The sequence below is a fragment of the Pleurodeles waltl genome, chromosome 6 (assembly GCF_031143425.1).
Source record: "Pleurodeles waltl isolate 20211129_DDA chromosome 6, aPleWal1.hap1.20221129, whole genome shotgun sequence".
In the NCBI taxonomy this organism is placed as follows: domain Eukaryota; kingdom Metazoa; phylum Chordata; class Amphibia; order Caudata; family Salamandridae; genus Pleurodeles; species Pleurodeles waltl.
In genome coordinates this window covers 187,537,053-187,681,231 of record NC_090445.1, presented here as the reverse complement: position 1 = coordinate 187,681,231, position 144,179 = coordinate 187,537,053, and positions in this window count along the sequence as shown.

Sequence of the window (144,179 nt, the reverse complement as noted above, 5' to 3'; positions counted from 1 at the left end):
TGGTATGGGAAGATGTCCCAATGGCCAGAGCTTAGCACGCTGGCAATAACGTTTCTGGCTTGTCCTGTAGCCAGTGTGTCTGCTCAACGTGTGTTCAGTGCAGCTGGTGCAGTTGTTACAGTGAGAAGGACCAGTCTCTCACCTCAAAACGTGGAGAGATTGACCATGATCAAAATGAACCAGCATTTTATACCACCTGATTACACCATTCCCAAAACACCACAGGAGGAGGAAGAGGACGATTGGTCCAAATCAAGCTGTTAGCTGGCCAACTTCTGGGAGAACCACAGGAGTTTGAGAAGGGACTCTACTTCCCGTATTGAGTATGAACAGTGCCATCATAGAACTTTTTAATTATTTCTCGTTCAACTTCTTTTTCTCTTTCCTTCTTTGCAAAAAAAAAGAAAAATATGCTAGTGCAACAATATGTTTGTGTCGGATTTATGCTGCCGCACCATTGATTTTATAGTCACATTAAGCCTTGATTGGAGCTGGACCTGTATGCAGTGAAGAAGCCAACACATACCCTTCAGGATATTGGAGCTGATGCCTGCCTCCCTCACATACCATTGCCTCTCCTCTTTTTTACATCACCTAGCAGATCTTCCCTAGAAAATAATTGATTAAAAGACTGCCACTGCTAATTCCAAAGTGTGGATACCATCAAAGAGGAGGTATTTTTTCCAACCACAATGCTTGTATTGGAAGAGGTAACTAAGGGCCAGATGTAGCAAAGTTTTGCGAGTCGCAAATGGCCCGATTCGCAATTTGCGACTTCGCAAAATCCGAAATGGGATGCAAAAATCCCATTTCCGAAGTGCAAATTGCGATGCGAGCCATTACTGACTCGCAAAAATTTCGACCTCATTGTGCGACCCGCAATCAGGAAGTCGCAATTTGCGAGTCGCAAACCATATGAAAAAGCCACTCGCAAATTGCCACTAGTCGCAAAAAGCCCATTTTGCACACCCAAATTACCATTAAGTCAGAGCAGGTGGTAACCAGAACCAAAGTATAAAAGGAGACCCAGAAGGCATCTGGGCTACTCAAAATGTCTGAACTGTATGTGATAGCAAGGAGGAGGAGAGTCCACGCCACCCAGCAGAGGAGGAGGAGGAGCCAGAGACAGGAGAGAATATACAGAACCAGGCAGACACTTTTCCAACAAACTGAGGAGGAGATTTCTGACAAATATAGACTCAGCAGTGCAGCAATATTAGAATTAATTGAACTACTCAATCCGCAGCTTCAACGACAGACAATACGCGGCAGCGCCATCCCCACACATGTGCAAGTTTTATGCTCACTGCACCTCTTGGCCCCAGGTAGCTATCAGGGGGTTATTGCTGTGGCAGGTGGGGTATCCCAAAGTGCACTCTCACGATTCTTCAGATGTTTGCTAGATGCCATACTCACACACATGTCCAGATACATATACCTACCCAGGAATGAGGCAGAAATTAACAGCACCAAGTTGGAATTCTACAGAATTGCCAACTTCCCTCATGTAATAGGGTGTGTGGATGGGACACATATACAAATCTGCCCTCCTGCAAATCTGGAATATGTGTTCCACAATAGGAAATGTACCCACTCACTGAACATCCAGGTGGTATGTGACGCCCATAATGTTATCACTGACATTGTAGCCAAATTTCCAGGGAGTACACATGACTCATACATATTCAGGCCCAGTGGGATACACCAACGCCTAGAACGTGGGGAGTTTGGAGACAGATATCTATTAGGTATTGCTGACTACACCCTGAAGCCATACATACAGGTCACTGTAGAAACCATCCATGCCTTGCTAACATTGCTTATTTTTGCCAAGCAGGTGACAGTGCATATGCTCTAAGACCATGGATACTTACCCCGTACCTCACACCTGGCAGTGAGAATGAGAGGCGATATAACAGTGCACATCGGCGTACCAGAACTGTCATTGAGAGGACCTTTGGACTGTTAAAGGCAAGATTCCGATGCCTCCACAGAAGTGGAGGTGAGCTCCAGTATGCCCCAGTAACAGCATTCAAGATCGTTGGTGCATGCGTAGTCCTACACAACATTGCCACCAGACGTGGGCTACATCTCACCCCTGAAGACACAGATTCGGAGGATGAGGAGCAAGAGCTACCACATCGCCAGCCTGGGCATAGAAGCATTGCAAATCAAGGCAGACAGAGACGGTACCACATTGCAACCCAATACTTTGGCAGGTACGTGGCAACCGTCACCACACTCACTGATGTCACACAAACAGAGCCTAGTTGTGTAGTGGAACAAACAAAACCTTTTTATTTGTGAACTAAATGTTGAAAGAAAACTGCTGTCTGTAAGGGGCTGTACATGTCCAAACGTTATGAGGACACATTGACATCATGTGCTTCATGAGTCATGCTGTCTTATGGCCTACACCCTCCTCCTTGTTCGCCCAGCATGGCTCATCCCAGGTGGGTCTGCTGACCCCTGCGTGCACTTGCACTCCTCAGCACACGTGAGTCACTTGCAGATACACTGCTTATTGTGGACCCCTCCTCACTGTCCTGAGGGGTCTCACCTGTGCCCCTTGCCACCTGCCTGGCTTCCAACAAGTCCACTGCATGGCTGATGCAGCCTAGTCCCTGTGCCACATCCCCAGCAAAGTGGCCAAGTTCGACCTGTAGACTCACGGTCCATCTTGACAGGCCAGTAGTGTTCGTAGCAAGACACCCAGTGGACGCTGCCATGCGGTCAAAGCGTGCGACTAGGTGGCGCTCCCTGTGCCTTGTGCTGCGTCTATCAGCCACCAGTTCCGTCACTAGCTGGCGGATGGCCTGGGTGAGATCGCCCACATTATCATTGAGTCTAGTGAACTGCGAGTTCACATCAGCCAGGCCATGGGTCATGTTGTTCTCCAGTCTGTGCAAAGCACTTGATATTGAGCGCAATTGTCTTGTTTGCAGGCGCTGACCATTAAGGAGGGATGCCTCTACTCCAGACTGCTGCCTCCCCTATCTCCTCCTGGGGCACCACCAGAACTCGGCGTCTGTGTCTGCGCCGTGGTCATGCTCCTGGCTCTGGACGACTTACTGTTGGGCTGGGGCCAGGGGTCGTGTGAGCTTCCACCATTTCCTGCTCTTGTTCCAGAGGGGACTGTGGTGGTGTCGTGCTGGGCCCAGGGATATCTGCTGCAGCCTCCTGCACTGCCTCTGGCCTGTTGTCTCCTCCCTGGATGTTGTCGCTGCTGGGGGTGTCGTGTGGGAGACCTGTGGGACATAGGGAATACACTTTCAGTCTCTCACATCTGTTGTATGCCTCATAATAAACATTTGCCTATATGCTGACTACGGTACTACATTGCCCATAATGCACCATTCTAGTGGTTGCTAGACTGGAATGGAGCTAGTCTGGTTGTGCCTGCTGCTGTGTACTGGGAGAGTGTGGATACTGCATTTGTAGGTGTGAATGCATATTTCATGGTACTCACTTTTGGATGTCCCTGGTGCAGAACTGTCCAATTCTCCCATTCCAGAAAAGGCCTCAGGCTCCAGGGTCTGCTCCACCATTTCTTCCATGGCTGTGGGTGGTGGGATGGTGGATGGGCCTCCTCCTGTGCCCCTCATTTCCCTGAGCCGCTCTGCCACCCTCTCCTTTGTCCTAGAGTGCAGGTCATACCACCTTTTTTTTATTTCATCCAGGGTGCGGTGGCTCACCCCTATGGCATTGATCCAGTCCTGTATTTGCAGCCAGATCTTCTTTTTCTCAGTGTCTGGGACACTCAGGGCTGCCTTGCCAAACAGTTTGTCATGGTGCTGGCAGCATTCCTCAGTTAGCACCTCAAGTTCTTTCTCAGAAAACTCAAGTTTTTCTTTTTCTCCCTGCACTGCCTGTGTCCTCCATAGTAGTAGCAGCTCCTCTCTCCTGGGTGTTGCACTGCCGTTTGGAAAGGGTGTGGTCCTCCCTCCTCCCAGGTGTATTTGATGACTTCCTGGTTCTGATGTCATCAGCAAGAGCCAGGAAGTGTATTTTCCAACTGTTATGCTGCACCTGCAGGCAATTTGCGGGCCAGTCGCAAATTGCAACAGCCGACTTGCAAATTGCGAGCTCGCTTTTAGCGAGGTCGCTTTAAGCAAACTGCAGTGCGACATCATTTGCGAGTCGCAAATTGGTGTCGCTTTTTTTTCTTGGATCCCATTTTGCGAGTCGGAAATTGCGATTCGCATTGAATCGCAATTTCCGATTCGCTATATTTTTCCTACCTACATCTGGCCCTAACTAACTATTCCACCAGTGAGTTTTGATATATTGATTGTGTATGTGAATTTGTGAGTGATCGCTGATATATGTGGTAGCAGACAGTGAGAGAGGGAGTTCAACAAATTTGTAAACTTGTTTCCGATGATGTGCAATGTTTGGGGGCTGATGGGTGATAATTTTTTCCTGAAAGTGATTGGCCTTTCAAAAGTAGTGAAATTTACCTGCAGGGTCTACTCCTTGTTTCTGGTTCCTCATAACAAACCAGCCACTTTAATTACCAAACACAAATCTATGTAAAAAATGACTCCAGTTCTGTTTCTCTATTTGTTCTTCACAGGTTTACCTTGCTCAGTTTGGGACTGGGACGGAGTTACTCTGAATCTGTAGGAGGAAGATAGAAGGACTCAAGGCGGAGCTATCTCAACAGCTAGAAAGGAGAAAGTTTTCAACTTCAAAGCGAACTCATAATGATGGTGAAGAATCTGAGGCCTAGTACTCTGTGATCTGGGAAGAGATGCATTGATTTGGAAATTATGCTGAATATGTGTTTGCTGCATTGCTAGCTCAAGCGTGAAACTCCTCTTATGTTCTTGCTCTGCCTCTGAGTCTTCTTGCTACAATCCTGACTCTTCATGAAGCTTACTTTGCTTTATTGTGTCCCTTTTCCTTTACTCCATAATACAGTTACTGTTTTTTATAATACACAGGCCTTCTCCTAGTCCTCTCTTGCACAAACAAAACATAGAAACCTCAAGACTCCAGCTTACCTGAGTGGCACCAGTGTGACGGACATTCCTTGAAGAATGGAGATAACATCACCCAATTTGGCAATACAGTATTATTTTCCTTTTAAAAATCATTATTTTTAGAATTGGGTGGGTTACATTCAATCTTCCATATTTCATAACTAGAAGACCTTACACTTAGGACATACTATCAGGGATCTCTCTCTGGAATAGAAGGACTATTTCCAATTAATTTTTTGAACTGTGTCATACTTACTTATCCCTTTTCACCTTCCGCAACAGATTGATGGTTGTGTGCTGTTCAGTGCCCCAACAAATATTGTTGTGGTTTCTTTTGTGTAGTGTTTGTCTTTGTCACATCTTTCCCCAAATCCCCTTTTCCATCCATTCATCGAGCCCCTAATTCTATTCCCCTGGGCTGTGTGATTTATTGAGGTGTGACCTGATTTTATACCATAAATGAATCACACACTTGCTGGGGCAGATGTGGTGAAAGCAACACCAACTCTGCATGACCTTCTACCTTCTATCACCTGAGCAATATTTCACACCAGCCCCATCAACATCTTCATTCATGCCTTGTGTGTGTGTTCCATAAACGCTTAACCTGGTCCAAACACTATTGAGTCTGAGCCCACTTCTCCTGATTCCATGATTTAATTCCCTAAGTTTTGTTTTATACTATAGCTCCTCACCATCTCCCAGAAGAAATTGATATTGCTAGATTTTATTATCATATCAGGTCTTCTTTGCTGTGCGTCAAATACTGTCATTGTGGTAGTCTGGTCTTCCAAAAGGTATGCTACCATGGTGATGACCCACTAACTCTCTGTTTTCTTTCAATCGAGTTGACAGTGATGGATAACCCTCTGATTAGCCCTGTAGTTGGAGTTCATATAGGTGGGAGTGACACCTAACTGTGAAGTTTTGTCTTCTCTATTAGCATTCTAGCCTGCTACTACTACTACCTACCTACCACCTCCTTAAAATGCCATCTTGATAAAATCCCTGCAGTAAGAAGTCTCCCTCGCTTCATCTATTCAGGTAAGAAAAGAACTATGGATTGAAGTAAACTTAAGATGTTATCTGTGTGTACTGGGTTTTTGTAGGCAAAATAGGCAAGGGCAATCACCCCCTAGTGGTCAATAATAGTTGCAAAGGGAAATAGAGCAACGGTCTAAGTAAATCACAAACACTTTTTTAGCAGATTAAAAATGACAGGCTACACTGAAAGACAGCAGTGCAAGTCTAAAACACCAAATGCAGATTTGAGATGGAGATGAAGCAAAAAAAATAAAATCCCCGGTATTATTTACAAATAGAAAATCCTCAGTCTCCGCTCACAACAGTCCCACCCCTGACCCCAAACAAATAACCCTGTCCCCAAAAAATCCAATGAAAAGTTCAAAGTCCAGCCCAACTCCCTCCCCACCCTCTCCACCCACAACATGTTCCTCCCACCAAAACAAACATTTTTTTAAAAGAGCTTAAAAAAGGGCACTTTTAATACGGGTCCTGAGCTGGTCAGAGCTCTGCTCAGTGCTGGTGAGCTGGCTCTCCATCTGGTCCATCCACAGTAGGATGCATGAGAGCAATGCCCTGGTAGAGCGGGAGGATGCAGCAGCAGGTGCAGTCAGGGACCCTGACTGCTGGCGGTGGCACTGGCAATGTACTGGCTGGGAGGCTGGGGGCTGGCATGCTGCTCTGCTGGGTCCTGGGTCCTTGGTAGCTGTTTCAACCTCTTCCTTTTCCAGGATCACCAGACACTGATATTCTGTCTGAATGTTCCCCAGCATACGGGCTGCGATTTCCTGCCTGGTCGGTTGTGGTCATCGAGCAGGAGTAGGTATATTGAGAAGAAGAAGAAGAATAACAAAAGACAAATTCTAAACAATGCTCTGAACATACACTTCTTCAAATGATAGATAGTGGGTGGCACAGTAGCACTACATTACTGATCCCCTAGCGACGTTAGATTTTGATGTGATTATTTATGATTAGGAGAGTTACAGGGCCAATATTTTATTTGTTTACCTATGCATGGCTCACATAAGAAGCACTAACTCTCTGGTTGAAAAGAATTAAGGCAGAATAAGACCAGATGAAAAAACAGTGATTTCATTTTTATCTTTTAAAGGCTTTCTAGGAACTAAACAGACACATTTAGTGGAAAAATAAAAATAAACGACCTCTCATTATGATGAGTAAGGCATTATTCACTATGGAGTACAAGTTGTTGTGCCAAATAATTAAGGCATGCTAGCCAGCACTTCAAGTACGTTGCTACTGTCTGTAGCTCAGGCATGAGGGGGATTGGCATGTTTATGCAGAGGTACAGAAACGTAGGCAATACAACTATTTTCACGACAGCTATCCTACCTGTTTAGGTAGTGGCAGATGAGTCCACATAAGGATCCTCTCTTCCAGCCACACAATAGCACGGCCATAGTTGGCCTTTCAGAGGTAGCGGACTGGATCAGAGGCCCATTGTATTGGGTACTCAGAGTCGAACACTCTGTGAGAGGGAACAGTGTGGACTGGGCCCATTTGACATGAATATCCAAGTGTCCATCAAAACGTATGACCTCATGAATAACTGGGACTAGGTTCTCTTGGGGTTTATGGATGTATAGCGTCATGTCATCATTGTACATGGATCCCACCAGGCTCCTGGCCATGAAGTGAAGGCCCCTGCAGGCAATGTGCTGCTGCAGATGGGCTACAAATGGTTCCATCACCAAGGCGAATAGGATTGGATACAGCAGGCACCCCTTGTGAGTCCCGTGGGCAATCTGGCATGGCTCCGAAAGCATGCCGTAGATGCGAAGGTGTGCCATCAGGAATGTATACAGAAGACAAATCTGATGGATAAAATGCAGGCCGAACCCGAATCGCAAATGTAACTAAAATAGATACGGCCACTGCAAGGAATCAAATGTTTTTGTAGTGTCCAGTAGTACGGTGACGGTGGCAAGCTGAGGGTCAATGGACTACATAAGAGCAAACGTTGTGCGGAAGTTTATGAAGTGAACCATCCCAAACTGGTCAGGATGTACAATGTCAGGCAGTAGACAGAGGAAGGGGTTTGCAAGGAGTTTTGTGAAAATTTTGTTGTTGACATTTATCATGGAAAGCGACAGATACGAATCGCAGTGGTCCGCCAACTTGTCAGGTTTCAGAATAGTGACTATAACTGCTTTGCAGTGCCCCGGATGTTTAAGAATCTTCATACATCGTCAATAAGTGAGGAGCCAGCAGGGCTGCATATTCTTTGTAGAAGGAGGTAGTGAGTCCATCCTGTCCCTGCACCTTTTAGCTAAGAAGACCCTGTATGACCTGTATGACTTCCTCAGCCATGAAGGGAGACTCCACGTATAGGCAGTGAGCTTGGTCTAGCCACAGCAGCTGAATCGTGTCCAGGTATGCTATTACCTCCTCCGCACTGGGCACCGTTGTTATGCTGTAAAGTTTAGAGTAGAAGGAGCTCATGGTTTGAAGGAGACCAGCAGGGATGGACTGCCACTACTGAATCTCGCCCAGGAGAACTACAGCATAAGTGGAGGCCCCAGGTTAATGTAGCATGCCAACAAGCATCCTGCCACCTTCCACATATCGGAGTGCGGTTGCCTCTTGGCTTAGGTATTCAGCCCCCTGCAGGGCCTCTTCTCTGTATTCAGAGAGTTTTGCATGGATAGCTGCCATGTTAGTGGCATTCTTTGAAGTGTAAAACTCCTTCTCCAGAGATCAGAGGTCCCGTTCCAGCATAGCTAGTTGACCTCATGTTGCTTTGAGGATGCCAGATTGTTTCCCAATATAGGTGCCATGAATGACTACCATAAAGGCCTCATCAGGCATCAACAGGGTTACCACAGAGCCTTCATTATTGGTGAAGTAGTTTATGATCGTAGCGTAGATCTCATCCCATAACACCTCGTCCCGGAGTGCCCAAGGTCGTAATCGCCGTGTGGAAACCTGCAGGACTGACAGTGGCATCTAGAGTTCCAGCAGTCCAGCAGGACAGGGCATGATCAGGCAGGGTGCAGGGCATGTGTGTCACAGGGGTGACCCAAGTAGGGGCATCTTGGGAGAGTAGCCAGTAGTCTATGTGTAACCACACATTGTGTGAAATAGTGATACAAGTGCTCTCCACACTAGTCACCCGAGTTAGCCACTAGACATTGTTCAACTAATTGTTGTGCATGTGTATGGAGCTGAGCTGCTGCATTGGGCCTGGGGTGCCTGAAAACGCCCGAATGGTCCTCCCCACCACCAAGGACCACATTGAAGTCCCCCCCATATGACGGCTTATGCTAGTAATCAGTCCCAAGACCACGAAGAAAAGATCTGGGCCATCGGTGTTGGGGCCATATATTGAAGCTTGTATGATGGGGTGTCTGTGTAGTGTACCGACAAAGAGGACATATCCTCTATTGGCATCACATAGGGAGTCACAGCTGCCAAGAAAGGCCTTTGTGCAGGAGTATGGCCACTACCCTAACGTAGTTAGAGTATAGTGCTGTGTATCCATTTTAGTTATAGCTTCATGCACATTATTGTAGCACACTAGGCCTGCCGCTGTGCACATTAACCTAGATATATTTTATTCAGCTTCATTTTATTATTCTTACAATAGCCATTTCTGCGGTCTTGTTTTATTTCTCTCTATCTAGCTGTTTTTGACTAGGCCAGCACTACGTTCTCAAACAAGACATTCTTGCTCACTCTGTGCTTCTTTCAAGGCTACAGTAAGATAGGTTGCCAGTGAACGTGGTACAAGTTTTGTCTCTGACAATCATAGAAAAACACACATCCTTATGTAGGGACATTTTCTCAGAACATCAGCTGTTTTTTATAAAAACACTTCTCTGTCCCTTACACGTTAGATGGAGATTCCAGCCAGAGAACCACGACTGATTGGTGAACGCTTTGCTACAGCTGCTTATGCAGACTACAGGCCTTTGCTCAGGTATGGGGGATGATGTCTTCCCAGGGGAACCTGAAGGGCAGAATTAGAGCTGAACATGCTGTGCTCTATTATAGCCTAGGTAGGAATTAGTCTATTGACTCTTATGACAATATGGTAGCGTTATTTCTATGCTTTACTCATTTTGTCACTATTCTAATCTTGTCATGCTGTATCGTCCTGGTTATTGCAGCACATGCTTTCCTATCTAAGATGCCGTCGCATCATTCAAATCTTATTGAAACATATACTGCCTCTGTTTGTCATTGTGTATGTGAGCGTAACGTAACTGAGAGAAATGGATGAGACCTTAGTGACCACGGTTTCCCTGAGAAATCAATTATGTCATGCGCTCGGCTACCCAATCATCCCTGCCCTTGGGTAGAGATGAGGCACCGCTATGTAGCCGGAGCAAAAAACGGATAGGGGTGACAGGTGTCACCTGTAGTGGTATAGACTCAGTCTCCCACACCGCAGGCGATTCTGCTGCTCAAAATCCAGTAGTCTCATTAGAATAATGAGAGCCTATGCGATAACAGGGATGTATGAGTTTCAGTGCATCATCCCACATGCAGGTGGGGTGCAGTGGACAGGGTTATGTGGAATTCTTGGAGAAAGCAGATATCTATATGATGCCTGTTGATGTAGGTGTGCCAGTTTGGCCTTCCTATGATCATTTAGCCAATGAAGGCTCTAGTTCAGGCATCTGGTGGTGGTCACCGCACTGTAGAGACAGGGTAGCAGGGCAGGAGTAGGCAGGGTAAGGTGCAGTTTGCATCTGGAGAAGGTGGGGACATAGTGTAAGGCCATGCAGAGGACGGTGAGTCAGCCAATGAGAACCCTTAAACAAAACCCAACCTCCAAACATTGTTGACAGTTTCAGTCTCTCCCCACCCCGATGACCATCCCATTAGCAATCAAACAGCTTGGGAATCATCCCGAAGGTGGCAGAGAGCCAGGCGAACAATCCAGTCAAGGTTGAACTGGGTGGCTGATGAAGTAAGGTGGCACCAGACATGGAGTCAGCGGGCCCTGAGTGCGAGCTGTCAGCATTAGAGTATATGGCATCCATATGCATGTGGTGGGCACCCGTTCCTGCAGGTGGGCCACTTGGGAGAACAAGTACAGTACTATTATGTTGAGGAAGATGATGTGCTATTGTTGAGGTCAGATCACAGTCGCAGCTGTGTGGGGAATTCAGTTGTTGTCATTAAGGTGGTTTGCATTGTAATGCTGTTGGGACACCCGAGACGGCACCTCCTGGGTGGTGGTGTGTTTTGTAAATTTTAGGGCAGCCTTAGTGCCTGTACAGTAGTGAGGTTCTCCTCATGGTGGATGTACAGCTTGGCAGCATAGTGAAGTGCGTACAGAATGTCTGCTTTCCGGAGTAGTCACTTGGCCAGTAGGAATTCTCAACGGGCATATAAAATCAAGGTAAAATAAAACTGCCTTAACCTGGTATTGGACAGAGCAGCACTCATGAGCAAGCCAGAGGACTGCATCTCAGTCCCTCTAGTTGAGGAGTCTAGGAACTATGGTTTGAGCCAGGGATCCTGGGGGGGCACGGTCTGAGTGATCATGGGACACACTCTACAATGAAGACCTCATAACGATGTGTGGAGCACTATCTCTACATAGCCTTCCATTTTATCGATGGCCGTGATCTCCGGGTTTCCTGTTATGTGAAGATTGTTGGGCCAGGACAGCGCTTTCAGGTCTACGTTTTTTAGTTTAATAAGTTTGAGAATGTTATCTATGCATAGGAGGTGTTCGCCGTTGGCAGCCTGGACATCCTCCTCATCTGGCACATGCGTTTCAAGATGATCCAGCCAGTCTTCATGCTTGTCAACTCTTTATTGTATGCAGTTGATGCAGCTGATTAGGAGGTAATTGTTTGTGTCTATGGTGTGTGGGCTGTTTTAACATCCACTATTGTCCTGTAAGTAGGTCTGATGAGGGCCAGTCCGGAGGTTCCTCGGCAGTCTTATCCTGTTCAGAATTGTGACTTTGTCACTTGCCCTCAAAAGTCAGTTTAGATTGTCATGTGCCCTGTTTCCCCATGGCTTCTCAAGTTGTAAGGTGGGCAGGGGGCCAACAATGGAGGTGGACGGCTGCTACATAGATCCACAAGGTAAAATAATGAGGTGGATATGGGATAGAGCCTCCACCAGTAGTAGCATAAGGTTCTTCAGGGATGCATCTGGGATCTCAGCTTTGGACCAGACGCAAGAGATCAATCTGTTTGGGGTGGTAACAAGAAGTGTAAGGAAGCCCTCTGAGACTCCGCCTCTCCCAAACAGTGACAGTGTCTAGTGGGAGGCAGGAGCAGGCCCAGGATGTGAAGGGGATCCATGTGGAGCAAGCAGTCTGCTGGCATGAAGGACCCGGCAACATAGTCAGGAGGCTCGAAGTGTCAGCCAGTATGGAGGTAGCAGGCCCGGTTAGGCAGGAGGATGCATCATGCTATTGGGTAGTGCAAGGATTCAGTGCTGGACACAAGCGGAGCATGCTCCAACTGGGGAGATGTGAAGAGTGGCCCTCAGCAGTGCGACATAAAAAACAATGTCACTGGGTCCAGAAGTAAGGTCATGTGCAGAAGGAGGCCCCATCTGTGAGCTGTGATGTCTCGGGGGCATCACAAGTGGCGCTGTTCACTCACCACTACTTATTATGGCCGCAATGTCCTCAGTGTCACTGCCGGTCTTGGAGTCTGCCGTGTTTCCCCCGGGCGCCATCAGGCCTCCGCATTTTGCCTCAGTGCCTCATGCTAGTGGCCCCCATGGTGAGCGAGCAGCTGATGTTCAGCATGGAACGGTGATCACTTGGGGACTCCTGTTTCGCCACCTCCCGCATTTTGCCTCAGTGCCTCATGCTAGTGGCCCCCATGGTGAGCGAGCAGCTGATGTTCAGCATGGGACGGTGATCACTTGGGGACTCCTGTTTCGCCGCCTCCCCCGATTGCCTGATGTCACACAGCCCGGGGGAAGAAAGGGCCCTCTTGGTGCTCTTGGTGAATGTCAGCTCCCACACAGGCAGGAAGGCACGGCACGGCCACACAGGACCACACATGGTCGGGCCATGCAGGGGGCACTTCGATCTTCCTGGATCTTGGCATGTCACTCAGGGGCAGTAGGGCTGAGTCAACCCACATTGGCCCACCTCACAAGTTACCAAGAGGATCTAGGTTAGTGTGGCCCATGTAGGAGAGCTGCTGAGGCTGTTCCAGAGCGTGGGCAGTGACAAAGGCCCGGCGTGGGCCAAAATGGGGGCTGGTGCTGAAAGGGTGCCACTGGTGTCCTGGTGGCTCACTGACTGCAGGGGCACCATCTCCTAGTTTTTTGCGGGCTGACATCGTAGTTTGGGGTGTGTACAAGCCCACTGGTCTCAGATTTTTCTCCAGATTCTGGAATCAGCTGGCAGGGCCCTTTCAAGAGCTGCCATCTTGTGCTGGGCTTTATAGCGGCCCCACAGCTAATGAAGGCATGAGTTATAGTTACCTTAGGGCACGAGTTATAGTTACTTGAATAACTCTAACAGTTTAATTTCTATAGTTTTGTGCTTGGAAATTCTGATCCTAACTATAACCTTTGTTTTTCTAGTGAATTTCAAAGGTTTTTTTAAATGCCAATTCCTAAAAACAAGGAGAAACCAGTGAAAAATAGGGAAAAACAGGAAGCATACATGCAAAAAACAGGAGAAATATCAAGTAAAAAGCAGTGAAAACTACGAGAGGGCACAAAAATATGGGGGAAAAAGCAAGGAGAAAACAGTAAAAATGAGGGAAAAACAAGGAACGGGAATACAAAAAATTGGGGGGAAAGGCAAAGAGAAACCAGTGAAAACGAGGGAAAAGCAAGGAGAGGACACACACAAAATGGTGTAAAAAGCAAGGAGAAAGCAGTGAGAACGAGGGAAAAGCAAGGAGAAAGAAGTAAAAAAAAAAGAGGGAAGAGGGAAGAGCAAGGAGCGAGAACACAAAAAATAGGTGAAAAGGAAGGAGAGGACACACAAAAAAACAGGTGAAAAGACTAGGTAAAAGCTCTGAGAATTAGGGAAAAGTAAAAAGAAGGCACTCAAAAAATGGGTGAAAAAGCAAGGAGAAAGTAGTCAGAATGAGGAAAAAGCAAGGAGAAGGCACACAAAAAATGGAAAAAAGCAAAGTGAAAGCAGTGAGAATGAGGGAAAACCAAGGATAAGGCACACAAAATATGAGGGAAAAAGCAAGGAGAAAGCAGTGAAAATGAGGGGAAAGCAAGGAGAGGACACACAAAAACAGGTGAAAGAGCAAGGTGAAAGCAGTGAGGATGAGGAAAAAGCAAGGAGAAGGCACTCAAAAAACAGGTGAAAAAGCAAGGAGAAAGCAAGAAAGAGGGAAAAGCAAGGAATAGGCACACAAAAAAGAGGGAAAAGGCAAGGAGAAAGCAGTGACAATGAGGGAAAAACAAGGAGAAGACACACAAAAAACAGGTGAAAGAGCAAGGTGAAAGCAATGAGAACAAGGGAAAAGGCACTCAAAAAGGAGGTGAAAAAGCAAGGAGAAAGCAGTAAGAATGAGGGGAACTCAAGAGGTAGGGACAAAAAAAGAGGGAAAAGGCAAGGTGAGAGCAGTAAAAATGAGGGTAAAGCAAGGAGAAGGCACACAAAAAACGGGGAAAAGCAGGGAGAAAGCCATGAAAATGAGAGAAAAGCAAGGAGAGGACACACAAAAAAGGTGTATAATCAAGGTGAAAGCAGTGAAAATGAGGGAAAAGCAAAAAGCAGGCACACAAAATATGGGGGAAAAGCAAGGAGAAAGCAGTGACTGCGAGGGAAAAGCAAGGAGCAGGCACACACAATACGGGGGAAAGCAAGGAGAAAGCAGTGAAAATGAGAGAAAAGCATGGAGATGGAAGATAAAAAAACAGATGAAAAAGCAAGTGAGAACAAGGGAAAAGCAAGGAAAAGGCACTCAAAAAAGGGGGGAAAGCAAGGAGAAGACCGGGGAAGAGAGATGCAGCAGCATAGGGAAATCCAGGCCTTTTTTGCATATTTGTGCCACAGATTCGATGATCCACTGAGATTTTGCTGCACATTTTTTTGAAAAAATGTTTTTGGGTCACTGTCGGACCCCACCACCGGCCTAGGGGGTAAGGTATTCCTACCCTGCCCCCTTCTTTTTGTTTTTTCCTTTTTTGGGGGACTCGGCTGAGTTTGAGACCCAAGATGGCTGCCTGGTGGAAGTGTTGGCAGCCAGTCAGATCTCGGCAGCAGATCTGTCAGATTTGCTGAGGTTCTGCATCCCTAGACATCTATAGTTCTTTTTCCTTTATTATCTCTAAAACTACTGAACACATTTACACCAAATCACAGAAAGAGATCTTTCTGAACCAAGATCTAGCTTTTTGCCAAATTTATATGCATATATTACCCAGTAGTGGTCGCCACTGGGTACTTATGGTTAGGTCAGCATTTCCATAGCAAACACATTTTTTGGGACCAATTGGCAAAGCTCCATGAAACTTTCCAAAAAAGCTGCTACTTTTTGACTAATTTGTGCATGCAATGTTTCGGGGTGATCCGCCAAGTGGGGGTTCAGAAGAAGGGGGGCCGAAAACGCAAAATCCCCATGCAATTTCCATAGACTTCTTTAAGAAGGACTGCTGCAAAACTGCTGACTGGAATTACACCAGATTTGTCAGGAAGCTAGATCTGAGACCACAGATTTTACTTTTTTGTGATTTGGTGGAAATCCGTCTGCAGTTTTTGAGGAATTGAGGTGCAAAAATATTTGTAAATCTAGACAGTTGGGTTGTAGGGAGCAGTCGAGGCTCGCTGCCATCACGCGGGGCGAGTGCGGCACGCGGGGGTGGGAGTGGGGTTGAGAGGGGGTTAAATTTATTATTTTTTTTTTTTTTTTTAAAGAAACTAACCTGTGCTCTGCACCATGCAGCTCCTATGTCTCCTCACAGTCTCCCAGCCTGCCCTGTGGCCAATTCTGACACTGCTCAGAGCAGCAACAGGATTGGTTGGGAGCGCCCAGGCAGACCAGGAGCCTGTGCCTGCTCTCTCCAGCCCGGCAACTGTGTTGCTGGGTGGAGAGAGCCTACTGCACATGTGTGTTTGGCCAGCTCGAGACGGCCGGCCAAACATACATGCACACTTAGGAGAGTGCACAGTGCACTCCCCTCACATCCTCGTCATCTCCAATGCCCCGCCCCTTTAACAAACCAAATGATGATAAACAGGGTATATTATCATTTCATTTGTTAAAGGATTTGCAGCGGCTGGTGGTGGTGAGGAGCCGCCACTGGTAGGGGGTCTTGCGAGAGTCCCTGGAATCCTATTTAAAAAATAAAGCATTCTGATTGGCCTAGGGAGCTTTTTTTGTCCTTGGGCCATCTCACTCCTGTGGGAGTCAGACTCCTGCGAATGCAAGCACTCTGATTGGCTACCAGCACATGAGAAACATTTTGCTGGCAGCCATTACAGTACTTAGTCCTCTGTCCTGAACTTGCAAAAAAATGATATAAAAGGGCAGGGTAGGAATAGCGTGCCCCCCAGGGCACCCAGAAGCCAAAATTGAAAAAAACTGCAATTTGATGCTGCAATCCTAAGAGGACTCTTGCAGGATCGAGAAACCTGCCAAAATAGTGGCCCTGGAATTCTGTAATTGAGGGGATGGGGCAGGGGCTGCTCCTCTGTTAGGGCAGAGGATTGTTGCTCCCCACCCCCGCCAGCAGCAGCTGCTGCAAAAAGTCTACAATACAACGATAATAAACTATGTTTATTATCGTTGTATTGTAGAAGGGGGGACCATGGGCTCTGAGAAACACAGAAGGGGAGTGCTAAGCACTTCCCCTCAGTGTACATGTATGTTTGGCCGGACGTCTCAGGCTGGCCAAACATGCATGCTCACTAAGCTCTGTCCAACCCGGTAATGCGTTGCCGGGTTGGAGAGAGCAGGCAGACTCTCCCATTCTGTCTGGGAGTGTCCTGGCTGGATGCTCCGACCAATCCGAACGCTGCTGTCATGATGCCAGCAGCATGACAGCAGTGTTCAGATTGGCTACAGGGCAGCCTGTGGTGAAGAAAAAGAGGAGCGGCGTGGTGGTGGCGGCGGATCAAGGTAAGTTTTTTTTTTTATTATTAATTTTTCACCGACCCCGACCCCCTGCCGCCATGCGAGCCGCTCCTGGAATGGGGGTGCATGCCCCTCCACTCTGAGCTGTTTTTGGCCCCGGGGATCCCATCCCCTGCGGCCCAGTTTACTTGTGTAGGGAAGGGGGGGCACGTGCCCCCCTCCCCGAGCTGTTTTCAGCCTCAGGAACTTCATCCCTTGTGGCCCAATTCAAGTATAATGGGGAGGGAGGTGGCCCTACTCCCGGAGTCATATTTGGCCCCAGGGACCATCCCCTGGGTTTCAAAGTATTTGTTAAGGGGAAGGGCCCACATGACCCCCTTCTGAGCCTTTAAAGGGCCCTGGGGATCCTATTCCCTCAGTTGTAACTTTATAAAGAAAGGGAGGGGTGCTTTGCACCCCCCCCAGAGAATGTTACAGCTCAGGAACACCATCCCGGGCCAGGCTCACATACTGTGTCCCTGGAAGCCCACCCTTGGGATATAGTAGTTTCCCTGCCGCAACAGTGGGGCAGGGAAATTTGTGCATGCTTACGTCTGGCTAGAGCATTTTTAAATATGCTGCCAAATGGTAGCAAACACAAAGTCTGCTCCCAGCAGGCGTTAGTTTAAAAATGCTTCCGCCAGCTGGAAACAGACTTGAGATCTGTTTTTCTGCCCGCACTGATGCCGGCAGGGAAATAGATCAACAGATTGCTCCTGCCTGGAAGGAGCAGCCTAAATAGTTCCATCCTCCAGGGCTGAGAATTGTTGGGTCCTGCAGCAGCATGGAGCTGACTGGAGCTGTGGGTGCCTCGGAACTGCCCTGGTGGCCCCCAACATCTGCATGGTGTGTGCCTTGGGTGGGAACCAGGACCCACCTATTTAAAATAGATGCCCTGGGGGATGGGGCTCCTGAGGCAAAAATAGGCTTGAGGAGGGGGGCACGCGGCCCAGCTCCCTTAAAACGTAACAGTGCCACAACAGGCCATTGCAGCGGCCAATATACACCCTAATACGATTTCAGATCATGCTCCCATGGAGGTGTTATTGGAATGGGACGGTCCGAAACCATCTTTTAGATGGTGGTTTTTCCCTACAGCCCTCACTCACAATCATCTATTTAGAGATGAAATACCTAAATCCATCAGAGAATACTTCCAACTGAATAAACACAGGACTACGTGGGATGTGTTTAAAGCAGTAATAAGAGGGAAATGTATCTCTCTGATATCTATGCTTAACCAACAAAAGTATCAGGAATGCCTGGGGCTGACCTCCTCCTCGACGAGCATGCCCATAAAGTCTCTGCAAGTTTAACTCTCCAAAGGAAACTTACAGCACTCAGGGGGAAACTTAAAGCCATTTATGCTAATAGGGTGGAACTTCAGCTACTACACCTCTGGAAAATTACGTATGAGCAGGGGAACAAAGTAGGCGCTGCACTTGCAAGACAATTGCGGGTCAAACAAGAAAAGGAATACATCTTGCAAATGAAAGGGGTCAAGGGGGAGATCCAGAAAAAGGAGGAGGGAAAGGCAATGGTATTTTGAGAATTCTATGAACTTCTCTACTCCTCAGATCCAACCCTTGACAGTGAGCAACTAGCTTATTTCGATGAGGCCTTGCTTCCATGAGTCCTCTTATTGGTTTCTTGAAATCACCCATATTGACAGATGAGATACAAGCTGCCATATACTTTCTTAAGCTCCATAAATAACCAGGTCCTGATGGACTCACTGCACAATTTTACAAGACCTTTAGTGCAAACTTGATGCCTCATCTGACTACTCTCTTTAATCACATCAGGGAAACCCTAGCAGTGACCCCATCTATGGGTGAAGATCTGAGTACTGTACTACCAAAACCGGGGAAAAACCCCTTGCTATGTGCCTCCTATCAGCCAATACCATTGCTTAACTTAGATGGCAAACTATACACTAAGATCCTGGCCAATAGGCTGGAGGACATTATGTCGGACTCGGGCTTCAGTAACGGTGGACAGACCCACAATAACTTAGGACTAGTCAAACACCTGGTTGAAAAGTCAACTCAAAGAACATTTTGCGGTCTTGTTGGTATTGGATGCCAAGGCCTTTGACTGAGCGGATTGGCCTTTCCTATTTCACACCCTCCATAGATGTGGCTTTGGGGATCGATTTATATCAATGATACAAGCGAGCTACCATTGCCCTGTCTCTAGGGTGATAGGTAATAGAACGGTGTCAGACTATTTTTCCCTGGCGTGTGGTACACAACAGGGATGTCCCTTTTACCCATTGCTATTTTCCTTGGGCATTGAGCCTTTGACCACCAAGGTACGGGTGACACCAACTATTCAAGGCCTACTCTTCAGCTCAGAGGAACATAAGCTTTCTTTTTTTGCAGATGACATCCTGTTCTCTCTGATCTCCCCACAGACATCGCTACTGGCCCTTCAACTGGAACTTAAGTGCTTTGAGACAGTTCCGGGGCTCTGGATCAACCTACACAAATTAATCATTCTTAACCTGACTGTTTCCTCCCCCGTCATAGCACCGGCCTCCCCTTTTCAATGGGTGAAGAAAGAAATCATGTACTTGGGGATCAAAATTACTCCTAGAGTGGCAGACCTTTACAAAGCTAACTTCCCCCCTTTATTTAGGTAAATGCAGGCGGATTTCAAGAAATGGGCTTGCTGTATCTTTCCTGGTTGGCCCATATAAATGCTGTGAAAATCCTCTAACGCAATTTATATCTCTTTCGGGGACTGCCAATAGCCGTAGTTAGGAAGTTAGGGAGTTTATAGAGTTTTTCTCTTTGGCCACTTCTGCCAATACAAAATTTGTCAGGCAGAACAGAAGGGCACACCTATCACACAAACTATTAACATTACCTAGAGGGGCTGGTGGGCTCGCCCTTCCTAACCTTGTCCTTTACTATCAAGCCACATAACTACGGGTGCTTCCAGACTGGTCTCTTAGAGAGATGGATAAACATTGGATCCACATGGATAGAGTGGTAGTTGGCAGCACTCTATGGGATGTCCTGTATTAACCGAAACACGACCAGCCCCGTAACGCTTACTTAATCACTTCGACCTGCACCACCTTAAAATTCTGGGATGCAGTTAAAAAATCACACAATTTGGTGACATACCCCTCTCCTTATACTCCCATAGACCACAGCACAACTTTTCCTCCAGCCCTTGTACCAGGTCCCTTTGACCGATGGTGAAAAGGGGGTTGCCTTATGATATCAGAATTATTCCACGGGAGGGACATACTTACTTTTGAGCCCCGCTGGCGCGCCTTTCACCCTCGCTTGGAAATATTTCATTATAACCAACTCAAACATTAGGTATTACAACCAAATATGAAATCAGCTGCCACTAGGGACTTGCTTCCTGTTGAGACTTTTGTGCGGAGACCTGGGACTACCCGGGGTTGTATCTCAGTTTTATACTCCCCCTTGACCTCCACTACTGAAATACACACCTTACCCTAAATGTCAATGGGAACAGCTAGTGGATCTCCCATCACTAGCAAACAATTGCATACATTATGGTTCGATATACCCAGATACAATAGATTTACCGGTTTACGGGAGGCCCATTACAAAATACTTTATGACTGGTATCTACATCCATCAAAGCTCGGAACAATCTTTCCAACCACTTCTGATCATTGCTGGTGAGGATGTGGGTTATTAGGTGACTTTAAACATATTTGGTGGGATTGCCAACCGATACAGCCTTATTGGGCCGAGATTTTAGCACAAATAAAGTACATCTTGGGATATCCCATTCCTGCCACCCATGAATTTGTCATCTTGGGCCTCCGAGATGAATCCCTCAAATACCAGACCTATGGGGACAGATCTCATGGAAGAAGCCCACGGCTCCCTCACTGTCCCAGTGGTGCGTACATCTTTGGCAAGCCCTCACTATGGAAAGCATGTCTGATATACTTAATAACACTAGGAAGAACTTTGATTATATGCAGGTACCTGTGGTCCAGTTCCTTTCACAGAGATTACTGCTTTTCTCCTGCCCTACCTGTGTTAAAGCTTTTCACCTCTTCCTGACTTAACCTTTACACCCCTCAGGGGGACATTGAACTGCATGCCATCACTAAACACACCCTCCCTCAGGGCTAGACAACATGGCTCTCTGACATCTTTACATCTGGGTACACCATTCATGTCCCTGTTTGAGTATTTATCCTTGTAGTAAATGTGTTTACTACATGTTTGCAAACAATGTATCAATATGAAAGTATAATGGCACATTCAGTGCTGTTCTTTAGCCTCTTCACAACACTGTATAGACACCATATTTATATGACACTGATTGTGTTACTGTCTTATGTGACTGATCGATTGGCCTCTACAAATGGTACACTGTCAGCATGGTTTGTTACAATTTTCTTTTGTTAGAAAACTTTAATAAAGAAAATTTGAGAAAACATAACAGTGGCCCTGAGGGATGGGGTTCCCAGGGCCTTTTTATGGCTTGGGGAAGGGAGATCTCCTCCTCTTAGTTAACACATTGGGCCCGTGGATTTGAGATGGCATCAGTGATGTCATAAATGATGTCATGGAACATGCTATGAGTGACGTAATATATGAGGTCATAAGCAGAGAATGGTGGGGGCACAAGGTATAGTGAGCTCTGCTAATTATACCTGGTGAATTTCTGTGTTTTTTTTTATCAGAACATAAATGTTGTCACTTACAAATTCACCTAACTATATATACACACAACTGTAAGTTTTTTTTGTACTCAAAAACAGATCTTGTTATCATACTTAACTATAATGTTACTTTATCGTTTGGTTTTTATAGTCTCAGGCTTAAGCTGAGTTTTAAGGACAAGGTAGAAAAAAGGCAAAACATTGCATAGCTTACAAGAAGCAAATGGGATCCTTAAAGTAGGCCAGTTTAACATGTGGGTATTTAAAAGTTAAACTGGAGAAGCCTATAGTAAAATGGTTCTTAATAATTAACTATATATGCAGGTATTGAAAGATAAGAGGTAAGGCATTCCTCAGCAACAGTTCATTAGCACTAATATTTCAGGCTCCAGAGCTGATCAAATAGCAATTGTGGTTAATGCTCCTATTTGCAGAGATCTGAGTGGTGCTTCAATGATTGGGCCTTAGCATAGACACATGCCAGTTAGGACACTTAGGAATTAGGAAATGACCATCAGTCACATACAGAGAGAGCAAGTGAAAGGTGCACACATTCAAGAACCAGAATAAAACAAGACACTTGCTAATACGTAACTAAGGAAAACTGTCAGAAAGTCACTCAAGAACTGGTGGCTTTGGAAAACAGGCCAAAGTTATGTGGAGAAAAGAGTAGCACATTACAGCAACTAGTAGATCGAGTCATCTGACTCTTTAAGTAACTTTGGTCACAAAGTAGTTTCAGATCATGCTAGGCAATATAAATAGCCTGGAAACTTTCACCATGGTGCCTGGCAACATGGTGTTTAGGTTGTTGTGGCTCACGCTGCCTTACACTAGTTTTTGCACCAGCCTTTTCGTCCCTGCATTTATCTTGTTTTTCCCTCAAAATTCAATTTCCCATATCCCTTCCTGTTTATATGTACCTATTTGTTGGTGGTTGTGTTTGTCCTGTATTTGTGGTGCTACCCAGCTGGGTTTGGATTCCAGATGGTGTCCTCGTTCATAATGGGGTTTCATCACAGCCTAATCCTTAGAACATGCTAGCAAGTGCACTTGTCTCCTTAATGTAAACAGTACTTTATTGACATTTTGTGTAATATACTGTAGTCTGTTTATGCATCAAATACCAAAAGAAAGAGTGAAGGCTCTCCTGGAACTGAGAAACTACAGCATTCTGTACCAGCCATTGATGAATTGTGTATTTCCTCTCTTTCCTTGTTTTGTTCCCTTTTTACCCCGGGGATCTACACTGGTGAGCCTTCAGGTGGTCCAGGGGTAGCCTTTACTTGGCAGGTGTGGTTTCCACCACACCTGGCTGCCAGTTCACTCACATATTTTTATAGTTCTTGACAACATAATATTTTAATTCTTTTTGTATAATAGCAACATCTGTTGTCTTCAGAAGGTTGTGTTAACAAAAGACAACATAAAACCTCTTATTTGAGGAAGCAATCCTGATGACCCTCTGGTGAACGTGTCACCCAGTAGAATGCAAAGATTACAAATAATGAAAGGAAATCAGGCCATACGAGTGTAAAGACTTTGTTCGGAGTACAATCACAAAATCAACCAACTACTTCCTGATGCATTAAATGGAATAGTAGTAGATACTAAAACATGCGTATTTGATATTTAAACAATTAGATCTTTTTGAAATAAAAAGAATTAGAAAGGTTGTGGAAGTCTATTAGACTTGGCGCTTTCCGCAGGGTCATCCCCAAACATTTTGCTTTCACCCTCCTGTATTCTGAACACATTCTTGTTGGCTTTTAAGACTCTGTGCACTTTACCACTGACAACCAGTGCTAAAGTGCTTGTGCTCTCTCCTATAAACATGGTAACAGTGGTCTGTATCCAATTGACATATTTAATTTACTTGAAAGTCCCTAGTAAAGTGGTACTACCTGTGCCCAGACCTGTAAATTCAATGCTACACTGGGCCTGTAGTACTGATTGTGCCACCCACCTAATTAGCCCTTTAAACATGTCTGAGGTCTGCCATTGCAGCCTGTGTGTGTGCAGTTTTAAACTGTATGTTGACCTGGCAAAATAACCATTTTCGTAGGCCCAAACTATTCTTTTCAACATTTAGGTGTCACCTCTAGGGTAGGCCCTGGAGAGCTCAGAGGGCAGGGTACAATGTATTTAAAAGGTTGGACATATGTTTTTTAAATGTTTGATATTGCCTGGTTGTGAAAACAACTCTTACTTTCTTTTTTTTACTACTGCAAGGCCTACCTCTCCTATTGGATAACATTAGAGTTACCTTATTACATTTAATACACTGTAACTTAAAAAATAGGAACAGGTAACCAGTTCATGTTTAGAGTCTGTGCCTGGGTCACATGACTAGGTGTAGCTGGCAGTTGGCCTTTGTGTATTTCACCAGATAGTGAGGCAAAGGGAAGCTAGGTGTTGGCAGGATGAGCCACTCTTAGTTAACGAGGAAGGAGGAGCTGTCACCTACCGTACTTGCACATCACAAAGGTTCTGCATGAGCACTCTCACAAAGGGTTTGTCACTAGTCTCTTGTAACCCCAGACATGCTGGGGCCAGGACGGGGAGGAAGGTGATGCCTGGCACCTCAGGAGGGGTGGAAACCTCTAGAAGCTTCTCCCACTTCTAAGGCAGGCCCAGGAATAAATATTGGACCCCAGACAGCAACTCTTCAGTACACATCTGGACCTGTGGATATGCAGGAAGGACTGTTATGCTGCTGTAAGGACTGTCACTCTGCTGGACAACAGCTCTGAAGGACTGCTTCCCTACTCTGTTCTGACCTGCTCCTCTCTTGCCTGGATGAGAAGGACTGGACCTGCATCTGTTGAACCCAGGACCCCAGAGTGTCTCCAAAAGCTAGGTGACTGGCCTCCTTACCAAAGCCTCAGGGACCGAGGTTGAGCCCAGCACCTGGACTCTGCCATCTGTGAGTCCTGTTTCCAAGTGGTGCCACCGCAGTCCTGGACCCTTGGAAGTGGGTCAGAAGATGCTCTGCCAGCCCATTTGTGGTTTCAACAGCATCACCTCTGCTATGTGGTGCAATCCCAAGCAGAACTGATGCATCACCTCTGCTGCTGGGTTTCTCTCAGCACAATGACTCTGCATCAACCTTGCGACCCGCAATGGAACCGCCACTGTGCAAAGCTTACCCAACACAGGCCCTCGCATTCCAAATCTCTCACTGCTGGCATAATTGACAACAATGCAGGTTCTCGCATCGCAGCCTTGGAGCTAATCAGAACTGGTGCATCCCCTGGACTGTGTGATGCATTGTCAACGCCGTACTTCGCATTATGAGCCCTCATCATCTGGATCCTCAGCAATGATGCAGGACCTTCCATCGCAGCTTCACAGCTTCTCAGAACTGATGCATCCCTTCAGCTGCATGACGTATCCTCAGCGCGTGACCTTGCAATGCTCAGCAACCAGGAATTAAGGTACTCTTGTTTAGTGGATTTAACTTGGTCCACATTTCATTGCGGTTGGCCTAAACTTGTACGTTTGTCCTGGCCTGGTGTGACCAGTGGTAAACCAGTTACTTATAGTTAGTTATAGCCTTGTCCTCCTACCCTATGTTACTGTATTGACCATTGAGGGATATGCTGCCATTGCCTATATTGCCTACAACAACCTAGATAAAAATTACTTATCTGCAGTAGAAGTTAGTTACTTCTTCACTGCACACTGGTCCAACTCCATTCTGGCCATACCTGTGCCTAAATGGTGGGGCAGCATAAATCAGACACAAACAAAATATATAGTGTTCCTCTACTTATATCCACTAAAGCACTAAGCAGTTCAACAATAAATAGTTAACAAGTTCTATGGTGACCTACTCAGTCAGGGAAGTAGAGTTCATCCTCATACTCAGGGGATTTGCCCAGAAGATGGCCAGCTAATGCACTTGAGTCAGATTCCCATCTTTCTCCTCCTCCTGTGGAGTTTCAGGAACAATGTAATTGTGTGGTATGAAGTCTGATTAATTTTGATCGTAGTCAATCTCCCCACGTTTTGAGGTAAGAGAGTGGTCCTTCTGCCAGTGACAATTGCCCCAGTTGCACTGAACACACTCTCAGCTGACACACTGGCTATTGGACAAGCCAGATACTTTATTGCCAGCCTCCTATGACCCGTCCATTGGGGCATCTTCCCATACCAGTAGACCAATGGGTTTTGATGCATATAGACCTCGTTTGGATCATCTAGATAGTAATGGAACATCCTCTGAATGGTCATTGGTGCTGCCATTTGCTCACCCTCTTTTGCCTTCAGCTCTGCACTTGACTTAAGTCCTGCCACTTGCAACCAAGCCATTACAGAGGTTGAGTCAATTTATCTGTTGCTGTTGTTGCCTATGTTGTTGTTGCTGGTGTTGGCGGCTCTGAGACAACAGCACTGCCCTCTCTGTAGGTTAAAGGCTGCATGCTAGATCTTCTGCCCTGGCCTCTAACTTCCTGTGGTTCCCCTTCCGAGTCTCTCGCTTGTTCAACAATCCACGTCTTGCATAGTGAAACATCACCTTCTGAAAAAGATATGAAAGTGGACAGTATTGTTTTGTACCGTGGATCAAGGATTGTGGTACAGATATACTCTCTGGAGGACACAATGGCTTTTTGCAATGATGGATTATCAGCCAAGCAACGGATTAAGCTTTTCACCAACTCATGCGCCTCTCTGTTGCCGTTCACACTGGAGAATCTTTTGTGACACTTTTTTTAACTGGTTCTGTAGAAGATGCAACACCGAGATTGCTTGGCTCAGTGTACTGTCCTCCTTGCTGACTTCCCATGTGAAAACCTCAAAAGGAATCAGCAGCTGTGTCAGCCATTCGACTAGGCCCCATTTGTCAGCATATATGATCATGCTTTTCCCTATTGCATCCCCTCCTCTTTGAATGACATAGTCATTGATTGGTCTGTACTTCCCAAATAGACATTACAACATGTAATAGGTTGAGTTCCAATGTGCTGGCACCTCCTGTATGAAGGCATTAACTGGTACTCTATCAGCACACTTAATGATCCTCAACTGCTTCTGAGCTTCAAAAGAATGGCTGAAATGAGTGTGCAGAGTCTTCTGCAGATCGTCAGTATATTGCTCACTATGTCTTCTTTTTTTAGAAAGCCCTGCACAACCAGGTTGATGCAATGCGCCAAATACAGGACCCTGAAATAGCATCATATACCATGGCCTTGACTACATAACTGCTTTTGACTGTGGCACAAATCCAATTGTAAGGCCCCTGGGTCGCAGCCATTCAAACATCCTGCTGATAAAGTCCTCCAAGATGTTTGCAGCTGTGTGGGATTTGTCCATGGTGAATATCGCTGCTACTGTTGCATGCCGCTAAATGCGCTTAGAACTTTCTTCAGCGTAGACACCCGTAGATAGCTGCTGCCTAACCACCGCAAAAGAGATCCAGTGTGCAGTAATACACATGTAATCAGTTGCTTGACAAATGGTCCAAATGTCTGTTATCAGGTGTATAATGTGAACAGTACTCTGCTGCAATGCTTGTCCAACCAATTGCAGCACATCATGATGGAGAGCTGTAACAGCAACTCTTGCAAAATAGATCCAACTGAGTACCTTCCATTTCAGGCAGATGGCTGCCAGAAATTCTAAAAATCTCACTCCTTTCACAAATGAAAAAGGGAGGAGGTCCAGCTTCCAATTGTACAAACATGCCATTGGGTGGTTGCATTCGTAGGGCCCATCCTACCTAAACATGCCTGTAATAGTAGCCTGGATTTCTTTTTATTTTCTGGTGCCACTGATGCAGATGACTTCCGGAGAGAACAAGGAGGTGGTAGACTCAATGTGCATCTTGGGGTAGTCACTATATACTGTGGTGTCTCCGTCTGTCTTTTGTGCCATTTTGAGGTTGTTGAGATGGGAGATACTGGCCCACTGCTAGGGACAGGGCTGCTTTGCATAGTGCTGTCACCATTATCTCTCACCGCAATCAGAGCGGAGTCTCCTCTTTCATCACCACCACCACCACCACCACCAATTTTTTAAGGTGCTCCTCCCACCCTATTGCGTGTAATTTTTCATCTTGGTCGTTTGGCCTTCAGTACCATACTGTCAACCAGACTTACCTTGACAAGCACTCTTGTGGCAGATGGAGCATACTACAATGTTATCCTCCTGCTTGGTATTCCTAAAGAAGTCCCAAACTGTGGAGGAACACTTTTTGAGTGGGCCACTGGTGCCACTGCCAATGCCTGAAGAACTGGGGGAAGGTGGGTGTGTTGACGATTGTGTCTCTGCAGAGCATACTTTGACTTAAGGTAGTGCTATATACAGGTCTCAGCAGGGCCCTTACAAATATGGAGGCTGGCGGTGATGGCGGTACCAGTGCCACATCCCTCAGGGCAAGTTGAATAGGGAGGGTAATGTCTATATCCTCTGAGCCAACTTCCATGATTTGAAGGTTTTCAGGAATTTTATACCTTCTCCTTGTCTCTCGGGGTGGGTCTTGCCATGCCCAGATCATCAGAAGGGGGGCTTGGAGAAGATGGTGGAGTATCCTCCCATGTTCTTGCTGGAGATCAGGAAGCCAATGGTTTGAGAACAGATACATCTTGCTCAGCAGGAAGGCCAACCTCCTGTTCTGCTCTTACATCAGGAAGATCTACTATTGCTGCCTGCAGCTTCTGTTGTCCATTTTTCTCAGTTCCCTGCAATAACCGGGTACTAGTTTGCGGCTGAGACAACTCCGTACAGACTCACTTCTCGTCACCATTATTGCAGTGGCTTCCTCATTGAGACACATGGCTTTGGGCTTAGGTTGAGGTAGTGCCATTGATGTAGGAGAGCTGCTCCCAGCTTGCTGTCTGGAGGACGGTGCGGCAGGCACAAGTTTCCTGAAAAAGATTTGGGGAGGCACACCAATAGTGGAAATCTGCTTTCCTCCACACTGGACACTTTCTTGGCAGCACCTTTTGCTGGGGCCATCTTCAAGTTCTGTCAGTTGGCAATGGCACTTAACTGCACAAGCAGAAGAGACTGGAGGGCTCACATGTTGTGGTCATGTCACTTTGTGCCAAGTTTCTGTCCAGCAGTATTCTGTGGGTGATGTCTCTTGTGCATCTAAAATCAAGCAAGTAAAACATTTAGTGAAACATGGCATTTTAGCAGCTCTATTTATTCATAGTACAGGCAATATAGGTTAGTGCAGTTGGCGTATCCATCCCAAAGTCCAACCACATCACCAAAACACAGTATATTTCAATCAGGATAACATACAGGTGTAACCTTTTGCATTAGGTGCATCTAAAGCGAGACACCTGTGGAAGGCAGGGAGACCCAGGGGAAAATTGAATAATCTTTTTTAAAAAATGAATGCTGGTGTGTGTGCGATTGTGCATGTATGGGAGATTGGGGGTCAAGGGGAAAATGAGTAATGACAGTCTTTAAATAGTCAGTGGTGGTGTGCAGCTGGCACCTATGGCAGGCAGAAGGTAGATGGAGGGAACATGTAAAAAAATAATGAAAATAAAATTAAAAATGAAAAGATTAAAAAAGATAAAACAAATAAAAAAAATAATTGTTGGTGTACTAGGGGATATGTATGATTCCATTGGTATTTGGGAGGCAAGGAGGTGCAGGTGAAAAATCGAAAAAAATGCATAGAATATTAAACACATATACTAAAACAATGAGCCTCAAGCATTTTTAACTGATATCAGAGAAAAGTTAAAAAAAAAATGAACACAATCAAACAAGGAACAGCCCTCTCCTATCAAGCTCCCTAGAAAATGGCTTTAAAAACTGGAAAAATAGGATTTAAACACTGGCCAGCTGATCAAAATGGCCACTAACCACATGGTCACACAACAAGCAGTGAGGCATGGACAACAGAGAACACATACAGGCCTATGGAAAAACCATACTTGCTGGCTACACAAAATGTCCACTGTCCACATGGTCAAACAACAAACAAGAAGGCATTGACAACAAAAGAACACATGCAGGCCTATGGAAAAAATGGACGCCGGCCACATGGCATGTGGAACAAACAAAAATAATTGGTGGCCTATGGCAAACATGCACACACACTGGCCAGACAAAGGAGGCACTGTAACAATGAAGAAAACACTATCATTAATTCAGCAATGCCAAAAAAGAAAATTAAGTGGGCTATACAAATTTACATCAACACACGCCCTCACAAGACATCAGATACTACCCCACTAACATGCTCTTTTTGCAAAAAGAAAAATAGGAAATACAAATATAAACCCCACATTTATAATTCAATTCAGTGCCATCCATGGCCAAAATGATGTTTTAAAACAACACATACCTAAGAAACAGTTGCCCAATGCTTATTGATCAAACAATAAGCAAGGAGGCATCGACAACAAAGAACAGATGCAGGCCCATTACAAAAGCACACTTACTGCCTACGCAAAATGGCCACAGTTCACATGGCCAAGCAACTAGCAACGAGGCACAGACAACAAAGAACACATGCAGGCATATGGAAAAAGCATATTGGCTGGCTGCACAAAATGGCCGCTGGACAACATGGTCAAACAACAATAGAAAGCAAGGAGTCTTTGGAAAACAAAGAACACATGCATACCTATGACAAAAGAACACTGACTGCCTACACAAAATGATCACCATCCAAATGGTCAAACAACAAGAATGGAGGCATGGACAACAAAAGAACACATGCAGGCCTATGGAAAAAGCACACTGGCTGCCTACACAAAATGGCCACCAACCACATGGTCGAACAACAGCAAGCAAAGTGCATGGACAACGAACACGTGCAGGCCTATGGCAAAAATACACTGACTGCCTACGCAAAATGACCACCAGCCACATGGTCAAACAACAAGTCAGGAGACGTGGACAACAAAAGAACACATGCAGGGCTATGCAAAAACCACTCCTACTGCCAACACAAAATGACCACTGACCACATGGTCAACCAACAAACAGGGGGCATGGACAACAAAGAAGACATGCTGGCCTACTTTAAAAGGGCACTGACTGCCTCCACAAAATGGCTACTGACCGCATGGTTAAACAACAAGCAAAGAGGCATGGACAACAAAAAAACACATGCAGGCCTATGGAAAAAGCACACTGTCTACACAAAATGGCCACTGACCATATGCTCTAACAACAGGCAAGGAGGCATGGACAATAAAGAACATATGCAGGCCTCTGGAAAAGCACACTGGATGGCCGCACAAAAGGGCCTGTATGTATGCATGTAGAACAAACAAAGACAAATGGTAGCCTTTGGCAAGCACACACACATTGGCCAGACAAAAGAGGCATGGTAACAATGAAGAAAACACTACCATGAATTCACCAGTGCCAAAAGCAAAGATTATGTGAGCTATAGAGATTTTAAAATGCACATCCTTCCAAGGCATCAGATATTACGCCACTAACAAACACTTTTTGCAAAAAGAAAAACGTGAAATACAAAAGAAAACCCCACATTTTTAATTCAATCTGATGCCATCTGTGGCCTAAATTATGATTTACAACAACATGCACATAAGAGACAGTTGTTTCTTGTATCAATGACTAGTACTGGCCGGATGGCCCTTGCGCAGGCTAGTACACATAGTGAAATAAATGAATAGTGCAGATTTAACATACATGTAGAAAATGCACTGAACTGTGCAACTCTTTTCCCTTACAAAAGATAAAAAGTAAATGCTAAATAATAACTAGGCCCTGCTGAAAATCTAGGCCACCCACCACGACCACAATCAAATTTAAAAATCAAACAAAATTAAAAATAAATATGGTACATGCCCTCTATCAAACAAACAACACCTTTATACAAAAGACTTTTCAATTTACTTGTGATATCACAAAAAACAGTCATTAAAATCCAAGGGTATGTATGCAGCAGAAATTGCAGACAGCGAGAGTGACCCTTTCTCCTCAAAATCCAAGTGAAAAGTGACCAAGAGATGGACAAAGCACTGGGAAGAGCCTGTTGGACAGGAAGAGCAAGTTGGTGTCTCTGGGGCACTTTCTTCCTGTTGAAAAACAATTTAAATAAAAAAAAAGTTTTTTGCCGTGAAAAATAACCTGAATGGTCTGTTGGAGTAGAATATTCACTCAAAAACAATTTTTTTTGTAGATTTAGCTACTTCTCGAGTAGAGAATCTTAAGATGGAAGCTTAAGGACAGCCATAAGCTGCCCCAGCAGTCCTGGGTGGATTGTGTGGATTCCTTTTGCAAGTTACTGGATGGTTAAGTGAAGGGCAGTGAAGTAAAGGATTACCTGGAGTTGTACAATCTGATTGGAAGAAAGCATATATTCAGTCTTTGTTTTGCAGATCTGCACCAACACCTCATTTATAGAAAGCTCACTGGTCAGAGGGTTTGCTAAGGAGACACACCACTGGCTTAGCACCAGGGTCCCTAAGAAGGTAGCTGGGATTGACCCTAAGAAGGGTGATTCAGGTTCCCCAGCAGATTGAGGGGGTGGTTAAAAGTTACTCTGATAAGTCCCAGCATAAAGGGGAAGGAAAGGATTCCCATTTCCCTTCTGAGAAACAGGAAGGAGGTTCTGTAGGGGGTGGCCACGGGCACCCCATTTTCAACCTGACTGTGATTATTGTTCTCAGCTAGGACACAAGCAGGGGGCCTCTGTCTGTCCTAAGAAATTACCTATTGGTGGGTCCTCTACAGGTGTGATCAATATCGCCTTAGGGGTAAGTAGCCCCCAGTGGCAGGAAGTAGATCATGATCTAATCTCCTTTAGTTGTGAGTTGACCGCAAAAAGTAGACCAATAGTCTCTGAAGATGAAAGTCATCACTTCTACCAGGTCAAGGTGAATGTGGTCTCTGTCACAGCTCTAAAGGACACCGGGGTCAGCCAGACCAATTCAGTGGAAAGGCTGTTTTCACCTGAGCAGAGCATCAACCAGGTGTGCAGGATAACCCAGTCCCAGAGGCATGTCCTTGTCTGTCCCATGCCCCAGCTGTCCCTGGAATGGGTTGGGGAGATGTCCCAGAGTCAGATGATTTTGGAGGGGCAGCTGCCTGGAGTGCCCTGACAGTTCAGGTTTCTGGGGGTACCACTCCCAAGCAAAGTATACAGGAGCCCAGATTGGGAGACAGGGTGAGGGAGGACTCACCTATGAGCCCTGTTCAGCCCAGGGTACAGAACTTGACCTGAGCAGCCATTATCAGGATACCACCCCTATACTGGTGGGAGGGAGAGTGGAAGGTAGGTGCCTAACACACAGGGCTGTTTTCCCCACTCCAAGAAACCACAGAGGTCAGAGAACCCTGGATGGTCTGGGGCTTGGCTCCTGACACTGGCTGCTGTCAGTGGCCTCTGTTGCTTGCTCTCCTTATGGACAGAGCTTTCCTTGGCTTGGTGACAGAAATCTTATCCAATGGGTAAAATGGGCACATCACTTTGTTGCCATGTTTGCACTGTCTTTCTACTGGGACGCATCTGTGAGCAAGTTACGTTTAGGTGCTTCACAGATGTGGCCACAAGTGAGGAAAAGGATTGCCCATGAGTCAATTCAGTGGCTCATGAGAGTGTAGGCAGATGGATCCAACTGCGTCTAGAGAGACATAGAACTGAAAAGTGCCCCCCATTAACAGAGGCTTTGTCCATGTTCTACCACCTAAGCAGGGAAGACCATCAAGGTACTGATTAGTCTACCCTGGCTTTTACCTGTAGGAGGGTCATGTTGGGCTTAGGCCTTTCGGTAGGGTCATCCTGAAATGTTTTGCCTTTACCCTCCTGCTTTCAGTACTCATTTTTGTCATTTTTTACAGCTCTGATCACTTTACCACTGCTAACCAGTGCTAAAATACTTATGCTCTCTCCTTCAAACATGATTCAATTTCCCCATACTCAATTGGCATATTTAATTTACTTGTAAGTCTCTAGTTTGGTGGCACTACCTGTGCCCAGGACCTGTAAGTTAAATGCTTTTAGTAGGCCTGCAGCACTGATTGTGTCACTCACTTAAGTAGCCCTTTAAAAAATGTCTCAGGCCTGCCATTGCTGAATATTTGTGCAGTTTCAAACTGCCATGTCAACCTGGCAAACTAAACCCTTTTCCAGACCCAAGCCTTCCTTTTTGAGACATATAAATGATATCAGGCTAGGCCCTGGACAGACCAGAGGGCAGGATGCAGTGTATTTAAAAAGTTGGACATTAACTTTTAAGTTGTACATGTCCTCGTAGTAAAAAACTCCTAAATTCATTTTTCACTACTGCAAGGCCTACCTCTCCAATAGGATAAAATTGGAGTTACGTTATTACATGTAATAAGGTGCAGCTTCCAAATGGGAACAGGTGACCCATTCATGTTTGGTGTCATCAGAATTATAATGAAAAATCCTCTCTTATGGTAAAGTAGGATTTAGAATTACTGTTCTGAAAATACCAATTTTAGAAAGTTGGCATTTTTATGTCTTAACGATTCAGTGCCTGCAGCCTGTTTCTGGGTCACACAACTAGGTGTAGCAGGCCGTTGGGTTCTGTGTATTGCTCTCAGACAGTGAGACAAAGGAAATTTAGGTGTTGGTGGATATGTCACTCTGAGTTAAAGAGAGGAAGAAGCTGTCACCTACTACACTTCCACATCACAATGGCTCTGCCTAAGTGCTCTCACAAAGGGCTTGTCACTGCTTTATTGTGACCCGAGACAAGCTGGGGCCAGGACAAGGAGGAAGGGGATGCCTAACCCCTCAGGGGTGTGGAAACCTGTAGAAGCTTCTCCTATTTCAAAGGAAGCCCCAAGTCTACATTTTGGACACTAACTGTTCACTACACCTCTGGACCTGTGAATACCCTGCCAGGGAGAAAGACTGCTGTGCTGCTGAAAGGACTGCCATTATGACCTGCTGCCCTTTTGCCTGGGTGAGAAGGACTAGACCTGCATCTTTTGAACCCAGGACTCCAGAGTGATTCCAAGGGCTAGTTTGCCGGCCTGATTAGAGTCTTGGGGACAGAAGGCTCCACCAACCTTGAAGCAAGCACCTGGTTCTGCCATCTGTGAGTACTGCTCTGACAAGTGTTGTCACCCTAGTCCTGCACTGTTGGAAGTGGGCTTCAAGTTGCTCTGCCAGACAATCTGTGGACTGAGCAGAACCGACGCATCACCTCTGTTGCGCAACGCAATCCCAAGCAGATCTGGCACATCACCTCTGTTGCAAGGTTTCTCTTAGCGCAAGGACTCCGCATCGACCTCACAGTCTGCATTGAAACTTCCACTGTGTGAAGCTTCCCCAATTCAGGCTCTTACATCAGAAATTTCTTGTTGACGGCAGCCCCGACAACAACTCTGGTTTTCACATTGCAGCCTCGCAGCTCCTCGTAACTGACACATCGCCTCAACTGCGCAATGCATCATCAATGCTAAACATTACATCGCAAGCCCTCATCTGTGGTTTCCTCTGCAAGGACCCAGGACCTTGCTTCACAGCTCTTCGGGACAAATGCATCACCTCGGCTATGCAACGCATCGTCGGCGTGGAACCTTGCAATGCTCTGCAACCAGAACTTAAGGTACGCTTCTTCAGCTGCTGAACTGGGTCCCTATAGCTGGCCCTTGCTTCATCGTAGTTGGCCTGAACTTTGTGGCTTTGTCCCTCCCCGGTGTGACCAGATATCCACAGTTGGCACTTTGTGCTTTTTGGTGCCATTTTCACTGAAATCTTTAAAATGGCATATCTCCGGTTCTACTGATTCAATTTTTGTTGTTTTAGTCTTGATTTATGTAGTAAAAATTACTATTGTTTTCTAAAGTGGAAATTTTCTTGTGTTTTGTTTTAAATTTATTAATGTTTGAAGTGCTGTATAAATAAGTTACACCATGCCTCTAAGGTAATCCTGACTGCTCTGTGCCAAGCTACCAGAGGGTTGAGCACAGGTTGGTTTGGCGTTTGCTTGTGCCTAACCCTGACAAGGATTAGGGTTACTGCTTGAGTATGTCTTCAACCCCCTGAACCAGTAACCACATTTTTCACAAAGTCCGTTTCCATTTCTATCATGAATAGAACAACACAAAGGAACAGGAGACTTTAACAAAAGTTGGCCCTATACAGAATGTTATTGGAATAATAATTTGCCTTCACCCAGCCCTGAACATGTCTGCATTAAGAAAGGAGTTGCAACAAGCATCCGTCAGGCAACCTTGTAATTGCACAATTTTTTTTTTTTTTAAATCAAGCTATTGATAGGTCCTGGTTTTGACAGAACAACAGTCAACTAGACCTTTTGCTGAGAATATATATACGGAGTGGGCTTTGGGTCTGCCCCTTTCAAGCACTGGCTTTCTTTGATCAGCCTATTTCAGCCACTGGCTTGAGACTGTTAATCATGCCTTGGCTCAGTCCAATGGATTAGACACCCCTAACCTAATGCAATTTGCTGCCTGTGTGTATATTTTATGCTCCTCACAAGTGCTTGCTTTGAACTGCATGACAGACTATTTTACAACTGTCCCCTCCTTGGACTCCCTTCTGTGTGTCTCATTCTAATGCAACAACTGTATTGAATCCTTTTTGGCTTCTTTGCCACATGGCATTTATTTTTAAGTGCTTTCCACCATCCAAGTAACAATGGCCAATAAGTGGCCAAGGCAGGAAAACTGCACTGGCTGTAATTTGACCAAGATCATTAAGTGTGGTTCAAATGCCAGGTCTTGCGGCCAATCCACCCCAGGCAGCCAACCCCATTATATGCACAGCCTTTGGCCATGCACAGCAGGGGGTTGGCAATCTCCCCCCCCCCCCCGGAGACAGCCAACCCCAACCATCGCACAGGAATTGGTCATGCGTGGCATGAGGTTGGCCGCAGGGCTTGACTTGCAGCCAGGACCTGAGTCTAAATCCCAATCCCATCCAGGGCAGAGCCTTTGGTGTACACAGTGTAGGGTTGCCCTTCCCCAGGGACCCCATTCCCGGGTCCAAAACATATGTTAGAAATGGGATCTTACTCTAGTCAGGGTAAGGGAGCCACACAGCTAAGATAGCTCCTCCTCACCCCACTTGGTAACTTGGCACGAGCAGTCAGGCTCATCTCAGAGGCAATGTGTAAAGTATTTGTACACATGCACACACAGTAACACAATTTAAAAAATAGCCACTATTTGGTAAAACAAGACCAAAACGACAAACATACACAAGCAAAGAAATACATTTTTAAAGATTATGACCCTCATTATGTATTCGGCAGTCTACAACGTAGACCGCTGAAGTCCCGCCAGCCGCAAGACCGCCAGTGATGGTGGTCATTAGACCGCCATATTATGACTGCTGGCGGTTCTCCGCCATAAATTGGGCGGAGACCCGCCAGCAGCCATACTGGAGGTTGGCGGTGCAGTGGAGGTTGCTCTGCTGGCACCGCCACGTCAACACAACACAGGTACGCCTGTTACAACTTAGTAATAGGCATGGCGGTGTTGTGTTGGCGGGGCGCTGGTGGCAGAGCAAGCGCCATGGACTCCGTTACCTCCCGGACGACCACTGCAACCACCCGGTAAGGTGATCCAACGACAGGGGACGGGGGTGTTGAGTGTTGTGTGTGTGAAGGGGGGTGTGTGTTTGTGTAAATAGAGGGGTGTGGGGGTTTTGTGTGTGTTTTTGTGCATGTGTATACAAGTGTTTGTGTGTATGTGTGATTGGTGTTTTCAGGGTGGGAGGGTTGTAGCCGTTTGTGCATGTGTGTGAATGAGTGTGCGTGTATGTGTGCATGTATGTATGTATGTGTGATGTGTGCCTGCGTGGATGTACAGGGGATTGGGGGGTGGGGGGATGGTCCTACATGGAGGGAGGGTGGGGTTGGGGATTCCTGCAGTGGCGACAGGAATGAGCATTCCTGTCGCCAGTATCGTTACCGCCAGTATTGTTACCACCAGGGTCCCGGCGGTAAGGATGCTCAAAATACTGCAGGCAGTGTTAGGTGGACTGCAGGGTCGAAGGTGATCAAACTTCTGCCAAGGGGTCCTACCCCCATGGCGGTACAGGTGGTGAACTTCCTGCAATACAGCCAGTTCACTTCCATTGTCATAATTTGTAGGTGCTGCATCGCCACACTGTGGCGAAGCAGGACCGCCAGGTTTATAATGACCCCCTAAATGTAGTTTAGTGCTTAGAAACACAATAACTCCAACTGGGGCTATCCCGAAATCTTGACGGAGTTGTTTCCAACAGTCTGATGCCACTCACGAGGGAGTGCGAGCTTGTCACGGACTTTCATGGACCGCAGGTACATTATCTTGGGAAACAATGAGCAAAAAACAAAGACGTTACACAGAGTCGAGGAAGTGAGGCATTGGTTTCTTACTGCTAGGCAGGGGAGGTGTGACATTAGATCCTTACAGTTGCAGGGGAGGTGATGCAGCGTTGGTGCCGAGAAGTCCATTCCTTACGACAATGCAGGATCGATTAATCCAGCAGGTCAAGTCGTGAAATGTTAACTTTACAGTGTTGCGATCACATCTTGGGGCCACAAGTGCTGCACGGAGTCGGAGCTGGGTGCCATGGATATCAGTGACATAGTGCTCAGGACTCATGCTTTGGTGGGACTTCAGAGGTGCTATGGTGACATCTGGCTTGCAGCGTCATTCGCAGTTTTTGCACTCAGTGGGGACCACAGCTAAGGGGCAGGCAGTGGCGTGCAGTTGGAGAGTGGCACCAGTTCAGAAGTTTCTCCGGAGGCTATATGCTTCTTTCTTCCTTGGTACACCAGAACTCACACCCAAGGGCCAAGAAACTGGATTTGGCACCCCTGGTAACTCAGGACTCTCGGCAACAGAGCCCAGGCGCTGGCAGGTGAAGTCTTTGATGTCCCTGAGGTTTTTTGACAGGAGGCAAGCTCAGGCCAAGCCCTTGGAGAACCTTTGGAAGCAGTATGTAGAAAGCAAAGTCCAATCCTTTCACTCCCAGGAAAGAAACAGCAAGCAGCAGGCCAGCACAGCAAAGCAACAGGCAAAGTGGCAGTCACTCCTACAGCATCCAGCTCTTCTTCCTGACAGAATGTCCTCAGTCTAAAATGATTCTAAGTATGTAGGGTCAGAGGTCCAGTACTTATACCCATTTCTGTCTTCGGAGTAGGCAAACTTAAAAGAGATGTCTTTGTAGTGCACAAGACCCAGCCTTTCCCTACCCTCGCCCCAGACACATTCCAAGGGGTTGGAGACTGCTTTGTGTGAGGACAGACACAGCCCTAATCGAGTGCAAGTGTTAGCTCCCCCCAGCCTAGTGATGGGTCATCAGGATATGCAGGGCACACCTCAGCTCCCTTTGTGTGACTGTCTAGAGTGAATGCCTAAACAGCCCTACTGTAATCCTGACCTAGACTCATATTCAGCAGATAGGCAGAGCCACAGAATGGTTAAGCAAGAAAATGCTCACTTTCTAAAAGTGGCATTTTCGAACTTGCAATTCAAAAACCAACTTCACAAAAAGATGTATTTTTAAATTGTGAGTCCAGAGACCCCAAGCTCCATATCTCTATCTGCTCCCAAGGGAAAGTTACACTTAAAAGATATTTCAAGGCAATCCCCAGACTACTCTATGGGAGAGATAGGTCTTGCAATAGTGAACAATGAAATTAGCAATATTTCATTATCAGGATATGCAAAACACACCAGTACATGTCCAACCTTTTAACTACACGGCACCCTGCCCAGGGGGTTACCTTGTGCCTATGTTAGGGGTGTCCTTCAGGTAATAAAAGGGAAGGTTTAATCCTGGCAAGTGGGGGCACTTGCCAGGTCGACATGGCAATGTAAAACTGCACACACAGGCACTGCAATGACCGGCCTGAGACGTGTTTGCAGGGCCACGCATGTGGGTTGCACAATCAGTGTTGTAGACCTAGTAGCATTTGTTTTACATGCCATGGGCACACCTACTGCACTATACTAGGGACTTACTAGTAAATCAAATATGCCAATCATGGATAAGCCAATCACCAATACATTTTAGACAGAGATCATATGCACTTTACCACTGGTTAGCAGCGTTAAAGTGCCCAGAGTCATACAGCCAACCAAAACAAGTCAGGAAAATTGGGCGGAGGAAGGTAAAATGTTTAGGGATAACCCTGAAAAAAGGCCCAGGTGCAACAGTATATATTAAGGGGAGAGGTGTGTGCAGCCCCCTCTCCCTGGCTCATAATTGACCCTGGAGAACCCATCCTCAGGGCCACATGCCCCCCCTCCAAAAGCTTTTAAATACACCAGAGACCTCTGGGGCCAAATACAATTAACAGGGGAGTGGCATGCAGCCCCCTTCTCGAAGCATTCTTGGGCCACATCCCCAGGGCCATAATCTAACGGAAGGGGGTATGCAGCTGTAGGAAGTTGGCTCTGTATGTGCTATTTCAAAGTAAGGAATAGCATGCACAGAGTCCAAGGGTTCCCCTTAGAGGTAAAATAGTGGTAAAAATAGATAATACTAATGCTCTATTTTGTGGTAGTGTGGTCGAGCAGTAGGCTTATCCAAGGAGTAGTGTTAAGCATTTGTTGTACATACACATAGACAATAAATGAGGTACACACACTCAGAGACAAATCCAGCCAATAGGTTTTTGTATAGAAAAATATCTTTTCTTAGTTTATTTTAAGAACCACAGGTTCAAATTCTACATGTAATATCTCATTCGAAAGGTATTGCAGGTAAGTACTTTAGGAACTTCAAATCATAAAAATTGCATGTATACTTTTCAAGTTATTCACAAATAGCTGTTTTAAAAGTGGACACAGTGCAATTTTCACAGTTCCTAGGGGAGGTAAGTATTTGTTAGGTTAACCAGGTAAGTAAGACACTTACAGGGCTCAGTTCTTGGTCCAAGGTAGCCCACCGTTGGGGGTTCAGAGCAACCCCAAAGTCACCACACCAGCAGCTCAGGGCCGGTCAGGTGCAGAGTTCAAAGTGGTGCCCAAAACACATAGGCTAGAATGGAGAGAAGGGGGTGCCCCGGTTCCGGTCTGCTTGCAGGTAAGTACCCGCGTCTTCGGAGGGCAGACCAGGGGGGTTTTGTAGGGCACCGGGGGGGACACAAGTCCACACAGAAATTTCACCCTCAGCGGCGCGGGGGCGGCCGGGTGCAGTGTAGAAACAAGCGTCGGGTTCGCAATGTTAGTCTATGAGAGATCTCGGGATCTCTCCAGCGCTGCAGGCAGGCAAGGGGGGGGGTTCCTCGGGGAAACCTCCACTTGGGCAAGGGAGAGGGACTCCTGGGGGTCACTTCTCCAGTGAAAGTCCGGTCTTTCAGGTCCTGGGGGCTGCGGGTGCAGGGTCTCTCCCAGGTGTCGGGACTTTGGATTCAAAGAGTCGCGGTCAGGGGAAGCCTCGGGATTCCCTCTGCAGGCGGCGCTGTGGGGGCTCAGGGGGGACAGGTCTTGGTACTCACAGTCTTAGAGTAGTCCTGGGGTCCCTCCTGAGGTGTTGGATCGCCCCCAGCCGAGTCGGGGTCGCCGGGTGCAGTGTTGCAAGTCTCACGCTTCTTGCGGGGAGCTTGCAGGGTTCTTTAAAGCTGCTGGAAACAAAGTTGCAGCTTTTCTTGGAGCAGGTCCGCTGTCCTCGGGAGTTTCTTGTCTTTTCGAAGCAGGGGCAGTCCTCAGAGGATGTCGAGGTCGCTGGTCCCTTTGGAAGGCGTCGCTGGAGCAGGATCTTTGGAAGGCAGGAGACAGGCCGGTGAGTTTCTGGAGCCAAGGCAGTTGTCGTCTTCTGGTCTTCCTCTGCAGGGGTTTTTCAGCTAGGCAGTCCTTCTTCTTGTAGTTGCAGGAATCTAATTTTCTAGGGTTCAGGGTAGCCCTTAAATACTAAATTTAAGGGCGTGTTTAGGTCTGGGGGGTTAGTAGCCAATGGCTACTAGCCCTGAGGGTGGGTACACCCTCTTTGTGCCTCCTCCCAAGGGGAGGGGGTCACAATCCTAACCCTATTGGGGGAATCCTCCATCTGCAAGATGGAGGATTTCTAAAAGTTAGAGTCACTTCAGCTCAGGACACCTTAGGGGCTGTCCTGACTGGCCAGTGACTCCTCCTTGTTTTTCTCATTATTTTCTCCGGCCTTGCCGCCAAAAGTGGGGCCTGGCCGGAGGGGGCGGGCAACTCCACTAGCTGGAGTGTCCTGCTGGGTTGGCACAAAGGAGGTGAGCCTTTGAGGCTCACCGCCAGGTGTGACAATTCCTGCCTGGGGGAGGTGTTAGCATCTCCACCCAGTGCAGGCTTTGTTACTGGCCTCAGAGTGACAAAGGCACTCTCCCCATGGGGCCAGCAACATGTCTCGGTTTGTGGCAGGCTGCTAAAACTAGTCAGCCTACACAGATAGTCGGTTAAGTTTCAGGGGGCACCTCTAAGGTGCCCTCTGTGGTGTATTTTACAATAAAATGTACACTGGCATCAGTGTGCATTTATTGTGCTGAGAAGTTTGATACCAAACTTCCCAGTTTTCAGTGTAGCCATTATGGTGCTGTGGAGTCCGTGTTTGACAGACTCCCAGACCATATACTCTTATGGCTACCCTGCACTTACAATGTCTAAGGTTTTGTTTAGACACTGTAGGGGTACCATGCTCATGCACTGGTACCCTCACCTATGGTATAGTGCACCCTGCCTTAGGGCTGTAAGGCCTGCTCGAGGGGTGTCTTACCTATACTGCATAGGCAGTGAGAGGCTGGCATGGCACCCTGAGGGGAGTGCCATGTCGACTTACTCGTTTTGTCCTCACTAGCACACACAAGCTGGTAAGCAGTGTGTCTGTGCTGAGTGAGAGGTCTCCAGGGTGGCATAAGACATGCTGCAGCCCTTAGAGACCTTCCTTGGCATCAGGGCCCTTGGTACTAGAAGTACCAGTTACAAGGGACTTATCTGGATGCCAGGGTCTGCCAATTGTGGATACAAAAGTACAGGTTAGGGAAAGAACACTGGTGCTGGGGCCTGGTTAGCAGGCCTCAGCACACTTTCAATTGTAAACATAGCATCAGCAAAGGCAAAAGGTCAGGGGGCAACCATGCCAAGGAGGCATTTCCTTACACAACCCCCCCCCAAACGAAAGAGGATGAGACTAACCTTTCCCAAGAGAGTCTTCATTTTCTAAGTGGAAGAACCTGGAAAGGCCATCTGCATTGGCATGGGCAGTCCCAGGTCTGTGTTCCACTATAAAGTCCATTCCCTGTAGGGAGATGGACCACCTCAACAGTTTAGGATTTTCACCTTTCATTTGCATCAGCCATTTGAGAGGTCTGTGGTCAGTTTGAACTAGGAAGTGAGTCCCAAAGAGGTATGGTCTCAGCTTCTTCAGGGACCAAACCACAGCAAAGGCCTCCCTCTCGATGGCACTCCAACGCTGCTCCCTGGGGAGTAACCTCCTGCTAATGAAAGCAACAGGCTGGTCAAGGCCATCATCATTTGTTTGGGACAAAACTGCCCCTATCCCATGTTCAGAGGCATCAGTCTGCACAATGAACTGCTTAGAATAATCTGGAGCTTTGAGAACTGGTGCTGAGCACATTGCCTGCTTCAGGGTGTCAAAGGCCTGTTGGCATTCCACAGTCCAGTTTACTTTCTTGGGCATTTTCTTGGAGGTGAGTTCAGTGAGGGCTGTCACAATGGATCCATATCCCTTCACAAACCTCCTGTAGTACCCAGTCAAGCCAAGGAATGCCCTGACTTGAGTCTGGGTTTTTGGAGCTACCCAGTCCAGAATAGTCTGGATCTTGGGTTGGAGTGGCTGAACTTGGCCTCCACCTACAAGGTGTCCCAAGTAAACCACAGTTCCCTGCCCTATCTGGCATTTGGATGCCTTGATAGAGAGGCCTGCAGATTGCAGAGCCTTCAAAACCTTCCTCAGGTGGACCAGGTGATCCTGCCAGGTGGAGCTAAAGACAGCAATATCATCAAGATAAGCTGTGCTAAAGGACTCCAAGCCAGCAAGGACTTGATTCACCAACCTTTGGAAGGTGGCAGGGGCATTCTTTAAACCAAAGGGCATAACAGTAAACTGATAATGCCCATCAGGTGTGGAGAATGCTGTCTTTTCTTTTGCTCCAGGTGCCATTTTTATTTGCCAGTACCCTGCTGTCAGGTCAAAGGTACTTAGAAATTTGGCAGCACCTAATTTATCAATGAGTTCATCAGCTCTTGGAATTGGATGGGCATCTGTCTTGGTTACAGAATTGAGCCCTCTGTAGTCCACACAAAACCTCATCTCTTTCTTTCCATCTTTGGTGTGAGGTTTGGGGACTAAGACCACTGGGCTAGCCCAGGGGCTGTCAGAGCGCTCAATTACTCCCAATTCCAGCATCTTGTGGACTTCCACCTTGATGCTTTCTTTGACATGGTCAGATTGTCTAAAGATTTTGTTCTTGACAGGCATGCTGTCTCCTGTGTCCACATCATGGGTACACAGGTGTGTCTGACCAGGGGTCAAGGAGAAGAGTTCAGGAAACTGTTGTAGGACTCTCCTACAATCAGCTTGCTGTTGGCCAGAGAGGGTGTCTGAGTAGATCACTCCATCTACTGTGCCATCTTTTGGGTCTGATGACAGAAGATCAGGGAGAGGTTCACTCTCTGCCTCTTGATCCTCATCTGTTACCATCAACAGATTCACATCAGCCCTGTCATGGAAGAGCTTAAGGCGGTTCACATGGATCACCCTCTTGGGGCTCCTGCTTGTGCCCAGGTCCACCAGGTAGGTGACCTGACTCTTCCTTTCTAGTACTGGGTAAGGGCCACTCCATTTGTCCTGGAGTGCCCTGGGAGCCACAGGCTCCAGAACCCAGACTTTCTGCCCTGGTTGGAACTCAACCAGTGCAGCCTTTTGGTCATACCAAAACTTCTGGAGCTGTTGGCTGGCCTCAAGGTTTTTGGTTGCCTTTTCCATGTACTCTGCCATTCTAGAGCGAAGGCCAAGTACATAGTCCACTATGTCCTGTTTAGGCTCATGGAGAGGTCTCTCCCAGCCTTCTTTAACAAGGGCAAGTGGTCCCCTTACAGGATGACCAAACAGAAGTTCAAAGGGGGAGAATCCTACTCCCTTCTGTGGCACCTCTCTGTAAGCGAAAAGCAGACATGGCAGGAGGACATCCCATCTCCTTTTGAGTTTTTCTGGGAGCCCCATGATCATGCCTTTTAATGTCTTGTTGAATCTCTCAACCAAGCCATTAGTTTGTGGATGGTATGGTGTAGTGAATTTATAAGTCACTCCACACTCATTCCACATGTGCTTTAGGTATGCTGACATGAAGTTGGTACCTCTGTCAGACACCACCTCCTTAGGGAAACCCACTCTGGTAAAGATACCAATGAGGGCCTTGGCTACTGCAGGGGCAGTAGTCGACCTAAGGGGAATAGCTTCAGGATACCTGGTAGCATGATCCACCACTACCAGGATATACATATTTCCTGAGGCTGTGGGAGGTTCTAGTGGACCAACTATGTCCACACCCACTCTTTCAAAGGGAACCCCCACCACTGGAAGTGGAATGAGGGGGGCCTTTGGATGCCCACCTGTCTTACCACTGGCTTGACAGGTGGGGCAGGAGAGGCAAAACTCCTTAACCATGTTGGACATATTGGGCCAGTAGAAGTGGTTGACTAACCTCTCCCACGTCTTGGTTTGTCCCAAATGTCCAGCAAGGGGAATGTCATGGGCCAATGATAGGATGAACTCTCTGAACAGCTGAGGCACTACCACTCTCCTAGTGGCACCAGGTTTGGGGTCTCTGGCCTCAGTGTACAGGAGTCCATCTTCCCAATAGACCCTATGCGTTCAATTTTTCTTGCCTTTGGACTCTTCAGCAGCTTGCTGCCTAAGGCCTTCAAGAGAGGGACAGGTTTCTTGTCCCTTACACAGCTCCTCCCTTGAGGGTCCCCCTGGGCCTAAGAGCTCAACCTGGTAAGGTTCAAGCTCCAAAGGCTCAGTTCCCTCAGAGGGCAGAACTTCTTCCTGAGAAGAGAGGTTCCCTTTCTTTTGCTGTGTTGCAGTTGGTTTCCCAACTGACTTTCCTGTTCTCTTGGTAGGCTGGGCCATTCTTCCAGACTCCAGCTCTACTTGTTCACCCTGTGCCTTGCATTGTGCTCTGGTTTTCACACACACCAGTTCAGGGATACCCAGCATTGCTGCATGGGTTTTTAGTTCTACCTCAGCCCATGCTGAGGACTCCAGGTCATTTCCAAGCAGACAGTCCACTGGGATATTTGAGGAGACCACCACCTGTTTCAGGCCATTGACCCCTCCCCATTCTAAAGTAACCATTGCCATGGGATGTACTTTTCTCTGATTGTCAGCGTTGGTGACTGTGTAAGTTTTTCCAGTCAGGTATTGGCCAGGGGAAACCAGTTTCTCTGTCACCATGGTGACACTGGCACCTGTATCCCTCAGGCCCTCTATTCTAGTCCCATTAATTAAGAGTTGCTGCCTGTATTTTTGCATGTTAGGCGGCCAGACAGCTAGTGTGGCTAAATCCACCCCACCCTCAGAAACTAGAGTAGCTTCAGTGTGGACCCTGATTTGCTCTGGGCACACTGTTGATCCCACTTGGAGACTAGCCATACCAGTGTTACCTGGATGGGAGTTTGGAGTGGAACCTTTCTTGGGACAGGCCTTGTCTCCAGTTTGGTGTCCATGCTGTTTACAGCTATGACACCAGGCCTTTTTGGGATCAAAGTTTTTACCCTTGTACCCATTGTTTTGTGAAGAGGCTCTGGGCCCACCCTCCTGTGCAGGTTTTTGGGGGCCTGTAGAAGACTCTTTACTATTTTTAGTTTTGGTTGTCTCATCACCCTTCCCCTGGGGAGTCTTTGTGACCCCTTTCTTTTGGTCACCCCCTGTGGAAGTCTTGGACACCCTTGTCTTGACCCAATGGTCCGCCTTCTTTCCCAATTCTTGGGGAGAAATTGGTCCTAGGTCTACCAGATGCTGATGCAGTTTATCATTGAAACAATTACTTAATAGGTGTTCTTTCACAAATAAATTGTACAGCCCATCATAATTACTTACACCACTGCCTTGAATCCAACCATCTAGTGTTTTCACTGAGTAGTCTACAAAGTCAACCCAGGTCTGGCTCGAGGATTTTTGAGCCCCCCTGAATCTAATCCTATACTCCTCAGTGGAGAATCCAAAGCCCTCAATCAGGGTACCCTTCATGAGGTCATAAGATTCTGCATCTTGTCCAGAGAGTGTGAGGAGTCTATCCCTACACTTTCCTGTGAACATTTCCCAAAGGAGAGCACCCCAGTGAGATCTGTTCACTTTTCTGGTTACACAAGCCCTCTCAAAAGCTGTGAACCATTTGGTGATGTCATCACCATCTTCATATTTAGTTACAATCCCTTTAGGGATTTTCAACATGTCAGGAGAATCTCTGACCCTATTTATGTTGCTGCCACCATTGATGGGTCCTAGGCCCATCTCTTGTCTTTCCCTCTCTATGGCTAGGATCTGTCTTTCCAAAGCCAATCTTTTGGCCATCCTGGCTAACTGGATGTCCTCTTCACTGGGGTTATCCTCAGTGATTTCAGAGGTGTTGGTCTCTCCTGTGAGGGAACCAGCATCTCTGACTATTATTTTTGGAGTCAGGGTTTGAGGGACCCTGTTCTCCCTAGATAGGACTGGTAGGGGGGAATTTTCCTCCAAGTCACTATCCTCTTCCTCTGAGTTGCCACCCTCAGAGGGGTTGGCCTTTTCAAACTCTGCCAAAAGCTCCTGGAGCTGTATTTTGGTAGGTTTGGGGCCCATTGTTATTTTCTTTATTTTACAGAGTGACCTTAGCTCCCTCATCTTAAGATGGAGGTAAGGTGTGGTGTCGAGTTCCACCACAGTCACATCTGTGCTAGACATTTTGCTTCTAAAAGTTGGAATACTTTTTAAGAATCTACAACTGGTTCTAGAATCTAATTCAAACTTTTACAAACTTTTAAACTCTAAAAGAAATGCTAAACAGGATCTAACACAAGGCCCTAGCAGGTCTTTTAAGAATTTAGAAAACTTTTCAAATTGCAAAAATCAATTTCTAATGACAATTTTGGAATTTGTCGTGTGATCAGGTATTGGCTGAGTAGTCCAGCAAATGCAAAGTCTTGTACCCCACCGCTGATCCACCAATGTAGGAAGTTGGCTCTGTATGTGCTATTTCAAAGTAAGGAATAGCATGCACAGAGTCCAAGGGTTCCCCTTAGAGGTAAAATAGTGGTAAAAATAGATAATACTAATGCTCTATTTTGTGGTAGTGTGGTCGAGCAGTAGGCTTATCCAAGGAGTAGTGTTAAGCATTTGTTGTACATACACATAGACAATAAATGAGGTACACACACTCAGAGACAAATCCAGCCAATAGGTTTTTGTATAGAAAAATATATTTTCTTAGTTTATTTTAAGAACCACAGGTTCAAATTCTACATGTAATATCTCATTCGAAAGGTATTGCAGGTAAGTACTTTAGGAACTTCAAATCATAAAAATTGCATGTATACTTTTCAAGTTATTCACAAATAGCTGTTTTAAAAGTGGACACAGTGCAATTTTCACAGTTCCTAGGGGAGGTAAGTATTTGTTAGGTTAACCAGGTAAGTAAGACACTTACAGGGCTCAGTTCTTGGTCCAAGGTAGCCCACCGTTGGGGGTTCAGAGCAACCCCAAAGTCACCACACCAGCAGCTCAGGGCCGGTCAGGTGCAGAGTTCAAAGTGGTGCCCAAAACACATAGGCTAGAATGGAGAGAAGGGGGTGCCCCGGTTCCGGTCTGCTTGCAGGTAAGTACCCGCGTCTTCGGAGGGCAGACCAGGGGGGTTTTGTAGGGCACCGGGGGGGACACAAGTCCACACAGAAATTTCACCCTCAGCGGCGCGGGGGCGGCCGGGTGCAGTGTAGAAACAAGCGTCGGGTTCGCAATGTTAGTCTATGAGAGATCTCGGGATCTCTCCAGCGCTGCAGGCAGGCAAGGGGGGGGTTCCTCGGGGAAACCTCCACTTGGGCAAGGGAGAGGGACTCCTGGGGGTCACTTCTCCAGTGAAAGTCCGGTCCTTCAGGTCCTGGGGGCTGCGGGTGCAGGGTCTCTCCCAGGTGTCGGGACTTTGGATTCAAAGAGTCGCGGTCAGGGGAAGCCTCGGGATTCCCTCTGCAGGCGGCGCTGTGGGGGCTCAGGGGGGACAGGTCTTGGTACTCACAGTCTTAGAGTAGTCCTGGGGTCCCTCCTGAGGTGTTGGATCGCCCCCAGCCGAGTCGGGGTCGCCGGGTGCAGTGTTGCAAGTCTCACGCTTCTTGCGGGGAGCTTGCAGGGTTCTTTAAAGCTGCTGGAAACAAAGTTGCAGCTTTTCTTGGAGCAGGTCCGCTGTCCTCGGGAGTTTCTTGTCTTTTCGAAGCAGGGGCAGTCCTCAGAGGATGTCGAGGTCGCTGGTCCCTTTGGAAGGCGTCGCTGGAGCAGGATCTTTGGAAGGCAGGAGACAGGCCGGTGAGTTTCTGGAGCCAAGGCAGTTGTCGTCTTCTGGTCTTCCTCTGCAGGGTTTTTTCAGCTAGGCAGTCCTTCTTCTTGTAGTTGCAGGAATCTAATTTTCTAGGGTTCAGGGTAGCCCTTAAATACTAAATTTAAGGGCGTGTTTAGGTCTGGGGGGTTAGTAGCCAATGGCTACTAGCCCTGAGGGTGGGTACACCCTCTTTGTGCCTCCTCCCAAGGGGAGGGGGTCACAATCCTAACCCTATTGGGGGAATCCTCCATCTGCAAGATGGAGGATTTCTAAAAGTTAGAGTCACTTCAGCTCAGGACACCTTAGGGGCTGTCCTGACTGGCCAGTGACTCCTCCTTGTTTTTCTCATTATTTTCTCCGGCCTTGCCGCCAAAAGTGGGGCCTGGCCGGAGGGGGCGGGCAACTCCACTAGCTGGAGTGTCCTGCTGGGTTGGCACAAAGGAGGTGAGCCTTTGAGGCTCACCGCCAGGTGTGACAATTCCTGCCTGGGGGAGGTGTTAGCATCTCCACCCAGTGCAGGCTTTGTTACTGGCCTCAGAGTGACAAAGGCACTCTCCCCATGGGGCCAGCAACATGTCTCGGTTTGTGGCAGGCTGCTAAAACTAGTCAGCCTACACAGATAGTCGGTTAAGTTTCAGGGGGCACCTCTAAGGTGCCCTCTGTGGTGTATTTTACAATAAAATGTACACTGGCATCAGTGTGCATTTATTGTGCTGAGAAGTTTGATACCAAACTTCCCAGTTTTCAGTGTAGCCATTATGGTGCTGTGGAGTCCGTGTTTGACAGACTCCCAGACCATATACTCTTATGGCTACCCTGCACTTACAATGTCTAAGGTTTTGTTTAGACACTGTAGGGGTACCATGCTCATGCACTGGTACCCTCACCTATGGTATAGTGCACCCTGCCTTAGGGCTGTAAGGCCTGCTCGAGGGGTGTCTTACCTATACTGCATAGGCAGTGAGAGGCTGGCATGGCACCCTGAGGGGAGTGCCATGTCGACTTACTCGTTTTGTCCTCACTAGCACACACAAGCTGGTAAGCAGTGTGTCTGTGCTGAGTGAGAGGTCTCCAGGGTGGCATAAGACATGCTGCAGCCCTTAGAGACCTTCCTTGGCATCAGGGCCCTTGGTACTAGAAGTACCAGTTACAAGGGACTTATCTGGATGCCAGGGTCTGCCAATTGTGGATACAAAAGTACAGGTTAGGGAAAGAACACTGGTGCTGGGGCCTGGTTAGCAGGCCTCAGCACACTTTCAATTGTAAACATAGCATCAGCAAAGGCAAAAAGTCAGGGGGCAACCATGCCAAGGAGGCATTTCCTTACAGCAGCTCTGATCCCCGAGCCTTAATAGGCCTCAGGCACCTTATCCCCCAGCGCCAAATGCATTTAACAAGTGTAGGGGAGCTGTGCAGCACCCCCCAAGCCATCTCAGGCCCCAGGGACCTAATTGCCTGTTCCCAGTGCAATTAAAAAGGGGAGGGGGTTGCTCAACCCCCTTCTGTCAGCCTCATTAGGCCCTGGGGACCCCCCTTCCATCTGCCTCATTAGGCCCTGGAGACTAGATCCTCCGGGATGTATTTAATTTTAAAGGGGAGGGCCTTCTCAGGCCACAGTCCCCCAGGGCCAGAGGTGGGTGCCCTGGTTCCCCCTTGGGACACCCATATATGATATATTAGGGGCTACGTGGTTAGTCCCAGCCCCCCCCCCCCAACCTTACCAGGCTCCCTGCACAGTGTGAAAGCCAGCATTGCTCATGCAATGAGGTAGCAACTACTTATGCTTGCTCCCTTCAGGCAGGAGCAATATGTCTCGGTGTGGGCTCCCCCAGGACAGAGTCACTGAGCTGTTCCCAGGGGGTGGGGTCCCCGGTTTCATTAAAGGCTCAGTGAGTGGGGCTTCATGGCCCACCTTCCTTTTCATGACAGCCTTGGGGAATTGGGTACCCAGGGCCTTCATAAGGCCCCCTTCCCTTTTATTTTGATTTAGGCTCTGGAGAATGGGGTCCCCTGGGCCTCCTTAGGCTCAGGGATGGTGGCCATGTGCCATCTTCCCCTTATTTAATACACGGGGTCCCGGGGAATGAGCTCCCCAGTGCCAAAAAAGGCTCAGGGAGGGGGAGCCACCTTCCTCCATCCCATTGAAAATATACCCGGTTCCAGGGGGTGGAATCTCAGGGCCCTAAAATGGGCTTGGCGACAGAGGCCCATTCATGGCTCACTCCCCATGAATTTGAAAAAATGGCGGCTGGTATTTTATTTTTTTATTTTTGCCGCAATTGGTCCTGTGGGATCTTAGCAAAGACCACCAATCTATTTTTTTAGTCCCAGGGTGGGTCCCTCTGGGTCCTCCACCCTGGACCTAGAGGGATAGAGTATCCCTACCCTGCCCCCTTATATTATTATATTTTTTACATTCAGGACAGGGAACACTTTTCCCATGTTGCTGGCATCCAATCAGACTGCTCGAGTCTGACTCCACAGGAACAAATTTGTTCAAGGGAAACAAAGCTCTCTGTGCCAACCAGAAGGGTCTACTTTTTAAAATTGGGTTTGAGGAACTCTCCTGACAGTCCCTCCAATCCAACCGTCCAGATATACAAATATTTTTTAACATTAATTTCACAAAAACTACTGAACGGATTTGCATCAAGTCAAAAAGGACAATCGAACTAAGATCTAGTTTCCTGCCAAATTTGGTGTAATTCCGCTCAGCAAATTTTGCGGTAGCATTGCCTAAAGAAGTGTATGAAAATGCATGGGGAATTTGCTTTATTGACTCCCTTTTTTTTCTCAGCCACTTGATGGACCACCCTGAAACTTTTCAGGAAGGAGCTGCGGTGAAATCGATTTTTTTGTGGAACATTTTGTGAAGATTCGTGATACAGAGCCAAAGTTATTAGCAATCCAAAAAACGCCATGTTTATGGAAAAACAAACCTAACTATAGCTACTTAGTGGCAATCGCCACTGGGTTTGATATATATTAATATAATTAAGAACTTCTGGCCTATCTCCCTGCTCCCCTTCCCAGCAAAAGTCATCGAGAAGGCCATCAACAGACAGCTAACCCGCTTCCTAGAGGAGAACCGCATCCTGGACCCTTCCCAATCCGGATTCCGCAGCAACCACATCACCGAAACTGCCCTCATTGCCACCACCGACATCACCAGAACCATACTGGACAGTGGGGAAACCGTGACCCTTAGCCTCCTGGACCTCTTGGCCGTGTTCGACATTGTCTCCCACCACACCCTACGCTAATGCCTAAGCAATGCTGGAATCCGCGACAGAGCCCTGGACTGGGTCACTTCCTTTCTCACCGGCAGAACCCAGAGAGTCCGCCTCCCCCCTATTTCGCTCCGAGACCACGGACCACGGAAATCATCTGCGGCGTACCCCAGGGTTCATCCCTCAGCCCGACCCTTTTCAATGTCTACATGGCCCCACTCACTAACATCGCCCGATCCCACAACCTCAACATCATCTCACACGCCTACAACACCCAGCTGATCTGCTCCCTCACCAAGGACTCCACCAAGACCTACCTCCACAAAGGAATGAAGGCCATCGCCGAATGGATGAAGAACAGCTGCCTCAAACTCAATTCGGACAAGACGGAAGTCCTTATCTTCGGCTCCAGCCCCTCCACATGGGATGACTCCCGGTGGCCTGCCACTCTCAGAACCGCTCCGACTCCCATCGACCACACAAGCAACCTAGGATTCATCTTGGACCCCTCACTATCCATGACCCAGCAAGTCAACGCATCTCCTCCTCCTGCTTCAACACCCTCCGCATTTTACGAAAGATCTACAAATGGATACCCACCGAAACCAGAAGAACAGTCACCCAAGCCCTCATAAGCAGCAAACTGGACTACGGCAATGCCCTCTACGCAGGGACCACGGCCAAACTCCAGAAGAGGCTGCAACGCATCCAGAACGCCTCCACACGCCTCATCCTGGACATCCCCAGCCACTGCCACTGCCACATCTCAGACCACCTGAAAAACCTGCACTGGCTCCCAGCCAACAAGAGAATCATCTTCAAACTCCTCACCCATGCTCACAAAGCACTGCACAACACCGGACCAGAATATCTCAACAGACGATTATCTTTCTACACCCCGATCCAGTATCTCCGCTCCGCTGACCTCGCTCTCGCAACAGTCCCATGGGTCCGCAGAACTACAACCTGTGGTAGATCATTTTCACACCTCGCCGCCAAAGCGTGGAATACTCTTCCCACCCACCTGCACCAGACCAAAGACCTCCTTAACTTCACGAAACATCTCAAGACCTGGCTGTTCGAGCAGTAGCAGCACCCCCCCCACCCACCTTCTCCCCCTCCCTTCCTCAGCGCCTTGAGACCCTCACGGGTGAGTAGTGCGCTTTACAAATCCCTGATTGATTGATTGATTGATATATATATATATATATATATATATATATATATATATATATATATATATATATATATATATTACACAGTGGTGGTCCACCCGGGTAGTAATAGTTAGGGTTGTGTTTCTATAGGAAATAATATTTTGTGTCAATAATAACTTTGGCACTGTTTGATGAATCTCCACAAAATTTACCAAAAAAGAGCTGTGTTTGACTAGTTTGCGTATGGAAAGTTTTGGGGTGATCTGTCATACGGGGAGCAAGAAAAAGGGTGATTCCTAAAGCACATTTTCCCACACGGCTATAGACCAAACTGCTGAATGGATCTACACCAAATATGTCAGAAAGCTAGATTTTGTTTCTATGAAAGAGTGCTTTTTGTTATTTCATGTAAATCCATTCTGTAGTTTTTGAGCAATTAATGATCAAATACATTTTATATCTATGGCCTTCTGCGGATCCAGTAGATCTCCTGAGATCTAATTAGCTGTCTGCATATCAACCAGGAAATGTTGGCAGCCGTCTTAGGACTGTAGACTGAGTCCAGCTGACATTGCTGGATTTTCAAAAAGCATCACGAGTGAAGATTCCAATTGAAATGTGGAATCAATGCAGTCCTGAGAACTCTTATGCAGAAATCAAGTGTTATTGTCAGTAATGTTCAATCCATCTGGATGCAGTGATTTTAAATGGTACATGCAGAAGTTTTCTCTGATGTCCAGTAGTTCTTCCTTTAAGACATGGTCCACAGGGAAAATCTTTGAAACCTGATAATAAATGGTCCACAAGGTTAAAATGATTGGCTACAGGCTGGTCAAGTTTCTTGTTAATTATTGCTGATTTGTGGTTCCTGAATCGTGTATAGAGGTCATTCACTGTTTGGCCTACATATTGTTTTTTACGGCTTTGGCGTTGGCACTGAATCACATAAATAATGCATGTTGAGAAACATGTAAGATGCTGTCTTATTTCATAGGTCCTTTGTGTAAAAGACCTAGTTACTGATGAAGCTTGTAAAAGGTATTGACATGTGATGCACGTTTTAGAATCACAGCAATGAACTCCTGCACATGTTACAGCTTGCTTTAGTTCAGCTCTCACAATAAGCGATTGTAAATTGGGAGCTCAGTGGTAAGTAATTCCCTGACTTTGCGATCCTTCATCTTCTAGTATTTATATATATATATATATATATATATATATATATATTACGTAGTGGCGGTCACCATTGACGAATCTTCAGGAAATTTTCCCAAAAAAGTGTTGCAATGATTCTTGATGTGGTTAGAAAGTTTTGGGGTGATCTGTCAAGTGGGTGAAAAAAAAAAGTTGCATTTCCCCTATTAATTCCCATAGGATTCTTTAGACACGACCACAGGCCGAACCACTGGACGGAATAACACCAAATTTGGCAGAACGCTAGCTGTTGGTACGCAGATTATGCTTTTGCTTATTTGGTGTGAATCTGTTCAGTAGTTGTTGAGATATTAAAGGGAAAACACATTTGTATTTCTCTGTCCACGAATATTTAGCGAATAATTCGTGAAATTAATGATTTTTTTGCAAATACGTGTGCGAAAATAAGCGCTGCAATTGACTGACCCAAACCTGACTACAAAGTTGCAGCTGCCATTTCATTTCATGGGACACAGTCCCCAGGGGTGAAAATCGAAATTGAAAGTGGCATAAGGGGTCAGGCTTAAGGTACCATGAACCCAGGGGTGTGATATAGGTGTGTTTTAGATGCAAATTATGGGTTTAAAATAATTTTGCATCAACATGCGTGATATTCATAAAAAATCGCAACTTTTCGAATGAAAAACCACATTCATTCATGCACCAATTCATTTACTCATACATGCACTCAGAGACTCATGTGTCCACTCACACACCCGCTCAGACACTTATGCACCCCCTCACACTCACTCAGACTCACACTCCCACTCCCACTTTCAGACCCACTCAAACGATCACGCATTCACTCAGAGATCCACTGACAGAGACAGGCCCTGTGGCCACCCTGCACTGCCCACAGCCAAAGCACATATCTGGCATGGGGTTGGGTGGTTAAAAGGCTTGGCTGCAAGGCCTGGATGCAGACCAGGCCTTGCGATCAACCCCCGCTGCCCACGCCCAAAGGCTGTGTGGTGGCAGGGGTTGGAATAACGTATAGTAATTAAAATTGCTTTACGTTAAAAAAACATTAAAAATCACTGAAAAAAAACAAAGGTTACAGGGACGCTATAGTCAGGTTCTAAATTTACTTGTAAAAAAACATAGAAATTCAGCAGTTATAGTTAGAGTTCTTTTAAGTGACTATAAGTCGTGCCTTAAGGTAACTATAAGTGGCGCCTTCGCCATGCACAGCTAACTACTCCACATATTATATCAATGATGAGATCTTGTGTGGCATCTTTGATATTATCACTGCAACATTTGCACTAAAATTATTGATAAGAAAACTGTGCGTGGTAAGGACGCAGATTATAATTACTTTAGGGCTCGAGTTATTCAGAACCTAACTATAACGTCCCTGTAACCTTTAGTTTTTTCTGTGAATCTATATGTCTGAAATAGGGAGCCCTTGATAATTCCAAATTATAAGTGACAAGCAACTTCTTTAAATGGAGCTCTAAAACACAACCGACGCATTATGGCCCAGATTTACGAAATACTTACACAGAGCAATGCACTGTCAAAAAATGCTATGCTGTACTGCGTGACATTGAGGGAGCAGGAGAGCACCATATCTATAGAGATTTGGCTCTCTTATCCCCTCTTCCTAGTGCAGGCGCTACACACACACACCTTTACGCCATAGTGCAAGGGTACGTGCTTCAGTCTAGCATAGGTTTTGTACTGGAAGGGTAAATACTATGCTTAGACGCACTTTAAAACTTTTCCTACATTGTATGTGTGCTGTACAGTGCAGGGCCAGCTTTAGAGCGGTGCGAGCAATGCAGCTGCACCGGGTGCTTGCCTGGATTGGGCGGCGCTGACCTCAGAGGGGCACTGTGTTTAGCAATAGCTTACAAAACTTGTGATTTAAAAGCACCTGCTGAAAAGTGCTTGGTGCATCCAACCTTCAAGAAGCAATTCAGATGTCAAGATAACTCTTGTGATTCATGTTCCTGCTAGAGAGAGAGATTGGAGTTTTTTCTACCAGCAGTTTTGACTTGCGATAAAGTAGCACAGAGGGTTAAAGTGCCTTCTGCAAAGAACAGAACTATGGGCCAGATGTATCATGAATTTTTGCTGTTGCAAACTGCAAAAATGCATTTTGGTGTGTATGAAACTTGTTACCGAATCGCAATTTGGAATTGCACATACATACTGATTTGGTATTTGGAACGGGGGCGTCAAGGGCATCCCTTCCTAATACCGAATCACAGTGGTATGTAGGAATGTTTTGTGACCGAAATGCGGTAAAAAAACATTTGAATTTTACCACCTACTTCAAGTAAGTGGTAACCCATTCGTAAACGGGAAGGGGTCCCCAAGCGACCTCTTCTCCTTTGTGAATGCAAAAACATTTTTTAAGAACAGGCAGTGGTCCCACGGACCACTGCCTACTCCTAAACAAAATCAAAAGAAAACTTTTCATTTTTCTTTCTTACATGCATTCCTTTGAGGAAAACGGGCTGCATTAACAAAAAAAAAACATTGCTTTATTTAAAAGCAATCACAGACATGGTGGTCTGCTGAGCCCAGCAGGCCACCATCCCTGTGATTGTAGCCATTCACAAAGGGTTGCAAATTGCAACCTACCCCAAGATCATTAATAAGGTAGGTCGATTTGTGAGGCATTGGGAATCGCTAAATGATACTCCTGGAGTTTCATATATTCAAATAGTGATTATCTAATTGTGATGTACAAAAAGTCACAATTAGATAATCGCTAACCAGATAAATGATACATCTGGCCCTATATGTTATGTGGATAGCTGAGTGGATTAGTAAAGCCTATCTTTACAAGCGCTTTAAAACAAGTGAATGTATGTCAAAGAGGGAAAGATGAAGGGCACACATTTGCTGGATGGTAGTGAGGGAATTGGAGGAGGTGGTCATGGGTGGAGAGTGCCAAAAAAGGCTGTCGCACAGGGCGCCACCAGCGCTAAAGCTAGCCCTGGTACAGTGAAGCACACATGCAAAGTCATAAAAGAAAAGAGAAATGAAAACATTTCTCCATTTAACACCTGCTTTCAAAAGCTGTTAACTTTTTACACACAACCCTGTCTACTATTGTTTGTAGATAGGGTTTTGCATCAAAAGTTATGGGTGGTTGCATGGGAATGCCCATGTACCACCCATGTGACTCCCTTTTAGCACTAAGTAACACAAAGCAGCGCTTCGTGCTGCTTTTCATTACTTTTAGTTCCACCGTACAACGAGTTTTGCACTAGAAAGTAAATTGTTAAAAAAACACATTTTGTGCTGGTTAGCGTCGCATTTGTGATGCTAACCCAGCGCAAAATGTTTGTAAATCTGACACCAAATCTGTTCACCTCAAATGTCCCTTTTCCTAGCACAATATTTAAGCCTAGGAGATGCGTGAGAACTTTTGTAGAACAGAGTTAAGCAGGAAGATTGTGGAATTGGGGAATCATTTAATTGAATTCAGTTGTTGACATAATTTTGATTTTAAGGTCTGAATTTAAGAATTCACAATTAAAACAATCATACTTCAGAACGCACTTACATTTTTTCATCATAACTGCTTTGCAAGGAACACAGGCAAATTAAATATTGCCTGATGTTGAATATTGTGGGTCCATTGAGCCGTCTTGATCAAACGTCAGATTAATATATAGAGCATGAGCTGCGCTTAATGATCTTGGTCAAAGTACAACCAGTGCAGTTTTCCTGCCTTGGCCACTTATTGGCCATTGTTATTCGGACGGTGCAGAGCACTTAAAAAATAAATGGAATGCGATGGTGGCAAAGACACCAAAAAGGATTCAATACTAAATAAAATAAAATAAGAGCCGTAAAACCCATAAAACATGTCCGTTACTATAAAGCCAGCCGATAAATCCTATATTTCTCAATAAGTTCACCACCATAAAGCAGCTTTTTCCATTATTTCTATCATCAGTTTGAGAGAAAATGCGAAGAAATTAAAAAAGGTGACTTACTAATTGCCAGTAAAAATAAAAAGCAGCGGATACTTTTATTGCGGTTGAAGGAAGTCAGTCATATTAAGGTAAGATGTCAATTAGCAATTGATTTTTTTCTGACATAAAGGTGTGATTTATATCTTCCCATTAGTTACTGCACGGCAGTCCTTTTTGGAAGTTCTGAAAAGTATAAGGTTAGAGAGAAGATAAAACTGGATGAAATCATAGGTTTGTTTCCACTTCATACATACTAATCAAAGTTGTTGGCACATGCTAAGGCGGCGTTAGCACTTCCCAGCTCAGGCTCTGAAAGCCCAACAGAAAATGTGATTAAATTATGGAAGTAATTCACACACCCAGGTGTAAAGTTCGGCATTTTCCAGTACTTGTCCAACGTCGCCATTAGGGATGTTTGTAAGCGATTTGTTGCAAAGCACCCCTGATGAAGTGATGGAGAGCAGTCCCACGAAATGCATTGAGGCCATTTTTCTAAATATATCGAGTTAATCGAATGCATCAACTGATATTTAAAGCAATAAAGAATTCATAATGGTGAAAATACTCAGAACAAGTACATGTTTACTAACTTAGATAAGTGCTTTGAATGCATGGGTACCTGGCGAAATCCCTCTGATACCATAAAAGACACATCCTCCAGTGATAGTGCCCACAAAAACTTCATTATTGAGTTTCAAGGCTGAAGGGAATTAAACGTGTCTGCACACAAGCGTGGAATACATTATGATAAAGCAATATTTAAACTGTGAAGTGTTCATATCAAAAACCTCTATTAAAGAACTTTGACTTCTCAAATTAGCTACATTTATACGATTCACAAAACCTTCTGCATCACGCATGCACATCTAAAGCATGGTTTATTTGCCAGGCGTAATATAGACGCATAGACCACTGTTAAAGGTCTTGGACCTTGGTTGTAGACCTGAGCTGCAGGTGAGGGCCTATAACAAGAGAGATGGCCTTGAAAGCCCAAGACAGATGGGCTGAAAGGCAAATAGAACATTTCACCCAGATGGGCCCAAGCCCAAGACAGATGGGCTGAAAGGCAAATAGAACATTTCACCCAGATGGGCTGAAAGGCAAATAGAACATTTCACCCACTGAGGGTCGAATTTTCTAAATTAAAAATAGATAAACAGAAAAACAAACATTGGAATGTTGGAGCTCTGGGCTTATACAAACCATTATAAGACTGGAGCCACTCAAATGACTTCAGTGGAGCTCTCAACAAGCCAATGATACTCAAATGTCTTGTTATTTTGAAGGGCATTTTCATGGCACCGCATATGGAGAAACCATGCTACAGACTGCCTAAATCCCTGTTCCTGCTGCATTAGGTACAGAGCAAATAAAATTATTGGTACATTGGGCCAGATGTACAAAAATGCAATTTTGTATTTCTGAAATAGCGACTTCATAGAAATTGCTTTACAAGAAATGCAAAATGCTATGTACTGAGATATCGATTTCCTAATAGCGATTCCTAAAAAGTAGGAATCGCTATAAGGAGATCAATATAAAGAAGTTCCATTGCATTTTAGTCTCTAGGCTGGTTTTGGATTTCCTAAATAATTATTATTAAGAAATCGCTATTTAGGAAATGCAAAACAAGGGATGGCAAAGGGCAAAAGGTCCCCCTTGGTGCACCCCAAAAATAAGGGTGCACCAGTGGAGCTCACATATGCCTAAGTGGCATGTGTGTGCTCTATTTCAATTACAAACAAGTATTTGAACTGCAATGGATCTTGCATTCACTCGAGTAAGAGCTATTAGCGTTTTCTTGCCACACAAACTGAAAATAAAAAGTAAAACAGTTGACATAAGCGGCCGGTTCAAAGCACCGCCGCGAGCTCGCAGAGACAGAAAAAAGGAACAAGCATTTGCAATGCAAGAACAGAAAATGCACGAGGGAGAGTAAGGAATGGAATAAACAAAGTCACACATGACTGCAGATGAAAATAAGTAATAGACTAGAGGCCTGTTAACAGAAACAGACTGGAGCCACTGAAACATCCAGCACTCTGGTCAAATGCTATTAGCCTAAGAAAAAAGTAATCCCTAAGCACATGCTAAGCAGGCACAAGTGGAAGGATACAAGTACTAGGGCCATGCTCCAGGGGAGTGTACAACTGTGAAAAAGATGGGACAAAGAGCAATGATTGACCACTAGCAAGCAAGAATTTTTTAAGGACACTGAAACAAACCAGTGAAAAAGGAGAGACCCCACAAAGAAGTATATACTAAAGTATATACAAGAGGTCTTGAATGCTCGACCTAAAAAGCACCTTGGGATGTTTTTTTGTAAATTGCACCTGGTTATCACCGACTTCAAGTCGATGGTAATGTCATCTCCTAAATGCCCAAGTTGGATTCAGGAAATGCTTTGTACATCAGAAAAGGAACCACAAATAAAAAATCCCTATTTGCGATTTCTTATTTTGGGAATTGCAAATTGCAGTTTCTTTAGGGAAGAAATCACAATATGCGATTTCTTAAAGGCCTTTGTACATAAGTAAAGGTTTTTTTTCGATTTCTTAATGGCCCCAAATACCTATTCAGACCATTGAGAAATGCAAAAGGGCTTTTTACATCTGGTCCAAAGTGTTGACAGGTAACATGCACAATTATAATTCATCTCATTTTTTTCCTTATAATTGTGTTTTGTCTGGCAAAAAAACAATCTTACTTTATAACAAATGTTCCCTCTTAGACTTTATTACTTTTCTGGTGTGATCCATGTGAGGAAAAGGAAAGGAAGAGGACTAGTGTTACCACCTTCTTTTTTGAGGCAGTCTGGTTTTCTGGAGTTAGAGGGTACTTAAAGGAGATGTGTGAGGTCAAGCCTTGGCCAAAACCATGGCAAGTATGTATTATCTCCCAAAGTCTCTAGCTTCAGCCTCCTATGTGCAAATCATCTTTTATCCTCGTATGTATGTGCAGGATGCAAACTCAGCGCTGACGTGGTGTAAGAGCGCTGTACGAGGTGTCATGGAAAATAGGTTATTGGCATATGTGACGCATGGGTAAGGCGTAGGTTGAACACTCCTCTTCAAAACCGGCCTCAACTCCAAGAAGGGAGTGTTGGTGTGAAAATAATGTATATATAATTGCAGTTAGCAAGAAAGAAAGTCTTGGTAAAGCATATGAATCTGCAACGTCAAAAAGAGTTCATTTGCAGACAAGGTAAATCCTGAGAACTGTGTTTGTGCTACAGGTAGGGAAAATGGCAGCTAAAATTATCACGGTGGCCTCTTCCTGCCACATGTTTGTATCCATGTATGCACGCTAAAAACACTGGCAGACAGGCTTCTCTCCGTTTTAATATGGTCTCAGTGCCTGGCCTCTCCTCTCGGCTCCCCTGTTATAATGGCAACAGCACCGGGCCTCTTTCCACATTTCTCTCTTACATTGACTGTACAGCTTGGCCTCTATAGATTTATCCTTTCTCACTGATGCTGTGCCTACCTATTTTGGCCTTCTCCCCAATACACAGCATTTTAATTGTTTTTGAGAAGAGTTCTCTAAATGTCCATATGGGTAACAGAAAGTGTCTTATGGAGCTGGAGTGTTGCGGTGCTGTTGATGTCATAGAACAGAGGAGCATATGAGAGTATGACATCCTTGACATGCTATTGCTCGAGGGGGAGCCTACGTACCTGTCAGGTTGCCCCATTTGAACTATATTCTGGGAGCTGGAGTATAATTTTTAATCTTTTAAGGATGCCCTAAAAACGACAGTACGCTAGGTGTTCTTGGCAAGTACTTCAAAAGTAGCTGAACGTGTCATGTCATGTGACCACTTGGCAGTTACTAATAATGTTTTAGGACACCAGAGATTGTGGACAAGAGAGGTTTTTAAAGAAAGCCATGTGGTATCCAAGTTGGACAGAGACTAGCTCAGTCAATGTATTTCCTGCTCAGGCTTCTGGAAGCAGAGAATAGTTACCAAGCAACCTTGACATGGGCTGAATGTCACTTACAGTTCATCTGTGAGAGTGCCTGCATATTTAAAAGTATTTGAGGCTGCGGCTAAGACACAGTCTTCAGAACCCCAGGCTAAGAAAATCTATTCTGTACGTTTGCAAAGTGCTTCATTGGTGAGCTGCAAAATAAATAGATTTTTAAAAGTCTCCCACTCAATATGAGATTTGAGGGGGACAGGATAAATCTGGAGAGGAATGGTCATTTGGTGGGTCAATTCTAGAACCACTTTTAATGGAAATATCTTCTACAGGAAACGTTTTTCTTTGAAAATTGTCCCACTGCAAGGTTGTTTGAGGCCTACAAAATGGCAACTTTGTGATAGTTTGAACTTTGAAAAGATACAGCATGTATATGTAAATCTTTTGCAGCCCTATTTACATATATTGTGGATGGTCTGGCAGACCTCCTGAATATTAAAATTCAGTTGATTTTTAGAACGCCTAGATAATATGCAAGTAATTTCTAGAAACATTATTTGCATGTAAATTCATACCATGAATATTCATTATTCACATCCTGTAAACCTGACTATGGGCCTGATTAGGAGTTTGGTGGACGGGAAGACCCGTCCGCCAAATGTCTGATGGGAAGGTTGCCCCCATGCAGGCTACCTCCCCGCCTGACCCATTATGACTTTCCCTCTGGGTTGACGGGCATAAACCAAGGTTTCCGTCCGTCAGCCCAGCTGGAAAGTGGCAGCAGCATTGTCGCCGCCTCGCCGGCAGCCACAGGGGGCACCAGCAACCTTGTAATGAGCATTGCGAGGGTGCTGGGGAGGGGGATCCCTGCTGTGAAGGAGCGCCCCTGTGGCAGCTGCACCTGTTCTCCTATGATACCGCCATGAAAAGGCTGGCAGAGAACCAGGTCGTAATCAGCAGGGTGGTGATGCATGCAGCGCCGCCCTGGCGGATTGCGACCTCCGCCACCGCGAGCCCATCGGGATCATGTATCCCGGCTGAGACGGTGGTACCCTGGTGTTCTGACTGCCAGGGTCATAAAGTGGTGGTCAGACCGCCTCGGCAGCGGGAGTCCTGATCTCCACCGCGAGGCTGGCAGTCGTAATGAGGCCTTATATATATGCTATTTGGAGGGCTAATAATCCAAGCGATAGCTTGTAGGCCTTGAATGTGTGTTTAGTTGCCTATTTCTCTAGCTCAAAATTGAACATGTAAAGGAGAGATTTTTTATTTTTTATTTTTTTTTATATGAGTTGAATCTATGCCTGGAGCTTCATTGCTTTTCGGAAGGGGTGTATAAGAGCATCGGATCTTTTAGAGCACAGCAGGGTGTAGGTTCCTTTTGTGAGCCGGTTGTTTGAGTTAAATTCTCTCGGCAGAGTATATTTCACCAGGCATTGCTCACATTCCTCCATGATAGCTGACAGTACCCATTCCAGGAAAGGTTTGCTGTTCGCTTTGCCGGGATGTTCCAAGGCATTGTGATCATTTATTTCTATCACAGTGAGCGTCTCCTCGATGACATTTCGCTCGAACTTTCTCGTTCCATTCTCCTTACATCTATTTTTTGCCTGCTTCACAGGTTGAAACAAAACCCATAGGTTTTAAAGGTTTCCTCATTTTTCTCCTTTTTGTATTAATCAGATCATTCCTAGATGTCATTCACCCCTGCACATTTTTGTAACCACGTCTTATCTTTCTGAAGTCACGTGTGCCGCCCACCCGGGGTTTCCATTCCTACCACATTTGGAATTATGTGTTTCATATGGCAGCTGAAGCATGTAACGGGACGGAACAGATGAATAATATGGATGTCTACTTTACGCCTGATCACCTAAAAGCGCAGGAATTAATATATGACCTTGAAAGGTCAGGTAGCCAAGGGACACCGGTGGCATATCCTCTACAACAGTAAACGTGCCCATCAACAGTTTTGATTATATGTATTTGGAAATGTGCAGAAATTCCGCTAACTTACAACAAAGCTTTCTTCTTCGCTTTCAAATAAGTATAAATAATAGTGTTGGCTCCATGGCAGTGGACCTAGAAAAAGCCTGAAGATGGGTGCGATGCCTCAATATGTGCACTGGAAAATGGAAGGATAAAAGGAACTGCTTTACCCAGTGGAGTCAACAAAGTAAAATCAAAGGTGTTGTGCAAGTGACATCACACACACTTTGCCCCCCCCCCTCCGCTGGGCATAAAACCTGAAGCCAAATCACATTTTGTATCCCCACACTAACCTCCCTGAGTAATCTTGTGACTGCCCACCATCGCTCTAACACTGAAAATCAAGTGCTGAAGGTGTTGTATTTTTGTATTTTGCAGATCCGGAGTAGGACGGATCCCGAGATATGAGAGGCAAACTGTCCAAGCCACCATGATTTGGGTTCAGTAGCCCGTGTTTGCCCAATGACACCTCCCCCTCAACGGGATCTGACACAGTGTGCTTTAAACATCACCATCTAGACAGCGTTTGAAAAGCTACTAGAGCCAAATTGCCCCACCTATACACCAAAAACATTTCTTTGTCATTCCTGGAAGCCGTACCCTCAAAACATATACTCCTGGCCTCGGTCCCAATTAATGCTGATTCTGATGATTAGGTTTTGCATGTCTTTTGCAGAGTTCCTTAATGGGGACTTTAGAAACCAGTTACAGATAAAAGACACACACATTCAACTCCTAACGTTAACATGAGATAAAGTAAATCCTTAACAAAATCCTGGCCAATAGCTTGTACCCTAACCTGCACGCCCCAATTAATATGAATCAAAATGGGTTTATACCCTCCCGTAATACATCCATTTACCTTAGACAGCTCTACAGGGTTCTGAAAGACACCAACATCAGAGTGTACCCAGGAGTGATGGTGGTCTCTTTCGATCTTGAAAATGTGTTTTCTATACACTATAGTGGTGCTGCTTACATGCAGTTATGATTGGGATTGGACCAGGGAGGGGTTGTATTCTATTCACAAGGCCTGTAAAGTGCACGGGTACCAGAAATGGGCTTCGCAGGACTGGCAGTCCTTGATATAGAGAAGAATAAACAGAGTTTAGGGATAATGGATAGATTGTCGTTTAATCTCAGACTAGGTGGCAATGAGTTCCAGAGTTTGGGGGCAAGATAAGTGAAAGAACGACTTCCTCTGGCTTTTTGCCCTTGGAGATAATCAGGAGACCTGAAGTATTTGATCTGAGATCTCTGTTTGGCTAATACGGGGTGCCCGGCTGATAGAGGATACTAGGGCCCTTCTTAAATTTAGCTCGGTGTGTCATGCACTGTGCCTTGAACTGTATTCTGGAGCTGATTAGTAAGCAATGCAAGGTCTTAAGTGCCACAAAAGCGGGCTGTGTTCCTGGAATACCCATCATGTATGGGCTGTGGCATTTTGGATAATTTAAAGTTTATTAATGACAGCTTTTGGGCTGCCCAGATAAAGCAAATTGCTTTAATCCAGACAGGATGGGGGAGCCCTTGAATCACATACCTACGGGCCTCCAATGTAAGCCTTCTTAATACCTTTCTTAGAGCCCTAAGGAAGCCAAAACAGCATGCCACTACCTTCTTTGCCAGCGATAGCATAGAAAGCTGCAGGTCCAATATAAAATCTAGGCTTTTCACTTTTAGGGTTGGATGGGGGATGCTCCCCAAGGGACGGAGGCCAGTTAATTTGCTCCCAGGGGGTTACCAACTACCAAAACCTCAATTTTATCCCTGTTTACTTTTAGGCAGCTAGCTGCCATCCAAAAGACCAAGGCATCTACTCAGTCTTAGAGAAGTAGAATTTGCATCTGGGGATAGCGAAATGATGATCTGTGTATCATCTGCATAAGAAACCATAGAAAAAACGAATGAGCAGATGATATGTGAAAGAGGATGAACATTAAAGTTGAAAAGTGTGGGAGTCACAGAAGAGCACTGCGGAACTCCACATTCCGGCAGGTGTCATGCAGAGGAAAGTGGACCCTCACTGACCTGAAAGCTCGAGTTCTCCAGGAACGACCAAAGCCAATTTAGGGCGCTATCCATTATACCTGCTTTCTCCGAATGGTGGAGAAGAATGGGATAAGATACTGTGTCAAAAGCAGCACTTAAATTGAGCAGAATCAGTGCTACTGATGCACCCTGGTCCAAAACATTTTAAAGATTTTCAGAAACTAACACAAGCTCGGCTTCACTACTGCATCCGCATGAAAACCTGTTTGTGTAGGGTGCAGGATGTTGTTAGCAGTATTCTGCCGGGTGCCTGCTTATAATCTTCTCTGAGATTTTACTCACCCCAGGAAGCAGCAATATAGGTCTATATTTCCTGCTACCTCGGGGTGCAGGTTATATTTATTCAGCAGAGGGCACACAATGGCATGCTTCCATGTTTCTGGAACACTGCTGTTGCTGAAGGATGTGTTATAGAGCTGAGTCAGGGCGGGAAGCATCACTTCCACCCCTTTCATTAGAAAGTCTGAGGTTTGGCTCAATCGATTAAATAACCATATTCTAATCCAAGGGCTAGAGTGAAGACAGGTAGTTATATATCATAGTATTATGGCTTATTTAAGGGAATAAGACAGGGTTGCCATCTCTCCCGCTCCTTTTCATTTTTACAATAGATCTATTTTCTGTGGCTGCTAGGATAGAGGCTAACAGAGCTATATCCTACTTTGGAATGGTATACATACATATATATGATTTGTTGCTGTATGTTCGAAAGGAGATGGTGGATCTCTCACCAACTATGGAGCTCCTGTTGCTGTTTGGAGGCTTTTCAGGCTTCTCACCAATAGGTACAAGACCTATGTTTTCCAAACTGTGCTGGGCAATGGGACACCTCATCTGGGGGACTGACTTAGGGATAACATGGGTACCCCACGCTTTTAAATATCTGGCTGTGAATTTATACCAAGCACTGCATCTGTGGGATGACAACTTGATCTCAGCTCTGACATCATTCACAAGGAAAGTGGCATTATGGTGCTCCCTCTGGTTGACCATTATTGCCAGATTGGCTATTTTGCGCAGGTTATTTAATTTCTATACTAATTTACCTGTATGCGTCCAGATGAAGTGGTTTAAACAAATTGACTCATTCATTAGGGAGTTAATGTGGGACAGTTCCCGCCAGAGTGTTTTGCTGGAGTCACTCAAAAGACCCATTTTGGAGGGTGGCTTAAGTGCATCTAAGTGTGAATTGTATTACCTGGCAGCATCATAGCAATGAATCGGGAGATGGCTGGACGGGGAGAATGGAGTGGAGATGGGACAGCGGGGAAGAAAATCGAATCAGAGAGCCCTAATATACTTATTAATGAACATTAGGCCACAGAAATACACACTACATCTGTCTATCACTTGACAGTTCATGAAAAGGACTTCTGTATGGTCCTTGTATGCCCCTGCATTGCCTTTGGTTGGGCTTCCATATAGAGACCACTCTGCTTTTTTCACTGCACACCACGGCCCAGATTTATGAAAAAGTGGTGCATCAGCTCTGATGAGGCACTTTTCTTGAGCACCCCCCCGGCATTCTTAAATCTGGCCTCAGTTATCATACAGGACTTAAGCTAGAATACTCACAGTTGGGGACTGTTATTAAGAAAGGCAGACTATTTGCTGGAGACTCATAGAAGACTGTTGATTGGCTCTCAGGCAATTCCTGAACTAGGGATCCCTGATGCGATCCTTTGAATATGTATGGAGTGCGAGTCCAGTTGAACCCCCGCAGCATGATGGTGGGAGCAGGCTGTAAACTGGTGACTTGGTTCTATAGGGCATTCAACAATAGGGTGCAAAACAACCCGGGTGCAGTTAGGGTCAGATGGGAATGGTATATTGCAGCTTATATAGACAATAATGAATGGGAGTGAGAATCAGCCTGTCATTAGTAGCAGACTTCTGGTCTGTAGCTCTCCCCGAATTTGGGTGCATTGGGAGCAGATCACTCACTGTTTGAGTGAAACTGTAGGCAGGGAGATTGTATGTACACATGAAGTATATATGCTGGGGGTTGGTAACCTAACACTAGAAAGGTGGGCAAAAGTTAATTGATGTGGGATTGGTGCAAGCCAAATGACTGATAACAGTCACATTGTAAGCTGGAAGTGGACCAAATGCACCACTGGGCCTCGTTTTAACAGAAAATGGATATGAGGCCTGACCACATACTCTGCTGTAGAAGTGTTCTTTCATGTTTACTAAAATCACTGGTACCAAGATTTTTCAGAAGCCCTGTGCTTTTAGTGAACAAATGCCACAGACTAACGCCCCACTCTGAAAAGTGTTGTAGTTCCTGCACAGTTAACCATCTGCCAACTTTTATGGTCAGAGCAATAACTTGGTCACAGTCAAATAAAGACATATTGAAGGATGTGGTGAAGATCATGACACTTACAAATGATATGGGACTTATTATGACTTCTGTGGATGGAAAAGCCCTTCTGCCAAAGTCCATATGGGTAGGTTGCCGCCAGTATGGCAGCCTCCCCGCTGGGCCCATTACAAGTTTCCCGCTGGGAAACACAGTTTCCGCCCACTCACCCAGCAGGAAATGGCCTACAGCATTGTCTCCGGCTCATAATAGAGCCGGCCGCAAAGCTGTAGTGTGTTGGGTGCATCTGCACCCGTCTCAAAGTTCACTGTCTGCAGAAAGTGAACATTTCTCTGGGGCTGGCCTGGGGACCCCTGCACTGCCCATGGGCAGTGCAGGCCCCCCCCTGGGGCATCCTGCACCCCGTCTATGCCAGCCTTTTCATGGCGAGGTTACAACCATGATATTGCTGAAGGAGAAGGGGGTTGTAATCTACAGGGCAGTGCTGCTCTGGTGAATTAGAACCGGCAACACCGCCAGACCGTCGTGTAGATGAAATGTGGCTGTGCTGGCGGTCTGACCACAGCGCTACCACCGCGGTTATAATATGGCGCTCTGACCACTGCATTGGCAGCGGTCTTACCGCAACTGTGACCCTGGCAGTCATTAGACTGCCAGGGTTGTAATGAGGACCTTAGTGTTAGAGAGGATTAAAAACATTGTAAACAGCATGTTAATTTGGTAATTCATAGCATTTTGAAAGCATGTCTATTAGTACATAAAAATCCATTCCCCCCTCCTGTTGTTAAAGCTAGGTGGGTTGTAAAAGTTTGTTGTCCTAAGAATTGGGTCGTGGTTCTAAAAAGTTTGTAAAGCTCTGTGGAATAGTATTACATTTGTGACCTAAACCTAGTAGTTGCCTGTTGTTCTTGTAAGGATGTGAAATGCTGCTCTCCTCCCCCTCCAGAGTGCCCTAGACAAGACCCAATTTAAAGATTCTACTGTACACCACCCAGGGGATTCACAATTTGGGATCATTGTTACTACTGATGATACACAGAAGGACTGCTTTAATGTATATTGTTAAAAGCTGGTACGAACCTAACCTCTCACTGGTACAGAAGTATTAATGTACTTTTGTTTAATGAAAGATGCTATGCTTATTATATCTGAATTTCACTTCTGTACAATGTTTGAAATATGATAGAAACAATAAAAAGAGAGTTTAAAAAACAATAAGCTAAAGTATCACATACATTCAAAAGATCAGGTTCCAAGTTCTTTATAACGCATGCGTTGTAAAGCTGTTCGAAGAGACTACATGAAGCAAAGTGGTGGCAGGAAATAGTACTGCTAAATATCGATAAGTGATTTGTGTGGTTGTACTGCACTTGTAGTGCAAACACTATCCTATCATTTCCTGGCTCTGGATTGAGGTATATCTGTATAAGCAGTTCATAAAACATAATCGAATAAGCAATTAGCACTGTAAAAACATTACTTTGTGCAACATCCAATGTTATAAATCTCTTCAAATCAATACCTTTGTAAGTATGTGCATTTGAAGAAATCCTAAATGTGGAGCAATAGAGCACTCTACATTATTGGTGTGCAATAAGTGAGGATTTAAAACAATTAGTTAGAATAAACTTCAGAAATATATTGCCATATTTAGGTCCCGGATAGATTAAGCAATTTGTCCTGAAACACACAACTTTCAGTCAAGTGCCAAATCCATGCTGAGAACCGTAGTCATCAGGTTCGAAAATCAGCTGTTAACAGGTTTCCTCTTGAGAGCAATCTGTTTATTTAGAACCAGAGAAAAGCTGCTATTAGATATTACATGGGAGAGCCTTCTTATTGAAATTTTGCCAGTGGTTTCAAAGCCCGTATTTCACAGAAAATAGGTATTACTGTGAGTTATTTCCCTTAATCTGTAATTCACAATGCTGAATTAATGTGCAGGATATTTATCTTCCCATAACAAATAAAAACATTAAATACAACATTATGAGCCTGATTTAGATGTTGGCAATAACGGTCCTGTAGTCGACTTTTTGACTGAAAATCGGTCCACCGCCGTGACGGTCCCACCGCCATATTTAGAAGTTGGTGGTCCCATAGACGAAAGCCTGCATTCGAACTGCCTTCTCCACCAAGAAACCCGTCTGCATTGACGGCGGGAGAGTGGAAAGTGGATGACATCAGGACCCCAGCCACTCTTACTGATGTATAGATTTGGATGTGCCTTACCACCAAGAAAAAAGTGGCGGTCTGACCGCCCCTTCTTAGTTGGTGGGTTGGGGAGGAAAAGGGGCAAAAACTCAACTTTTTTCCCCATTTCACCTCCATCTTTGACTGGACATGACTGCACAACGCTTGCCGTCACTGCTGCACCGACTCACAGTGAAAAATACAACCCCCTCATTGCTGGACTCAAAGGTAGGGACACCGTGTCGCCAGGGTACATTGGGTGGGTTCTGCAGGAGGGGTCGTGACCACTGCAGGCATATACATATCACAGTATTTTTTTTAAATGACTTTACCATGCATATGTCGGGGAGACAATCGTGTCACACATGGCTGGGGACACAATGGCACAGCACGCATATCACACACATACACAACTGTCATTTTGGTGTCATCATTCATTGCTAAATAAATGCTGGCAACACAATGACAGTGTACTCACAGTGGACAACAGTATCTATGTGTGCGCATTGCAAGGGGACCTGTGCGGGTAGTGTTGTGCTATCTGTTCTGTATGTGAGTCAGTACATTTATGGGTGTGTGTGGATTGGCTGTTTGACGTGGAGGGAGCTGGAGTGGGTGGTGTGGTTGTGTCTGCATGTGTGTCACTTGCATGTGGGATCAGTGTTGTTGTTTATACTGTGTTGCCATGTGACACATTCAGGTGAGTATTGTTGTGTGGCGGACATTGCTGTGATGTGTGTAGTTGCATCTCATGTGAGTACGTTTGTGTAGACGAGTATGTAGTTGTGTTTGTTGTTGTGGTTGTGTTGTGTGTTAGTGCAGTGTCAATGGTGTATGTTGTGCAATGGATGCATATCAATGTGTGTTTCAGGCATATATGAGTTGTGTTGTATTAGAATGGCAATGGGTTATTGTGTGAATGTGGTGTGTTGTGTAGTGTGTAGTATAGGGGGACACATATGGCTAAGGGACAGTGTGTGTGTGTGTGTGTCACTTACCTCTATTCCATAGGCCCTGCCTGTAGGAAAGTACCATCTTGCCTGGCATGTTACCCCCATTTTTCACTGTATATATGTTGTTTTAGTTGTATGTGTCACTGGGACCCTGGTAACCCAGGGCCCCAGGGCTCATAAGTGTGCCTGAATGTGTTACCTGTGTAGTGACTAACTGTCTCACTGAGGCTCTGCTAATCAGAACCTCAGTGGTTATGCTCTCTCATTTCTTTCCAAATTGTCACTAACAGGCTAGTGACCAATTTTACCAATTTACATTGGCTTACTGGAACACCCTTATAATTCCCTAGTATATGGTACTGAGGTACCCAGGGTATTGGGGTTCCAGGAGATCCCTATGGGCTGCAGCATTTCTTTTGCCACCCATAGGGAGCTCTGACAATTCTTACACAGGCCTGCCACTGCAGCCTGAGTGAAATAACGTCCACGTTATTTCACAGCCATTTTACACTGCACTTAAGTAACTTATAAGTCACCTATATGTCTAACCTTTACCTGGTAAAGGTTAGGTGCAAAGTTACTTAGTGTGAGGGCACCCTGGCACTAGCCAAGGTGCCCCCACATTGTTCAGGGCCAATTCCCCGAACTTTGTGAGTGCGGGGACACCATTACACACGTGCACTACATATAGGTCACTACCTATATGTGGCTTCACAATGGTAACTCCGAATATGGCCATGTAACATGTCTATGATCATGTAATTGCCCCCTCTATACCATCCTGGCATAGTTGGCACAATCCCATGATCCCAGTGGTCTGTAGCACAGACCCTGGTACTGCCAAACTGCCCTTCCTGGGGTTTCACTGCAGCTGCTGCTGCTGCCAACCCCTCAGACAGGCAGCTGCCCTCCTGGGGTCCAGCCAGGCCTGGCCCAGGATGGCAGAACAAAGGACTTCCTCTGAGAGAGGGTGTTACACCCTCTCCCTTTGGAAAATGGTGTGAAGGCAGGGGAGGAGTAGCCTCCCCCAGCCTCTGGAAATGCTTTCTTGGGCACAGATGTGCCCAATTCTGCATAAGCCAGTCTACACTGGTTCAGGGGACCCCTTAGCCCTGCTCTGGTGCGAAACTGGACAAAGGAAAGGGGAGTGACCACTCCCCTGACCTGCACCTCCCCTGGGAGGTGTCCAGAGCTCCTCCAGTGTGCTCCAGACCTCTGCCATCTTGGAAACAGAGGTGCTGCTGGCACACTGGACTGCTCTGAGTGGCCAGTGCCACCAGGTGACGTCAGAGACTCCTTCTGATAGGCTCCTTCAGGTGTTGCTAGCCTATCCTCTCTCCTAGGTAGCCAAACCCTCTTTTCTGGCTATTTAGGGTCTCTGTCTCTGGGGAAACTTTAGATAACGAATGCAAGAGCTCATCCGAGTTCCTCTGCATCTCTCTCTTCACCTTCTGCCAAGGAATCGACTGCTGACCGCGCTGGAAGCCTGCAAAACTGCAACATAGTAGCTAAGACGACTACTGCAACTCTGTAACGCTGATCCTGCCGCCTTCTCGACTGTTTTCCTGGTGGTGCATGCTGTGGGGGTAGTCTGCCTCCTCTCTGCACTAGAAGCTCCGAAGAAATCTCCCGTGGGTCGACGGAATCTTCCCCCTGCAACCGCAGGCACCAAAAAGCTGCATTACCGGTCCCTTGGGTCTCCTCTCAGCACGACGAGCGAGGTCCCTCGAATCCAGCAACTCTGTCCAAGTGACCCCCACAGTCCAGTGACTCTTCAGTCCAAGTTTGGTGGAGGTAAGTCCTTGCCTCACCTCGCTAGACTGCATTGCTGGGAACAGCGACTTTTGCAGCTACTCCGGCCCCTGTGCACTTCCGGTAGAAATCCTTTGTGCACAGCCAAGCCTGGGTCCACGGCACTCTAACCTGCATTGCACGATTTTCTAAGTTGGTCTCCGGCGACGTGGGACTCCTTTGTGTAACTTCGGGTGAGCACCATTTCACGCATCCTCGTAGTGCCTGTTTCTGGCACTTCTCTGGGTGCTACCTGCTGCTAAGAGGGCTCCTTGTCTTGCTCGACGTCCCTCCTACCTTCTGGTCCAATTTGCGACCTCCTGGTCCTTCCTGGGCCACAGCAGCGTCCAAAAACGCTAACCACATGATTTGCAGCTAGCAAGGCTTGTTGGCATTCTTTCGGCGGGAAAACACTTTTGCACAACTCTCCACGGCGAGAGGAATCCGTCCACCAAAGGGGAAGTCTCTAGCCCTTTTCGTTCCTGCAGAAACCTCAGCTTCTTCTGTCCAGTAGAAGCTTCTTTGCATCCACAGCTGGCATTTCCTGGGCATATGCCCATCTCCGACTTGCTTGTGACTTTTGGACTTGGTCCCCTTGTTCCACAGGTACCCTAGATTGGAAATCCATCGTTGTTGCATTGTTGGTTTGTGCCTTTCCTGCATTATTCCTCTAACACGACTTCTTTGTCCTTAGGGGAACTTTAGTGCACTTTGCACTCACTTTTCAGGGTCTTGGGGAGGGTTATTTTTCTAACTCTCACTATTTTCTAATAGTCCCAGCGACCCTCTACAAGGTCACATAGGTTTGGGGTCCATTCGTGGTTCGCATTCCACTTTTGGAGTATATGGTTTGTGTTGCCCCTATCCCTATGTGTCCCCATTGCATCCTATTGTAACTATACATTGTTTGCACTGTTTTCTAAGACTATACTGCATATTTTTGGTATTGTGTATATATATCTTGTGTATATTTCCTATCCTCTCACTGAGGGTACACTCTAAGATACTTTGGCATATTGTCATAAAAATAAAGTACCTTTATTTTTAGTATAACTGTGTATTGTGTTTTCTTATGATATTGTGCATATGACACTAAGTGGTACTGTAGTAGCTTTACACGTCTCCTAGTTCAGCCTAAGCTGCTCTGCTAAGCTACCATTATCTATCAGCCTATGCTGCTAGACACCCTATACACTAATAAGGGATAACTGGGCCTGGTGCAAGGTGCAAGTACCCCTTGGTACTCACTACAAGCCAGTCCAGCCTCCTACATTGGTTGTGCAGCGGTGGGATAAGTGCTTTGAGACTACTTACCACTCTTGTCATGGTACTTTTCATAAGAGAAAAATATACAAAACAAGTTCAGTGTATATACACATAGCCAAAAAGTTTTGCATTTCCTCTTTTCACTCTTTTCTAAGTGCTGAAAAGTACTTCTAACTTTCTAAAAAGTTCTAAAAAGTTTTAAAAGTTCTTTTTTCTCTGTCTTTCTAAAAGCTCTGACAAACTTTTTTCTCTTTTTCTATCACTTTAACTCTCTCTAAAAATGTCTGGCACAGGCCAAAATGTTGATCTGTCCAAACTTGCATATGATCACCTTAGCTGGAAAGGAGCAAGGAGTCTCTGCATAGAGAGAGGTTTGAGTGTAGGGAAGAATCCTTCCTTGGAATTGTTACTTAACATGCTTAGAGAACAAGATAAGGCAAGAAGTGCCCCATCTGTTGAAAACGTAGCTAATGGTTCCCAATCTGATCCAGGGACACCCCCAGGAAAAGATTCAGGAAAGAAACTTCCTAGCCTGCCCATTACTAGACAGTCTAGCATAGTTGGTAATGATGAAGAGCCACACAATACAAATAGTGTTGTCTCACATCATAGCAAAAGCATTTATTCACACCACAGTGGTACTGATGTTTCTGTTAGCCAAGCTGTTAGGGTGCCCTCTGTAAGGGACAGGTCTCCTTCTGTCCATTCTCACCATACTTCTGTTTCAAGGCATGTCCCTCCCACCCACCCTGATGACAGATTGTTAGAAAGGGAGCTCAATAGATTGAGAGTGGAACAAACCAGACTGAAGCTCAAGAAGCAACAGCTGGATTTGGATAGACAGACTTTAGAAGTAGAGAAGGAGAGGCAGAAACTGGGTTTAGAAACCCATGGTGGCAGCAGCAGTATTCCCCATAGTCATCCTGCAAAAGAGCATGATTCCAGGAATATGCACAAGATAGTTCCCCCTTATAAGGAGGGGGATGACATTAACAAGTGGTTTGCTGCACTTGAGAGGGCCTGTGTTGTACAGGATGTCCCTCAAAGGCAGTGGGCTGCTATCCTATGGCTATCATTTAGTGGAAAAGGTAGGGATAGGCTCCTTACTGTGAAAGAAAGTGATGCCAATGATTTTACAGTTCTTAAGAATGCACTCCTGGATGGTTATGGCTTAACCACTGAACAGTACAGGATAAAGTTCAGAGAGACCAAAAAGGAGTCTTCACAAGACTGGGTTGATTTCATTGACCATTCAGTGAAGGCCTTGGAGGGGTGGTTACATGGCAGTAAAGTTACTGATTATGACAGCCTGTATAACTTGATCCTGAGAGAGCATATTCTTAATAATTGTGTGTCTGATTTGTTGCACCAGTACTTGGTGGACTCTGATCTGACCTCTCCCCAAGAATTGGGAAAGAAGGCAGACAAATGGGTCAGAACAAGGGTGAACAGAAAAGTTCATACAGGGGGTGACAAAGATGGCAACAAAAAGAAGGATGGTAAGTCTTCTGACAAGGGTGGGGACAAATCTAAAAATGAGTCTTCATCAGGCCCACAAAAACACTCTGCTGGGGGTGGTGGGTCCAAATCCTCCTTTAATCAAAACAAAGAAAATAAACCATGGTGCTATTTATGTAAAGTAAAAGGCCATTGGACAACAGATCCCAGTTGTCCAAAGAATAGCACCAAGCCTCCTACCACTACAACCCCTACTGCTACCCCTAGTGTCCCTACTAATAGCAGTGGTGGTGGGAGCAAACCTACTAATAGCCAATCCAAGGGAGTAGCTGGGCTCACTATTGGTAACTTAGTTGGGGTTGGCCTTGTTAGGGAGGCCACAGAGGCTGTGTTAGTCTCTGAGGGGGCTATTGATTTAGCCACCTTAGTTGCTTGTCCCCTTAATATGGATAAGTACAAGCAGCTACCCCTAATAAATGGTGTTGAGGTTCAGGCCTACAGGGACACTGGAGCCAGTGTGACTATGGTCATAGAGAAACTGGTCCACCCTGAACAACACCTACTTGGTCACCAGTACCAAGTAACCGATGCTCACAACAACACACTTAGCCACCCCATGGCTGTTGTTAATCTCAACTGGGGGGGGGGTTACTGGTCCAAAGAAAGTGGTGGTAGCCACAGATTTACCTGTAGACTGTCTACTAGCAAATGATTTGGAGACATCAGCTTGGTCAGATGTGGAGTTGGAAGCCCATGCAGCAATGCTGGGCATCCCAGGGCATATTTTTGCTTTGACAAGGGCTCAGGCCAAAAAGCAAAAAGGACAGGGAAGCTTGGATCCTGGAACAATGGACCAAGTGCTCCCTAAAGCTAGGGCTAGTAGAAGCAAACCACTTCCTACTATCCCTCCCTCTACAGTGGATTCAACTTCTGAGGAAGAAGAATTCCCTCCCTGTGCAGAACCTACACCAGAGGAGCTTGAAGCAGACACTGCTGAGCTTTTGGGTGAAGGGGGGCCTGCCAGGGAGGAGCTGAGTGTGGCACAGCAAACCTGTCCCACATTAGAGGGTCTAAGACAGCAAGCTGTCAAACAGGCTAATGGGGATGTCAGTGACTCTCACAGAGTTTACTGGGAGGACAACCTCTTGTACACTGAGCATAGGGATCCTAAACCTGGAGCTGCCAGGAGATTAGTGATTCCTCAGGAGTACAGAAAGTTCCTTCTAACTCTAGCCCACGACATTCATCTAGCTGGGCATCTGGGACAAATGAAAACTTGGGACAGACTTGTTCACTTGTTTCATTGGCCTAGGATGTCTGAGGACACAAAATATTTTTGTAAGTCCTGTGAAACCTGTCAAGCCAGTGGCAAGACAGGTGGCACCCCAAAGGCACCCCTTATTCCACTGCCTGTGGTTGGGGTTCCCTTTGAAAGGGTAGGGGTTGACATAGTTGGCCCCCTTGACCCTCCTACTGCTTCAGGCAATAGGTTTATCTTGGTGGTAGTGGACCATGCCACAAGATACCCTGAAGCAATTCCTTTAAGGACCACTACAGCACCTGCAGTGGCAAAGGCCCTCCTGGGAATATTTTCTAGGGTGGGCTTGCCAAAGGAAGTAGTATCAGACAGGGGAAGCAATTTCATGTCTGCATACTTAAAGGCCATGTGGAAGGAGTGTGGTGTAACTTACAAGTTCACAACACCCTATCATCCACAAACAAATGGACTGGTGGAGAGATTTAATAAAACTCTCAAAGGCATGATTATGGGTCTCCCTGAAAAACTCCGCAGGAGATGGGATATCCTTCTACCATGCCTCCTTTTTGCCTACAGGGAGGTACCCCAGAAAGGAGTGGGCTTCAGCCCCTTTGAACTTCTTTTTGGACACCCTGTTAGGGGTCCACTCACACTTGTAAAGGAGGGTTGGGAACAACCTTTAAAAGCTCCTAAGCAGGATATTGTGGATTATGTACTTGGCCTCAGATCAAGGATGGCTGAGTACATGAAAAAGGCCAGCAAAAACCTTCAGGCCAGCCAAGAGCTCCAGAAGCAATGGCATGATCAGAAGGCTGTTTTGGTTCAGTACCAACCAGGGCAGAAAGTGTGGGTCTTGGAGCCTGTGGCCCCAAGAGCACTCCAAGATAAATGGAGTGGACCCCACAAAATTGTTGAAAAGAAGGGAGAAGTCACCTATTTAGTTGACTTAGGCACTGCCAGGAGTCCCCTTAGGGTGCTCCATGTCAACCGCCTGAAACCCTACTATGACAGGGCTGATCTCACCCTGCTCATGGCAACTGATGAGGGACAGGAAGAAGACAGTGATCCTCTACCTGATCTCTTCTCTTCCACAGAACAAGATGCTCTTGTGGAAGGTGTAGTTTTGGCTGATTGTCTTACTGCTGAGCAGAAAGACCATTGCATAAATCTCCTAGATCAATTCTCTGAACTCTTCTCTACTGTGCCAGGTACCACTTCTTGGTGTGAGCACACTATAGATACTGGAGACAGTTTACCTGTCAAAAGTAAGATCTATAGGCAGCCTGACCATGTCAGGGACTGCATAAAGCAAGAGGTGCAGAAAATGTTAGAACTAGGAGTGGTTGAGCACTCTGAAAGTCCATGGGCTTCTCCTGTGGTACTTGTACCAAAACCCCATTCCAAAGATGGAAAGAAGGAAATGCGGTTTTGTGTAGACTATAGAGGTCTCAACCTGGTAACCAAAACTGATGCTCACCCTATACCCAGGGCAGATGAGCTCATAGATACACTGGCATCTGCCAAGTATCTAAGCACTTTTGATTTGACTGCAGGGTATTGGCAGATCAAATTGTCAGAAGATGCTAAACCTAAAACTGCATTTTCAACCATTGGAGGCCATTACCAGTTTACTGTAATGCCTTTTGGATTGAAAAATGCACCTGCCACTTTTCAGAGGTTGGTGAACACAGTCCTGCAAGGGCTGGAATTTTTCAGTGCAGCATATTTGGACGATATAGCTGTCTTTAGCTCCAGCTGGGATGATCACCTGGTCCACCTATGGAAAGTTTTGGAGGCCCTGCAAAAGGCAGGCCTCACTATCAAGGCTTCAAAGTGCCAGATAGGGCAGGGTAACGTGGTTTATCTGGGACACCTTGTTGGTGGGGAACAGATAGCACCACTTCAGGGGAAAATCCAAACAATTATTGATTGGATTCCCCCTACCACTCAGACTCAGGTGAGAGCCTTCCTAGGCCTCACTGGGTATTACAAGAGGTTCATTAAAAACTATGGCTCCATTGCAGCCCCTCTTAATGACCTCACATCCAAGAAAATGCCTAAAAAGGTATTATGGACAGCAAGCTGTCAGAAAGCTTTTGAGGAGCTGAAGCAGGCCATGTGCTCTGCACCTGTCCTGAAAAGCCCTTGTTACTCTAAAAAATTCTATGTCCAAACTGATGCATCTGAATTAGGAGTAGGGGCAGTCCTATCACAACTTAATTCTGAGGGACAGGATCAACCTGTTGCTTTTATTAGTAGGAGGTTGACCCCTAGAGAAAAGCGTTGGTCTGCCATAGAGAGGGAGGCCTTTGCTGTGGTCTGGGCTCTGAAGAAGTTGAGGCCATACCTGTTTGGCACTCACTTCATTGTTCAGACAGACCACAAACCTCTACTTTGGCTAAAACAAATGAAAGGTGAAAATCCTAAATTATTGAGGTGGTCCATATCCCTACAGGGAATGGACTATACAGTGGAACATAGACCTGGGAGTAGCCACTCCAATGCAGATGGACTCTCCAGATATTTCCACTTAGACAATGAAGACTCATCAGGTCATGGCTAGTCTTATTGTCCTTCGTTTGGGGGGGGGTTGTGTAGGAAAGTACCATCTTGCCTGGCATGTTACCCCCATTTTTCACTGTATATATGTTGTTTTAGTTGTATGTGTCACTGGGACCCTGGTAACCCAGGGCCCCAGGGCTCATAAGTGTGCCTGAATGTGTCACCTGTGTAGTGACTAACTGTCTCACTGAGGCTCTGCTAATCAGAACCTCAGTGGTTATGCTCTCTCATTTCTTTCCAAATTGTCACTAACAGGCTAGTGACCAATTTTACCAATTTACATTGGCTTACTGGAACACCCTTATAATTCCCTAGTATATGGTACTGAGGTACCCAGGGTATTGGTGTTCCAGGAGATCCCTATGGGCTGCAGCATTTCTTTTGCCACCCATAGGGAGCTCTGACAATTCTTACACAGGCCTGCCACTGCAGCCTGAGTGAAATAACGTCCACGTTATTTCACAGCCATTTTACACTGCACTTAAGTAACTTATAAGTCACCTATATGTCTAACCTTTACCTGGTAAAGGTTAGGTGCAAAGTTACTTAGTGTGAGGGCACCCTGGCACTAGCCAAGGTGCCCCCACATTGTTCAGGGCCAATTCCCCGGACTTTGTGAGTGCGGGGACACCATTACACGCGTGCACTACATCTAGGTCACTACCTATATGTGGCTTCACAATGGTAACTCCGAATATGGCCATGTAACATGTCTATGATCATGGAATTGCCCCCTCTATACCATCCTGGCATAGTTGGCACAATCCCATGATCCCAGTGGTCTGTAGCACAGACCCTGGTACTGCCAAACTGCCCTTCCTGGGGTTTCACTGCAGCTGCTGCTGCTGCCAACCCCTCAGACAGGCAGCTGCCCTCCTGGGGTCCAGCCAGGCCTGGCCCAGGATGGCAGAACAAAGGACTTCCTCTGAGAGAGGGTGTTACACCCTCTCCCTTTGGAAAATGGTGTGAATGCAGGGGAGGAGTAGCCTCCCCCAGCCTCTGGAAATGCTTTCTTGGGCACAGATGTGCCCAATTCTGCATAAGCCAGTCTACACCGGTTCAGGGGACCCCTTAGCCCTGCTCTGGCGCGAAACTGGACAAAGGAAATGGGAGTGACCGCTCCCCTGACCTGCACCTCCCCTGGGAGGTGTCCAGAGCTCCTCCAGTGTGCTCCAGACCTCTGCCATCTTGGAAACAGAGGTGCTGCTGGCACACTGGACTGCTCTGAGTGGCCAGTGCCACCAGGTGACGTCAGAGACTCCTTCTGATAGGCTCCTTCAGGTGTTGCTAGCCTATCCTCTCTCCTAGGTAGCCAAACTCTCTTTTCTGGCTATTTAGGGTCTCTGTCTCTGGGGAAACTTTAGATAACGAATGCAAGAGCTCATCCGAGTTCCTCTGCATCTCTCTCTTCACCTTCTGCCAAGGAATCGACTGCTGACCGCGCTGGAAGCCTGCAAAACTGCAACATAGTAGCTAAGACGACTACTGCAACTCTGTAACGCTGATCCTGCCGCCTTCTCGACTGTTTTCCTGGTGGTGCATGCTGTGGGGGTAGTCTGCCTCCTCTCTGCACTAGAAGCTCCGAAGAAATCTCCCGTGGGTCGACGGAATCTTCCCCCTGCAACCGCAGGCACCAAAAAGCTGCATTACCGGTCCCTTGGGTCTCCTCTCAGCACGACGAGCGAGGTCCCTTGAATCCAGCAACTCTGTCCAAGTGACCCCCACAGTCCAGTCACTCTTCAGTCCAAGTTTGGTGGAGGTAAGTCCTTGCCTCACCTCGCTACACTGCATTGCTGGGAACCGCGACTTTTGCAGCTACTCCGGCCCCTGTGCACTTCCGGTGGAAATCCTTTGTGCACAGCCAAGCCTGGGTCCACGGCACTCTAACCTGCATTGCACGACTTTCTAAGTTGGTCTCCGGCGACGTGGGACTCCTTTGTGTAACTTTGGGTGAGCACTGTTTCACGCATCCTTGTAGTGCCTGTTTCTGGCACTTCTCCGGGTGCTACCTGCTGCTAAGAGGGCTCCTTGTCTTGCTCGACGTCCCTTCTACCTCCTGGTTTAATTTGCGACCTCCTGGTCCCTCCTGGGCCACAGCAGCGTCCAAAAACGCTAACCGTACAATTTGCAGCTAGCAAGGCTTGTTGGCGTTCTTTCGGCGGGAAAACACTTCTGTACGATTTTTCACGGCAAGAGGGATCCGTCCACCAAAGGGGAAGTCTCTAGCCCTTTTCGTTCCTGCAGAAACCTCAGCTTCTTCTGTCCAGTAGAAGCTTCTTTGCATCCACAGCTGGCATTTCCTGGGCATATGCCCATCTCCGACTTGCTTGTGATTTTTGGACTTGGTCCCCTTGTTCCACAGGTACCCTAGATTGGAAATCCATCGTTGTTGCATTGTTGGTTTGTGTCTTTCCTGCATTATTCCTCTAACACGACTTCTTTGTCCTTAGGGGAACTTTAGTGCACTTTGCACTCACTTTTCAGGGTCTTGGGGAGGGTTATTTTTCTAACTCTCACTATTTTCTAATAGTCCCAGCGACCCTCTACAAGGTCACATAGGTTTGGGGTCCATTTGTGGTTCGCATTCCACTTTTGGAGTATATGGTTTGTGTTGCCCCTATCCCTATGTGTCCCTATTGCATCCTATTGTAACTATACATTGTTTGCACTGTTTTCTAAGACTATACTGCATATTTTTGGTATTGTGTATATATATCTTGTGTATATTTCCTATCCTCTCACTGAGGGTACACTCTAAGATACTTTGGCATATTGTCATAAAAATAAAGTACCTTTATTTTTAGTATAACTGTGTATTGTGTTTTCTTATGATATTGTGCATATGACACTAAGTGGTACTGTAGTAGCTTCAAACGTCTCCTAGTTCAGCCTAAGCTGCTCTGCTAAGCTACCATTATCTATCAGCCTATGCTGCTAGACACCCTATACACTAATAAGGGATAACTGGGCCTGGTGCAAGGTGCAAGTACCCCTTGGTACTCACTACAAGCCAGTCCAGCCTCCTACACTGCCATTGTACGAAGTCCATGGGATACTGCTCCATTCACCCTCTGTCAGCAATGCGTCACCAGTCCACCGCTTGCAGAGCTGTAACATCTAAATACTGTGGGCGGAATGCAGTTGACTTGAAGGTCTTTTCAGGTCCACCGTTGACGTGGCTTGGAGATAACACTGCCAAGATCTAAATCAGGCCCTATGTCTTTCTTTCAGTGTTGGTAAAAAAAAAAAAGCATGTACATTGCCAATAGGTCTAGCTTATTACTGAAAATGTCTTTTGGATAATTAATGGATTTAGGCACTCAATAAATCATCATACATGCACTATGTCACTCATCCTTGCACACAAAGGCTTACTCCCACCTACAGACTGGCATTGAGGTTATTAGTGAACACCACAATCCTCTCCTTAGAGTGCTCCTGCACCTGTGAGGAATCAGAAGAAGGGCTACCCTACTGTCCACAGTTGGAAGATCGGATTTGCTTGTCTTGAACTCAAGAACCCCTGAAACGGCTCCCAGAGTCAGTCAGCTGATTTCCTTTATGACCTACAGGGACACCACACGTTCCCAGAGGCCTTTCTCTGCAACTGGCCAGCTCACCACTTTGGAGTGAACCTGCCATGGACCATGCTGCCGCTAGCCTCTGCTGGACTGAGTCCTAACCTCCCCAAGTGGTGCCCCACCCAGGTCCTGGATCTTTGGTTGGTGTTAGCGTATACTCCCCCAGTCCCCAAACTGCAAGCTCTGGGACTTAGAAACTGTTTGCCAACTTTCTAACTGGAGAACCATCTGAGACAGATACTGCAGTCAAAGCTGCAGCTGTCTACATCACATTGCCAGCCGGCATCTGCTTGCTGGTTTACCCCACTGAAGATCTGACTGCCAGAAATGTTTTAAGTCTGAACATAGAAGGTTTCATCTGGACTGACAGGGAGCAGCAACCCATCGATGTTGAGGACTTCCTCGGCACAGACTTCATACTACGCTCGCTCTGAGCTTCCTCATCTTCTGTCATGACCGCATCAGCACTCATCTCTCCAGCAACCCACTGTAGTCGAGCCCCACTTCAGATCCAACTTGCATCTTGCTCTGCCGAAGACTCAACAATAACCACTTTTTCCCCATAAAGGTTTCTAGGTCAGAAGGTAACCTTTCTACTTGGAGGAACCTGGTCTCTGTATCTGACCAGCACTGCTTGACAGTGGTCCTTAACTTTTGACTTTTACTCGGGCTAGCATGACCAGACATCCATGGTGGGTACTTTGTGCTTTTTGGTTCTATTTTCAATTGGAATTTGTCTTGTGTTTTCACTTTATTACTTTTTAATTACTGTACAATACCTTACAGATTGCCTCTAAGTTAAGCATGACTGCTTTCTGACAAGCTACCAGAGTTGAAGCTCAGCTTTATTAAGTAACTTTAGTGGTGCACCCTGGAAAGACTTGTGATTATTATTTACTTCCAATTTCTCACAATATCTTTGATGATATCACCAATAACATCATAGTCATAGACATCAAAGAGTTACTGTGTGGGTCCGTAGCATGGAATAATGTAAGCCCTGGGGGCAAGAATGATTTTACATGTTGAAAATTTAGTGGTGCTATGTTTAGAAGCCACTAAGGTTTGGGGTGTAAGTATTACTCCCCATTAAACAAGCTAAAGGCTGAGTTCACCTAATGTGGGTTTGCAGGGGTATGTCTGAAAGTAGGTTGAGACTTAAAGCCTCCAAGAAAGGCCAAACCTCCTGGACAAAACGTTATCCACCAATGAATATCTGGGCACATGCCCATATTAAATAGCTGTAATCCAGTATTATAGACAAATTCTATGTAGCAAGTATGAGTATGAGGTATAGATGTTTATTTCCAGAACTAACCTGAGGATTTTAAGGAATTGTAGATTGTTGACTAATGTAGAATGTTGGGATCTCCACCTTATAGGTGGTTAATCTCTCAATTGTGGTGTAAGCATGGCTTTAAGTGTGGAATTGTATAGTGTTTTCCCAAAAGAAGAAGCAGCAGGGTGTTTCCAGTTAAATAAGGTTTATTCTACACAACACTCCATCCAATGAAGGTTTGTCACCAGCTAGCATCTCCTCTCGTGTTTTTCCTCCTCATCATCTGAAACCTCTAGGCATTCTACAGTCTAACTCACATCAGGGGAGAATACTACTCTTCTAAAAATTATCTTTCATACAATACCACACGTCTTTGTTTATACAACACAAATATTAAAAACATTCCCCTTATATGAGAATTAACATTACAGCCCTGTTAGAAATGGGATCTGTAGTTGGCAGGGTTATGCACCGAGTCCAAGTAGGGACTACCACTCTAGTCAAGGTAAGTCAGATACACACTGAGAGATAACCTGTGCTCACCCTCTGGTAGCACAGAGCAATAAGGTTTATATAAAGAGGCAATGTCTAAAGTATTTGTGGAACACACACACAGTAACACGCTGAAAACACAACAAAAAGACTCCACACAGGTTTAGAAAAATAGACAATAATCTAATAAATAAATCAAGACAAAAATGACAAAAATCCAATAAGTAGAAGTCGAGTTATGAATTTTTAAAGAATAAAAGAGTTATAGTGCTTAGAAGTAAATAGCACTTTAAGGGTACTTGAGGTTGTGCTGGACCGGGGCAAAGTCAAGAGTTCAAGCCAACTGCAATGGAGCATAGGCTGGGTACAGGAGTCATGCAGGCCTGGTGAACAGAGTACCTTGATCTTGGTTGCAACAGAGAGAGGTAGGACACTCGCGAGAGATGCAGCAGTGGATGCGTCGATGCCAGGGCCACAGTGGCACTGATGCATTGATTTTTCACACACAGTGGTGACAATGCGTCAGTTCTGATGATAGGGCACCAAGCTTTCTCTGTGCAGTTGAGGAGAGGCTGTGGCAGTGAATAAATTAAAAAAAGAACATGTAAGGGCTCCCCAGCGGTCGCAGATAGCCTATAAAGGGCTAAAAAAACAGCCCAGTGTGAAGGTCACAGACCTTCACATTGAGGGTTTGAGTCCAGCTAGTCTCGCTCCCCTCTTTTTTTTTAACTACAACTGTTTAAGGCTCATAAAAAAAGGTGATCTTGCTCTTTTTAAATGACAAATACATTTTTCTTTTCAATTTGACCGAAATATCTCAGTCTAAGGCCCTCATTACGACTTTGGAGGTTTTACTAGAAGACCGCCAAAGCCGTGGGCGCCACTATACCGCCAGTGCTGGCGGGATATGTGGCTCCCTATTATGACTTTTCAGCTGGGCCAGAGGACAGAAACAGTGTTTCCGTCCGCTACCCCAGCGGAAAAGTCACATCAACATTGTAGCTGCCTCATAATAGAGCCGGCTGCAAAGTTGATGTGCAGCGGGTGCAGCAGCACCCGTCGCGCATTTCACAACCCGTAATCCTGGCAGTGAAATGCGCGATGGGGCTGTGCCTGGGGACCCCTGCACTGCCCATGTCAAGTGCATGGGCAGTACATGGGCCCCCAGGGGCACCCGAGTCCCCCTTACCACCAGCCTTTCCATGGCAGTGTTGACCGCCATGGACAGGCTGGCAGTTGGGGATTATGACCGCCTGGCGGAAGCTTGGTGGTCAGTTGGAGGGGCCGGCGGTATGGCCGTGGCTAATGCGCCACGGTCATAATACACTGCCGGTACACCGCCAGCCTGTTAGCAGTGATACTGCCGGTGTACCACCAGCCACCAGGGCCATAATGAGGCACTAAGTGTATCATATATCAAAGCCTAAAAATTCTCCATCTCTATCGCTCTTCCTCTCACTCTCTTTCTCTCTCTTTCAATCTTTCTCCGACTCACAGACCCACTCAGACACTCACGCACCCACTCAAAGACCCATTCAGACCCTCGTGTACCCACTCACACCCCCATTCAAAGCTTCACTCACCCACTCACAGACCCACTCAGATAGTTTTGCAGCCACTCACAAACCCACTCAGACACTCAGACTCTCACTCACAGACCCAGTGACACCCTCATGCACCCAATCACTGACCTGCGCACACACTGATGCACCCACTAAAACACTGATGTATGTACTCTCACACCCAGACAGACACTCTCACAGCCACTTTCACCACCAGATACACGCTCTCACACCTATTATCACACCCAGTGAGGCTATGACCAACTTTCACCATGCATGGCTAAAGCATGGGGATGGGTGGTTAGGGTGGGTGGCCGCAGGGTCTGGCTGCAGGCCAGGTCTTGCCGGCAACCCCCACTGTGAATGGGTGAAGGACATGCACCGTGCTAGGCTGGGTGCTTATAGGGGGTTGGCCATGTGGCCAACTACCATTGTGGCGGTGGTTGGATTAATGTATAGTAATGAAAATCATTATACGTTGAACAAAGGTTACAGAGACATTATAGTTAGGAAATGGAATTTAAAAAAACATGGGAATTCACTTAAAAAAACAAAGGTTTCAGGGACATAGTTAGAATCTGATTTTTAACATCCAAACCATAGAATTTCACCTGTTATAGTTAGAGTTACCTCAAGTAACCATAACTCGTGCCTTAAGGTAACTATAACTCACGCCTTTGCTATAACTGGTGAATTTCCATAGTTTTGTACGTTTAAAATGGGAGCCTAACTATAAAGTCCCTGTAGCCGTCAGTTCTTTCATTGAATTTATATATACATATATATATATGTATATATAAAATATATAAATATATACATTATATATATATAAAATACATAAATATACACATTATATATATATATATATGTATATATATGTATGTATATATATATATTTGTATATATATATATATATATATATATATATTTGTATATATATATATATATATATATATATATATATATATATATATATATATATATATATATATATATATATATACATACATATACGTTTGTGTGTGCTACTATATCTCTCCAATCAATCTTCTACTCTTCTTGGCGGTTTAATCATGCAACCCGATCTGGTTACTGGAAGCTGTGAACTGTCAACTTCAGTGTCAGAGATTGCTGAGGATGGTGAAGAAATAACAGCAGTAACTGAGTTTTCAGGGTCGGTCTTACACCATTTTCAATCGAAGACCAGTTAATCACAGGCCTGAAGTTAGAAGAGTCTCTAGTAATAGACTTCCCAGGTCGCTGGGCAGCCACCATGTGTCCTTTGGCAGACACCACTTGGAGTGGTTAAGCATCATATGGAGCATCCCATTGTCTTTTGCGTGTCTGGCAGGCGATTATCTAGTCAACCTTTTTTAAATGCAATGTCTTTTGCATGTTGCCTCTTGTCAGCATACGTTTTCATTTTCTGCATGTTAACCAAGTCCCTTGTATGGATCATGTTCTCACTCTGGTCTCTTTAGGTTGTCCATTGAGGTAACTTGGTTGTCTTTGGTCTCCCAAACATCAAAGTTGCAGAACTTTCGCCAGTGGTCAAGGTAGGTGTTGAACGATGAGCTTGTAGAATTTAATACTGTCTTCACACTGAGCTTCTCAATAGTTGCATGCTGTACTGCTTTCCTTAGCGTACTCATAAAACGCTCAACAAGTCCATTGGCCTGCGGCCACAAAGATGTACTCTTTTGATGTTTTATGTTCAGATGCTCCAGGAATTCTTTGAATTCTTTACTGTTGAAGGAAGGGCCATTATCAGACTTCACAATGACTGGAATGCCCCAAATCGCAAAGATGCCATCAAGTTTTTCAAAGATTTGTTCATGAGTTATAGATGAGAGATCTTCATCTAAAGAGAACCATGAGTATTCATCAACAATCATCATTAGGTGATATCTGTTGTCCAGCTGATAGCTATTCTGTCCCATGAATGCTTAGGGAGCGCTGACATGTTCAGAGTATGTTGAGTAACATTGGTAGAAAGGCAGTTGCATATATGACAAGCCTTGAGTCCCATTTCAACTCTTTCATCTAAGTACAGAAACCAAACTTGCTCTTAGAGCGCTCTTTTTGTGGCAAGGATGCCACAATGTCCTTTGTGAGCCACTTCAATCCCTTTGTGTCATAGGCTCTCCAGAGTCAGTATTCTAAAGCCTCTTAGTATGACTACTTCTTCAATTATGGACAACTCATCCTTGACATTTTTGTATTTTTGATATTCACCATCATGGATGAGAGATCAAGTGTGTTGATTCCACGGCTGATGTATGATTATGTCTATCAACTACAGCATATCACTATTATGGCTCATGACAGTGATAATACCACCATCAGAAAAGATATTGCCAAAGAATTTCAGTTTTGTCTTGTTGAACTCACACTTGTCTGCATTCAAAGTAAATCCTGCATCACTGAGTAAATGACATACTTGTGTGAGAGCTCTATTGTGTTCCTTCTGTGAATCTCCGAAAACTAATATATCATTGATATAATTTAACTGATTCACACCAGGCTGTCTGATACGTCGAATGACATCTTGGAAAAGTTCTGCACCCGATGAAACACCAAAACTAAGGGCCTCATTACGAGTTTGGCGGTTGATCGCCAACCCGCCATGTTGGCAGTCCTGAAAAGACCGTGATGCCGGTGATCTTCCTGAAAAGACCGCCATGCCGGTGATCTTCCAGACCTCCCTATTACAAGTCATACAGGCAGGACCGCCAATCACCAAGCAAAAAACTCCGACTCCCAGCGGCGCGGCAGCCTGGGTATAGGCAGTCCGACCTCCAGTGTCCTCAGCGCCACAGCCAACCACCGAGCACATTACAATCACACAGTCGCTGTGATGGTCCCTTCACGGTGGTCAGCCAATGGTGGTCAGGACTACAGAGATTTGCGGTCAGCAAAGTAACAGACAACTGCACATTGGATGAATTAAAAAACAAAACAGCTGATACACATTGGCCAAGTGGACACCCTGCAAAGCGCATTATAAAACACCCCTTCACAGATCACAGTCCTTTGAATTTACACAGCAAGACAAAACAGCCCAAGCAACTGAAATCCCTAGAGCATATATATTAGGCACCTCTTTTTTTCACCATCCCATTGAACACCCTGCACCCTATTGCACTTCCCCTGTTAAGTAAGTCCCTGTAACCCTCAATAGATTGTTTTCCACCATGCCACATTCCAAAAATCCCTGATTTTCTGAAGATGAGTTAAGAGTAATGGCGGATGAAATTGTAAGAGTAGAGCTACAATTGTTTGAAGCACAAGTCCGGCACACTCCTCTCAGTAGTAAAATGGAAATATGGGATAGGATTGACGACTGAGTGAATGCTGTAGGCACCACCCTGTGCACAAAGTAGGACATTAGGAAGAGGTGGAATGACCTCAGGGGCAAGGCCCTTTCCCTGCTCTCCAGGCACCAGCTGCAGGCCAAGAAGACTGGCAGTGCCCCAGTAATATGCTTTCCCTGGGAGGAAAAGGTCTTCACCATCCTGCATCCTTAGGGCTTGGCAGGAATACCTGGGGGAGTGCAGTCTGATAAGTCAAAACCCCAAAAAGTCACAAAAATGCAATGTTGTGCATGCTCACAGCTCACCTTTACCCACTGTTTTGTTCATGTACCACACCAACATTCAATACACAGGGTAGGTGAGTTTAAACACTCTCAATGTGTATCGTTGGACCCAACATCACAGTTACCAAGGCCCATCACATGTCAAGTGTCCAAATGGGGCCTGAAAATCCCTCAATATCAGAAACACATTCCAGGATCCATGGCATGTCCCAAAATGACAATGTATGTTCAAACATAAATGCAGGCTGCATATAGATATGTAAGACACAACAGTTGTCAAGTATTGGGGAAGAGTGAGAGTGACCTGACTGCAACTCCCAGGAGGCACTGTTTCAGCAACTCCAACCACCACCCCAGTGTTCCCTTGTCCAAAGATCCCTGTTTGTTAACTCACAAATGAAGTTTACCCACCCCGGGGGATATCATTTGTCTAGTGTGTGTAGTGCAGGGAATGACCGGACTGCAACTCCTAGGAGGCACTGTTTCAGCAACTCCAACTATCAGCCCAGTGTTCTCTTGTCAGATGACCCTTGTTTGTCAACTCTCAAATTAAGTTTAATCACCTGGGGGGATAACAGTGGTCAAGTGTGTGTAGTAGAGAGAGCAACCTGACTGAAACTCCAAGAAGTCCTTGTTTCTGTTACTCCAAACACCAGCACAGTGGTCACATGTCCCAATACATCTGTTTGTCAACTCTCAAATGAAGTGTACCCACTGGGGTGGGGGGGATAAGATTGGTTAAGTGTGTGCAGTAGAGAGAGTGACCTGACTACAAAGAACAAAAGGCTCAGCTCCGGTAACTCCAACCACCAGTACAGTGGTCACATGCCCCAGTACATCTGTTTGTCAACTCTCAAATGAAGTTTACTCACCTGGGGGGATAACAGAGGTCAAGTGTGTGCAGTAGTGAGAGTGACCTGACTGCAACTCCCAGCAGGTTCTGATTCTTTTATTCCAACCACCAGCACAATGGTCACATGCCCAAATGCATCTGTTTGTCAACTCTCAAATGTCGTTTACTCACCTCGGGGGCTAACATTTGCCAAATGTGTGTAGTAGAGTGAGAAACCTGACTGCAAAGCACAATAGGCCCTGTTCCAGTAACTCCAACCACCAGCATGGTGGTCACATGCCCCACTACATCTGTTTGTCAACTCTTAAATGAAGTTTATTCACCTTGGTGAATAACATTGGTCAAGTGTGTGTAATAGAGAGAGGGACCTGACTGCAACTCCAAGCAGGCCCTGCTTCTGTTCTCCAACCACCGGCTTAGTGGTGACATGCCACAATACATAAGTTTGTCAACTCTCAAATGAAGTTTACTAACCTGGGGGGATAACATTCGTCAAGTGTGTAGTAGAAAGAGTGACCTGACTGCAACTCTCAGGAGGCACTATTTTGGCAGCTCTACCCACCAGCTCAGTGTTCTCTAGTTCAAAGATCCCTGTTTGAAAACTCTCCTGGGAGTGATCAAGCACAGATTATGCTCAAATCAGAGACGTGTCTGTCTACCTAGCTCAATCTTGAATTGCTAATCCAAGATGAAACTATTGAGGAGAGGAAGGGCAGCTTACCCAGTATGTGCAACAAGTATTCCTAAGGTCTCGAGATACATCACTAGATTGGCAGCAGCAGCACGTACATTGACCCAGCACTGAGCACATGATGACTCCAGTCACATATGCAACCAAGTCCTCGGTCTGCCTGCATCCCACTCAACTAGGCCTCCATATCATCAAAGCCATATCTTGTCCATCCACTATGTTGGCTGCACTGGTGGCAAGATGCCATTTTTAGGCCATCCTCCCAAGTGCAACTGATCTGCATATCTCAGCAGCTGCTTGAGTCTAAATGAGTTGGTATGCTTCACGTATGTCATGTCAATTCACCCAATACCATTGTTACTTACAACAAATGGATTAACTACAACTTAACTTTGTACAAGGTCTCTGTTTACTGTAAATCTAAACTGCTGGAGGGAGGTGTCACAAAACAACCAGTAACAATGTGCGTTTTACATCAACAGGTGGATCTGTTGCTGGGCACACAGAGGCCACGGAACAGACTGCCACTACTACTTTGGATGTAGCCCTCAGTGACGATGACACTCTTAGAGGTCTGGACGTGGAGGACGTTTCTGGCCCATTTGGGCAACCTGGTTACACAGCAACAGTATGTCTCACTGTGCCCACAATGTCCCCTCCCAGCCCTGCACTGGCAGCCACTCACACCACAACCTGTTTCCCAAGCTCAGTGTCTACCATCTCATGCTCCCCAATCCTGGATCCTGAGGTGCAGCACAACACTTCAGACAAAGGGGGTGCAGGAAGAAGTTGGAGGGGGCTCCCTGTGGCATGGGAACAGGCCGGTGGTGGTCGGGTGCGTGCGAGGGATGCTGTGTTCCAGCGGGGTGAGGCCACTGGGGCTGTTCTTGGCCAGGACACCATCAGCCACGTCTTGGGGGGTCTATCAGGATTCCCAGGCCGTGATGGGCCAGGTGTTAACCAAACTGTGGGAAATCAAGCAGCTACAGAGGGACATGTGGTAATAGATGGAGGCCCGCAATACCAGCATGGCCTCCCTAACAGGGGTGTTGAGGAACATACATACCACCCTGATCAGGGCTTTTCAACACCAGTTACTCCTTCCTTTGGCCAATCAAAGAGTACTCTGGACTTTGGAGTACCAATGATGTGGCATCTACTCCAATGATTTTATTCACCATGACTGACCCCTTCACATTTAATTTTTTGTTGAGTCATGTCACATACATTTTGTGTTAGTCATATCTGCACATTAAAATCACCCTTCACTGACTCTTTGTCTGCTGATTTTGATTTCATACTTTGTATTAAAGTGTTTAGCACATAGGCTGTCAATCTGTCAGGGCTATTGGAAATCAAAAATGATTGACTCACACTGAGTAAATGATCCTTTTGACAGGTACAGACCATGGAAGGAAGGGATTTGTCAGACACTGTCCGGTAGAATAGGCAAACATTGATGTGGTTGATTTCAGCAGCTTGAGATTTATCACATACCACACCAAAGTAACTCAACATCACATAGTCCAAGAAACTGACAGATGGCAGTACAATAATCCCAGATCATAATGCCATCATAATCCAATGTCCATGCATCTGTTGGTATGACACAAATGGCCTACAATGATGAAACACATCTACAGCTACATACAGGTCATACAAAAAGAGTGTTTAGCCAATGTGAAGGAAAAATGGCGTGGTCATAAGCTAGCACTACACATTTCATGCCCACATGATGACACACATGATGCATCAGGCCCACCAAAGCACACAAAACAAGTTCAATGGGTACTTCTGACCTTCCACACAAACACTGTGCAAGCTGTCTTGGCAGATTACCCGGAACAATCCATGTTCACTTCGTATGTCAGAACAGCATCATATACATACCTGCCAATGCCACAACTCTGAAATTCCCACATGAAGATCTCATGGTGAAGGTATCTGTACAACGAAAAAAACAAGTTAGTATAGGCTTGAAACCATACATATGACATGTCACATAGCAAGTTTCTGAAAAATAAAGTACATTGCAAGGAAATTGACACAAGCAAAGCAACATCATCAAGGTGTGGATATTTCAAAATCTATCTCATCAAACAGCCTTTGGCTGATTATTGCAGAATATTAGCTCCCTAGCTGTATCCAAAACACTCAACTCAAAACATTCTCACAACTGCAGTTCATTGTACAGTGACAGTCATGGCATCACAAGACATACTTACACTCATGAGAAGTAGCTATGGATGAGATCTTCTCGCAAGCCAGGTCCTTCCTCTTCACCACTGTCATGCTCAGTTGTCAGTTCAAGATTCCCACCCGGTGGCACTGCAGGCTTCCCCTCCTCAGGGTGTATGGGATATTCATCTGCAGGGCTATGTTGTGGAGCATGCGTCATGCAACAGTGATCTGACACACTTTCCTGGGTGAGTAGAGGAGGGCCTGCCCATCCTGTCCAGACACCTAAATCTGGCCTTCAGGAGCCCAAAAGCCCACTCCACTCCCCGCCTTGTTCTTCCATGGGCCTCATTGACGTGAATTTCCCCTGGGGTAGTTGGATTCCTCAGTGCTGTCAACAACCATAGACAGTTTGGATATGCTGAGTTTCCTCACTTCATGATTGTAGCACCTGACATTGCTCACACACAATCAGGACAGATGTGACTTACCGAGCCAGGTCCTCTCTGGGTACAGTTGTGACATCAGCTGGGGTATGGTACTGTTCCACATTATGAAGGAATCATGTGCGGATCCAGGATAACTGGTACACGCATGTGAGATGTAGAGATCCGCCAAAGAGACAACTTGCACATTGATGGAATGAAAGTTCTATCTTTTGCATGTTCAGTGGCATACTGTGGTACCAAACCGACATGTGTGCCATCAATGGCCCCCATCACATGTGGGAGGCGGGCAAAACCATAAAAGTCAGCCTTCACATTGGCTAAATCCTCACATTGGGGGAACCTGATATAGCTGTCAATGTGTTTCAACATGGCTGAGAGGAAATCCTTCAACACCTGGCTGAACATAGATAGGGCCACAGTATGTTTGAAGGACTCTGTGGCTAGGGAGTGCAATACTGACATGACTTGTACAATGGGTAGAATGCAGGTTGGATTACTATTAGCTGGCATCAGATCTGGCTCCAACTGACGAAATAAGTCCACTATTGTTTGCCAATCCAGGCGGTATTACTAAGTTACATGCCATTGGTCCATGGTCTGAAGGACTGGCAGTGGACGGTAGGGAGGAGGTTGTCGTATTCTCCCTCTTCTAGGGTATCTATGTGTGACAAGGCATGATTTGTAACATGGGTCAGTGTGTCCACAGCAACATACATAATGCAAGACAATAATAGCATGTGACAAAGCATTTCTGACTGGATAGACATGGCAGACAATAACATCCCAGCTAGCAACTACACAAGGGTCACGTGTGACATCCATGGTTGTCAACACGTGTCCATAACATGGATTTGGACGAAATTCAACTATGTGCTACACAATTACCCCTCAAAATGTGACTGTATTTTCTGACTGCCAAAAAGACCGTCAGTGTTGGTAGACAGTGCACTGCCGTCAAATGCCATCTGTGTCCTGCAACACACTAAACTAGTGGCTGTGTAGTAGGACCTACATGAAAAGACAGAATAAGGATGTTTGTGATGTTACAACACATATATTGTAGGTGTGATGCCATATAGTATTTCAGTATTTCAGACTGTCAAAATGGCAGATACCTGACCTACTCCACTGGTCATTAGGCACCACCCGTGACTGCCAGCAGAAGTCATCTGGGCACTAGGCAGTTCCAACCGTGGCAGACACTGCCATAGGCTAACTTTGTTGCCTTAGCGGTTGTGGCCCAATGTCTGTGTCCGTCGGCATTAATGACCATGTTCGTGGTGAACGTGACCACCATGTTCTGCAAATACAATCACTTGATTCCTGACACTGCTGCCAGCAACGTCTCCACTACACGAGCTGCTGTGTGCCACCTCTGAGAGCAATCATGACATGTCCAGCAGGTGATCGGGCCCCAGACTTCTCTTCAGAGTAGCTGGAGAGGTTTGTTAATGAGGTCCTTCCCTTGTATGGACAGTTCTGTGGTTCACCAGAGGAGCAGGTCAGTACCTCATGTGCACAACTAACTCTGTTCAACACCATACACTCTCCCTCCCCACAGGCTACAATGTGCCCCTGTGTGCCAGTTAGACTTCTTGTGTGCCTGTTGTTGCAGTCTTTGTGGCATCAATGGGATGTACATTGTGCAGATATTGGTGGCCAGTACTATATGATGTGTTTATGAACATTGTTGTGTGATGTTTTTTGTGGTCCTAGATCCTCTTTGTGTTGGATGCACATAACTAGGCAAGGAGAATTTACTGCCATCCAATGACATATCTTTCTTCATGATGGTTGTAAATGTTGGACAACATGTATGCGCATGACAGCATGAGCTGTGTATGCATCTTGTCTAAGTCATTTGAGGATCTTGTAAGCAATGTGTATAGTACCACAGATCTTTCACCTCACATCTGGCCTTGCAAAACTGTTGTCTGGAAGGTATATCATGACTCACTCTGCCCTTCAGGTTGCCACACAAACTACATGCCACATTGCTGATGGCCATGTGATGTACTGTCATGCATGGAAGGGATGGAAATGTGAGTGTCAGGAAGGTTCTATGAGCTCAGCCTGCAGAGACCAGGGCCTGGCACATGTATCTCCTAGTATGGGACCTAGTCCAGGCTGTGGGAGAGTCACTATGGCTATGCAACTGTGGCACTGTGCCCATTCCCTGTACACCAACAGATCCTATCATGTAGACAATATGATTCTCTAGTGTCAAAACGTGCCCTGAATGCCTCCATCCATTGACTAGAATAGGAATGGGTACAGAGGTACATCGCTCATTTTGCATCATTGTCAATGTGCTTCTTTGGCTCAATACAGGTCAATACCTTCACATAAGTCATAATTGTCCTGTGCAGGCTTATTGCATGAATGACAGTCCCACAAAGCAGACAGTGTGTTGATTCCTGGAAGGCCATGACGTTAGTCAGTAGCTTGGTCACATAGCAGAAATTGTACAATGCATACATTTGTATGTTGGATGCTATATCCGTAGGGTAGACACATATGTCCAAAGGACTGTTCTGTGGTACAGATACATACCACAGACCCCCATCCCCTGAAGTGTTATGAGTCTGCATTGGTAAGCCACATGTCCACACATGCACAGGGAAGACACTTTGGGGGTCATTACAACATTGACGGTAAAAGGCGCTTACCGCCGTGCAGAAGACCGCCAATATACACCTCCGCGGCGGCGGCATTCCGCCACAGCTATTATGACACACATCTTGTAATCCGCCCAAAATCAGACACCCACACAACACCGCCACACCAAAGGTCAGTGATAAACTGGCGGAAAACAATCCTCCACCTCCACGCCAACAGAAACACGCCCATGCTATTATGACCCACGAATCCACGCGGCGGTCATTCATCCGCGGTATTCCATTGGCGGTACACACCGCCGCGCTCAAAATACACACACATCTCCAAAACACCGCCACATTGGACAATTACAAATACACACACCTGATACACATACACACACCACACCCACACACCCAATACAATATAAAACACACACCCACATCACCCACAAACCCCTACTACCAAAAATTAGAGACGAAGGCGACAGAGAGAGAGCACAGAATAGACAACCCCACTACACAGAGGCACACAACACCATCACCCACACAACATCCACGCACAAAACAGCACACACCACTACACTCACCACAACCATCACCACATACACCACCCCACACACCACCCACACCAACCCATGGCACGCCAAAGACACCCCCGCTTCTCCAAGGAGGAGCTCAGGGTCATGGTGGAGGAAATCGTCCGGGTAGAGCCACAGCTATTTGGCTCACAGGTACAGCACACATCAATAGCCAGGAAGATGGAGTTATGGCGCAGAATAGTGGACAGGGTGAACGCCGTGGGACAGCACCCAAGAAATAGGGAGGACATCAGGAAGAGGTGGAATGACCTACAGGGGAAGGTGCGTTCAACGGTCTCCAGGCACAACATTGCGGTAAAAGCGGACTGGCGGCAGACCCCCACCTCCTCCCCCACAACTAACAACATGGGAGGAGTAAGTCCTGACCATCTTGCATCCTGAGGGCCTCGCAGGAGTCGGTGGAGGATGGGACACTGGTAAGTAAATTCTTAACTATCATATCCCCCACCCTACCTGCATGCTACCACACACCCCCTCCCTCACCCCCTCCCCTATCACTACAACTCCTCACTAATGTACCCATGACACCGACCACCCATCCCAACACCAAGCCCTGCATGACACAACTAAGCATGGACACCCAGCACTAAAGCATGCCCACTGCACATACCCAGCACACCCCCACAACCATCACCACACAAACCCACACACAGGAATGCTTGCACTGGGGTACACAAACACCCACCCATTGCACACCATTACACACACACATGTAATAATCATGCTCTTATGCCCATGCAGAAACACGAAGGACCGTCACCACACCAGAGGGTCCAGACAACACCACTCCACCCCCAGAAGAGGCCCACAGTGACGATAGCAGCTCTGCCCTACTGGATCCTGATGACCAGCCCGGACCATCGTGGGCCTCGGGACAGTCCGTTCCCCCTGCACAGGCACAGCCCAACACCGACCTTCCACCCTCTGGTAACACCAGCACAGCACCCACCCAGCGGGCCCAAACCTCCCTACCCAGGACAGGTCAATCAGCGGTGTGTCCACCACTACAGGGAACCCAGGATAACCACCCACCCCAACAACAACAGGGACCTGGGGGCAGTGGTAGTGGGCACACGGTCCAGGGGACGGAGGCACAGGAACACAGGGGAACTGGGAGGGCTGCTGTGCGACAGGGGGCGGACAGGCCAAGGAAACCCACTCTCCACGAGGCCCTCTCTTCCATCATGGGAGCCTACCACCACTCCCAGGAGACGATGGCCACGGTCCTGGACAAGTTACAGGAGACCCTGCGCCTGCAGGACGAACTGTATTTGGGGTTCAGGGAGGAGCTCAGGACCATCAGCTCCGCCCTGGGCACCATTGTAGGGTTGCTGAAGGACATACAGCAGACCTTGAGGGACACCGTGGCACTCCAAGGGGCCCCTGACACTAGCATGGACGATGAACTGCCCACCACCTCCGCCGGCGCTAGTGGACAGGACGCCCCGCCACAGGATCAACACACCAGCACCCCACCCACTGCAGACGGACAACCACCACGCAAGCGGTCCCTGAGATCCAGGAACAGGACAGAGCAAGATGGCAAGACCCCCGCCAGGAAATGAGACCACCCTGATTGTCACCCCACTGTCCCACATTGTTACCCTGCCCATACTTAAACTGCCCCAGCTCCACTTCCAATGCCCAGATGGGCAGTGCACCTGTGAGACTAATAGACTGGACTCTGCCATGGACATTCCTCCGCCATCACCCATCACCATTTTACAACCCCTCCCATTTCTGAGCACTTCAATAAACACCCTTGAAACACAAAACAATCTGGAGTCAGTCTGTGATTTAGTAAAAATGTATTATCAATCACAGTGTCATAATGGGTGTACCATTGTAAAGCTAACATACCTATGTCACACATCACAAGCCCTTGAAGGATGGAAGCAGTTGACACCAGGGTAACCACACCTGTGAAACCGTTATGGGAGGGTACAACTCAGTTACCAAATAGTGATTGAATTTGAAAAACAGGATAGAGGTAGACGTGTGAAAGTTAATGTAATGCAAAAAATGAAAATGTTCTCACCTGTGTCTCACTGGAAATATTGCTGTATGACTGACTCCCTGTTGTCGTTGTCTTCTTCATCAGCTTCATCCTCATCACTGTACACAGGCTCCACAGCTGCTACAACACCGTCATCGGGATCATCCTCCTGCAGAAAAGGCACCTGGCGTCGCAAAGCCAAATTATGTAGAATGGAGCAGGCGATGATGATGTTGCACACCTTCTTCGGTGAGTAGAATAGGGATCCACCTGTCATATGGAGGCACCTGAACCTGGCCTTCAGGAGGCCGAAGGTGCGTTCGATCACCCTCCTAGTCCGCCCATGGGCCTCATTGTAGCGTTCCTCTGCCCTGGTCCTGGGATTCCTCACTGGGGTCAATAGCCAGGATAGGTTGGGGTAACCAGAGTCCCCCAATAGCCATACACGGTGCCTCTGGAGTTGACCCATCATATCAGGGATGCTGCTATTGCGCAGGATGTAGGTGTCATGCACTGAGCCAGGGAACATAGCATTTACCTGCGATATGTACTGGTCTACCAAACATACCATCTGCACATTCATGGAATGATAACTCTTCCTGTTCCTGTACACCTGTTCACTCCTGTGGGGGGGGACCAGAGCTACATGGGTCCCATCAATAGCACCTATGACGTTGGGGATATGTCCAAGGGCATAGAAGTCACCTTTAACTGTAGGCAAATCCGCCACCTCAGGGAAAATGATGTATCTCCTTACGTGTTTCAGCAGGGCAGACAACACTCTGGACAACACGTTGGAAAACATAGGCTGGGACATCCCTGATGCCATGGCCACAGTTGTCTGAAAAGACCCACTTGCAAGGAAATGGAGCACTGACAGCACCTGCACGTCAGGGGGGATTCCAGTCGGATGGTGGATTGGTGACATCAGGTCTGGCTCCAGCTGGGTACATAGTTCCTGGATTGTGGCACGGTCAAACCGGTAGGTTACGATGACATGTCGCTCTTCCATTGTCAACAGGTCCACCAGCGGTCGGTACACCGGAGGATTCCGCCATCTTCTCATATGTCCCAGCAGACGGTGCCTACGAACGACAACAGTGAAGAACCAGTCATTATTCCTCCAGGTATGTACCCACAGTCACACACAAGACTACACCACTCACAAAACCCTTCCTGGATGTGTGTTGAGTGTAGGCCTAGCTATGTGTGACGCAGTAGTAAATGAAGCCATGTGGGCCCCTGAAATGGCGGATGCCTGACCTCTAAAGTGGGACAATGGGATTGTGGGGTAACTGCACTGGCGTTGCACACCGTCACGGTAGGCAGTCGTAGACCGCAGCGCAATGCTGCATTGGTTAACATTGGACCCTATGGGTCCCAGGAGCCAATGAACAGGTGCGCTGGCGGTGATGATGCGCCCCGCCGCGGACGTCACCGCCGCGGACGTCACCGCCATTTTCTATCTGTACAATCACTATATACCTGGCCTTCGACAGGAGCCTTCACTGCACAGGAGTTGGAGAAACTGGTAGACGGGGTCCTCCCCCAGTACACGCTACTCTACGGTCCTCCAGACCAACAGGTTAGTACATAGGGAGCACGTTGTATGGGCTAGGCCTGGGTGGAGAGGGCTGGTTGGAAGAGGGAAGGGGGCAGAGTTCATAGAACATCAATGCATGTGAATGAATGGGCCACATGGCCAGAGTAGGGAGGGGGCCACTCACAACGACGGTGCAGTTGGTAATGACTGTTCCTTTTTCCTTGTGCATGTCATGTAGGTCAGCGCCCACCAGAAGAGGGACATTTGGCGTGCCATCGCCAAGGAGGTCCGGACCCTGGGGGCCCACCAGAGACGGGGCACCCACTGCCGGAAGAGATGGGAGGACATTCGCCGCTGCAGCAAGAAGATGGCGGAGGCTCAGCTGGGGATGGCCTCCCAACGTGGGAAGGGTGCCCGTCGCTCCATGACCCCCCTGATGTTCCGGATCCTGGCGGTGGCCTACCCGGAGTTGGATGGGCTCTTGAGGGCATCACAGCAGACACAAGGGGGTGAGTACAACCTCATTCTGCGGACTTTGCGTGCAGTGGAGATGTCTGGGTGGGGGAGGAGGGCTGTGGGTGTACCTAGGCCAGGGCGAGTTCCGTAGGCAAGGCCCCTCTGTAATGTAGGCCATGCACTCTACCCCACCTCAGCAGAGTGCCAAGTCGAGGTATAGTTGCCCCTGTGGCAACCATGTGCGCAGATGTCCACCATTGCCATATAGGCCAGATCCCAGAAATTGCATGTGCAGAGGGCAGGAGCACGGCGTAATGCAGGGGGCAGCTGCATTTGTCTTGTCCGCCAACGGTAGCGGTATGCCATGCACTAAAACCCTCTTTCTTCTGTCTCCCCCCCTTTTTCTGCTCTCCCTGTCCTTTTGTACATCAGCATCAACAGGCGGAGGTACAGTGGCACCGGAGCACGAGGGAGCTGCATCCCACATGGCCATGGAGGGCCACACCACGGACTCTGAATGCACCAGTGGGACGGAGGGCGAGGGGAGCTTCACCTCGGCAACCGGATCACCAAGCAGCGACACAGACTCGTTCGACGATGTGGGCTCCCTTGTGGTGGCGGCACCATCTGTGCCCCCCCACCTCTACAGGTATAGCCACCACCTCCCCTACCAGCACCGCCCTCCCAGCAGCCCCTCAGCGTTCGCCCCGTGCCCGCTCACCCAGGAGGGTGGGCATCACCTTCGCCCCAGGCACCTCAGGCCCTGCCCCAGTCACCCCTGCTGCCCTCAGTGAGGAGTCCATTGACCTCCTCAGGTCACTCACTGTTGGGCAGTCTACCATTGTGAATGCCATCCATGGTGTAGAACAAGAGTTGCAACACGGTAATGCATTCCTGGAGGGCATTCATTCTGGTCAGGCTGTCCTTCAGTGAACCCTGCAATCTTTGGCCTCAGCACTGATGGCAGCCATTGTCCCTGTGTCTAGCCTCCCCCCTCCAACTTCCTCCACCCAGACCCAATCTCCTGTACCCCAGCCCATCCCAAGCACACCTACAGACCAGCATGCACACAAGTCAACACACCCAAGTAGCTCAAGCAAACATAGGCACCACACACACTACAGGCACTCACACAAGCCTCAGCCACATACAGACACAACAACATCCACTGCCTCCACTGTGTCCCCCTCCTCCTCTTCTCCCTCCTCCCTCCCAGTCTCGTCTACACACACACCTGCATGCACCACATCTACAGGCACCATGAATCGCACCAGGACACCCAGCACCACAAGCCGCTCACCTGCACTCACCACCTCCACTGCCATTTACACGTCCCCTGTGTCCTCTCCCAGTGTGTCTGTGACGCCCCCTCCCAAAGTACCCAAACACCGGCAATCACTCACCCAACATCCATCCACCTCACGACAGCCTCCAGTACCTGCACCCAAAACAGCTAAAGTGACACCTCCTACAACCACCTCCTCTTCCTCCACTCCCAGACCCCCTCCAGCTTCCCATCCCAGTGTTCGTCAGAAACTGTTCCTCTGTAAAGTTGCCTTTTTGCCCCCCCCCTCCAATTCATCAGTCTCATCGTAGCGCCTCAGCCAAAAAGCCTCCAATACCAGTGGTGCCTGTTCAAGGTTTTTGGAGTGCACCGTCCACTAGGGCAGGCAGTAGGACCCGGAGCCAAGGCACTGGCAGCCCACCCCCTGTAAAGGCTCTAAAATTGGAGAGTGGACGACGGGACCGTGTTAAGACTCCTGGTAGGAAAACAACTGACATGGGTTCCAAGGGGATTGGAGAGTCAGCTGTGACTCCACCAAAGGTGGGGAAGGGCCAGAGGAAGTCTCCCCAGCCTGTTGTGAGTGTCACGGCGGAGAAGTGCGCCATCATTTCCGGCGGTCGTGACACAACCGCCAGCACCGTCGTTACTGGTCAGGAGACCACCGCCAGAGTCACAGCCCAGGAGGGCCCAAGTATCGTCACTGGTCAGGAGACCACCGCCTGAGTCACAGCCCAGGAGGGCCCAAGTATCGTCACTGGTCAGGAGACCACCGCCAGAGTCACAGCCCAGGAGGGCCCAAGTATCGTCACTGGTCAGGAGACCACCGCCGGAGTCAGTGCCCTGGAGGGCCCCGGCTGCCACAGCCCCGCTGGGCAATGATGAAACGTCATGGCACACACAAATGTCCTTATCAGAACCGCCATGTCAAAGCACCGCTGAACAGGGCAAAGACCGCCATGGCAAAGCACCGCTGAACAGGGCAAAGACCGCCATGGCAAAGCACCGCTGAACAGTCCTGAACCGCCATGGCACAGCACCGCTGAACAGGGCAAAGACCGCCATGGCAAAGCACTGCTGAACAGGGCAAAGACCGCCATGGCAAAGCACCGCTGAACATGGCAAAGACCGCCATGTCAAAGCACCGCTGAACAGGGCAAAGACCGCCATGGCAAAGCACCGCTGAACAGGGCAATTCACCGGGTAGGAATGAATGGACGCCACATCAGGCATCCTTATCCCATGTGCAGCTGGGACAGTGACAGGACACGACCTTTCACGGGGAGACTCATCCAGTCTGGGCACCAGTCCCCCCCAAGACCAGTTGAGACCTGCATCAACTTGAGAGACTGTGGCTTTGCACTCCCCAGGATGGCACAGTGGGCAAACCACCCACTGCAAAGACTTGGGAGACTGTGGCTTTGAACTCCCCAGGATGGCACAGTGGGCAAACCACCCACTGCAAAGACTTGTGAGACTGTGGCTTTGCACTCCCCAGGATGGCACAGTGGGCAACCCACCCACTGCAAAGACTTGTGAGACTGTGGCTTTGCACTCCCCAGGATGGCATAAATGGACATGGAGCCCCGTCGTGGATCTGGCTTGGCAGTCATCCGGCTGAGGTGCCCCCCCTTCACTTCCCCCTGAGGTGCCTGTAGTATTTCTATCTGATGCCCCGGCAGTGTTCTCTCCGATTGTGGTCAGGTATCGTTTGTGGGCCTCGCCCATGCATTTTTGGACTGTTGGTGCACGGACATTGTTATGCACATATCTGCACTACTTCTCGTCTTGTATATAATTATGACAGATTTTCAAATATATATCTGTATAATTTTGTATGACATGTATATTGGCACATTACATTGTTTGACTGATTTTCGCTTTGTGAATTCATTCTTCCGGGGGGATTGTGGGTTGTTACTGTGAGTTTTTGTGAATGCATTGGTGTGTATGTTTTAATATGCGAGGGTGGGGGTGGGGGTGTTTGGTGTGTGTCCCCCTAACTTTTGCCTCCCCCCTCCCCCATGTCGTAGGTGCAGTACTCACAGTTGTCTGAGGTGCCTACGTAGCTGTTGGTCGTAGAGGAGCAGAAAGACAAGGGCGGGGAGTATTTGGAGTTCCGGCTCCATGGATTCCTCGTGGGATATGTTAAGGTGAGCGTTTTCCCATAGCAAAAGCTGTTTCCGCCGTGTTTTTATCCACGGTGAATCCGCCCCGGAAAAGGTGGCGGATTGGCGGGCTGTAATACTGTAGGCGGTACATTGTCTTCCGCCTGTCTGTTGGCGGTGACCGCCGCGCTGCTTGTCTGAACCGCCGTGGCGGGCGAAGTGTTAAAGTGGCTGTCTTTGTTGGCGGTTTCCGACAGCGTCATAATTCCCTTTTTTTGTCCGCCGGCCTGTTTGCGGTGTTTCCGCTGCTTTAACACCGTCCACCAGGGTCGTAATGACCCCCTTTGTGTACCCACCATGCCAGCCCCTTCATTGTCACTCAAGTGTAAGGGTGAAGTCAGTACTATGGAAGTTGCCTGTAGGGACTCTATGCAGTGAGTCAGCTTTTGCAGAGTGTAAATGTGTTAGCCCATTTAGGCCTAAGGAGTAGCCTTCAGAAGCCACAAATATGTTTAGTGTTTCATTGTGGTCACATCACAGTACATGTTGCTGGAGCATAGGCTACCTGATGCAAGTAGCCTTGCTTAGTCGTAGGCCCTGAGCAGGGTAGTGGGTCAGTCTGCAGATGGAGACAAACTTCTGTAGTCATGTCCGTGTACTTATTGGCTTTTGTGCTTTACACTTGTGATGTGTTGACAAATTGAACATTTTTAACTTGGTGTTTCTGACATGTGTGTGACACAACCATTTGTGCCAAACTTGTGATGGCACTCACTTGATCTGTCTCTTGTATCCATACAGGAAAAAGCCCATCAGAAGAAAGAGCTATGGAGAGCCATCACCTGGAAGGTGCAGACCCTGGGGGTCCACAGCCAGCCCAGCGCCAACTGTCACAAGAGGTGGGAGGATCTGAGACATTGGGCCTGGAAGATCGCAGAGGTGCAGCTGGGGTTGTCCTCCAAACGTGGGCGGGGCACATGTCGTACCATGACCCCCCTGAAGGCCCACATTCTGGAAGTGGCTTACCCCGACCTTGATGGGCATTTGAAGGGAGCACAGCGGCCACAAGGGGGTGAGTACAGGACATATTCCTGCCTGTCACATTGCAAAGTTAATATGTTAGGTTCTAACATCTCCCCCTGATGATTAGGGATTAGCCATATGTGACACAGTAGATGAGTAGCTGTTTGTATAGATACGCCATGTGGTGCATACTCATGTGCCCTGCATATTGGCCCAGGGACCTAGGACACAACTGGGTACAATCTACAAATAATTTGCTCTCCAGGGACAAGACTTGGCTGTGTACATTGATCAATCAAGTATTATTTGTTGTTGTGGGTGTAAATTCTACACTACAGAACTCTATTCCTCAGTGTTACAGGCCAAAGGAAAGAAAGTGATGGATCACTGTCCTCAGCCAAGTATCTGGTCAAATGACTACACTTGCATCTGCCCCCCAAAGGCTACTTGTCCTTAGCGTGTGGCGAGTGCTGATGTCTCACTACTGTCGGTAAAGTGAAGATAGCCATCATACATGTGACAGAGCATACATTGATATTTGGGTCAGCTACAGATCAAAACTTTCCCTTGATAAGTAGGGAATGTCCATTGACATGATCTATGTGCCATGACTGTTGCCAACATTCCTTGTGCCTACATGTTACCACGTGTCCCTTTTTCTTTTGACAAAATGTGTACACTGCTGTTTCATGCATGACCTACCTGTGTTCATGGGATGATTTCTGTGTTCCCTCGCATATATGTGCATGCCAACCTGTGTTTGGAATAGGACATTTGCAATGGGGATACATTCCATGTGATGCCACAGACAGGAGTATGTTACCATTGATTGTTGGCTGACATATACCCTTGGCCATCATTACATGTCATTTGGCATATACAACTGCAGTAGCAATGAGGGACATGAAATGTATGACTAGATTTTTTAGCCGTAATGTACATTTCTATTTTATTGATGTGGCATTGTGTGAAAAAGTGCACTGCACATGTTTAATGGGGAAGGTTTGTAACCTGACTGTTGGCATGCATCATGGGTATCTCTGGGGCTTGCTGTATTGTGAATTTTAGGGACATATCTCCCTGACAGCACACTTTCTCTACAGCGTAATGCTCCACGAGGCAAAGCATTGAAGGTGATGTGGTCTCCCACTTGTTCAATGGTTACTGTGATTGCACAACTTCAGTCATGCAATTGTAGCTGTCTGAGATCCATATTTTCCTGTGGGCAACTGTTAACTGTTCAGATGGCATGCATGTGCTACTGTATTTGTCGGAGCCGCTTAGGTGTAGTTTGTTGCTGGGGCCTACTTTATATCATGGTAATGTTGGCTATTTACAGCTGTTGTTCAAGTGTGTTCAGAAACATATGGTGACCCTCCTCCTCCTTGTATTTGCAGCATCATCCCAGGCAAGCAAAGGAGACAGGGCACAACCAAGTGGGTGAAGCATCTGACCATGGTACCTCCGGTCACAACACTACAGACACAGAGGAACCCAGTGGCCCAGAGGGTGAGGGGAGTGCCACAGAGGAGACAGGATCAACGTCTTCATCATTGGATTCTAACTCCAGTGGCCAATCCCTAGTGGTGGCAGACCCATCGGGGCCTACTCCTGTTCCATCTTTGTCTACCACCCCCAGTTCTATTGCCACCATCCCTGTTGATCCCCACTCAATTGGCCGTGCCTGCTCACCCAAGAGGGTGGGCATCTCCTTTGCTGTAGGCACCTCTGCCCCAGCCCCTGTTACCCCTGCTACCCAGAGTGAGGAGACTATATTGACCTCCTGAGGAGCATCTCTGTGGGGCAGATTGCCATTGTAAATGCTATCCAACGGTTGGCCAGCCAACTTCAGAAGACCAATGCTTTCCTGGAAGGCATTATAGTTCCATGTCTGGCCTTCAGAGATCTTTTCAGGCTCTGTCCTCCTCACTGACAGCAGCCAGTCAACCCCCCACACAATCCTCCCCCTCTCCACCTCCCTCTTCCCAATTCAAATTCCCTATTCCCCTACCTATCCCAAACACACAGACACATACACATGCATCCACCTCAACACACACAAGCAGCACACATCGACACTAACACCACACGACACACTGGCACATAGGCACCCACAACACAACATCAGCCACCACTTTACCAGACACCCCCACTGACCCACATATCACATCCAGCATACCCACAGGCACCACCACAACAGCAAGTGACCTTTTCACCACACCCACCATACCCGCAGACACCAGCACAACATACACAGACACATCCACCACATCCAGCATACTCACAGACACCACCACAACAGACACACAGATACACCACATCCAGCATACCTACAGACAGCACCCCAACAGACACACACACGCATCCACCACTCCATCTCCCAGCACCCACCTCCCAGCCTCCCAAGACATGCAAATACGCACACTCACACATGCAACAGACACCACCCAAACAGAAGCATACCTCACACATGCACATACCCAAGATATAAACACATAAACAGACGCACGCACACACACACACCAGACAACCACTCCCTCAACTTCCAAATCCCCAACCCCTTTTTATGACCATCCCCATGTTCCCAAGGAGAGTTTCCTTTTTGACCTTACCCTTTCCCCTGTTCCAAACACCCTCCCAAACCCATGAGGCCCCCACCCACATCCCAACCCATCCCTTCCATATCCAAGTCTTCCCCTGTCGCACCTGACCCCCACAAGCACTGATACCCCACCAAGAAGAAGCCCACCCCTCCAAAGAAACAGTCCATCGCTCCCAAACCCAAACCCACCTATCCCAAATCCGACATCATCCCACCCAAGGATGATCCCTGAGTTCCCTGCCTTCCCTCTTCATTGCCCTTTACGTGGAGGTTCCATGGCAGTGATAGGGGTCAAGGGTGGGAACAGTACTGTGTAGAGACTTTCAAATGGACCTGCTAAATGGCCTTTGCTATTATGTATTTTGAGTTAATAAACCCATTTTTTTGTTTTTTGGGCACACATTTGTCCTTCCTTTTCCACCTTTATGTTATTCTTGAGTAACTTTTGTTGCATTCCTACTGCTGTGTGTGTGTGTGTTTCACCCTAATTGTGGATCCATTCACTGTTGTTTGCACTATTTGACATTGTGGGCAGTGCTGCTGTCACCCAAGACAAAGGTAGATGTTGACTGTATGGATATGTGGTTGTTAATCCAAATAGGGTGTCATTGCATTGTGTTATGTTTGGTATGGTAAGTATTTTATCTTGTGTGGTCCAATGTCAGCATGTATGGTGTTAGACTTGTCCCCTCAATATGGATTGTAGATTTGTTTCATGTGTGGCAGCTTCAGTTTTGTTTGTCCAGACATGAAGGGTGTTCAGTTTTACTAGCTTCCTTTGCATTTGACTGTGCATGTCTCCATTTTCCTGTGCGTACCTTTCAGCTACTTCATATAGATGTATGGCCCAGGCTGTTGCAGATGTTGTGCTCACTTGACTTGCACTTCCACATTGTGCAGATGGGCATGTCACTTGTCTCTAGTATTGTTTGTCCCTGAGATACCTGAAGTACCAGTTCCTGTGCAAATGTTGAACAAAGGGCATGTGCAAAGTGTAATGTGTCCCAGGGCAGCATCATTCTATCAGTGCTCCTGATGCCCCCATCTCTACTGTGCAGGTATTGTTTGCATTGTGAGCTTTGGATATTTGTCTCTCTGCCTATTGTACATCACATTGTCCTTCCATTGTGTTGCAAATGTGGGTGATGTGTGGGTCCATTGCAGGGCTGTTTTGTGGGATGGGTGTTTGTATTCCATGACACATCCATACATATGCTTGTTCAATCTGATGACAGTCCATGGCATGTGTGCAATGTGAGGGTGTCAGTTGTATTGGTAGATGTGATGTTGCTGTGTTGTTGCTGTTGTGTGACACAATGTTCTGTACACTTTATTGTCCTGTGCCTAAGATGTGCAGACATTTGCTTCTGTGTAGTGTGGCGGTTTAGTATGAGTAACCTGCCCAAAGGGGGCATTTCCTGGCTCTGAATGTGTCCTTCTTTGTGAATGACTGACTGTGGACACAATGACGTGTTCTTGGTAACCATAGCATGGGCCCCATATCAGGTGGACGACGGTGCGAGGATCTGTTCTTAAAGTTAGTGGTACAGGTAGGCATGTGTACTTACATTCGGTTGCGTCCGCAGCAGCATGGACTTTGCACCTTTGATCAGCAGGACGTGTGTGATGGGCTCCGTGGTAGCGTAGGACATGTAACGCTGCCTGCAGGTGAGTTCCTTCCTTTATATTCTCCATTTCTACCAACTTGGATGTGGTGGTTGGACCGCCACCGTCACGTTGGCGGTGTGCAAGATCATAATGAGTCCAGTGGAAATGCGATGAAAGGTATTGAACAGCCATTTATGTTCAATATTATCTTTGGACAGTGTTTGTATGACTTTGCTGCTTTGGCATGTCGACTTCTTTTTGACTGACATTTTTCTTCACATGCGATCAGTTTATTGGTGCCCCACTGTCGATAATGAAAGGTTTTGAACAACCATTAATTTTCAAAGCAATCTTTGGACAGTGTTTGCATGGCTTAGCTGCTTTTACATGTTGGCTTCTCATTCACTGAGATTTTTCGTCATATGAGACCAGTCAAACACGCTCACGATTCTCTGAGGTAAACATCGACATGGCAGTCACTTTCTTCACTTTCACTTGATATTTAAATGGAAGAACTGTTTGACAATAATTTAGGTTGCAATCAACTTTGTTTACTGTCAATTTGCCTCAACTGATGTCTCCGCTTGCATTGTGGGTGTGCATCGACGGTAGTTTCTGGAACGTTCTGATGGCCATTTTGTCTTTGCACTGGGACACACCTACACTTTCCTTCGCTCTACACATCATCACAAAATGGTTCTCTTTCCCACAGCCTTTACATTTCTGTCCAATGGCGGGACAAATTCCTTTGTGTCGAAATGAAAACCCACATCTAAAACGTAACTTCTTTCAACGTGTGGGCATCATATGTGTCCATCAGCTTTTTGCTTCAGCTTACTTTTCACACTCCACACTGATTCAGTCCAGTCACCTTTGTCCTCCATGTCAGCAGATTGCCTTTTAGCATGCTCCTCAGCTCTGGCAGTCATCAACACTCTCTCCAGACTAAGGGCCAGAATACAAGTTTTGTGGTCGGACCACCACACTACAAAGGCAGTGGTCTCAAAAATACTGCTCCACTAGTGGTCTCCAGACTGCTGTTTTATGATGTGTGTAGGATAAACCGCAACTGCCAAAGAAATGTCTGCCTGCCAGCTACGCAGCACTCTGAAATCTTGGTGGTGTGCACTCAGTCGTCGTCATGGCCGTGTGGAACCGCCAAGGCCATTATAAAATACACCCCTTCCCAGACCATGATCCTTTGCCTCTCTGCTGCAAGAAAGAGAGCAGAGCCCACCGTTTTTTTTACATCATTGACAGATAAGGCACCCCTTTTTTCACAATCCCATTCAACACCTTTCACACACTTTTGTCCATTCACTCCCTATATTGTTTTTTTTTAGTAAATCCCTGCCACCCACTTCATTTTACACGTATGTCATGTTCCAAAAATTCCCATTTTTCTGAAAAAGAGTTGAGTCATGGTGGATGAAATCATAGGAGTAGAGCCACAATTGCTTGGCGCCCAAGTCCAGCATACACCTCTCAATAGGAAAATGGAAATGTGGCAAAGGCTAGTCAACAGAGTGAATGCTGTAGGCACCACCCTGCGCACAAAGGAGGACATTAGGTAGAGGTGGAATGACTTGACTCTTTCCCTGGAAGAGAAAATCTAGGCATCCTGTATCCTGAGGGCTTGACAGGAATAGTTGGGGAGTGGAGTCTGGTAAGTTAAAACACAAAAACTGTCACAAGTCTTCAGTGTCCTGCATGCTCACATCTCACCTTCTGCTACTGTGTTGCTCATCTACTTTCCCAACATGCAATACCCAGAGTTGCAGAGATGTAAGCTTGTCAATGTGCATTGTTGTACATAACATCACATGTATCAATCCCCATTACATGCCATATGTTGGAATGGGGTCTGTAAGTTTTTCAACATCAAAAGATCGTCCCAGGACCCATGGTATGTGTCAGCATGTAAATTTATGGGCCAACCTAACTGCAGTGTGGCAACAGATATGTAAAACAAAATATTTGTCAAGTGTTGGGAAGTACAGAGAGTGACATGACTACACCTACCAGGAAGTCCTATTTCAGTACCTTTAACCACCAGGACTTACTGCACTTGTCCAAATACACCTATGTGCCATCTCTCAAATGATGTACCCTCCCTTGTGAGTTTAGCATTTGTGTAGTGTGGGGAGTCAGCAAGTGACATGACTACAATTAATAGGAGGCCCTGTTTCTGTACCTCTAACCACCACACCTCTTTGCACTTGTCCAAATACAGCTTTGTGCCATCTCTCAAATGATGTACCCTCCCCTGTGAGTTTAGCATTTGTGTAGTGTGGGGAGGCATCAAGTAACCTGACTACAACTACCAGGAGGCCCTGTTTCTGTACCTCTAACCAACAGGCCTTCGTGTATTTGTCCAAATACACCTGTGTGGCATCTCTCAAATGATGTACCATCCCCTTGGAGTTAGCAATCTACATGTCATAATCAACTCACATTTGTGTCTGTCTACCTAGCTTGTTCTTATCCTGGTATCCCAAAATGAAACTATTGAGGACAGGAGTGACACCTTACCAAGTGTGTTCCTCAAGTATTCCTGAGGCATTAAGCAGCTTCATCAGATTGATAGTGACAGTTAACACATTGTCTCAGCACTACTCATATGATGGCTACAGCTACATATACCACAAAGTTGTGTGTTCACCTGTATCTCACACAACTAGACCTTGGAATGGTCAAATACACATCTCTCCTCCCCATTGTGTTGGCTTGACCGTTTCTAAGATGTCATGTTCTTTCCCTCTTTAAAGTGCAGCTGATCACCACATCTAATGAGCTGCTTGAGTCTAATAGTTTCTGCAAGTTTCACACATCATGTCAATAACATCAATACCATGGTAACATAGCACAATCAGCAAACCTACCACTTAAGAGTGTCCACGATCTCTACATACAGTCACACAAAACCTTTAGATGTAGATTCCACACTTTAACCAATAACATTGTACTATTTCTCAACAGGTCGAGCTGGAACAGCACCTGGACAGACTTAGGGGGTCATTCTGGGTTTCCCACTGGGCTGGCGGGCGACTGCCAAAAGGCCGCCCGCCAGCCCAGTGGGAAACACCCTTCCACGATGAAGCTGGCTCCGAATGGAGCCGGCGGAGTGGAAGGTGTGCGACGGGTTCAGTAGCACCCGTCGCGAATTTCAGTGTCTGCTGAGCAGACACTGAAATTCAAAGTGGGGGCCTCTTATGGGGGCCCCTGCAGTGCCCATGCCATTGGCCCCCAGGGGCCCCACGACACCCCTCACCGCCATCCTGTTCCTGGCGGTCAAAACCGCAAGGAACAGGATGGCGGTGAGGGGGTCGGAATCCCCATGGCAGCGCAGCAAGCTGCGCCGCCATGGAGGATTCCCATGGGCAGCGGAAAGTCGGCGGTACACCGCCGACTTTCCGTTTCTGGCCGCGGCTGTACCGCCGCGGTCAGAATGCCCTGCAGAGCACCGCCAGCCTGTTGGCGGTGCTCCCGCCGACCGCCGGGGTCGGAATGACCCCCTTAGTCCTCCAACCTGACTCCCAACCCACCTCTGGATGAAGCCCTCAGTGATGACAACACTCCTGGACATGTGGATGATGGTCCTGGCCCATCTAGGCAGCCTGGTCAGATGGCAACAGTGAGTCTCACTGTGCCCACAACAACACCTCCCACCCAAATTGCTTCAACATCACAGACAACGTGCCCCCCAACCTGAGTACCTAGCACAGTTGCTACCATCTTGTGCACGCCAGTCCTGGATCCTAAGTTGCAAAACAACAATCCTGACACTGAGGTTCCAGGACCCATTTGGAGAGGGCACCCTGGTCCAAGAGCACAGCCTCATGAGGGTAGGGTCTGTCGGATGGATGCTGTGGGCCACCAGAGTGAGGCCACTGGCTCCACTCATGACCAGTATACCATCAGCCAAGTCTTGGGGTCTATTATGAGTCCCAAGGCATGATGGGCCAGGTGCTAACTGAACTCCAGGAAATCAAGCTGCAGAAGCACATGAAACAACATATGGAGGCCCATAACTCCAACCTGGACACCCTAATAGGGGTGCTGCGGTACATCCATACAACCTTGAGCAGGGCTTTTCCCGCTACATCCACCCCTTTCTGTAGGCCAACTACATCAACCCCAAGTACATCTGCGACAGACACAGGAAGGGAGGCCCTGCCAGAGGGCCATCCAGCCTCAGTCACCCCTGCCTCTGCAGCAGCTGAACCCTTTGCCCTCGCAAGCGAGGAAATCCATGTAAGAATCCAGGAGTTGCGGATGGCAAGAAACCCACAGCTGCCAGCAAGAAACCTCATCCTTAATGTCCTCCTTTGTATGTCACACCTTCACTCTGTGGGCTGATCCTGAACCCCCCTTCCATTTCTGATGAGAAAAGTACTATGGACTTCAGATGGTGTAGCATCTACTCCTATGATTTCATTCACCATGACTGACCCCTTCACTTTTCATTTATGTTATTTTTTCCACAAGTCTGTTTTCACCCTTAACAGACTTGTGATAAATTCACAAGTCACCATCTCATTCTCTCCTGTCTTAAATTTCACATTTAGCAATTTAGATATGTAAGAATGTGTGAACCATGCAATGACAAAAACAAGCTACTTGTGGAAGCAGGGATATGTTGCGTGTACACAGCGTCCAGCTGTCATTTCAGCATCACCACAGGCAAGAGGGGGAGACAGGGCTGAAATACGTGGGAAGCAGCTGGTGATGGTATCTTCGGTCATGAGACATCTGATACGGAGGGACCCAGTGACCCAAAGGATGAGGGGAGTTCAACAGAAGAGACTGGATCAACATCATCATCTTCAGAGTCAACTTCCAGTGGACACTCACTAGTGGTGGTAAAACACTCAGGACCTGCACCTGCTCCATCCTTGTCCACCACCCCAGTTCCATCTCCATCCTCCCTGTTGCTCCCCACCCAGTTGACCTGGCCTGCTCCCCCAAGAGGGTAGCCATCTCTTTCATGCCAGGCACCTCGCCCCCTCCTCCTATTGTCCCTGCTGCGCGGAATGAGGAGGCTATTGACCTCCTGAGGAGCATCTCTGTGGGACAGACTGCCATTCTGAATGCCATCCAGGTGCAGGGCTGCCAGTTCCAACAGATAATTGGGTACCTTGAGGCATTCACAGTTCTGTGCCTGGGCTACAGAGATCTTTTCAGGCTCTGGCCTCCTTTCTCAAGGCAGCCTTCCACCTCCCATAATCCCCCCACCACCTTCCTCTTCCCCATCCAACATCCCTATTTCCATTCCTGTCCACAGCACACTCACACATATACATGCAAACTTCTCAACAACCACAAGCAGCACACATAAACACAAACACCTAAAGACACACAAGCATGCAAGCACTCAACAGTCACTCACAACACTACCACATCCACCATACCCCCAAACACCACCCAACACCCACAGACACATCCACCACATTCACCATACCCCAGACACCACCTCAACACCCACAGACAAAGACATAACATCCACCATACCTCCAGACACCACCCCATCCACACAGACACATCCACCACTCCCACCATACCCATCACATCCACATCACAGATTGCCAAGAGGCACAAACGCCCACAATCACATGCGCAACAGTCACCAACTAAGCACAAACATATTTCAGACACACACACACAGTACCAACAACACCCAAAGCCACCCCAGACGCATGCACCTCCTCAATCTCCCAATCCCGAATCCCTCCTGTACACCCTCTCCATTTTCCCAAAGAATGTTTTATGTGTCCAAGCCCTTATCCCTGCAGAACCCTCTCCCCAAACCAAAAGGACCCCGACCACACCTCAACCCATCCCTTCCATGTTCAAGTCCTCCCCTGTGGTACCTGCCCCTCCTCACCCTCTAGACCCCACCATACCATACCCAAACCCAAGAAGAAACCGACCCCTCCCAAAGTGAAGCCCACCTCTCCAAAGACCAAACCCACCCATCCTAAACCAAACCTCCCCTCACCCAAGGGTGATCATTGAGGTGCCTGGAATGCCCAATAAATATCCCTTCCTGTGGAGGTTTCTGTGGTAGTGGTCTGTGAGGCAAGTTGTGGGGCACAGCAGTGTGCTCAGCACACCTTTAAAAAGGACTGGCTATTGGCCTATTCTCCATTATCGAAGTCTTGTAAATAAAGTTGTTGTTTGCTTTGATATACATTGGTCCTGCCATTACTTTTCAACCTTTTTGATGTTCATGATTAATATGTGAGGCATGACTACAGTTGTGTTTGTTTCACCCTGATTGATGATCCGTTTGCTGATGTTGGTAACATCTGACTTTGTAACCAGTGCTAGAGTCACCCAGCACAATGGAAAATGTTCGAATGATGGATGTTTGGAATGTGATCCAAATGGATTGACACTGCAGTGGATGTTGTTTCATATGGTGAGTATTTCTTTTTGCCTTGGTCACTGTCAAAATCTATTAGATTACATTTCTCCCCCTGATGTAGATTGGACATTTGTTTAATGTGTGCAAGCTAGAGGTTTGTTTGTCCGCACATGTGCTATTTTCCTATACGATTGAATGGACGTGTCCATTATAATGTGTGTACTTTACACCTACTTTATCAAAATATGTTGCCCATGCTGTTACTGGTGTATTTGCTTTCTAGACTTGATCTTCCACATTTTCAACATGGGCATGGCACTTGGTTATGCTATTGGTTGTCCCTGATATTCATCAGGTCACAGTTCCTATACAAATAGTGTTTTGTGAGGCATGTGCAAAGTGAAATGTGTCCCAGGGCTGCAGCCTTTCTGCCATACCTATTCTGCTTTGGATGTTTGTCATTCAAATTAATCTGCATCCCACTTACCTTACATTCTCATCTCTCTGGCGTCCGGGTCATTCAAGACAGTCTTTTGGGTTTTGACTTTCTCCTTGGTCTCTATTGGGGGCCCGTCACTTGTGGAGACTTCTGCGACCAGGCCCTGCGGCCAACCCCCTATAACCACACAACCCAGCATTGTGCATGGCCCTCGACCATTTGCTGTGGGGCTTCAGTTTCAGAAGCAGTTGACAAGAAAGGACCCACTTGTCACAGTCACCACATGAGATATAGCGCAAAAAAAAACAAGGATGCAGACACCTCCATCAGGGTTTACAGATAACTTGTTCTAAGGTCAAAATGCAAAGAAAAAACATTTGTTTTGTCTTCATCATGTCCAAGAAATTTGGATGATTATTACTTTACAGAAGTGGAGCTTCAACTTGAGTACCTGCTTTGTTTATATCTGTAAGTGCTTCCAGTTGAAGTTAAATTTTTGTAAAATGAGCATCGTGCCAGAATGAATCCTGCTATGTGTATTTATCCAAGAAGATCCTCCATCTTGTGCAAAGTGTCTACCCAACTGGAATACTTTTTACTGGCTAATTTGTAAGTGCTACCTCGTTGGGTAAATGTTTAGTGCATCTCCTACACTATAGCTGCGTAAAGGACGCTGAGGAAATGCTTTCAGTGACCTTGTGTGTCTGTAACTTTACCAATGCCTACTTATTAAGAGACTATAGGGCATATTTAAAAGAAAAATCAGCGCATCGGTCCTGATGTGCCACTTTTCTTGCGTGACCCCACCCAATTAATGACAAAAAAAATGGCTCATTGAAATGCTGTAAATTTCACTGCACCATTTTCTTGGGCCTCCTAATGGGGAACACCCCCTCTTGCATACATTATGCCTGGCACAGGCATGATGTGGCACAAAGGAGTTACAAAGTGTTCAATGCTTGCATTGCACCACTTTGTAAATATGGCGTGGGGGAAAAATCCACCTTAGCGCTATCTTAGCGTCAAAAATATGACACTAAGGCAGCGCAAGGGGTTTGTAAATATACCCCTATATGAGATAGTGCTCCACTTCACTACTCTTCAATGGTTTGAACCCTTTTTAAGAAATAGACCCCAATATGTCCAGTTGGACACATTTAGATCATGCCCTGATGGTTCACACTGTGCCATACTCCAGGGCTCTTCTCTGAGCCTTACACTTTTCAGTGTATATGTCACAGCCCTTACCACATTGGTGAAAAACAGGGGCTTTGACATTTGCTCTTACGGTGATGACACCCAGCTAATCATTTCTATTGGTGAAAAGCAGTCAGAGACAAAGAAAAACGTAGGCGGCTGTATTTAGGGAGTGGTCAGTTGGCTGACGGCTCACTGTTTAAAACTCAACACAGAAATAACTGAGATCCTGATGTTTGGTGGAGCTGAACATATGATTCTTGTGGCCCTCCATGCAAGGTACTGCACCAGAACCCCCAAACAGTGCAAACAATCAAGGAATTATTATTGACCGTCCCTATCTATGCAAAACCATGTAATGTCCTTATGCTTTAAATGCTTCAGTTTACTAAAAATACTTTAAAAACTGTTCAGATGGATCCCAATTGACTGGTGTTGCACTGTAGTCCAGGCTTTGATTGTTAGTCATCTAAACTACGGAAATGCTTTATATATAGGAATGGCGAATTATCTGTTTATGCGCCTTCAGATGATTCAAAATGTTGCTGCAAACCGTATCTGCAATAAGGACAGGCACAGTTATGACCCCACCTGCCTAAAAAATCTGCACTGGCTGTGCATACACAAAAGAGCTAAGTTTAAGCTTCTCTGTCATACTCATAGGGCTTTGCACAATTCTGACCGTTTGCTTCTAAGGCAGAAGGTTACATTTTACAAACCTCCAAGACATTTAGGCCCGTATTTATACTTTTTTACGCTAAACTGCGCTAACGCAGTTTAGCGTCAAAATTTTTTGCGCCGGCTAACGCCATTCTGAAGCGCCATACGGGCGCCGTATTTATTGAATGGCGTTAGCCGGCGCAAGCAGACCGGCGCTGCCTGGTGTGCGTGGAAAAAAACCACGTACACCAGGCAGCGCCGGCGTAGGGAAAAATGGCGTTAGGGCTTCTTAAAAATGGTGCAAGTCAGGTTGACGCTAAAAAATCACCTCCACCCGATTTGCGCCATTTTTAACGACGCCCAGACGCCATTTACATGACTCCTGTCTTAGTAAAGACAGGAGTCATGCCCCCTTGCCCAATGGCCATGCCCAGGGGACTTATGTCCGGCCGCCAGGGTCAGAATGACCCCCATAGTCTTCAGGGCACAAATCAGGCCCCCCTATGCCACAAAAAAAATATAAAAATAAAAATATTTATACTTACCTGAACTTACCTGAATGTCCCTGGGGTGGGTCCCTCCATCCTTGGGTGTCCTCCTGGGGTGGGCAAGGGTGGCAGGGGGGGTCCCTGGGGGCATGGGAGGGCAGCTGTGGGCTCATTTTGAGCCCACAGGTCCCTTAACGCCTGCCCTGACCCAGGCGTTAAAAAGCGGCGCAAATGCGGGTTTTTTTGACCCGCCCACTCCCGGGCGTGATTTTTGCCCGGGAGTATAAATACGACGCATTTGCGTCGCAGTCATTTTTTTGGACGGGAACGCCTACCTTGCATCTCATTAACGCAAGGAAGGCGTTCACGCAAAAAAATTACGCTCTTTACTCCTACTTTGGCGCTAGACGCGTCTAACGCCAAAGTATAAATATGGCGTTAATTTTGCGCCGAAGTTGCGTCAAAAAAAACGACGCAAATTTGGCACAAACGGAGTATAAATATGCCCCTTAAGATCAACAAACCTAGCCCTGGCCAGAACTAAAAGGATTTAGAGGGCTAAAGCACGTGATCACGTGTTTACCCACTTGGCTGCGACTTATGAGGATTAGCTTGTATTTAGGGAAAAAATGAAAACATGGTTCTTCCCTGCCTTATACACCTACACCTTTTGCTCCTCGATGCTTTCCTGCTGACTATACATACTGCAGTCTCAGCACTGTGAGATCTCTCTGGGGATAATTGTTATCTCTCCACAAATACTTTAAATAAAATTAATAAAAATAAAATGTGATTGTTCCTCAGTCTTATTCATCAGATAACATCATAAGGTGGAACTGCAGAGAAAACACACTTATATGAGATAAGTGCTCTGGGACTGCAGGAGAAGCCTGAAGGCCCCCATTGTCCCAGCCAGCTTCCGTCTCCTGCAAGAGCCAGCATTGCTCCTGCTTGTCAACATCAGGACAGTGCGCGCTCTACGGGTGACGTAATGCAAAAAAACAATCCTTATGTAATGTAATAATTCATGCATTATGTGTTAATGCAGTATGTTAATATTTTGCATTGCAGAGACTCATCTTGAAACGTCATTAATGTTGGTTGCAATGTATTGCTCATTTTCAAGACTTTGCTGAAGGATTACAGAGTGTGGTTAGGGTGTGGTCCCTAGTCTGAGCCCTTCTAGAATCCTCTCCTGCAGTCTAGCTGGGTGTGGCAAGTGGGCAGGGTCTGGGTCTATTTAAGGGACCCAGCCCAGCTCCACGTGCTCACTATTCAGAGGTCCCAGGGCAGAGCAGCAGCATTTTCCTGAACTCCTGTTCCGGAGGCCTACCTAGGATTTCCAGGCCCTGTCTTCATTTCGTGGATGATCCTCAAGCAGGGCGGTAAGGCGGAGGTCGGGTTGGGCCCCCGACTCCGTTTTCAGGAGCATTCGAGTTTTGGCCCCTTTTGTTAATCGCGTGTGCGATTCATTCTTGGCATGTAACTCTTGCAGTTCAGATCGGCAGAGTGCGCGATCATTTCATGACATTTGAATCTTGATGTACGAATCGGCAAAAGTGTGCGTGATTCAATCTTGGCATTTAACTCTTGCATTTCAGATCGGCAGAGTGCGCGATCATTTCATGGCATTAGAATCTTGATGTACGAATCGGCAGCAGTGTGCGCGATTCATTCTTGGCATTTAACTCTTGCATTTTAGATCGGCAGAGTGCGCGATCATTTCATGGCATTAGAATCTTGATGTACGAATCAGCAACAGTGTTTGCGATTCATCCTCGTCATTTAACTCTTGCATTTCAGATCGGCAGAGTGCACAATCATTTCATAGCATAGGAATCTTGATGTACGAATCGGCAGCAGTGTGCGCAATTCATTCTTGGCATTTAACTCTTGCGTTTCAGATCGGCAGAGTGCGCAATCATTTCATGGCATTTAAACCTTGATGTACGAATCGGCAACAGTGTAAGCGATTCATTCTTGGTAATTAACCCTTGTAGCTCAGATCGGCAAAGTGCACGATCATACCTTGGCATTTAAACCTTGAGTGTGCGATCGTTTCTAGACATTTAAATCCTGATGGTTGAATCAGCAAGAGAACGCGTGATTCAATCTTGTCACTTAACCCTTGTGTTTCAGATCAGCAGAGTGAGCGATCATTTCTAGGCATTGAAATCTTGATGCACAGTTTGATATTAAAGTGTATAATCATTTCTAAGCAATTGAATCTTGAAAGTCAAGACAGAGTGTGACCTTGCAGTATCATTCATGAGTCTATCACAGTTTATTCCTGAAAACAAATGTGTTCATTGATTACTGTTATAATGTAGTTGCTATTCCAAGCAATAACTTGAGACAGTTCAAGGTTTAGAGCATAAGATTTTATTCTAAAAAACGCTCATATGAAAGTTTGCATAATCCTTCTTTATTTTCTAGGTACCTAGAGCTAATAAGGTCATGCTATAGGAAAACTCTTGATCATTCATGTTATCAGTATATAAATATTAGAAACAAAGTTTATGAAAGTCAATGTGAAATAATCTTGCTATTGTGTTCTTAACTTTTGCTTCCAAACGTCTCCTTCCCCGCTGTTCCCAACCTAAAACCCCTTCAACCACTTGGCCATTCTTTAACTCTGTGCTATAATAGCTATTGGAGTTTGGAGCTGCCAAGAGGTGGACATATTGGGAACAGGCACAAACCCCGAGGATCCAAACTCCCTGACACTGCTGCTTTAAATAGCAGCTTCCTCCTTGCAGAAGCAAGGTTTTCTCATGCGGGCAGGAAAAGAGATGAAATCCCGGCTTTCAGCAAGCAGTAGATGTTTGACAGCTCTCACTTGCTGAAAGCAGAGTTATGTTTGCTTTTGCTTGCCTGGAGCTGTCATCTCTCACCAAGCAAAAGCAAACAGCTACCTCCTGAGGGTGGACACCTAGGGAGGTAGCAGGAGCTGGTCCTGGAGGGGGTGGTGGCCACCATGGATGACTCCAAGAGGGAGCCATCCGGTCCCCTTCCATCTTTTGATTTGACACCGAGGAGGTAGCGGTCCCCTGGACTCTGAGGGGGTCTGAGTGCCCGCCAAATTAACTTGGTACGTTTGCTCCTGGGGAGGTGGTGGTCCCCAGAGCCTGAGGGGTCCATGCGGTTCCCCCACATTAAATAATTCTAGCCCTGTGGAGGTGGTGGTCCGCGGGGCCCCCCATTCATTTTGTATTGATTGCCCCAGGGAGGTGGTGGTCACTGAGGCACAGTGGGGTCTGTACAGCCCCCCACACATTTAATAATTTAGCCATGGGGAGGTGGGAGGATCCACGCAGCCCCCTGCATATTATAATACTGTAGCCCTGGTGATGTGGTGCTCCCCGTGGCTTTGATAAGCCCTAGGAGGGGGGTCGATATTTTGTGAAAAAAAGCCCCGGACCTGACCCATCTAGGAGCAAAATGAAAAGCAAGTGCTTTTTTTTTTATCTGTGGTGAAATTCATGAATATTCACAATTTGTGCTGTGAATTAAAAAAAATGCTTTTTAGCGCTGGGAGGGTCCGAGGGGGACCCCTGGTCCAAGGCTAGTGGTTTAGGGTAAAGGTACCCTGCACCTTTTTTTTTTTATATGTGGCTGAAGCTCAGTGTCAAAATGGCTGCCAACACTTCCTGGTTGAAGTGTTTACAGCTAATCAGATCTCTGCACAAGATCGGGAGTATTTGCAAAGTCGTTGCAACCTTATATAGACAAATTTGGATTTCCTTTAATTTCTCTTAAACTACTCAACAGATTTACATAAAAAAAGAAAAGGGTCATCTGTGGACTAAAAGCTACCTTTTTGCCAAATTTCATCCAGCGATTTGGGCTGCTGGCATGTCTACAATGTCTATGGGAATTAACATGGGAAATGCACTTTTTTTGATCCCCTCCTTTTTCTCGGCCTCCACTTGATGGATCACCCTGACGCTTTCCATACACAACAAGATCTTTGGGCACACTTTTTTTTTAAACGTTTGTGAAGACAGTGCCAAACATATAGGCAAGTCAAAAAATGCTTTTTCAATGGAAACTAGGTCCTAACTATAACTGCCTACTGACAACCACCAGTAGGTAAAATATGTATATATGCATATATATATATATATATAAATATATATATATATATATTACCTAGTGGCGGTCATCATTAGGAAGTTATAGTTAGGACTTAGTTTCTATAGAAAAAGCAGTTTTTTGCTTTCCTATATCATTGGTGCCACTTGACGAATCTTTACGAAAATTCCCATAAACATTTGACAGTCACGTGAGCTGCTGTCTGGAAAGATTCAGGGTCATCCGTGAAGCGGGCCAAGATAAAGGGGGTGCTGCAAGTTAGAACGTTTCCAATGCAATGTTAATTCCCACAGGACAAATTGAATAGTGATAGCGTCAAAACCAATGGACGGAATTTCACCACATTTGACAGCCCCACACGCCCCAGGGACCACCAATCACGGGGCATTATAAAAATTGGGTGGAGGCCACTCAGGCCACTTCACAGCCCTGGTGACCACAACCTTCCTGGGGCAATTAAAGAAGAAGGTGCGGGGGCCAAGGGACCCCCCATTAGCCCAGGGATCAACACCTCCCTGGGGCACTTTCACCCCCAACTTCAACCTCTCACATCTATTCTCACACCCAGAGAGGCCGTGGCCAACTCTTGCTGCGCACAGCCAAAGGGTTATGCACAGCTTGGGGTTGGGGGGAGTAGGTGGTTGGCCTCAGGGTTTTGCTGCAGGCAAGGTCTTGCAGTCAACTTCCGCTGCACATGGATGAGGGACGTGCACTGTGCAATGTTGGGTGGGATAAGGGGTTGGCCAGGCCCTGTGGCCAACCACCGCAGTGATGGTTGGATTAACAAATAGTAATGAAAATAACTAGATGTTAAAAACACATAGAAATTCACTGAAAAAAACAGAGGTTACAAGTACGTTATAGTTAGGAAATAGAATAGAATAAAAAAAAAATATAGAAATTCACTTAAAAATCCAAAGATTACAGAGACATTATAGTTAAGCTCACATTTTAAATATACAAAAACATTGAAATTCACCAAGTATAGTTATAGTTAACTCAAGTGACTATAACTCATGCCCAAAGGTAACTATAACTTGGACCCTGGCCATGCACTGCTAATTTACCCACAAATTATAGCACTCATGATATCTTTGATAACATCATTGATAATATTGATGTAATAGTTGCAGTAAAATTGTTGATAAAAAAACTGTGCATGGCGTGGGCGCGAGTTATAGTCACCATAGGGCATGAGTTACAGTTATACTTATGTCAAGAAACTATGGCCCATCTGTATGAAAGAAATCGCTATTTAGGAAATGCAAAATGGAAAGTAAGAAAACTGTGATTTCCTGAAAGCGATTCCTATGTAGTTGCAATCGCTTTCAGGAAATTGAAGTTTTGGAAATGCTAAACCATTTGTAAGTATGGGCCTTAGGCATAGGAAATCACAATTTTGGAAATGCAAATCCCTTCATACATTTGGGTCTAAGCGTCTCCTTAAACATACTTACCTAGAAAGTGATGCTCATGTACAGCACTGCTATGCCCTCGGGCGAGTAAGCGCTCTACATGGCACTGTAAAAACTGCATTTGTGTGCATTTTTAAAAATCGCACCTGTTTGCCATTGGATTAAATTCAAAAGTAATAGCATTTCCTAAATGCCGCTATGGCATTTAGGAATGTTATGAACATGAGATTAGGAGATTGCAAATAGAACATCCCTATTTGCAATTTCATATTTTTGCAACCGCAAGATGTGATATCTACTGCATAGACATTGCATTTTGAAACCACACTCCAAGCATTTGTACATAAGGAAATGCTATTTAGTATTTCTTAATGGCCCAGAATAGCAATTGGGTCCATTAAGAAATGCTATATAGCTTCATACATATGGGTCTATAACTCCTGCCCTATCTCACTGTAACTCATGCCCCCTCGATTCAGTTTTCTCATCAATAATTTTATTCCAAATGTTGTAGTGATGATGTCAAAGACATCATAGACGATATTATGATTATGACTGATGTACTGGAAGAGCTTATGAACATTAGTAACAGCTCCTCAATTCCCTGTCTCCAGTACATAAACGACAAATGGAGATATTAGGCTTGGGCTTATATTGGTCAGACACACCCCAAATAAATACAAGCACCAAGTCATTGGTAGTAGAGAAATATTGGGATTGGGTAGTTAACTCGCACAATCTAAATTCCAAGGCGGGAGGACTAGTAGAAGAGTTCCTGTCTTTTAAACCCACCCCTCAATATGAGCTTTACAGGGCCGGCTATGGAGGAGACAGGTAGAAAATGTTACTTATAATGGAGTCCAAAAATATAATGAAATTCGACACTCTGGCCCCTTCAGGGTTAAATTCTAGTGAAGAAATGAATGTCCACCATGGATAGTTGGTGGAGCAGTGCAATTGTGAAAGTCAAGAATCTACATGGATAAGGTGCATATAGGTGCATAATTGGGGTATTTTTTGGGTTGTATTCACATAGTGTTGATATATTCACTGAAAGCAGGAATATAACTAAAACTTTTAAACAGATGAATTGGACCTGGAGTAAGCGATCAGGTGGCAATATACTACCATATTTTAGGCCCACTAGGGCATGATGGGTGGTATAGATATATAACTCTATTTTAATGCCCACAGGGACAGGATTGATCATGTTTGGGAAATTCATAGAGTTACTATACTGGAGTAGATGAGAGCCACACGCAAATCCTATCTGTATTGATTAAAGATGTGAGATAATTTGGAGAGAGGATAATAATTTTCCCTATAGGAATTCTGGATAGAATTGTATGAAGTACAGTAATCCGCAGATTTGCAAACAATCGTTTTGTATAGGTTACATGTTGTGTAATAATGATGTCTTCTGCATGTATGATGAATTAATTTAAACACTGAGATTTATTAATATATTTATGAGGGATTGGTGTTTTCTACCGTTGTTGATGAACAGATTGTAAATAGAATAATGTAGTTGTTAATACTGACATGTAGACATGGCCACCGGTTCTCAGTTTGGTGTACTTGCACTAAGGGTGTTAGTCCTCTTTTGATGTTTGTTATTATATAGAATGCAAATTTCATTGCCATCACATACGTGATCAAGGCTACGGCTGAAATGCGTTGGGAGGGAAAATTTGGTGTCAGTAAAGATATTTTTGCAATTTACCGAAGGTGTCTGGGCTTTCCTTTTAGGTATAAGGATAAAGCATTGTATCTACATATGGATATTTACATAATGTAATGCACACACACATATATATGGAGCTGAATATCTATCTAGCAAATCTAGAGTGTCGCTGGTGTTGCAGAGTGCTCCTCACTGGAGTTGCTCTCCACCTAAACTTGGGAACTACCCAGAGTTCTCAATTCTTTTTTGTATAATTTGTGCGTCACTCTGGCCCTGAAAGGGATTTGTTTTGACTTGTACTGGGTGCTCCCTTGTGTCTGGACAAGGCTAAACCTCTCTGATGAGCTCTAGTGGGAGAGAAACACGTGTCAGGGGTTGCTTTTGCTTATTCCAAGTTGGCTTGGACGGTATTTTGCCAGTCCAAGGCTGTGGTACTGTGTCTGGAGCGGTGGATGGCTTTTGTCATTTTACAGCTCGGCAAGGCTGACACTGTGTCAAACCTATGCTTAAAGACTTTGCTGTATAAATGGCAAAATACTTTGTTACTATCTAGCTCAGCGTGGAGAGCACTGTGCTGATCCAATGCTTAAAAACTTTGCTAGATAAACAGACATTTGAGGTGAGCAAATCTAGAGTGTCGCTGGTGTTGCAGAGTGCTCCTTACTAGAGCTGCTCTCCACCTAAACTTGGGAACTACCCAGAGTTCTCTATTCTTTTTTGCATAATTTGTGTGTCACTCTGGCCCTGAAAGGGATTTGTTTTGACTAGTACTGGGTGCTCCCTTGTGTTTGGACAAGGCTAAACCTCTCTGATGAGCTCTAGTGGGAGCGAAACACGTGTCAGAGGTTGCTTTTGCTTATTCCAGGTTGGCTTGGATGGTATTTTGCCAGTCCAAGGCTGTGGTACTGTGCCTGGAGTGGTGGATGGCTTTTGTCATTTTACAGCTCGGCAAGATTGACACTGTGTCAAACCTATGCTTAAAGACTTTGCTGTATAAATGGCAAAAGACTTTGTCACTATCTAGCTCGGCGTGGATAGCACTGTGCTGATCCAATGCTTAAAAAACTTTGCTAGATAAACAGACATTTGAGGTGAGCAAATCTAGAGTGTCGCTGGTGTTGCAGAGAGCTCCTTACTAGAGCTGCTCTCCACCTAAACTTGGGAACTACCCAGAGTTCTCTATTCTTTTTTGTGTGTATATATATATATATATATATATATATATATATATATAGTTATATATGGATATAGCTAAATATGGATATATAGATGTAGATATATATATAATAACACACACACATATCACAGATATATATATATATATATATATATATATATATATATATATATATATATATATATATATATATATACACACACACACACAAATATATACACTATATACGTGTGAAATAAAGATTTGAAAGATTGGAGCCCCTGAATGTGGAAGACTGTGTAGGAGATTCAGGTTTTGTGGCGTTAAATATTTACGGAACGGCTGGCACTGAGTTACCAACATGCTCCTCAATTCGGAGCATCTCAGCCTGCCAGCATTGAAGGATGGACTGTTTGCAGCTACACACCATAGAGACTCCTGAGTCACACTACCTGCCGGGTTAAAAAAATTACTGATCTTTATTTTGGCAAGAGGAGTAGAGTTTGAGGCTGGCAAGTTGAGTGCCAGAGGGCACCCAATTTCTCAGGTAAGCGTTTCTACGTTGCTAAATTGTGAATTGCGGCATTTGGGAGAGGAGCTTGTAGCATTGATGCAATGGGCAGGTGGACCACTTGTATATAGCTTTTGATAGCATTATGGCAAGTGACTGGCTTAGGGAGAGGGAAGAGGTGGCACAGGCCATGTTCAATGAAACCCTTAATGCACCTGATGGAGCTAATGGAAGAAATACACCAACGGGCCCAGAAACTGCACTGGAGAGACACACAAAATTTAAAAAGCTAGAGAGACTACACAAAAATTAAGTAACGAAATGTTGGGAGAGCAGATCATTGCAGAAGTATCTAGAAGTTGGGTGCATACCAAGGAGCCTCTGTGTCATGGTAGCCCCAATGAATGAGAACCCAAATCAGGATATTTTGAAGGAGCGGGCTGAAAACAAAGCTGAATCTTGCATTAGAATGATGTCCTTTTCTAATTAAATTTGCTGAAATTAATTGTAGTAACATCTTGAAGGAGATAGGGACATTTAGACAAGAACTCAAGGATTATCATGATCAAGAACTAATTTCCAGCACTGAGAAAGATATAAAGGAGTCCTTAAAGATATATAAGCAATCCATCAAAGGTAGGAAAACCATTAAGTTTAAGTGCGACAAACGACTACCAGCTGGGGCTGATTTATACCTTTTCAAGACGTTTTGAAACCATACTCAAGCAGAACCTGCCAGACATTACTCAGACCAAGAAACAGACATTGTAATAGGAGAGCAGTTCTGAATTCAGTTCTTGGATCAGGAGAGTGGCAATACAGGATGTCTTGGCTCTATAAAGGACATACCCACAGTAGTGGAAGAATTGCATTTTTTACGCTTGGACAGGACTTTCAATCTTAGGCCGCAACTGCACAGGGCGAATGTGTCAAAAGGTGAAGTAAGAGGAAGAATAGACACAGAAAGCACAAGCAGAAGACAGAACAGAAGGGCGAAACAGAGCAAAAAAACAAAGAAATTAATACAATGGATTCACTAACTATAATTAATGTATCTGATACTGAACTCTCCTCACAAGAAAAACAGATTTTGATGTATGGTCTCATGTAACTGCAACTCTGCTCAGTTCAATTATGCACAAACCAGAAATGATCCATACATATTCATCAGGAAATTGAAACTGCTGAAACATTTTATAGATAAGGCTTTACCTGGAATGGACAGAGGTAGCAGTATGTGTTCAGCTACTAGTAATATTAGAGTATCAGATATCAAACTATTGACAGAACTGGAACAGTTGGAGAAAGAAATCGAAGGAGACAGGACAATTCTAGCGAACAAGAATTGATTGCAGAGCAGGGTTTGGATGTGTATTGGAGTGCCACTACCCCGTTTGGACCCAAGTCTTCTTAGTGCCCTGTAATGTCCAAAGATTCAATAGATATCTTTTCAGAACTGGTAATTTAAGTTCTGAAGGATTTACAATGAAAAGTGCAGGCCAACAGGAGCCTTATCAAGGATAGACACAAAGGGCAAGGTTACGAGTTGGGTGGTCCGAGGACCCCCAAACTTGCTGTGGCACTTGCAACGCCGCACTCCTGGCGGTCTGACCACCAGATTATGATTCTGGCGGTGACCGCCGCTTTCCCTGGGATCAGGGATCCTGACGGGTTGGCGACGGTGGGGAACGTGGTCAGCTGACCATGACTTCACTTTCTGCCAGTCTTTCCATGGCAGTTGCACTGAAAGAGTGACCATGTCGTGGGCAGTGGAGGGGGCCCCACAGCCAGCACTCTTGCAATGCGCACTGTCTGCTTTGCAGTGCGCATTCCAAGGCTGCTGGTGTGCAATGACATTGGCCAATACCACCAAACTGTTCCCAGTGGGATGACCGACAGAAACAAAGGTTTTACAACGTTTCCTTTGGTCAGCCCGGTAGAAACATTGCGATATGGCAGCCTCAAACCTGCAGCTTTGGTGGTCCAACGGTCGGACTGCCAAAGTCGTAATCAGACCCAAAGTGACATATGATGTAATTATTGATAAACTTAGATCTAGGCCAGATGTTGTAGTCTGGAAAGCAGACAAGGGGGGGTAATCTGGCCCTTTGGCCACTGCCAATGTATAAGGAGAAGGCAATGCGACAATTGAGTGATGTGAATTGCTACAGCAGATCGAGCAAAATGGAGGTGCTAAAGGTTCAGTCAGCATACAATGCCAAACGTGGTGAATGACGAGGGTTGAGGCTGTTAAATCAAGAAGAATATGTATTTTGAAGGTTGATTTTCCGGTTATACCAATTTTGTATCTCATTCCTAAAGTGAATCAAGATGCAAATGTTCCCCATGACTGACCAGTAATTTCAGCTATTGGCAGTATATTTAAAAAAACTTCAAGGTACATTGATTTCTTCTTACAGGAGCACGTTCAGAATCTGCCTTCATATATCCAAGACACTGTGGTTTTTTAAGGAGCATCTATGATGTAGGTGGTAAATTCTTTTTGGGAATGTGACTGCTTAATATACTAACATTTCTCATGAGGATGGTCTGCAATCAGTGGAATATTTTTTGGGGAGTGGACCAATCACAATGTATAAGCATACTCAGATCCATTCGTATCTGCACAACACTTTTTTCTTGTTTGACAAAGGAGAGGCACAGTGATGGGCACCTGCTTCACCCCCAACTATACTGATTTGCATATAGGCTGGTGGGAGGAGAATGTGCTAGCATCAGAGTTTGTTGTAGAATGGACAATGTAGTGTTATTGGCCCACTTCATTGATAACTTGTTCATCATTTGGAGAGGCACGAAAGCTGAAGAGAAAATGTTCGCTGACAGGTTAAATAATAATGATCTCAATTTGCAGTTTACTACTACCATTAGGAGAATTGATACAAAAGTATATAGGAAACCAACCGCTGGCAACTCAATACTACACACATGCAGCTTTCACCTCACCAAACGTAAGCACAGTATATCTTATGCAGAGAATTTGAGAATGAAACATAACTGTTGTGAGGAAATCAATAAAAGGAAGCAAGGAGGAATTGAGAGCATGATTTCTGCAAGGAGGATATAGGCCCTTATTACGACCCTGGCGGTCAGTGATAAAGTGGTGGTAATACTGCCAACAGGCTGGCGGTAACTACCGCCAAATTATGACCATGGCGGATAGATCTCAGAAAGACAGCCAATGTACCACACTGACTGCCAGGATGGACACAACAGTTACCACGGCGGTAGCCACCTACAGCCAGGCAGAAGACAAAGTTCCACCCACCATATCATGACATGCAAAACCGCCACCTTTTCCGGGGCGGTACCAACGCCATCAAAAGCCTGGCAGAAACACTGCACAGAAGTCAAAGGACTCACCATTGGAGACACAGGGAAGAAACACGCCTCCATGGAACCCGAACTGCAGGAATTTCTGATGATCTTCTATGATTGCTCCACCACGAACACCAACGCCGGCGAAGACGACGGCGGTCAGTAGAGCCACCTAGCACACAAGGGAGGGGGTAGGAAAACAAGAGTGACACACACACACGCACAACACATACCCCACCCACACACGCCATACACACAAGCAGCTGCAAAAGAAAACAATTTATCCCCGTAAATCGGCTGAATAATGCAAGGACAACAGGAATTGACTAAAGTGATTGTAATAAGAGCAACATAAAATCAATAATACATTTTGCCAATGCAACAGGTATGTACATATGTACAAAAAAGGAACACAGCCCAGTCCTCAGTTCACAGGGGCCACATGGCCACAGGGCAAAGTCCAAAGCACCACGCGTTACCTGCACCAATACGAAGAGAACTCTGCAGGGGCATCAGTTTTCAACTAGGCAGGCACCTCAGGGGGAGGGGACACCTAGGCCAGATGCGGAAACAAGACCACTGGTTCTGGGGGGGCAACATGCCCTGTGCTTGGTCCTAGGGAGTGCAAGGCCACAGTCTCTCGAGTGGGTGTCTCCCACACTGGTTCTGGAGGGGGCAACAAGCCCTGTGCTTGGTCCTCGGGAGTGCAAGGCCACAGTCTCTCGAGTGGGTGTCTCCCACACTGATTTTGGAGGGGGCAACAAGCCCTGTGCTTGGTCGTGGGGAGTGCAAGGCCACAGTCTCTCAGGTGGGTGTCTCCCACACTGGTTCTGGAGGGGGCAACAAGCCCTGTGCTTTATCTTGGGGAGTGCAAGGCCACAGTCTCTCGAGTGGGTATCTCCCACACTGGTTCTGGATGGGGCAACTAGCCCTGTGCTTGGTCCTGGGAATGCAAGGCCACAGTCTCTCAGGTGGGTGACTTGGCCACTGCTTCTGGAGGGGACAGGCCGCACAGCAGCCCATGGAGGCTGGCTCACATGGCGTCTGCCTGAGGTGATGGCTGCACTGTGGTAGTGGTAGTTGTGTGAGGCTATTGCTCAGCCCCTGCACCCTGTGATGGCTGCACTGTGGTGGTAGGGGGGGGTAGTGGGAGGCACCAGCTCAGCCCCTGAGCCCTGCGATGGCTGCACCCTGGTGGTGGTAGTATTAGTGGGAGGATCCTGCGCTCTGCGATGGCTGCACTCTGGTGGTGGTAGTATTAGTGGGAGGATCCTGCTCAGCCCCTGCGCCCTGTGATGGCTGCACTGTGGTTGTGGTAGTAGTAGTGGGAGGCTCCTGCTCAGCCCCTGCGCCCTGAGATGGCTGCACTGTGGTGGTGGTGGTAGTAGTGGAAGGCTCCTGCTCAGCCCCTTGCTCCCTGGGATGGCTGCACTGTGGTGGTGGTGGTAGTAGTGGGAGGCTCATGCTCAGCCCCTGCTCAGCCCCTGCACTCACTGTTGGCTGCATAACCACGGCTGGCGGTGGGGACTCCGTGACACACACACACCACCCGGATACCACCCCACCAGGTGTAAATTGTAATGATTGCCACTGTACTCACCCTCTTGTGGCTGCTGTGTTGCCCTCAAGCGCCCCTCCAGCTCTGGATAGGGCACCGCCAAGATGCGGGTCATTAGTGGGGTCAGGGTTTGATGGGCACCCCTGCCTCGTTGGGAGGCCATCCCCAGTTGGGCCTCCGTGGTCTTTCGTGCCCAGCGCCTCAGGTCCTCCACCGTTTGCGACAGTGGGTGCTCCGCCTTCCATAGACCCCCAAGGTCCGCACCTCCTTGGCAATGGAATGCCATATACCCTTCTTTTAATGGGCGCTGACTTGCAGAGGCAATACAGACAGGAGAACACCATTAGACAAACAGTCCAGCCAGTTACACAGATGGCTCACCATACCTGTTTCCAGCACTATTGTCACACAAATAGCCCAGCACTCAATGTGTACCCAGTCAGGAGGACATCCCTGCCCCCCTGTGGAGGCCCATACAGCAGTCCATACTGGGGTAGGAACCCATCCACCAGTCTCTCCAACTCCTCCGAAGTGAAGGCTGGGGCCCTTTCCCTGGTCACACGGGCCATGGTAGGTTCCCGACACACGTCTCAGCAGCACATGCAGTGTAGGTCCTCTCCTAAGGAAGGTCAGGAAACAAGTGAGGAGTATGATAGAATATGTTGTAGATCCCCATTGGCCACTGTACCCCATAGTGCCTAATTATAACCAATGAGGAATTACACGGCGGTTCCCGACCGCCTACCGCCAAGGTGCACAACGTCAGTGGGATTACCTCACTACCACCTGTATCTCCACACAGGACAGGCCAACACCATTTCAGGGGTGGGAACATGCCTATGGAATAATGCTGTGTCACAGGAGAAATAGGCACATTCTCTACAGATCACACTGACCTATTTCATGTATACAGATTGCAAACTCCTGTTGTGGCTCCATTATTCCATTTGTGACAGGCGCCTCACTCTTTTGTCCCTTAGATACCTACTGCTGCGGATGAATAGGAGATGGAGACATACCCCTGTGTACAGACCCCTGGTGGACTTGGCTACACTGGAGGACAGGCACATAATACTCACCTATAGACTGGACAGGGCCACAATCACAGAGCTGTGTGCACAATTGGAGCCAGACCTGATATCTGCTATACATCACCCTACTGGGATCCCCCCTCATGTGCAAGTTCTATCAGTGCTCCATTTCCTTGCAACTGGTTCTTTCCAAGTGACAGTGGGCTTGGCAGCTGGAATGCCACAGCCAATGTTCTCAATAGTGCTGACAAGAGTGTTGTCTGCCCTGATAAAACACATGTGCAGCTACATTGCATTCCCCCAGGTTGAGGATTTGGCCACTGTGAAGGCTGAGTTTTATGCAATGGGACATATCCCCAATATAATTGGGGCGATTGACGGAACACATATTGCATTTGTCCTCCCCCGCCAGAATGAACAGGTGTTCAGGAATCGCAAGAGTTTCCACTCTGTGAATGTGCAGATGGTATACTTGGCGGACCAGTACATCTCCCACGTCAATGCTAAGCATCCTGGGTCGGTGCATGATGCCTTTGTCCTGAGGAATAGCAGCATCCCAAATGTGATGGCCCAACTACAGAGGCACAGGGTGTGGCTAACAGGTGAGCATTGGTTCCCACCCAGTATATGTTGGTGTATGGGTATGGTGTTGGCCATATAGGTTAGTGTGTGGCTAAATGTTGTCCCTCAATATTTGCAGGTGACCCTGGTTACCCAAACCTATTGTGCTGCTAACCCCTGTGAGGAATGCCAGGACAAGGGCAGAAGAACGTAATAATGAGGCACATGGGCAAACCAGAAGGATAATTGAGAGAACCTTTGGCCTCCTGAAGGCCAGGTTCCGGTGCCTCCATCTAACAGGTGGATCCCTGTGCTACTCACCCATGAAGGTCTGCCAGATAGTAGTGGCATGCTGCATGTTGCACAACCTTGCCCTCAGACGACATGTCCCTTTTCTGCAGGAGGAGGAGACTGGAAATGCCCTTATGGCAGCAGTTGACCCTGTGGACAGTGAGGATGAGGAGCAGAAGATGAAGATGTGGACAACAGAACAACTGTAATCCATCAGTACTTCCTATGACACACAGGTGAGACAGTGTAACTTTACATTTCAATGACTTAGGTTGTATTCTGTGTGGCATTGGCATGCTGGTATTTCCCACTTCTATACCCACTTACTGTTCCCTCTGGCTATTCATTTTGCAGATGTTGGTGATATGACAAATACACCTGGTGTAATCACAACAGCCAGCTACAAGTCATTAATTCTATGCTCATTTTATGTACAGTTCATTTGTACTGGTTGTACCTGTTTCAATCAATACATATTTGAAATACATAACATGCTCGAATTACATTTTTATTCAAGGGTGTTTATTTAAATGCAAACTTATAGGGGGAAAGTGCAATGGGATGGGGTGATGATGGAGGAAAGTCCAGGGTATTGTTGCAATCTATTTGTAGCACAGGTGCATTGTCCATAGAGACATAAGAAGGGGAGCAATGGCAGTTCATGGTGGACAGGGTGAGTGTGTGGGACACAAGGGTGACAATCAGGAGAGTCTCATTTCCTGGTGGGGGTCTTGGCAAGTGTCTCTGGCTTCTGTCTGGATCGCAGGGAACGTTTGTGGGGTGGTTCACCTTCTGCAGGGGGGCGGGTGCTGGTGGCCTGTCGGTCCTGTGGTGGGGCCACCTGGCCACCAGGTGCAGCGGAAGTGGAAGGCTGTTGAGATGACTGGCTAGTGGCAGGGGCCCGCTGGTGTGACACTGCCTCCCTTATAATGTTGGCCATGTCTGCCAGCACCCCTGTTATGAAGATCAAGGTGTTGTTAATGGCCTGCAAGTCCTCCCTGATCCCCTGGTACTGTCCCTCCTGCAGCCGCCTGTTCTCCTGCACGTTGTCCAGGATCTGGCACTGTCATCTCCTGGGAATGTTGGTAGTCTCCCAGGATCTCGGAGAGTGCCTCCTGGAGGGTCGGTTCCCTGGGCCATCCTCCCTCTGGTGCACAACAGTCCTCCCAGTGTCCCTGTTGGCCTGTGCCTCTGCCCTTGAACTATGTGCCCACTGCCCCTGCCCCCAGGTCCCTGATTGTCTTGGGTGCGAGGTGTGGCCTGGGGTCCCTGTACAGGTGGGCACACTGCTGATTGATGTGTCCTGGGGACAGAGGTTTGGGGACGCTGGGTGGGTGCTGTGGTGTTGTTTCCTGATGGGGGAGGCTCTGTGGTGGTCTGTGACTGGGCTTGGGTAACCACCTGTCCAGTGGTCCCTAATTGGCCAGGTAGATCATCCAGATCCTGAAGAGTAGAGTTACTGTCATCACTGTGAGCCTCTTCAGTTGGGGGACTGGATAGTGCTGGCACCTCCTCCCTGGTGACATTGGCTGGGGTACCTGTGGGGATGTAAATGATGTGTTATGGTTAATGTGTATGACATATTGTACATCCCTGGCTTCCCCTTTATGGTTGGTGTTGCCCTGACAGCTTTTACTTGTGTATGTTGGAGTATAGTGGTTATGTTAGCTTCCCTATGCTGTGCATGCTTTGGTGATGAGTGTCCATGCAGGGCTATGAGGGGTGCCCATGCATTGGTACAACATGCAGGGCTTGGCATTGGGATTGAAGAGATGTGATAGTGGAGTGTGTGGGATGGAGTGGAGTGATGGGAGTGAGGGTGAGGGTATGTGATGGCATGCAGGTATAGGGGGTGATAGTTGTTGAAAGTTGACTTACCAGAGTCCAGTCCTCCTCCAACTCCGGGCAGGCTATCAGGATGCAGTGTTGCCAAGATATTCTTCTGCCATTCTGTGAGTTGTGGGGAAGGAGGTGGAGGTCCACCGCCAGTCCTCTGGATAGCGAGCTGGTGTCTTGCTGCTATGGAACATACCTTCCTCCGTAGATCGTTCCACCTCTTCCTGATGTCATCCCTTGTTCTTGGGTACTGTCCCACGGCATTGACCCTGCCTACGATTCTCCGCCATAGCTCCATCTTCCTTGCTATTGATATCTGCTGCACCTGTGCTACACATAGCTGTGGCTCTACCCTGACAATTTCCTCCACCATGACCCTTAACTCTTCCGGGGGTGTCTTTGTGGTGCCATGGGTGTTATGTAAGGTGTGTTGGTAAGGGTGTGTTGGGTAATATTTTGGGGTGTGTGATGGGTAGTGCGTGAGTGGTGTATGGGTGTGAGTGGTGTGTGGCTCTAGTTGGCTAGGTGGTCTTCGTGTCAGTCTCGTGTCAATGAATTGTAATCGTAAAGGGTTGTGGGTAATGTGGGTGTGTGTTTTATAGTGGTGTGGGTGGGTGTCAGATGTATGTTGTTTGAATTGGCCAATGTGGTGTTGATTTGTATATGGGTGTCCATTCTGAGCGCGGAGGTATGTACCGCCAATGGTTTACCGCCGTTCAATGTCCGCCATGGTGATTCGTGGGTCATAATGTGGTGGGCGTTGTTCTGTTGGCGTAACGGTGTGGGTTTTGATACCACCAGTTTATCACTGACCTTTGGTCTGGTGGATTTGTTTCTGTGGCTGAATTCTGTCGGATTGGTGTGTGTGTGTCATAATATGGTGAACGGATATCTGCTGCCGCGGCGGTAAATTGGCGGCTGTCAGGGTGGCGGTAAGCGGGATTTACAGCCAATGTCATAATGAGGGCCATAGTCAGTAAGTGATCAGTGAGGCAGCATAGAAGGTGAGCGTGGTGAAAAGATGGACACTCTATTTAAAAGAAGAGGAAAGCAAAAGAATTCTGATCAGAAATTGAGATTAATTACAGAGTTCTGTAAGGAACACCATGAACTCAGGAATATTCTGACACGGCATTGGCATTTAATCAGAAGTGATCCCGGGATAGGACAAACAATACATAACAGGCCACCTGTGACATTTTGTAAAGCAAGATCAATGCGATGAGACCTATTGGTGAACAGATGGATGCTACCCATAATTGGTTGAGTGGTAAGTGAGGTTTCAGAAAATGCCATAAATGGAAGGCACTTCATTGTGGAGTGAATACCAAAGAGGTAATTGTATTATCTTCTGGAGCCACATACAGGATTTGAGGAACAATTCTTTGTAAGAGTGAAATTGTGGTATATGTCTTACCGTGCATATGTCCCAAAATGTATGTTGGGGGCACCATAATGCAGGTGCACAAAAGGATCTTCCAACACATCTCAGCGATTAGAAATAGGAGTCAGAGCTACCCTGTGGCCCGTCATTTAGAGGAGGTACACAACAGTGATGAGACTACTCTTAATTATTTTGTTATTGATTCAGTGCCCAGTGACATCAGAGGTGGGAATAGAAAGAAGCAATTGAGACAACTTGAATCAAGATATATTTTGAATTTTAACAGCAAGATCCTGATAGGGGTGAACGTGGAGGAAGAACTGGATGTGCATTTATAATGGTACAAATTGAGATAAGCCTAGTCCGTTTTCTTAAATAGCCAGTCACGAGACAAATCAATGATTGTGGGTGTTTGTAATGATGTGGGAGCAGTTATGAAATCACAGATGAGAGGTGTAGTTCTACAGAGTGGGCATGTATTATGGGATTAGAGAAAAATGTAATAAAGCTTGATGAATAGGGCATTTACTATGTGGGGTATTTCTTGAATTTGCATTTGACTGCCCACTTGGGGGTTGTTTGCGACATTTGAGATGAATGTAAGTGGTTTCAATTTGATTGTATCTTTAATTTTACTTTTTCCCAATTAAGTATACATTTGTTACATGACTATTTCATATGTTGGTGTATTTCACGTAGGAAGTGTACCTTAATCGTATTCTTTAATAAGTGAAAAAGAATCAGCCCATTACGAAGAATGAATATGTAGTATCTCTTCTGTAGCTAGTAAATTATTTGTGCATGTGGTGTTTGCGTAAGCTTTTAAACATTGTGATGAAGATGGTGTCTTTGTATTTGAGAAAGGTTGAGTGTGCGGCTCAAACGCATTACACTTGCAGCCTCATGTGAAATAAAGATTTGAAAGACTAGAACCTGTTTTTGGAATGTTCAGGTTTTGTGTCATTGAACATTTACACACATATATATATATATATATATATATATATACATATATATATATATATATATATATACACACACTAGTATATTCATTCATGTATTTTAAGTTAATTAGTTTTAATTAAATTTCGTGTTAATTGTTTTTTTTTCTAATTAATTTTCTTTATTTTATATAATGCAATGGAATTTTACTTTACCAGTCTCTGAACCTTAAAAAACCCTTTTTCCCCCACAAACACTCAATATCCCTAAACCCTAAAAGTCCTTCTTACTCCTAAACATTAAATAATTTACAGTTGGTGATCAGGGCCAAAAAAGTTAATATTGTTCATATCAACGTTATACCATAATGATTTTTTTCAAAGGTTCACAATCAAAAGGGAATCAACCACCACACTACTACTCGAGAGCAGCTGAAAAACAGCTGTCTTCATTAGGTCAACTATAACAACACTATGCTCAGAAAACTCAAAACTTTTCAAAAGCGACTTAAGGTTCCATAAATGCAGTTCACTTAATGGCAATGCACATAAATCCAGATATATTGTTATAAATTAGCTTTTATTCATTACATATATAATTGCTTGTATCCATACAATTGCTTGAAGCCAACACATTTCGTTCAACATGAACATGTTCGCAGAGCACAAAAGTGGTAAATGTTAACCCCTTCCCTGCCGTGGACATAATGGTTACATCCGTGGCTGCGGTGCTGAGGCACAACTGACTTAACCATTACCTCCTGGTCCTGGCCCTCGGGGGAAGCGCTAGCGCTCCCCCCTAGGGCCAACCCCAACTCCTCCAGGTCGGGGTTGGGAGAGGAATCGCTTCCCCTTCCTTCCCCGACCCCTCCAATGACGCCAGCATGCAATCACGTGCTGACATCATCAAAGGGTGCAAGATGCGCTGGAAGCCATTTGCTTCCAGCGTGTCGAACAGCAAGGAGGTACGTTTTTCCTCCAGGTGGGGGGGGATTGCACAAAAAGAGGCATCGGGGGAAAAGAAAGGTTTTCCTTTCCCTCAATGTCTCTTTGAGCATTCCTCTTGCCCGATCGCAATGTGATCAGGCAGCAGGAATGCCCACTAGACACCAGGGAATTTGTGTGTGTGTGTGTGTATGTGTGCTTTTACAGTGTGGAGGAGCGACCCCTGGGGAAAGGGTCGCTCCCCTTGGGGGGCCTTCATATTTATTGCAGTTTCTACCCCTCTTGTTTTTTTTTAGGCCCATCTGCCCCCAAGGGGGGGCAGAATCCACTTAGTGCCAGGGATCATGTGTGTGTGTGTGTGCTTTGTTTAGGGGGTGGCCCCTTGGGCAAGGGTCGCCTGTAGGAGGCTGGCCTGGCTTGTAGTGGGTATCAAGGGGTACTTACACTGTACCAGGTCCAGTTATCCCTTATTAGTGTAGAAGAGGTGTTTCTAGCAGCTTAGGCTGATAGAAGGTAGCTATAGCAGAGCAGCTTAGGCTGAACTAAGAGACATGCAAAGCTCCTACTATACCACTGGTATCATATGCACAATATCATAAGAAAACATAATACACAGATATACTAAAAATAAAGGTACTTTATTTTTATGACAATATGCCAAAAGTATCTCAGTGAGTACCCTCAGTATGAGGATGCCAATTATACACAAGATATATGTATACAATACCAAAAATATGCAGTAATAGCAAAAATAAGTAATGCAAGCAGTGTATAGTTACAATAGAATGCAATAGGAGCACATAGGTATAGGGGCAACACAAACCATATGCTCCAAAAGTGGAATGCGAATAACGTATGGACCCCAAACCTATGTGAGCTCGTAGAGGGTCGCTGGGACTGTAAGAAAACAGTGAGGGTTAGAAAAATAGCCCACCCCAAGACCCTGAAAAGTAGGTGTAAAGTGCACCTATATTCCCCAGAAAGCACAGAAGTCGTGATAGGGGAATTCTGCAAGGAAGACCAACACCAGCAATGCAACCAAAGCGGATTTCCGGGCGAGAGTACCTGTGGAACAAGGAGACCAAGTCCAAGAGTCGCGACAAAGTCGAGAGTGGGCACGAAATGCCAGCTGAGGGTGCAAAGAAGTTGCCACCGGATGGTAGAAGCCGTGGATTCTGCAAGAACGAAGAGGACTAGGAACTTCCCCTTTGGAGGATGGATGTCCCACGTCGTGAAGAAGCTTGCAGAGGTGTTCCCACGCAGAAAAACCGCCAACAAGCCTTGCTAGCTGCAAGGGTCGCAGTTAGGGTTTTTGGATGCTGCTGTGACCCAGGAGGGACCAGGATGTCGCCACTTGGATGAGGAGACAGAGGGGGCGCCCAGCAAGTCAGGGAGCACCCACAGAAGTGCCGGAACAGGCACTACAAAGAAGAGTGAACCAGAGCTCACCCGAAGACACAAAAGGGAGTCCCACGACGCCGGAGGACAACTCAGGAGGTTGTGCACTGCAGGTTAGAGTGTCGGGGACCCAGGCTTGGCTGTGCACGAAGGAATTCCTGGAAGAGTGCACAGGAGCCGGAGCAGCTGCAAATCATGCGGTACCCAGCAATGCAGTCTAGTGTGTGGAGGCAAGGACTTACCTCCATCAAACTTGGACTGAAGAGTCACTGGACTGTGGGAGTCACTTGGACAGAGTTGCTGAGTTCCAGGGACCACGCTCGTTGTGCTGAGAGGGGACCCAGAGGACCCGTGATGCAGCCTTTTGTTGCCTGCGGTTGCAGGGGAAGGTTCCGTCGGCCCACGGGAGATGTCTTCAGAGCTCCTAGTGTAGAGAGGAGGCAGGCTACCCCCAGAGCATGAACCACCAGGAAACAGTCGAGAAGGCGGCAGGATCAGCGATACAAGGTTGCAGTAGTCGTCTTTGCTACTTTGTTGTGGTTTTGCAGGCGTCCTGAGCAGTCAGCAGTCGATCCTTTGGCAGAAGGTGAAGAGAGAGATGCAGAGGAACTCTGATGATCTCTTGCATTCGTTATCTAAAGAACTCCCCGAAGCAGAAAAGGAGTATCTGACGTCACCTGCTGGCACTGGCCACTCAGAGCAGTCCAGTGTGGCAGCAGCACCGCTGTTTCCAAGATAGCAGAGGTCTGGAGCACACTGGAGGAGCTCTGGGCACCTCCCCTGGGAGGTGCCGGTCAGGGGAGTGGTCACTCCCCTTTCCTTTGTCCAGTTTTGCGCCAGAGCAGGGCTGGGGGATCCCTGAACCGGTGTAGACTGGCTTATGCAGAGATGGGCACCATCTGTGCCCATCAAAGCATTTCCAGAGGCTGGGGGAGGCTACTCCTCCCCAGCCCTGACACCTATTTCCAAAGGGAGAGGGTGTAACACCCTCTCTCTGAGGAAGTCCTTTGTTCTGCCTTCCTGGGCCAGGGCTGCCTGGACCCCAGGAGGGCAGAAACCTGTCTGAGGGGTTGGCAGCAGCAGCAGCTGCAGTGGAGACCCCGGAAAGGCAGTTTGGCAGTACCCGGGTACTGTGCTAGAGACCCGGGAGATCATGGAATTGTCCCCCCAATACCAGAATGGTATTGGGGGGACAATTCCATGATCCTAGACATGTTACATGGCCATGTTCGGAGTTACCATTGTGATGCTGTACATAGGTGGAGACCTATGTACAGGGCACGCGTGTAATGGTGTCCCCGCACTCACAAAGTCCGGGGAATTTGCCCTGAGCGATGTGGGGGCACCTTTGCACCCAACCTTCACCAGGTGAAGGTTAGACATATAGGTGACTTATAAGTTACTTAAGTGCAGTGGTAAATGGCTGTGAAATAACGTGGACGTTATTTCACTCAGGCTGCACTGGCAGGCCTGTGTAAGAATTGTCGGATCTCCCTATGGGTGGCAAAAGAATTGCTACAGCCCATAGGGATCTCCTGGAACCCCAATACCATGGGTACCTCAGTACCATATACTAGGGAATTATAAGGGTGTTCCAGTATGCCAATGTGAATTGGTGAAATTGGTCACTAGCCTGTTAGTGACAATTTGGAAAGCAGAGAGAGCATAACCACTGAGGTTCTGGTTAGCAGAGCCTCAGTGAGACAGTTAGGCATCACACAGGGAACACATACATATAGGCCACAAACTTATGAGCACTGGGGTCCTGGCTAGCAGGGTCCCAGTGACACATAACAATCATACTGAAAACATAGGGTTTTCACTATGAGCACTGGGCCCTGTCTAGCAGGATCCCAGTGAGACAGTGAAAACACCCTGACATATACTCACAAACAGGCCAAAAGTGGGGGTAACAAGGCTAGAAAGAGGCTACTTTCTCA